The sequence below is a fragment of the Gekko japonicus genome, unplaced genomic scaffold (genome assembly GCF_001447785.1).
Source record: "Gekko japonicus isolate JY-2015 unplaced genomic scaffold, Gekko_japonicus_V1.1 scaffold360, whole genome shotgun sequence".
Lineage (NCBI taxonomy): Eukaryota > Metazoa > Chordata > Lepidosauria > Squamata > Gekkonidae > Gekko > Gekko japonicus.
Window position 1 is genome coordinate 688,763 of NW_015172015.1, and position 132,030 is coordinate 820,792.

The window sequence follows — 132,030 nt, forward strand, 5'->3', positions numbered from 1 at the left end:
TCCCGGTACTTTTCTCAAGCTCTCAGCTTTCAATTGTAACTCTTATATCACAGACTTAACCGTCTGCTTAACACAGAGACTTCAGGACAAAACTCATATATTAACTGCTTTTAACACAGCACACTCTACTCTCTCTAACTGTTTTACTCAACTGTCATACCTAACAGACACACCCTTCAACTGACCCTCTTGACTGACATATTGGTTCATCCACACAGCATCCATTCCAAAACCCCTCCCCCTCTCTGTCCCTCCCCAATCATACCACTTGCCTGCTTCCAGCACTCTAGATTCCTCACACAGCTATGCCAACCAAACTTTAAACACACACACAGACAGAAAAACATGGAATCGTTACAGGCCCGTATATGTTTTTTTAATTCTTTACAAATAAATACATGTATTTTTATATATTATATATATTAAGTTTCAATTGTTGGCCCTCTACTCTGTTTGACTTACCTTTTTAAGGTTCTTGATCCTAGATTTCAGGGTTAAGTTTGTTTCCCTTTTTTGTTCACAGTCTATTATGCACCCTCCAGCCATAAACCTGGAAGCCACAATGAAAAACCTCATGGTTCCCACTGTCACACTTTGACCTTTCTTATATAGTGTTATAAAGTTATAATGTAATCGTAATAAGAGTTACACTGACTTTAACAGAACAAAGTTTGAGTCCAGTGGCACCTTTAAGACCAACAAAGTTTTATTATTTGTTGGTCTTAAAGGTGCATAGTGGTGCTGTTTATCTAAATTACAACCAAACAACTTCTTTGCATTGATTGGATCAGCATTAGGAATGTATATTTTGTTTTATAAAGCAACTGTTTAAACTATCAACATTTTACATCATTTAAAGATTTAAACATTAATGAGCTCAAAATTTAGCCTACATACATATTATTACATATTATTAGCTCCACTATGGATTTTTATTAAGAATATTAACGTGGTAACATGTTCTGGTGTCAGTCTTTGTGTGCAGATGATTCATAGGAAGACTAATATTGGCAAATACACAGATGATGTTCACTCTCCAAGACTTGGAAAATGTTAACATGTTTACAGCAATATATAAATGGGAAACAAATTTTATCATTAACTCATTTAAACGCTTAATATTGTTACCTCCCTAGTCCAGGGGTGTCAAACATGCGGCCCGGGGGCCGGATCAGGCCCCTGGAGGGCTTCTATCAGGCCCGCAGTGGAACGACCACTGGATACTCACCATGAAGGGTCCTTCTCCTCTGAGGTCTGGAGGACATCTTGTGGGTAATTCCCATCCATCATCAGGGATCAACTTCTTCCTGTTTCCTTTGGTGGGAGTCACCCTTGGCTCAGTTCTGGTGCTCCGAAAGCAATATACTAGATTAACTATATTACAGGAAGGAACCTAAACATTATTATAACATTAACTGTAAAAGGCAGAAGAGAAAAATGGTAAGAACTCTCAGTGCAACAAAGATAGATTGTGCGTTCTCTTCTCACAGATTTCATACTGTGCACCTTATCTCCGCCTCTCTCTCTTTCTCTCTCTCTCTCTCTCTGAAAGACTTTCTTTGTGTGGTGCGCCCGTGTGCAGTCAGCCGTCTGCGGAAGAGATGACAACCCGGGAGGGCCAAGATGTCCTCTAGACCTCAGAGAAGAAGGACCCTTCACAGTGAGTATCCAATGGTCGTTCTCCCTCTGAGGTGGAGGCCATCTTGTGGGACCTCCCAGAGCAGTGTTCCCTAAAAACCGGGTGGGTGGTCGTCATCTGCAGACAGAACCGACTGCAGAATGCGTCGACCAAAGGCCGCATTCGCAAAATCATATAGATTGATTTTATAGTGCCTGATGAAGGTGGATAACGAGGACCACGTAGCGGCCCTGCAAACCTCCTCCACAGAAGCTCTATTTGCGAAGGCTGCAGAAGTGGCTGCGCTGCGTAACGAATGGGCCGTGATGCCCTTGGGAACTTTGATGTTCAGGCTCTTTGATGTGCACGATCTGATAGTGGCGCTTATAGCTGATGTAGACATCTTTTTGCCCGTATGGGGAGGAGAAATATTGATGAACATAGCCTCTGTTCATCTAGGAGGTGCTGTCCTAGATATGTAGCACTTGAGTGCTCTCCTCACATCTAAGGCATGCCACAATCTTTCCTTTGCATGTGTGGGATTTGGAAAGAAAGAAGGTAAACTAATTTCCTGGGATCTGTGAAATTTTGTGTTTACTTTAGGACAGAAGGAGGGATCTGTTCGTAGGACAACTTTATCTTTGTGAAAAACACAGAGTTCCTTTTGAACAGACAGAGCTCCCAGCTCAGAGATCCTCCTGGCTGAGGTAATGGCCACCAAGAACAGGGTCTTCATCTATAGGAATTTTAAGGAGACATCTCTCAAAGGTTCGAATGGTCCCCTTGTTAATGCAGAAAGGACTGTGTTAAGTCTCCATGTGGGAAACCCGTGTTTCTGTGGTGGGTCCTTGAATGACGCTCCCTTTAGAAAACGCCGGATGTGAGGGTGTTGAGAAATAGGTAAGCCCCCATACCGGAGAAGGACAGAGGCCAACGCTGCCATCTGCTGCCTGAGAGTGGTAGCCCACAGACCACTGGTCTGACCGTCCTGGAGAAACTCTAGAATGGATTGCACCTTGGGATGGAGCGGATCGACCTTCTTCCTCCTGGACCACCAGACGAAGGCTTTCCATGTAACATTGTAGATCCGAAATGTGGAAGGCTTCCTGGAAGCCATCATCGTCTGTACGACCGGCTCACTGTAGCCTAGTTTCCTGAGCTTGACCCTTTCAACTTCAATGCGGTCAAGCAGAACCATCCTGGATTGGGGTGACAAATTGGGCCCTGCAGAAGCATGTCTTCTGACACTGGAAGGACGAATGGAGGAGCTACCGCCATCTCCTGGAGGAATGTGAACCACGGCCAACGAGGCCAATAAGGTGCCACCACAATGACCTCTGCTTTGAGTGTCTTTATCTGTCGAAGTAGTCTGGGGAGCACAGGCAGAGGGGGAAATGTGTATAGCAGTTCCGCAGGCCAGGGAGACAGAAGAGCGTCCGTCTGTTCTGCTGAAGGATGAGAGAACCTGGTATAGAACCTGTCCAATTGGTTGTTGCTTGGGGAGGCAAACAGATCCACATGAGGAGTTCCGAATCTGGACTGGATCATCTGGAAAAGGCTCTTGTGCAGAGACCACTCGCTCTCCTGAATTGACTGGCGACTCAACCAATCCACCTGTGTGTTGACAGAGCCTTTGATGTGCTCTGCCCGAATTGAGTTCAGGTTGCTCTCCGCCCACTTCAGCAAAAGAGTCGCTTCCCAATGTAGGGCCAAGGATCTGAAGCCCCCCTGTTTGGGATGAGGAAAATCAGTGGGATACGGTGATTCCCGGTTATATATTATATCGGAAGGATAGGGAGGGAAGGGTTGGAGGTGGGGTGGCTCTGTATGTCAGAGAGGGTATAAAGTCCAGAAAGATTGAGAGGGTAAGAGAATTGGATTCGCTTCTTGAAGTTCTGTGGGTTGAAATAGGGGGGCCAAAAGGAAACTTAACACTGGGAGTTTGTTATCGCCCACCGGATCAAAAGATAGAGGAGGATTATAAAATGATGAATGAATTAAAGATAGCAGCTAGACAAAAACACGGTGTCGTAATAGGTGATTTTAACTACCCACACATTGATTGGGTCAATATGTGTTCTAGTCGAGAGAAAGAGATTGAGTTTCTAGACACTCTAAATGACTGTGCTATGGAGCAGATGGTCATGGAACCTACCAGGGGAGAGGCGATCCTTGATTTGGTCCTAAGTAACACTCAAGACCTGGTGAGAGATGTAAAAGTGATTGCACCGCTTGGGAACAGTGATCATAATGTTGTTGAGTTCAACATTTGTACAAATAGGGAATTGGCCAAAAAGACTCACACAACCACTTTTAACTTTAAAAGGGGTAATTTTTCTGATATGAGGGGACATGTGGGGAGGAAACTGAAGGGAAAAGTAGAAAGGGTCAAAACCATTGGGGAAGCTTGGAAACTGTTTAAAACTACAATTCTAGAAGCTCAAATAAAATATATTCCGCAGGTTAGGAAAGGCACAAACAGGTATAAGAAAAAGCCTACATGGTTAACAAACAAAGTAATGGAAGCTGTAAAAGGTAAAAAGGATTCCTTTAAGCGGTGGAAAGCTAGTCACAGTGAGGCTGATAAAACAGAACACAGGCTATGGCAAATAAAATGCAAGTCTGTGGTCAGGCATGCAAAAAGGGAATATGAGGAGCATATAGCAAAAAATGTAAAGACCAACAATAAAACTTTCTTCAAATACATTAGAAACAGGAAACCAGCCAGGGAGGCAGTGGGGCCCTTGGATGACCAAGGGGTAAAAGGAGTACTGAAGGATGATAGGGAAATGGCTGAGAAGCTAAATGCATTTTTTGCCTCCGTCTTCACTGTGGAAGATGAGAGGTGCTTGCCCACTCCAGAGCCGCTGAGTTCGGGAGGGGTGTTGAAAGACCTGAGTCAGATTGAGGTGACGAGAGAGGAGGTCCTAAAACTGATAAACAACTTAAAAACTGATAAATCACCAGGCCCAGATGGCATACATCCAAGAGTTCTGAAAGAACTCAATTGTGAACTTGTGGATCTCCTGACAAAAATATGTAATCTCTCCTTAAAATCAGCCTCCATTCCTGAGGACTGGAAGGTAGCTAATGTCACTCCCATCTTTAAAAAGGGTTCCAGAGGAGATCCGGGAAATTACAGGCCTGTCAGTCTGACGTCGATACCGGGTAAATTGGTGGAAACCATTATTAAGGAAAGAATTAGTAGGCACATAGATGAACAAAACCTATTGAGGCAGACTCAACATGGGTTCTGTAAGGGAAGATCTTGTCTCACTAACCTGTTAATGTTCTTTGAGGGGGTGAACAAACATGTGGACAAGGGGGATCCAATAGATATTGTTTACCTTGACTTCCAGAAAGCTTTTGATAAAGTTCCTCATCAAAGGCTCCTAAGCAAGCTCAAAAATCATGGGATAAAAGGACAAGTCCTTTTATGGATCAAAAACTGGCTAATTAATAGAAAACAGAGAGTGAGTATAAATGGGCAGTTCTCCCAGTGGAGGGGTGTAAGCAGTGGGGTACCACAGGGATCAGTACTTGGTCCACTGCTTTTTAACTTGTTCATTAATGATTTGGAGTTGGGAGTAAGCAGTGAAGTGGCTAAATTTGCGGATGATACGAAGTTGTTCAGGGTGGTGAAAACCAGTGAGGATTGTGAGGCACTCCAAAGGGATCTGTCAAAGTTGGGCGAGTGGGCGTCAACATGGCAAATGGGGTTCAATGTGGCCAAGTGCAAGGTGATGCACATTGGAGCCAAAAATCCTAACTATAAATACACGTTGATGGGGTCTGAACTGGCAGAGACAGATCAAGAGAGAGATCTTGGAGTTGTAGTAGATAACTCACTGAAAATGTCGAGACAGTGTGTGACTGCAATAAAGAAGGCCAATGCTATGCTGGGGATTATTAGGAAGGGTATTGTAAACAGATCAGCCAATATCATAATGCCGCTATATAAATCAATGGTGCGACCTCATCTGGAATACTGTGTGCAATTCTGGTCACCACACCTTAAAAAGGATATTATAGCTTTGGAAAAAGTGCAGAAAAGAGCAACTCGAATGATAAAAGGGTTGGAACACTTTCCCTATGAGGAACGGTTAAGGCGCTTAGGGCTCTTTAGCTTGGAGAAACGACGACTGAGGGGTGACATGATTGAGGTTTATAAGATTATGCATGGGAAAGAGCAGGTAGAGAAAGAGGTACTTTTCTCCCTTTCTCACAATACAAGAACCCGTGAGCACTCCATGAAATTGCTGAGCGGTCGGGTTAGAACGGATAAAAGGAAGTACTTCTTCACCCAAAGAGTGATTAACACTTGGAATTCACTGCCACAGGAAGTGGTGGCAGCTACAAGCATGGACGGCTTCAAAAGGGAATTAGGTAAGCATATGGAGCAGAGGTCCATCAGTGGCTATTAGCCACAAGGTATAGATAGGGACTCTGGGGCAAGTGATGCTCTGTCATCTTGGTGCTTGGGGGGGGTCAACAGCGGGAGGACTTCTAATGTCCTGGCCCCACTGGTGGACCTCCTGATGGCACTGGTATTTCTGGCCACTGTGGGATACAGAGTGTTGGACTGGATTGGCCTTTGGCCTGATCCAACATTGGCATCTCTTATGTTCTTATGTTCTTATGTTCTTATGTTCAAGTAGGCTTTGGCGGATATGTTGTCGGTACTCACAAGAACATGGTGACCTTGGACTTGATGGGCAAAATACTGAAGAGCCAGCCGGATGGCCCGAAGCTCCAAGAAATTGATTGGGTTTTCTCTGCCTTGGACCACTTTCCCTGAACTGGCTGGTGGTGAAGAATGCCCCCCCCCCCAGCCAGACAGGCTGGCGTACGTGAAGATTTGGACCTGGTCCCGTATCCAAAAGATCTTTCCCTGAGAAAGACTGGACATTCCGGTCCACCAACGAAGGCTGGTCTTCATCTGAAGTGGTACCTTTAAGGAGAAATCCATTTTTTTCAAGGTGATGGATCTCTGATAAGGACGTAGGAACTTCTGTAGCTGCCTGGAATAGAATCTTCCCCACTGCAGGGTGTCAAAGGCAGCCATCATAAGGCTCATCAGCTTGGTTAGGGTGGATAGAGAGGAGGACCTCGCCTGGATGACCTGAGTCGAAAGACCTTAGATCTTTTGAGCCTTGCCAGTGGGTAGAGTTTTGTTATCCGAGTGTCTATTAACACTCCTAAATGTTCAAGATGCTGGGAGGGCATCAGAGAGCTCTTTTGTTTGACCAGGACGCCGAAGTCTTGCAAGCATTGAATGGTCATCTGCGTGTCCTTCTGTTCCCATAAGCACACCACAGGATGGATAAGGACCTTCGTAAACACCCTCGGAGCCGAGGATAGGCCAAAGGGTAGTGCCCAGAACTGTACTCCCCAGGCAGGAGAGATTCTGCGATGGACCTCAAGGATTCCATGCGAAAGTGCTTGAGATCCATATACCTGTTCAGGTATTTTAGATCTAGGATCGCTCTCCAGTCCCCGTTCTTCTTGGAGACCATAAAAAAGATGGAGTAGACTCCGGTCTGGCGTTCTTCTGGAGGAATGCTTTCTATCACCTGAATGTGTAACAAGTGATCTATCGCAGACATGGTTCTGGCCTTCTTTATTGGATTTCTGTGAACTGGGGAAACAACAAAATGCTGAGGAGGGATTGATAGAAACTCTATTTTGCAACCCTCTGTAACTATGTCCTTTGTCCATGCATCTGGACGGGAGGCAAGCCATTCCTGTCTGTAGAGAAGGAGACATTCCCCCACAGGAGGCCCTGGACAGTCATGCCTTGGGGGTTTTGGCGTCCCGGGTCCCCCCGGTCTTGCCTGTTTCCAGGCTGTCTGGGATATCTGTTGTTGCTGTAGCCTCTGCGGCGAAAAGGCTGCTTGTTGCCCCCCCAGGAAGGCCTTCTATTTTCTTGCCTAAACCTGGAGGAAGAACTGTAGGGTCGAAAGGAAGATGAGAAACTCATAGTCCTCCTGTCTCCAGGTCGCACTGAGTTGGGAAGGGCTTTTTTCTTATCACAAGTTTCCACTAGGATTTTGTCTAGTGAATCGCCAAACAATTTGTCCCCTTGGAAGGGGTAGGCTGAAACTATGGACTTGGACTGATAGTCCACTGGCCAAGCCCTCAACCAGACTACGCATCAGGCTACAGCTGCTGAAGCTATTGCTCTGGATGACATGACCATGGTGTCTAATGTGGCATCAGCAGTATAGGAAGTGGCCTTGATCACCCATTGGCCCCTTCCAGTAACCTGGGATTATTCTCAGGAAGCATCTGAGTTAACCTGCACATCCATACGATGTTTGCTCTAGAGACTGTGGATACTGCAGAAGAAGCCCTAATAGCCATAACATTGGACTCATGAGCTTTTCTTAGGAAGAATTCAGTTATTTTATCTAAATTGTTTTTCAGAGTACCATACCCGTCTTCTGAAAGGAGACCAGAAGATTGTAGTGCAACCACAGGAGCGTCAACTGCAGGGACCTGGAAAAGAGCTGAGGCAGAAGATATTAAGGGGTACAGTTTTTTAGTGGCCCCAGGGATGGGCTTGCTCGTTAAAGGTTTCTCCCACTCCGCCTTAACTTTCCTTATGTAAAAATCTGGAAAGGGAAAGGCTGATTATGCATAATCCTCAGATGGAAAGAACTCATCGGTGATCTCTGAACCATCATCTGGTTCCTGTTGTCTGAGGGATTTATTCCCAGATCTCTGCAAGGCTTGAATTTTAAGTGCTGACAGAGTTTTTTCCAACAAATAAGGGAAATCTTCAGGCTTAAAAAATCGGAAGGAGTGCTCTTTAAGAGCATGTCCTTTAGGGTTACCCTCCCTCTCATCCTCTGGGTTTGAGGAAAACTCTCCCTCCTCTTTCTCACTGCATGGAAGAGAGACATCATCGTCCTCATCAATGAGGGTATCAGGCATGTACTGCTCTTTAGGAAACTCTTTTTGAGCAGCCTTAGCTGGCCAGCTTCCCACTTTTCTCTGTTTGTCAGGAGGGGGTGGGAAGGGGGAAGAGGAGGGCGATCTGGAGCGGCATGGGTTGCGACCCCCCGACCCGTAAAAATGGGCTATTTCCTCCCTCATTGCCTGTTGGAAGAAGGCCATCGCTCTGGGAGAAATCAGGGGAGGGGCATCATCATCTACGTTACCAGTCTGCAGGGGGTCCCTCTGTGTCGGATTCCTGGGCAAAGCTGGCTTGAATATGCCTGATCTGTTCCTCTCTGCTTTGACCGGAGGTCTTGGGGGGCTCAAGGTGCAGGTTGGGGCACTGCAGGCCATTCCTGTCTTTATGAGCAGAGCAGCGATTTTTCTCCAAGATGGCCACCGGCGGCCGTGCAGGTTCCGTTTGAGCGCATGAGGATGTTTTGGCGTGCTTTGAAGCGTCGCCACCTTTTCGCGGCTTGGAGTGCTCTCCCAGCTCTTCCGCGGCTCTTTTTCTGGCGATGTGGTCTTTTTATTTTTTATTTATCATTCGACTTCTATACCGCTCTGACCCCCCGAGGGGTCTCTGGGCGGTTTACAATTATTTATAGTTACCTACCTTGGGCCACAGAGTTGAGGGGGATGACATCCCTATCGACACCCAGGCAGCAAGGCTCCGATGTTGTAGGGGTTTTTTGCGGCATCTCTTTGGTTCCCGGCGTTCTGCTGGCCCCTGGAGCGGATCTTCCTCTGATGATGTTCCTCTGGTGGGCCCGCCTTTCCGGTCCACAGCCCCGCGGCAGTCACAGCTTCCGACTCCGTCCTTTTTGCAGGCTCCGCCGCGCCGCCACATTGCCACGCCTTCCAGACTCCGCCTTCGCCCAGGCTCCACCATTCAGTGTTAGGCTCACAGGATTCGCCAGGTCGCTGTTGCCATTGTTGTTGCCGCCGTCGCTCGTGGTCACCGCCAACGATGCCGCTGCTCTTGCTGCACACCCCCGCCAAGGGGGAGGGTGCCTCCTGCCACCTAGGGGCAGGTACCCAATTTATCTACTTGCATTATGCTTTCGAGCCGCTGGGTGGGCGGGAGCTGGGACTAGGGCCGGGAGCTCACTCCGGCCATGGTGGGTCTCGAACAGCCATAGTGGCTGTTCAAAGTTGTTACAGCAGGCCGCCATCTGCTGGCAGAACTGCAAAAAATAAATCTTAAACTTGACTCCATGGAAAATGCCTTTGGATTACAGCAGAAAAAGATGACAGAAACAGCTGAAAAGGTAGATGATATTGCCAAGAAATGCCTGGTATCAGCAGAAGATGTGCAGATAGTTAAGAAAAAGGTCTTTAAAATTGAAAAGCATCAAGAAAAGCAAGAAAATAAATTGTTAAGGAGATGGATCTGGCCTATCGGGCCTACTCCAACTTTACGAGAAAAAACAAGTTGCCAAGCTGAAGTGGTCGTAAAATTTACCAAACAACGTCTCAGGGATCAAATTTTGAGGATTACATCTGCGTCACCCCTGAAAATCGGAGACCAACCAATCAGAATTTTGAAAGATGTTCCATTTGAAATCAGAATGAAAAGAAAGGAATATAAGGGATTGACCATTTTCTTACAAAAACACCAAACAGGATATAAATGGCTGATACCCGAAGGGCTGACGTTCAAGTTCAAAGACAAAAGAGAAAAAATTGACTCTATCTTTAAGGCTCAAGAATTCTTGAAAAGGCATGCCAGCAAAGAAGAGGGAGCAGAACTAGCCAAGTGGATGTCAACATTAAGCGTGGACGACAGCAGCTCAGAGGGAGAGGTGAAAGACGATGAAGATGAAGGAGCGATTGGACCAAAATATAATTTGAGAGACAAAAAAGGAAAGGACCCCAAAGTTTAAAAAACTTTGATTTTATTTTTCGGACTATACTTGGAAAAAATCCACATCAGAAGGACATTACTAACAAATTAAACACTTTGTTTAATATTGACTAACAGAAGGACGACCGAAGATGGACACTATGGACTTAGAGCTTTGAGTACTAACAGATTAACTTACTAATATAAATAACACCACTCATTCTTTTCTTTATCCCGCTATATACCCACCCTATTTCTTGAACTTAAAAGAAATATCTCTCCTTTTTAGGAGAGGGAATAAAGCTTATTCAAAAAAAAAAGTTGTTACAGCAGGCATTGTACTGCCTGCGCCACCCCTCCCGCCGTCTTGTCGATCCTCTGCGGGCCCGCCGGCATCCATCTCCTGAATGGACAGGAAATCTTCTTCTCTGGCTTGAGTAGCCACTTTAAAAAATTTTGGCTGAGCCGTCCAGATAAATTGGTCCCTGTGGGATCGATTTCCCACGGACCGAGGTAGAAGAGAGAGAGAGAGGTTTGTTTGTTTTTTTATAGAGGTAAGAGAGAGAAGAAGGAGTATTAGAAGAGAAAATTATTTCAGATAGTTGTAGCAAGGTTGGTGTTAGGCAGATCCAACACCTAGCTGCTCTCCCTACTGAGGCCGGAAAAGAACTGAGCCAAGCGTGACTCCCACCAAAGGAAACAGGAAGAAGTTGAACTTAGTCCTGCCTCCCTGATGATGGATGGGAATCACCCACAAGATGGCCTCCACCTCAGAGGGAGAACTGGCTGTCTTCTGCTTCTTGTTCCAGTTCTGCTGCTGTTGCGTCATTGTAGGTTTGCAGCTTACAGATACACACCTGAACAGCATACTCAAGATTGCAACAGCACAGACATTTTGATGTAATAGTTCAGAGCAAGAGGTGTCAGTTATCAGACGCTGTTAAATAAACAAAATATTGCAAGAGTGCTAATGTTTTAAGCATGTTTTTATTTTAAGTTAAAAAAAACCTTTGTGTTTGTGTCCTTTATAAAGTTTATCTCTCCGCTACCTGGCATTACATTTTATGACACACATGGCCCGGCCCAACAAAGTCTCATTTATGTGAGATCCGGCCCTCATAACAAACGAGTTCGACACCCCTGCCCTAGTCAATAGAGACATTATATATTTCAGAAAGTGTGTGCTGAATGCCAGAGTAACATGGTACACCTTGTATATTTGTTAGAGTGGACAGTTCAAAAACAATCAGATCTCCCATCACGAAAAGATGCCTATGCCAACCCTCTTTGCTAAGCTGCAATGAATGTGATGCAATACCGACCTGGTCCCTAACTGTCAACAGGCTTTGTATCAGAGCCTCTGATTTTTGACATTGATCTCTTTCAGCATTCTCAGAATGTCTCCGCCAGTCCAACTCTATTTGCACTTTAGCTCTTTCCAGAGCCTCTTCTCTCTCTGATGCTAGTAAAAGCTGCTGTTTATACCTAAGACAGGGAGAAATGAGGTGTGTATTTTTAGCTTCTCAGTTAAAGTCAATAAATTCAATATAATGAATGTTTAATTGTGAGTTTTTTCTTTAATCTTTTACAACTGAGGTGTATAGTCTATAGGATAAAGAACTTCAGTCCAGCCGTGCTCTTTGTGTGGAATATTAACCACATTTGTAAAAAAAGGTATCATCACACATGTGCAGCTCAGAAAGAATCTTCCACCAAAAGAGTCTGTTTGTTGCATTGCTTCAAATAGCACTGAAATTATTTTGAAAATACACTATTTACTACATTTTTATCCTACCTTTCTGCACAAACAGAGCCACACAAGGATGGTTGTTAATGGTTTGTATGACTTCAAATAATTTGGTGGTTTATTATTTTAGGTATTTTGTCAGAGATGTAGACATTTACAAAACAATGTAAAATTTTGCTTTAACAGAGAAGTGAACCAACAAAATATCAGACCAGAGCAGACACGTCCAACAGACAGAGACCTGGGGTAGAAAATCTTCCATTTCCAAAACTGTTATTTCATAAAATTAATAGCAGTGAACGGATGCCATTGCCAACACAATATTAGTAAAGTTTGACAGTTTCAGGTTTGTAATTAAGATATTTCAGGGGATTAGCCCTAGGAAAAATGAGAGAACATCTATTCCAGAGATCTATAAACCAGGGAATGGTTTATTATTTATATATTATTTATATATATATAAATAATAATCTAAACTTTAAAAAAATAAATATGTTATGAATTCATCTCAGCTATTACCATACCAACATGTCTCCTTCTTATATGATGGAGTGGATTTTGTAATCACCACTCTGATGAGGAACTAGCAAGTAATGCTAGAGAGAGTAACTGTGAAACTGAGGTACTTCCATACAGTGATGGTTCTCTCACTGCTGGAGCATTCCCATGGCAGTTTTCCCTGCACTTTCCTTGCCTTAGACTCCCCTCTGTGGTCACCATTCTCCCTTCTTACCACTCCCCTCTAACCCCATTTTTATGTAAGACAGGATATTGTGATATTGACAATGAAGACTGTCAATGGCAGAAGGGTCCTGATAAAATCAAGGTTTAGCTATCAGTCACTCAAAGCTATTTACCTTTCAGTACCTTGCAGTAAGCTAGTCACTTGTGCTCTCAATTTCATCTCTTCTTCTTGCAGTATTTGAATCCGAAGGTCTTTTGAAATGGTCTCCCTGAAGATCTGAGCTACTTGAGAATCCCAGCTTGATTGCAGTGCCTTTAGCTGTTGTTCAAGTCTATACAAAATAGTACACACCCTTGATAAAATTTGTGGGGTTTCCACTTTGAGTAAAACAAAAAACAAAAACTGATATGCAGAAGTTCAGTCTCATGCCCCTGAGGGGCATGCAAAGCATTTAGAAAACCAGAAACTTAAATGAATTGAAGCAATGACAGCAAAATATCAGAAATATACAATGGATCTGAGTAAACAAAACTTTAAGATAATGGGTTCCTGATGTAGGTGATAAAAAAGAAAAAGAGGAGCAAAATAGACTTCTTCAATCCACACTAGCCATATATTCTCCAGTATGCAACCACATATGCATTATTTTTAAGATGCAGTTTGCCAGATTTATAGGGACCACGGTGGCTCAGAGGTTAAGATGCTGAACTGCAGATCGGAAGGTCTGTAGTTCGGCAGTTTGAGACTCTACTGCTGTGTGACGGAGTAAGCTTCTGTCTCTGGCCCCAGCTCCTGCCAACCTAGCAGTTCGAAAGCAAGAAATTGCAAGTAGATAAATAGGTACCGCTTCGGTGGGAAAGTAACAGCATTCCGTGCACCTTGGCATTTAGTCATGTCGGCCACATGACCACGGAAACATCTTCGGACAGCGCGGGCTCTTTGGCTTGGAAACGGAGATGAGAACCGCCCCCTATAGTCGGATTTGACTGGATTTCGAACAAGGGAAACCTTTACCTTTTTACCTTGCCAAATTTAAGGAGATCCAATTATCTGTGCCTTGGGATTCCAGAAAACTGAAAAATCAAAAAAATAAATTAATGAAAGTATCAATCCAGTACTGATTCTCACCCAGGGACCTTTGATGTAAATTACAATTACTTATACAAGGCAAAGTCTCCATGTAGCTTTTGTTGCATTCATAGAGGCATTTGCAATGGAAATAGAGTATTCATACAGCAGTTTCCCCTGCACTTAGAATAAATTAACATTCCAAGTGAAGAACTCTAAAAGGACAAGCGAATAGGGCTATTTCTCCAACATTAACGGACGGCAAAGGAGAGATCAGTTCTGGCATTCACTTGTTCACATGAGTGGAGTAGAGGAGGAATCATACAAGTGCAGGGACTGGCTCTGGAAGTATCCATTATGGAGACTATATTTTCCCATTATACAGCTGATACCTTCCACCTGATCTGTCGTTTCCATTCAGCATATTCAGTATGCTCTTGGTTTAGGGAACAGGATATAGTTTCCCTTAAATCTATATATAGATGCACCATTCAGGAAGCTTTGCTTACAGCATGGCTTACAGAATCGACATAGGAGACCTGGGTTCTACTGGCAACTTCCAATGGTTTAGTGGGAGGATCTAGGACATGTTGCTCACTACCGCTATACATTTTTCACTATAAATAGAATAAAAACAACAATACACTCTAGCTTTAAAGAATATATGAAGTGGCAAACCAGATACTGGAGCATAGACCTCTACCTGTTTTAGGAACCAGGAACAGCGGTTTCAAACAGCATCCAATGAAGATTTAAGAGCAACAATTACTATGTTGTTTAGTAGTAGAAAAGAGTAAGAGTTCAGTAGCACCTTAAAGACTAACAAAAATTGTGGTAGGGTATGAGCTTTCATGAGTTACTGCTCGGTTCTTCAGATCTGAAGAACTGAGCAGTAACGCACAAAAGCTCATTTTTGTTGTTCAGTCGCACAGTCAAGTCCGACTCTTCGCACATCACGCCAGGCCCTCTTGTCTTCCGTTGTGCTCTGGAGTTTGCTTAATTTACAAAAGCTCACACCCTACCACAAATTTTGTTAGTCGTTAAAGTGCTACTGGACTCTTTTCTACTGCTACAGACTAACACAGCTACCCATCTTGATCTATGTTGTTTAGTACTTTATTTATATACCAGTTTTAATTGACAAAGTGATTCACATTCTTAATTATGCTTGTCCTTTCATGTACATCACACATGCCCAATCAACTGAGATAAAACTGCCATTGCTAGAGCAATCTTTTGTTATATTGTTATATTGAATTCATTTTTAAAACTCTTTTGAACTTTTCAGTATCTGGTGGCAATTAATTCCATGAAGTAAGTGCACTGCATGAAAAAGAGCTTAGACTTTTTTATAGCTGGTATAGGGTAATCTTATTTCTTATTCCCTACTCCTTATACTATACATGAAGGTAGATATAAGGTAATGCGAGAGCAACTGCTTTGCACATTGCACAGTTCCCCATTGTGCTCAAATCAGGTTCCTCTCACAGATGGAAATGGGAAGTAACTATGCAGGCTAATAGCCTGTGCTAATTATCTGGAGCAAATATTATGTGGTCCAAAAATTACTTGAGTTGTTCTGCCACAATACTGACGTTCTAGAACCTGAAACAGCTCAGTTTTAGAACTGAAACTACTTGGGTCAATCTTGTTAACAACTTTTTGCCAGAAGAACAGGGAGAATGTAACTCTGATTCTGCAATTTCTGCAGTTTTTGATACCATCAACCATGGCATTCTTCTGGAACAGATATCTGGAATGGGAGGTAGAAGCATCATGCTCCTACACTCCCACTCCTATTTGGAGTGTTGATTCCTAACGGAGATGGAGGGAAGACTTCTGCTTCACCCCCACAGCATTAATAACATGGACTGCTGCAGTGTTCCATTTTCTCTTCAACGTTATTTAATATCTACACGAACTATTGCATTTGGAGTGAGAAGTAACCAGCATGTTGATTATCCTCAGCTGCATTTCTTCTTTTCATCTACACCAGATGTGGTGGAGAATGCCCTGAATCAGTATGGGATGGATGAGAACTAATAAACCTGTAGCTTAATCCCAGAGAAGACGTATTGTTGGTAAACCCTAGAAACAATATTCAGCCTATTCTGGATGGGGAGTCACTCCCCTTTACAGAAAGTTTACAGTATGGAAGTGCTTTTAGATCCACTCTTATTCATGATAGCAAGTGACATCTGAGGTTCAAAGTGCCCTTTTTACCAAGTTAAGTTGGTAACACTAAACGGACATATCTTGGAAAAATGCAATCTTGCAACAGTTATCTATGCCTTAGTAACATCCAGGTTGGATTCATGCATTGTGTTGTCTTGCTCTGTAAGTCTTCGCGGGGCTTCCTCGCCAGGGCTCGGATTGGGGCCCCGGGGGCGGAGTGGGCACATGGCGAAGCCCCGCCCCCTTCTTACGGCCACCCCCTGCTTCCAGCCTCATTCTGTTGCAGAAGGAGGAAGAAGCAGGAGGGTAAATTGGCATCTCCCCCTCTGCCTGGCCGAGGCCACTCCACGTGGCCTCCGCTAGGACTCCCAGCCCCATCCAGGAGCTTCCCTGAGGTAGCTGTGTTAGTCTGTTGCTGCAAAATAGTCCAAGAGTTCAAATAGCACCTTTAAGACTAACAAATAGCACCTTTAAGACTAACCTTTAAGACTAAGACTGAGTGGTGGGTGTGGCCTTATGACACACTTCTGGTGATGGTAGGGGGTGTGGCCTTATGACACACTTCCGGTGATGGCAGGGGGTGTGGCCTTATGCAGTGCCGGATTTATGCATAAGCTAAATAAGCTACAGCTTAGGGCCTCGCAATCTGCTGGGGCCTCAAATAAAAACACAATATAAAAAATGATTTCAAATATTAAAAAGGCGTATATATTTTAAATTTTTCTGAGACCAGCTGATGTAATTTAAAACAGTAGGGGGCCTCTGGCTTTTGTATAGCTTAGGGCCTCAACAAGTCTAAATCCGGCCCTGGCCTTATGACACACTTCCAGTGATGGCAGGGGGTGTGGCATATGCTAATGAGTTCCCCTAGCTCTTTTTCTACAAAACGACCCCTGCTGGTAAAGCATGATTTTTTAAAAAAAAAGTAAAGCATTTTCTACCACATCAGTTTGCCTGTGTGTGCTGCATATATTCTTCATTTTAAGTGCCTAAGGTACAGATGCTACTAAAAATTATTTTTACTTATTCATTAATTAGCAGTTGCCACAAATTCTTCGGAGCTGCGCTGGCTCAAGTGGTTAAGACGCTGAACTTCAGGCTGTGGGAGGTCGGTAGTTCAGCAGTTCGAGACCCAGGGTGCCACATGACGGAGTGAGCTCCCGTCTCTAGTTCCAGCTCCTGCCAACCTAGCAGTTCGAAAGCAAGAAATTGCAAGTAGATAAATAGGTACCACTTCGGTGGGAAGGTAACAGCGTTCCGTGCGCCTCGGTGTTTAGTCATGCCGGCCACATGACCACAGAAACGTCTTTGGACAGCGCTGGCTCTTTGGCTTTGAAACGGAGATGAGCACCGCAACCCTAGAGTCGGACTTGACTGGCTTTTGAGCAAGGGAAACCTTTATCTTTTACAAATTCTTCAGTATACTTTTTGCCTGCTATACCTGGGCTTCTTCAATTCAACTTCTTTTCAAGGAATTTCAGCAGACTGTATATTGTATTGCTGCCTTTTCAATGCCTGGTAGAAAATATGGCCCAGCCCACCCATCCATGCACTTCCCATGTGTGACCAGAAAGAACCTGTGTGCATATGGAAGGTAATATTTATTTCTGCCCCCACTGGGTGCCACACCAACATGGGGGGCTACTGATGAACAGGGGAGCTGAGAAGTCCACTATAGAAAGCATGAGGATGCATGTAGGGGTTTGGGTGCACACCCTAAGTTTAAATTCACTGCCCAGCAATCTACACAACTAACTCTGGAACCATTTTTCATTTTCAAAGGAACTGTGACATGTTATTGTCTGGTGCACTGACTGATTTTTGATAAGAGTTTAGTTACAGTTAGTACCTTTACAACGCCAGACAAACTTGGTTAGATTTCGTCTAGTCTTTTCAAGTTATTGCTAGTAAAGTTGCTGAACATACCATACTGGCTTGGATCCCCTGAAGCATTTCCATAAACAGATGGATTTCTGCCAACGTTTTGCCTCCCCTGTCTCACTGCTGCCTGAAATGCCTCCACTAAATGCTTCCTCTGGGTAGAGATGTGAAGACCCGGAAAAAAACCCAGAAAAATTCAGAAAAAAACAATTTTTTCCCTGAAGCCTTTTTTGTTTTTTTCCGAAAAATTGGAAAAATTGAAAAAAGAAAAGAAATTGATTATGGAACATTTTATTTTAACATGCTGAATAAAATATTTTAAGACAAGGTGTTCAAATATTTTCCAAATCATTTCTAAAAAATATGTATGGTATCAGATTGATCTAAGTTCTGTGCAATGAGGACAAGCAAGTCCTCGGTTACAAACTGAACTCTCCAATGCAAGAACAAGATGCATTTCTTCCTTTAGGAGGTGCTATTGTCACAAGAAAAGAAAAAGGTTTCAGTTTTGTTTTTGCATGTGGGTGGGTATTCTGTTTGTAATAATTGTTTGGATACACTATATTTTTAATATGCTAGTTGTGATAATTTCATGCCAAGTAAAAACGTCCATAGCCATATTTTATGTTCCTAAAGTAACAGAATGACTTTCAATCTGGAAAAGAAAAAATAAGTGCTAATGTAGCATTTTTTTCAATTTTTCCAAAAATTTCCATTCCCCCCCCGGAAAAAAACGGGGTTTTTTCCGAGCTTCAAAATTTCCAGAAATTTTACATCTCTACCTCTGAGGGATTTTGGACATCAAAGAACAGCATTTGCAAATGTAATTTCAAACTACACAATAAGAGGGTTAGAAGTAAGAAAGTCACACTTCAGAAATGGAAACTGTTCTAAACACTGGTGGTTTAGGCTCACAATTTGCTTTCTAATTTTTAAAAGAATCATGTTTGTGTGATTAACACCATGATCCTATTTACTTGGAGGTATAATTTATTTTAAAAACAAATATACTGCCTTTCCAAATATACTGTCATAGGTCATTTACAGTTATTCTGGTCTAAGATCACCAAGATTAACGGGCAGACTTGAGTAACTACAGAGGACTGCATTATTAGTATGGGCTGCTCAAGCCACACCAAAGAGAAAGCTGGTTTTGGCATCCACACAAGGAAGAATTCATATGAACACCTCTTTGCATGACAAGCAGATTGGACTCCAATGAAATTAATGTAGATTCCTATAAACTGACCTCCAGAAATAAATGTACATTCCTGTATTCAAAGGAATTCTCCTTTGTGTGCACAAAGAACTGTACACTAGGGCAAATATGTTTAGGTTTGAGGTACAGAACACGTAACTCTTCCTAGTTGCATTTATAGAGGGACATCAATCAAACTAATATATAAATGAAGAACAAGGGTACAATTTGTATCTGTTTTAATTAATAGGACAGGAACAATATCCAAGTCTCCAAGTATAATTCTAAAATATATAACCAGCAAAAGGCTAAATTACAGATTGACTAATACATCTAAATTTACATTTGACCTTTGTTTAGCATATGGGAGAGGCTTTTCCCTTGAGATAAGACAGTACAGCCCTATATCACTCAGTAGTGAACAGCTACAATGTTCTTATGTGGCATTTCTGAACAGAGAAACAGGGCTGTTCAACTGAAAAGCAATATATACTACTTTTAGGAAGTGTATTCCTAATAGAAAACTTGTACTATACTAACTACTTTGAATTGTTAGCAACTTGACCCAGAATCCTGAAGAGGCACTGTAACTGCACATGATATACATTTTCAGTTAATCCCTCTTCATTAAAGGCCACAAGCTCAGGCTATTCTCAGAACTTAAAAGCTGACAAGTGTCCTCAAGTTTAAAGCCCAAGATATATCAAAGAAGTCAGTTCAGAAGTCTCATGCAGTCATGCTCCATTATAATAGCACGTTAGGGCTGTCATTAATGAGCCGTGTCTCAATGTTAGCTGGAAATGATTTGGTACTGATACTGTGCATCAAAGGCCAAAAGACGCTCCTATGCTAATGCAGAACTGTGTGAGTTTTTCAATGGCTCATGAGATGCTCTCTCTAAACTGTAGAGGCTTGTGAGCAAAAATTCCACTTCATGAGCTACTGGCATTAAAGTTGTGAGCGAGCGATTTGGCTACTGCATAAATTAGTTTGCTTTGGAGCCATCCTTCCTGAGCTAAGACAAAAATGTGTGCGCTGGAGGCTAAAAAACTGTGAGCTAGCTCACACTAACTCAGCTTAGAGGGAGCACTGCTCATGACACCAGGAATATCTGCACTGTGCCATCTCTTTCATTTTTCTGTATACATTAAAACTGAATGCTTAAAAATGTACATATTAGAAACTAATAATAAACATCAGTCAAAAAGATACATATTCCCAGGTCTTCCTTTTGTTTGTTGTTCCCCCCCTGATTTGTTACTATGAATTGCTTTCCTGAGCATTTTTCCTGAGTGACAATGTAAAGGCCTTTGTAACTGCATAGAATGATGGGCTGACTGGTGCCATAAAAAGAGTTTCTTATTGGTGTCCTTTTCCATGCTCTGTGAGGCGCCCAGCTCCATGGTTTACCAGAAAACTGGGCAACATAAAGCAGACTAGAAGACAACTAGAGCGATGCTGGCAGAAGACTCGTGATGAATCAGACACAGGACGTCATAAAGCAAGCCTATGAGGTGATAGCAGCGAAGAAGACTTTCTTCTCTGTCACTATTGATCAGCAGAATCTTATCCAGCTCAATTGTTTAAAGTGGTTGGTGACTTGAAAACCCAAGGTCACCCATCAGGCTTCATGTGGAGGAATGGGGAACCCACTTCTACAGATTAGAGTCCCACACTCTTACCATTACAAAATGCTGGCAAAGTTGATTGCAGGTCCGGTACATGTAGTGTCAGAAATGCGTGCTTCTCCTTTTGTTATAGTTAGTTTCAGACTGACCCTGCCTATAGATGCTGATAGGGTCCTTGGAAGTGTGCGGACCACTATGTGTGCTCTGGACCCATGCCCATCTTGTGGGAAACTTCAGCATCCCTTTAAAACAAAATATTAATTTCCCAACACAGAAACTTGGAAATAAAATACTATTAAGGTCAGGCCTTGGGATAATGTGAAGACTCCCCTAGCTCAGTACATTAACTGCAACATGTCATATGAAGACATCCGCTGCAGAATATTTAGGCCCCATATTGAAAATCCTGCCATTTTTACAGTGCAGTCCTAAACAGAGTTACATCCTTTAAGCCCATTGACTTCAATAGATTTAGAAAGGTGCAATTCTGCTTGGGATTGCACCATTCGCTGACATATTATCAACACCTGAAAATAGATACTTAGACATGAACATTAATGCATATGAATAAATAACATCCTTGCATGCCTACAAAAGTACAGCTAATGCACAGTAAAATCAAATAAGAAACCAATCTAAGATCAAGTCACACTTACTTTTCAACAGCAGCCTCTTTCTCTCTCAGGGAATTTGTATACCTCTGTTCAGCCTGATGTAGTTCTATTTCCAAAGTTTCCCCGTTTATCTGTAGTTCTCGGATTTGATTCTCCCATTTATGCATTTGTTCAACATGGGCCTCTTTCATGGAACTGAGTTTTGTATCCTTTTCCCTGGCCAAACGATCAATTGCTGCATGTCTTTTCAAAAAAATTAGACAAACAGGCACATCATTAAAAATTAAATTAAATTAAATTTTAATTTCATGCAGCTGGAAGCCCTTAAAAGCAAGCTGGCTGAACTGGAGATCTTCTTTCCTTAACACTGTTAAACCACTACTGGGGAGGGCGGGATACAAATCAAACAAATAATAAATAAATAAATAAATCATGGGTGGGGATGCATCTTCCTCCAACAGCAATTTGTACTTATTTCAAGTGCTTAAATGGATTACCAAATTGAGGATTTCAATAGAATCTATAAGTTTTTTTAATCCCTCCTATTTAATATCAAAAATTATTTCAGAATTATCTAAATCTTTTAAAAAAAACACGACTAAGATATGTTATTTTCCTATTCCTCCTCTCTACAAAATAGTGTAGTAGGGGTGTGCAATTTTGTTTTATTTGGTATTTTTTGGTTCGGGTCTATTCGACCTGAAAAAATTTCAGTATCTCTGAAAAATCCCGAATCCCATTACTGGTATGGTATTCGGATATGGGATTTTTTGGAAATCCTGATTTTTTTCAGACCCGAGAAGAAAAATCCCAGAAGAAAAAAAAGCCACCTTGATCCTGGGGCTGGCTTGGCTTCTCCTGCAGTGTGGTTTAAACTGTGCTGCAGGAGAAGATGGCCCCAGGATCTGTGTGTGGGGGGGAGGCTTCCGGGGCTGAGAGTTTCTCCTGCAGATCCTGGCTAGGCTCACTTTTTTAAACCGGACTGCAGGAGAAGCCTGCCCCAGGAGCTGCTCCATGTGGCACAGCCGATCCTGGCTGGGCTTGCTTCTCCTGCAGTCCTATTTAAACTGGGCTGCTGGAGAAGTGAATCCCAGGAGCTCCTGTCCTGGCTGGGCTCGCTTCTCCTGCCCTCCATCCTCCACTGATGAAAAGAAGGCATTTAAAGGAATCACAGTCCCTTTAAATGCCTTCTCTAAGCTGAGAGTTCACTCCGAAGGCATTTAATACAATTGAGAGCCCTTTAAATGCACTTTAACTATGGGTATCTGGTAGTCCCGAAAAATCCAGAATATTTTCAGGATTTGGGGGCTTGGCTATTTATGATAGCTGAATAAATACCAGCTATCTATATCCAGCTGAAAAAAATATCTGGAAAATACTGGTAATGTATTTTTCTTAGTTTTTTAAGGCTTGGGTAGACTGAATGCACACCTCTACTGTGTAGACAGAAAGATGTCAGCAATGTGCATTTTACAAGCTTATGACATTTGACTGTTTTGGTAATTTGTCAGAAAATGGGAAACATAACTGCAGTGCCCAGTACATTTTTCTAGGGTATACCCCCAGGTTGGATTGGCCTGATCTGGACTATGTATATGGGGAAAGGGTGCTTAAAACATATTCCCAACCCTAAATGGTCTTGGTGGAGCCATTTTTCCCGTTAGGAAACCTTATGTTAACATTCCCCAGGAGACATTTCAGGTTGGGAAAAAAGCACAAGGGGGAGAATGCTTAAGCACCCTCTCCCCATATACCATATTTATGGTACAAACTGACCCCCCCCCTCCGTGCCTGGGAGACATGAACAGGGAGACATGAACACTGATGGGGTCCGAACTGGTGGTAACTGACTAGGAGAGAGATCTTGGAGCTGTCATAGATAACTCACTGATGATGTTGACTCAGCGTGGGACTTCAATAAAGGCAAATGCTAGGCTGGGGATTATTAGGAAGGGGATTGAAAACAAATCATAATGCCCTTGTATAAATCTATGGTGCAGCCTCATTTGGAATACTGTGTACAGTTCTGGTCACCACACCTCAAAAAAGATATTCTAGCACTGGAAAAGGTGCAGGAAAGGGCAACTAAATTGATTAAGGGAATGGAACACCTTCTCTATGAAGAAAGGTTAAAGAGGTTAGGACTCTTTAGCTTGGACAAACGACGACTGACCTAGCAGAACATTACTCAAATATGACTCTCATATCACAAACAGCATTTGAAATAATTCCTCTGTAAGACTTTCTTTTTGCCCAAACTGAAGTGCAAATACACATTACCCATGCAGAGCTAGTCTTATGGTTACTGGCTCATTGTCAATGTGTTTACAAGTGGACTGGGGGGAAAGGAACATGAATTAGAGGTAGCTGCTTGCTGATTTGGTAACAGTACAAAGTAATGCTTGCAAAAAAAAGAAGAAGCTAAAGCCCCAGCGCCCAGACCTAAAAAGAAAACAATATGATTGTAATACAAAGTGTCCAATGGCAATAAAATGCAAACACAGATCTATTCATATTCATTTACAGACACATAAAGTTTTATATGAAAAAAGAATTAAACCACATGTACTGAACATGTGTATTCCCACACACTAAGACATCATCATAATCTGAAGGCAGAAATCTTTCAGCTACATCAAAACTCCTATATGGTTATGTGTAGAAAATGCCTGCAAGTTACAGCTTTTTATGACATTGTCAAGAAATACAGTACACGTAAAATATAATGTCATCTCTTTAAAGTACTCACTTTCTTTCAGATAGTTCTCTCTCTTTTTTCCAGCTCAACTGCACTGAATCAAGTCTCCTTTCTAAATCTTGTATCCTGAATAGGTAGGTATTGGAGGAAAATATACCGTATTATATGCAAACAGACAATGCTTAGAATGAGGATAAAGTCTAAAGAAAAATAATATTCAAGGAATAATTTTAAAAGATAGGATGAGATCAGAAAGCAATTTAAATTTGCCCTACTAGAGAAAAAAATGTCCCCAGAAATAAGTATGCTAAAGGATCATATGAACAGGTGTCTCCAATGTGGTGCCCATACCTTTCCTGGTGCCCAAGTGTTTTTAGAAAGTGGGTGGGGCCAGGTGGGCCTCTTGGCCATCAGCACTTCTAATTGGCTATGCAGATATTTTAAAAGTTACTTCAAGTTGCAGCTGCCACCACAGCACATTTTTAAAAGTTTTAAAAGATATTGTAAAAGTTGCAGCTGCCACCACGGCACAAGGATCTTTACTGTGTGACTGAAGGTAAGCAGTGTGTATGAAAGACAATATTTTTAAATAATATGTTAATTTTCAAAGGCATCCTGTTAAACAGAGTTTCTGCTTGAAATGTTGAAGAGTTATTATTAGAGTTATGCATGACCTCACTTCCTCATGTTTTGTGGTTGGCCCTGCACCTGCAGCCACCATTTTGTGGTTGACAGACTCCGCCTCCTACAGAAGCCATTTTGTGGTTGCACCCACCACACCATGTCAGAATTCCAAAGGTGCCTGTAGGCTCATAATGATTGGGGACCCATTACAGAATCTTGTTGTAATGAATGGTGGCTTAAGGTATATATTTACATCAACACTCTTACTGCATTTCATTCTGCGTATTCTTCATTCCCACTCCATGGATACAGATTTGAGAGAAGCTGTCATGTGGACAAGCCTCAAACCCCCAAAATTATAATATTTTTGTGGGTCAGGTTCAGGAGTACAATTAAAATTTGCAACTGCAAATGCTGGTATCTATCAATGGATTACCTTGTAGCAATCATAACTCATTATTATTAGAAACACAGTTCCAAAAGACTATTTTCTTGTAATTATCACCACTATTTCTACAGCAACATTTTTCACATCAATTTCACTGCCAAAATTTTTATATCCAGCCAAATCTTTTGTTAAGAATCTTCAGATGCCATGCTGTATCTTCTGCCATGCAGGCAGAGAGACACTGAGATTGCTAATCAAAGACATCTTTTGTCATACTTCTGCGGTAGCCATATCACCTACTTGCCAATTACACTGGTTAGGGAAAGTTTTAAAAGTTAGAACAATTTTATTATATCGGTTTTACTGACTCAGTTGTATGTTCTTTTTGTTAATAAATTCAGTTTATTGTTTAAGTAAACTTGAGCATTCTGAGCTGGGAGCTTTCTACTAAGCTTCTCTTACCCTATGCTAATTTTAGTTATTTTGGCCAAGTTACTGAGAAAGTACATCAAAATCTTGTAATGCAGCTGGGTGATCAGAGATTAGAAACTGGAAGAGTTGCAGATCATAGGTGTGTCAAGCTACAACAGACCTACTGCATTTTAAACCAGTAGGTGGTGGCAGTTCCTGATTTTTGTGTGATTTAGCATAGGTTTGTAAAGCGAGAGCAATGAAGCATCAACCAAACATGATTCCACTAAATCTGATTATATTGACAATTCTTAAAATGTGTGATCCATACATTTTTAAAAGTCTAAAAAGTGGAGCTGATTTTTTTAAAATTATTTTCTTTAAGAAACAACACTGCAACTCTTGAATTACCACCTAATCCAATTTACTAAGTAAACTTGTGAGTAGTGTTGCCAGGTTCCTCTGGGAAGCTGGCAGGGGATGGGGGGGGGGCTTCCTGGGAGCAGGGAGTTTCATTGCATGTTTCAGCAACATGCCCACGTGACTTCAATGTGACACAGAAGTGACATAGGCATATTGGGGAGACACTCTGGTTTTGGGGCAAATACTCTATGCCAGAATTAGCTTCTACCATAGAATTTTTGCCCAAAAACCAGAGCATTGCCCCAAAGGCCCTGACGGGCCTACATCACTTCCGGGTCATGTTGAAGTCACATAAGGATTGTGAGGAATGTTACATAACACATCTCTGAAAAGATGTACACTATTCCAGTAAAAGATAACACAACTCAGAAATGTATTGCTGCACTGAGTTAACCCATCCTCAGTCTTCTGGTTATGACGTATGCACTATATGCCATCTGTCTTGTTGCCTGTCTTGCCTTGCCCTGCCCTTGCTGCCTTTCTTCATTTATTTTGGCAAAGAAGGCACTCTTATTTGCAGATGATCCTTTTTTTTACTCGGTTCATGAGTAACTGCTTTTGCGGGGGGGGGGGGGGCACTGTTCCTTGCACAGTTTTGTAGATCTGCAGCATCAGTGTGTGCAATTGCCCTTTGATTTAATAGAAATGTACTATCATGCATGTCTCTGCAAAAAAACAGGTTGCTTACCTGTAACTGATTATCTTTGAATGGTCATCTGTGCAGTACCATATATGGGTTGCACGCCTGCGCAGGCACCCAACCCATGTGTGGGACTGCACAGAGACCACAAAAGAAGATCTGAGTATTCAAGAAAAGTTGTAATAGACTAAAGAAAACCATACTAGCAGCCACATTGGGAGTAATGTTTTGATACTGGATAACAACCCCCCCCCCTTATTATGTAAACAAAAGGCTCATATCTAATTTGAGAGCGATTAAAAGAGCATAACAACAAAGCACATAGGCAATAGAGACACTGGAAAACAGCACTGTGCAACTTTGAGGTACATTAAGGTGCACTGTAAAAATTGTGACGTGAGCCACGGTTATGCCAGATGTGACTCTAAAGGAAAACAACACACACATTTTGCTTTTGCAGACATGAAAAGGCTCAAATTAGCGGAAAGAAAAAAGAGGTGAGCTAAAAAGAAGCTTCTCTTAAATCTCAAAGGAAAAATACACTACTGAGCATCTTTTACAGCTGCAAGATCCTTTAATTCCCACTCCTTGCATCTGACTTCTTTTTCCAGCTCCAAATTGGCTGCCTCTGCCACTTTCATTGATTCTGCTGCTTTCATCCCAGCATCTTTCAAAGCTTCCAATTCCTTGGTCAACAACTTAACCTTTCAAAGACAAATAACGACAAAAGCACACATTTTATTTATTCCTTCCCCATCCCAAGCATGATTAGAGAAGAGACTAATGAAGTAAATTACTACGCAAATTTAGTTTCTGAAACCAACCAAACAACACAAATGTATTTTCCTAAAGACATTTAAAATACAGTTAAAATTAAATGTTGGAATTGTATCTGAGTTGGGAACAGAGTTTGTGTGCCACTAGGGAATGATCGTTTGAAGTGAGTTTGCACCCTATGCCTTCTGCTAACAATAGCTTGGTTTGATGCCTGAACTGGCAAACCATAGTTGTGGTTGTGGCTTGGTTTCTAAAAGCTACTGCACCTGCAGACTGCAGTGCTGAGAAAACAGAAAATGAAAAAAAGACAAGCAATTTTAGACCAAATAAAAGAGCTCATGTGGTATACTGGTTTGAGTATGGGAGTATAATCTGAGAGACCAGAGATCAAATCTGCACTCTGCCATGATGCTCTTTGGTGACCTTGGGCTAATCACTTTCTGTCAGCATAATCTAACTCACAGGATTGTTGTGAGGATAAAAATGAAAGACAGACAACCAGACTGACCATGCCTGGGTTCTAAGCTACAGTTTGATATGATGTCTGAATTGCCCCAATGAACTGATTTTTACTGACTCACAGCATGAAGTTATAAACTGAATGAATGCACCCATCGTAAGCATCTGTACTTCTGTCAGAAATCTTTAACAATCCTTGACAGGACAGTCTGAAGGCTTATGAAGATCTCTCTCAGGAAACCACCTTTAAACTTTGCCCAGCACACCATCTGGGCATTTGCCTTCTCCTTACCTCTTTGTATGTGATACTTTAAGGAACCAGTCAATACAAATGTTTGTGCTATAAATGGTGGTAAGGGGTCAGAACAGAAAACAGAGCAAGGGAGTATACACTTTGAATTTTAGGGGTGGAGGACTTCCGGTTTATGGTGACACGCTGGCGGACGCACCTCCCAGACCTCCTGGGGGTGCAATCTGCGCGCTAGCAGTTAGGGGGGGCGATTGTTCGCCACCCACCCCCCCAGAGCCTTTGCAAAAGGTTCCTAGCCATGGGGCTTTTGGAGGGTGGCCTCTTCACCAGCGCATTGCTGGGGAATTGAGGCGCTCTCCCACCCTGACGGTCCTGCCGCTATGCATCCGAATGGAACTAGAGCTGCTGACCAGGACAAGCGTCGGAGATCGAGCATTTTAAACGGACTTTAAGCAAAGTCTTATGACCAACAACGAACAGTGAGTCGAGTAAAAGCGAAATTCCAGCAATTTAAAAAGAAAGCCCTCCCCTGGGAACAGTGAGAAAAGCGAGCACGGGAGGGGCCCCTCCCACATGCATAAACTAAAAAGCGATCTAACAAGGGGGGGGGGTAGCGGAAGTTTATGCGTTGAAATCTGTTTTAAGAAACTTACCAGAGCACGGATAAGTGTATGGGCGAATTTCAGAGACTTTAGCAAGTTTATACAAAAGTAAACAATCCATAAAAATGGCGTGGAAAAAAACGGAGAAAAACAAGAAAAAGTAAAACTACCGGGGAGCATGAGCCCACAGCCGAAAGAGACCACTGAGTTCTCTAAGCTTTTGGAGGGCTCTTTTCGCCCTCTACTGGATCAGATGACTAACATCTATCAACAGCTGACAACTTTAAACCAGAACTTTGCAGCTCAGCAGCTCCAACTGTCTGAAACTACAAAAAAGACAGAGCAAACAGCTGAGAAAGTAAAGGAAATGGATGCCAACTCTAAAAAAGTTAAGAAAAAGGTGCAAATGCTGGAAAAGAAGCAAGCTTTGGATGAATTTCAACTTTTACAATTGCAAATGGAGAACTCTGCTTCAGAAAAGGGGGCGGCTGTCCCTAAACTAGAATACCAATTGAGGATTAGAAAAGATATAGCAAAGTGAAGGCTGAAGAACTCTGAATGGTGCCTTAAAGCATTTATTGTAAATGATGCTCTTGGGGTTGTCTTTAAACAGTTAAAAAATGGTTAAAAAGATAAATAATTTAGCTTAATCGACTATGTTCAATGTAATACTAGCATCTTAGATTAAGACTTATATAAGCTGTTGTAATGATCTCCTATACTTGGGGTTTTAGTTAGTAGTGGTTTTCTTTCCTTTCTCCCTAGATGTAGACGACCCTTTCCCTTTTTTTCATTGTAGTTTGTAGTTTTTAGAAAATGCAATAAAAAATCCTCTCCGGGGGGCATAAAAAAAAAAAGAATCTTAGGTGTGGAGTTGGGAGGTAAAATTGGATATTTTGTATATGCTCAAAGACTTCTTAAACAAAGAATAGAATTAAAAAAGACATAAAAGATAAAGAAAAAAAAGCAAAATTGAGCATATTGCGATTTTCATCTACAACTGATACAACTTAGTTTATTCACCCTCTCTATAGCTACATAAAAGACCTCTATCTATAATCTATTTTTCCTCCTCTTAATCTTCAAAACTGTAAATAATCACTTCGTGTTTTTCTGTTTCATGCAAAAAGTCTACAAGGGTTTCCAGTTAGCAATAAATGTTCATTTTGCTCATTTGTTTCTAATGATTGGCAGAGGGAAGTTGTGTGAAGGAAAGTAGTGCCATCTCTGAAATCCATAATTTGCAGCAGTCACCTTTACACTACTTAATGGGAAGACTAGTTAGGACTATGGATGGACATGAACTGGGAAAATGTGGTTTGGTTTGTGGTTGAACTCTGACCTGAACCCCAAACCAGGAGGCTTGTTTATGAACCAAACTGGTTCATCCCCCAGCAAACCTTGTTGAAAGGGACCACAGTCCCTTTAAATGGGATTTGCAGAAAGCCTGGAAAACAGCTGAGCGGCAGGGAACAGTTTGCTTCCCACTGCTCAGCTGTTTTGGGCAGTCTTTAAACTTTTTTTTTTTTTAACTTTAAACTTTAAAACTTTGGGCAGACTTTAAACTTTAAAAGGACTGCAAAACAATGTGAAAAACAGCTGTGTGGCAAGGAGGCCCTACCCGCCATGCAACTGTTTTGGGTTGTTTTCCCTTCCACCTTTCTCCTGGCCATCAGGAGAAAAGGGGGGATCTCCCAGGAAGGGAGAGAGGGGGACCTGGCCAGAGAAAGCGGGATCTCCTGGGAAGGAACTTCCCTTTCACTTTTCTGCTGGCTGCGACGGACTGCAACCAGACGAAAGGTGGGGGCAAAGTGCCCCTGGAAAGGCACTTCACCCCTTCCATTTTAACTTCCTTTCTGCTCCTCACGGTTTCTGCTCCCCATGAAAAGCCACGGGAAAGTAAAGGCACGGTTTAAACAGCTCGGAGCCATTTAAACCTTTCTGCTCCTGGGGAGCAGAAAGCAGGGCCATTTAATCCCCAGTCTTCTGCTCCCAGCAGATAGCCGTAGGGAGCAGAAACTAGTGGTGGTTTAAATGGCTCGGAGCCATTTAAACTCTGCTTTCTGCTCCCATGAAAAGCCGCGGGGAGCTGAAAGCAGGGTTAAAATGGCTGACTGTTTCTCATAAAGAGCAGAAAGCAGGGGTATACAGTCTTCATGCACCATCACAAACCACCATGAATGTCCTGGTTCTTCAGTTCACAAACTCCAGGCCAAAATTCATGACAAACTTTGGTTCGTCAGCCAGTTCATGTCCACCCCTAGTTAGGACTTATGGAAACAGAGAAGAACATGATTCTTTGCATATCAGAGAACAAACAAACCAGGAGTAATCATGAGTGTATTGGTATTTTTTGGCCTTGCTATATTCCTAAAGAAGAGAAAAAATACGGGGGGGGGGACTTAACCCCCCCAAATTTGAATCAAGAACCAGAAAGGTTAGTTACAAATTATAGGGCCAGTTACTAAAAACAATATGTATGAGCTGAATATTATCAAAAATACACTATTATCAAATAGTTAAAAATATTTATAGGCCCAATTGTAGCCTTATTACAGAATAAAAGTATACAATGTACACAAGTAGGAACTATTGTGACCTGATGCGGTTTGGCTCAAACAGGCCTTCTTCAGTGGTCAACTGACTGCCTTGAGTCAATTGATTGATATTATAAGTAAAAAAAATTCAATATGAGTATATAGTTAAAAATTTGTCATTGGATGTAATTTGGCAATTTAGAAATATTTTTTTCTTTTTTCTGGTTGAATTCCACAGTTCTATTTCAAGAAATATTTCATACACATGCTGAGAAAAAGGATCTTACTTGTTAAATGTCTTCTTGTATTTGTTGTAGAAAGTGATTTATTGTAGAAGTAAGCTTAGTTTCGATTCTCTCAAAGTCCGGCAGACACAGCTTAAGAGCCAATATGGCGATTGCTTGGCTGAGGCTTTGGGACGGACAAAAGACTCCAGAACCAAGCCGCCGTTAGTATCTGGTACTTCGTCGAGTCCCCTGCTTCAGAGACCTCTCTCCTGTGGCCCCCCTAGGAATTTGGATAAACCAAATTCCCCCAAACCATGCAATTCGAGTGGCTGCAGGAGCAGAGCTCCGCAACTCCACTCAATCTTGCTGCGCTAAAACTGGAAGTCCTTTTCCCACTCTCAATAGAACTCCTTTTTTAGTCCCACATTAACTTGGCAATTGTCTTACTATTGTATGATGAGCCTATATTTGCTAATATTGCTTAATCACTGAAGAAGGCCTGATTGAGCCAAAATGCATCAGGTCACAATAGTTCCCACTTGTGTACATTGTATACTTTTATTCTGTAATGAAGCTACAATTGGGCCCATAAATGCTTTTAACTATTTGATAATAAATACATGTATTTTTGATAATATTCAGGTTATACATATTGTTTTTAGTAATTGCTCCTATAATTTGTTTGTAACTAACCTGTCTGGTTCTTGATTGCTATAGTCCTATCACATTTTGAAACTGCACTCACCTTAAGCTCATGAGACAGAACTAAATTGCTCATTTCATCTGCTTTCTGATGAAATTCATGTTCTCTTTTTTTCATTTCTGCATCAAATTCCACTAGAAGTTCCTGAAATCGAAAACATGGAATTGTATATAATTGTTCAAGCATATATTCAAAACACCGTTTAAAGGTGGGTTTAAGACCCACAGAGTAGAAGCAAAGGATTACTGAAAACATGATTAGTATCACGGTATCTTTTTGCCATAGCAAAAATATTTTACAGCCATGAGAGACACAGCCATTTGTATAGGGCCAGAGCAGGAAGAAACTTCCATTTGTATTAATGAATAAATTTTAGTGCCATCCTAAGAGGGTCAGAATCCTACTCAGGTCCATTAAACGGGACTTATTCCCAGGAAAGTGTTCTTAGGATTCCACTACGGTAGTTGATTAAACAATGGTGAATAATTTTGTTGAGGCCATTAGTTGAGGAAGTGGTTACTTTTGAGGCTATTTTAGTTTTAATTTCAAAAGGGTAGCCATTTTAAGTACATTGTAGCAAAACTAAACAGAAATCAAGTGGCATTTTTAAGACTAACCAAGTTCATTCCACCATAAGATTTTATGACTCAGAGTGCAGCTCAGCTCTGACTAACAAAAGCTTATGCTAAAATTGACTTAGTCTAAAAAGTGCCACTTGATCTCTGTTTTAGTATTGATATGTTACAGTAAGAGGAAAATAAAAATAAAATTTTAAAGAGATGGTCTTTAGTTTGAGAGGTAGATTTTGTTTATTAAATTATTTTATAGTTCCTTCAATATCTCAAAAGGCACCTATATTGTTAACAGGCAGATGATTAATCAACTAAACATTGTTTATTAAGTTGACAGTTTTTAAAATAGCCACGTGCAAAGCTGGAAAGAAAAGAACCTTGAAATCAGAGAAGCAGCAATTGCTGGCAAAGACCTGTGTGTTTATTTAGCCGTTATGACTGTCTAAAGCCACTCCTGATTTATAGCACTGACCTTCCTGAAATTTCAAGGTTGGCAAATTTAGCACAGCATTATGGCTAAACCCTGTGAAAAGAATCTTACACCATCTCATTTTACTAGCCACAATCCTACCAATTTTTCCCAGGGGAGAATGTCAGAGTGGGAAGAAAACAAAGTAATCCCCCTCTTTCCTAGAATCATGGCACCATTTTTTACCTTTAGAGTCAGAAATAAAAAAATAAAATGAAGGGATTTCAGGGGGAAATATAAAGTTCAGCTACCAAACGTGGCTGTTTTCTCTACAAGAAAAGATGTCAGTCTATCCTGCTTAACTGGTTTATCAATTATTCCATACCTGTCGTTGCAAAGCAAGTTCACCTTCTACTTCCTGAAGTTTTCTCTCTAGTTGTTGTTTCATATTCTCATATTCCTTGCGATGGTGACTGATATCAGAGCCTTTAGAGCTATGAAACCAAGCAATTAAAAATACACTAAGTAAAAATATTTAAATAACTACTTTTCATCAAATAAAAATCCAGTAAAATCCCATTCACTTTAGTTACAGGTTTAAAATTAATTCATCTGCAATAAAATGCCCTATTTCAAAGAACAAAGTTTTTACAATAACCATGTTTGGTAGGTATTTTCAGTTCCTGCAAACAAGACTTTGGGGGATAAATTGCTATATGTATTATGTGCTTGAATAATGCTTTATTTTTGTTTATTCTCTCCTGAATTGAGTCATCTCACCCTAACTGCAGTTAGGATCTCATTGTACAATTCATTTATCTAAAACAACAATACAGCATAAGTAGCAATCTGAGTCATTTGTCTATACTGTAAGTAATTATGTGTATAAACATGTATCAAATAGATTTAGGTGGGGTAGCCATGTTGGTCTGAAACAGCAGAACAAAGTTTGAGTTAGGGTTGCCAAGTCGAAAATCTTTGGGAGCGGGGGACTCCCGTCCGGCGTTCTATGCACGCGCATGCACGTCACCAGGAAGTGACGTTATGACACCGGGCATGCTGGGGGCGGGCCCACGACCATCCGAGGGGGAAACATAGAGTTTCCCCCTCAGATGGTCGTGGCCCCACCCCCAGCGTGCCCGGCATCATAACGTCACTTCCTGGTGACACGCACGCCGGGGTGGGGTTCCCCCCGGGGCCCGATCTACCGGCAGCGGGGAACGGGCCTCTGGGGCAGGGGTTTCCCCGCCCCCCGGGGGGACTTGGCAGCCCTAGTTTGAGTCCAGTGGCACCTTTAAGACCAGCAAAGTTTTATTCACAGTATAAGCTTTCGTGTCCAAGTATATACCATGAATAGAACTTCGTTGGTTTTAAAGGTACAACTGGACTCAAACTTTGTTATGTATCAAATAAGCAGAATACATCAGGCTGTCTCTTTGAACCAACATTGACTCCTGCATAGCACAGAGGAGAGGTTGCAGTGTATTTCACATCTTATTTTATTTTTATTTACTTCTTCTATACCCTATGTTCTTCAGTGGGGCCCCAGACCAGCTTGTAAAACAAAGTAGCACAAAGTACCTCAGCCATGCAGACCACAATGGCCTGAATCCTACTCAGATCCTCTAGCTCAGATCCATAGTACATGGCAGATCCTGTAAAGTGCTTAATGTGTTATCAGTTGGCAAGTATACACGCATGTTCAGAGAAAACAAACTTGTAAACTGTAAGGCCAAAATGCTATGAAATGCAAAGGGTAACAGTCACTGTTAAATCTCTTATGTACAGACAAGATAAAAACTGAATTATACATTCACAACAGCCAACCTTTTGATTTCCTTAGCAATTAATGGCCTTTGATTTTTTTTCCTAATCAGATTTCTAAATTTCAGCTTGGGCTTGGAAATTTGAATCTTTATTATATATACCCAAATCAGATCTATCTTACCTCAGAAGTCGCTCCAAATCTAACTGGTGTTCTTTAAGCTTTTGTTGATATTGGTATTGCAAAGTTTCTTGCTTTTTGGTCTCCTGAGTAAGTGCCTGTTGTAGCTTATCCATCTGAATTCTAAGGTCACTAACTTCTGCCTCCTTAGCATTTTCAACTATTTTCAACTGAGTGAACAAGGTATCATAGTGTTCCAGTTCTCTATCTCTCTCTTCTAAGATTTTAAGGTTATAAGTGAAATCTTCCTTTAATCTGTTGAATTTCCTATGTATTTCTTGAAGTTGTCTTTCGGTTTCTTGCAGTGTTGTTTTCAGAAAATGTATCTGATTAATTTGTAGTTCTTTCAGTTCTTGTTCTTTACAGAGGAGAAGTTCATTTAAATCTTTTTGTGCGTGTAGCATTGTTGAACCTGAGAAGGACAAAAAGTATTAATTACAAAGAGAAGACTATTATCTCCATCTACCATTTTAATCAATACAATGCCATAATCACAAACCCTGCTCTCAGTGCCCTCACCCGCAGAAGCAAGGTGAAAGTTGACAAGAGACAGGGCTTTCTCTGTGGCAACTTCCCTCCCTCCTTGAAGTTCCCTTGGCCCCTACTTTTCTGGCTTTTAAGTGTCAGTGAAAATGTAAAGTACTGGGTTCACCGCATGGAAGACTTGGACCACGACATGCATTCAGACGCGTTTATTGTACTTCACAACAAGACTAACTAAAACAGCCCTGCAAGGCCAACTATATACACTCCCACCCGGAACCCCTATATCCCATTGGAGGGTTTGAATTTCCTGCCAAGGTTCTATTGGTGGGTTCGAGGTGGACTAGGATCCTAGGTCCCCTTTGTGTTTGGGGACCAAGCTCCTGCTTTAGCTGCGGAACCCTGGTGGCGGTCCGCGTACATAACACCCCTCCCCCCTTAGTCTCTATTTACCCTATGTTACATAGTCTTGCAGATAGGCGTGGGGTCTGCGCTCTCGTAAGGAAAGCCAGGGCGCTGGCACGGGGTTGCTCATGGCTGTTTCGGGCTGACTGGTCGCGTCTGGCGCTGGGGGTAGCGGCTGCTCCTCAGGTTCTGGTGGTGTGGCCAGGGGCTCAGCCAGCGGGGGCTTGTCTGTGCGAGGGGTTTCGGGCCGAGTGCTGGCCTGAGGGGTGTAGAGTCCCGGTCCCGCAAGCTAGGGAGGTTGCTCTTCTGCCTCCGGGAGTTGTCACCGCCTAAGTTGGTCAATATGTTTTTTCAGGAGTTGGCCATCCTCCATACAGACCTCATAGGACAACCTTTCCAGCGATCCAGGGGGGCCCCCTCCCAAAGTTCCGGATGAACACGGGGTCGCCCGGGAAGAACCCCCCGGGGCACGTCCCTTTTCTCCATCAGTTTCCTTGAGTCCGATGCCCGGTTGTAGGCAGTCCAACAGAATCGTGGGGTGCCGGCCCATCAACAGTTCCGCGGGGCAACACCCAGAGACGGGGTTCGGTGCTGTCTGCTGTGTTAGTAGGAAGCGGGCGAGCTGGAATTCCCAGTCCCCATCTGTGATCCGGCTGAGGGCTTCCTTCACTGTGCGAACCATCCTTTCTGCTTGGCCGTTGGTCATGGGGTGGAAGGGCGCTGACCTTACGTGCCGCATCAGGTTCCGCTGGAGGAAGTCCTGGAACTCCGCTGACATGAAGGCAGTTCCATTGTCGGAGACTATCGTGTCCGGTAGCTCGTGGGTGGAGAAAATCCGGCGGAGTGAGCAAATGACGGCCTTCACGGAGGTGGTGGACACTGGGCTGATCTCCAACCATTTGGAGTACGAGTCTACTGTTACTAGGAATATCAGCCCATAGAAGGGCCCCGGCAAAGTCAATGTGTAACCGGGACCATGGTTTGTGCGTTGACTCCCACGGCTGTGAGGGCACGCTTGGTGGGTTTGGGCGGACTGCTTGGCAGGTCTGGCATCTTCTCACCCAGGCCTCGATCTCTGCATCAATCCCCGGGCACCAAACGTAGCTCCGAGCCATAGCCTTCATCTGGACTATTCCCGGATGCGACTCGTGGAGGACGTGGGGGACTCGTCACAGGACGTGGGGAACAATGACCCTGTCACCCCACAGAAGACACCCTTTGAGAGCCGACAGCTCATCCCTTCGGGTTGTGAACACCGTGAATTCGGGACCTGCGGAGGACATGGGCCACCCCCTCACCACCCAGCCCAAGACCCAGGAGAGGATGGGGTCACGGGCCGAGCGGGAAGTGATGTCCGCAGCCTGAATGGGTGGCTCAGGGAGGACTTCAAGCATTAGGACCTCGGGGGTGGGGGCGGGATTGGCATCCCCGAATGGGAGGGGCAGTCTGCTGAGGGCATCGGCGTGCCCCATCGCCTTGCCCGGCCTGTGATAATTGTAGCCGGCCAGGAAGAGGGACCAACGGAGAACACGGGGCGAGAGTACCTGGGGAGTCTGTTTGTCCACCGCAAATAAGCCGAGGAGAGGCTTGTGGTCCGTGACAATAGTGAAGGGGCAGCCGTACACAAAGTTATAAAACTTTTTAACCCCCGCCACTATCGCCAAGCCCTCCCAGTCTGTCTGCGTGTAATTGCGCTCGGCAGCTGTCAAAGTCCGTGAGTAATAGGCCACGGGGACCTCGCGGCCATTGGGAAGAATGTGGCCCAGAACCACGCCAATGCCGTAGGGGGAGGCATTGCACGCGAGGACAACAGGTAGGGACTCATCAAAGTGCACCAGCACCTTGTTTGAGATGAGCAGCGCCCTGACCAGTGTTCCCTCTAAGCTGAGTGTGAACTAGCTTACAGCTTTTTAGCCTCCAGCTCACACATTTTTGTCTTAGCTCAGTAAGGGTGGCTCCAGAGCAAACTAATTTATGCAGTAGCCAAATTGCTTGCTCGCAACTTTAATGCCAGTAGCTCACAAAGTAGAATTTTTGCTCACAAGACTCCACAGCTTAGAGGGAACATTGGCCCTGACCCCCTTGAACGCTGCAACTTCCCTCGGGCCCCACGACCAGGGCGCAGATTTGTCCAGGAGGCGGTGAAGGGGCTCCGCAATCGCAGCCTTGTGTGGCAGAAAGGCGTGATAAAAATTCAAGAGTCCTAAGAACGCCTGCAGTTCTGCCTTGCTGGTGGGTGCAGGGGCTTCCATGATGGCCTTGACCTTGTCCCTTGCCGGATGGAAGCCAAAAGTATCGACCCGGAAGCCCAAGAAATCCACCTCCAGGACCCCAAGGAGGCACTTCTCCTGTTCGACTTTGAGGCCCGCTGCGTCGAAATGGTGAAGGACGGCACGGAGGTGGAAGGCAAAGTTGTCCGGGGTGGTCGCGGCGATGAGGACGTCGTCGAAGAACAGCGTCACCCCAGGGATCCCTTTCAACAAAGAGTCCATTAGTTGCTGAAATATCCCCGGGGCCACACTCATGCCAAACTGTAGCTGCCTAACCTTAAAAGCCCCCCAGTGTGTTACAATGAAGCCGTGGCCTCATCCACTGGCAGCTATTGGTACACCTGCGTGAGATCCAACTTGCAAAAAATAGCGAGTGGGGCAGTGCGGAACCGCATGCAGATGGGGGCAACCTGGGGGTCAAGTTGCAATGAAACCGGGGGGCCCTTATAACAATCCAGAGCCCCATCAAAGACAGCAGGGAATTTCCCGCATACCTCAGCAAAGTCCCATGGCACACATTTATTCACACACACCCCAAGGTGATGCCCCACGGCGCAAACCACGCCTGCCCCAATAAACTAACCAAATTCCCCTCGACCACAATCAAGTCCAGGAAACCCTCAAATCACCGGTATTTCACCCGGAAGGTCCCCACACCCCGTACTGGAACCAGGTTCCTCTGGAAGTCCACCAGGCTCAAAGGCGATGGCCGCATGCGTGGCCTGCCTTCCAGGCAAAGTCTCTTCAACGTTTCCACAGAAATGATGGAAGCCACTGACCCAGAGTCCACTTCCATTGAGCAGGGGGACCCCTCGATCGATACCTGGACCTGGAATTTCGGGGCTGTGGGCAAGTTGGGGAGGCGTAGTACCTGTAGTGAGGGCCGGATGGTCAGGAGGTAGAGGTTGGCCATTTCCTCGGCGGCCTCGTAGTGCATGGAGGTCTGGCGGCGTGGTTGCAGCTGTGCTGGGTGGTTCCGGTTGCCCTTGGATTGGCAGACGCAGGCGAGATGTCCTTGTTTGCCACACATGTGGCAGTTGGCGTCACGGAACCAGCACGGTTTTCGCTCATGTGCCTCTCCGCAGCTAGTGCACGAGGGGCGCCCTGCAGGCTTCCCGGGGTGTCCGGAGGCTCTGGCAGATCCTGGTAGCTTCTGGTGGTAGCTTCTCGTCCTCGTCTGAGTTCTCAGGCGCCAAGTCGGGGAGCACAAGATGGGACGCTGCTGGTGGTTGGTCATGGTGGGAGGCCTCGTGGGCGATGGCGAGTTGGAGCACCTTGTCGAGCTTGAGGTCGGCGGTGCCAAGTATCTTTCTGCGGATTCCCCAGGTGAACTGGGTCAAAAGGTTCTCCTCTACTTTGGTGAAGGCGCACTCCATGGCGTGTTGACGCAACGCGGCCATGAAGGCTGCAGCCGTCTCGACCAGGCTTCTGGATGCGCCCCTGGAATTCCACCCACTTGGCCAGCATCATTGGCCTGGGCGTGAGATACTTAGTCAGGGCTTCTATAATCTCCTTGTACATGCACTCGAGGATTGCCTTCAGGGCTAGGAGGCTCTTTGCGAGCTGGATGGTGTTCACGTCACAAGAACTGAGGAGGAGAGCCCTTCTCTTGCCCACATCAGTCACCTCATGGAAGGCGAAGTGGCAGGTCAGCTGGTCCGTCCACGAATCCCAGAGCTCAGGATGAGTGGGGTCAAAAATTTAAAGGTTTCTCTGAGCGGAGGCCATGGCTCTAGCATGGGGCGGGGAGCAGTGTTCAGAGACAGTGGGCATGGTGCGGTGCTGCTCAGAAGCGGTGTGGAGCGCGGTGGCTTCTTTGGGAACGATGCTGCGCTGGAAGGGGAGCCTGGCCTGCTTATTGGTATCCCACCTTCGTCGCTACTGTAAAGTACTGAGTTCGCCGCATGGAAGACTTGGACTACGACATGCGTTCAGACGCGTTTATTGTGCTTCACAGCAAGACTAACTAAAACAGCCCTGCAAGGCCAACTATATACAGTCCCACCTGGCACCCCTATATCCCATTGGAGGGTTTGAATTTCCCCACCAAGGTTGTATTGGTGGGCTCGAGGTGGACTAGGATCCTAGGTCCCCTTTGTGTTTGGGGACCAAGCTCCTGCTTTAACCACAGACTCTTGGTGGCGGTCCGCATACATAACAGAAAACATCTTTCTTTACCAGGTCAGTGGCCACCAATGTGGCACAAGAGGCTTTTTAGAGGAGGAAGAGCAGGCCCAAAGGGGTACCTTTCATCCAGTCCTAAAAGCTACAAGAGTGGCCTCGCAACTCCAGTGCAGTTACAATACTGTACAGATCTGCCTTGTATAGGATGTTGCTTTCTCCATTGCTTGCAAGGTTTGAATAATCCAAGTCACAGCTCAAACCTGCTACAGACACAAGAGGGAAAATAATAATAGATGCCACCTTTATTAAATTAGGTTAGATACAGCAGCTATACTGAGTAAAAAGAGTTGTATGCAATTGTGCTTTAGCAATCAGAAAGAAGTTCCTACTAAAATTCAAAATCTATTTAAGACTATTTTCAAGGAAGATATTATCTGATTTAAAATACTATCATATTCAGTGTTAGTGTTTTACTTAGAAGCTCATACATCCAGCTCTTCAAGTTTCTGTCTTGAAACAATGAATATGTATAATATCTTGAACATGACAAGAGTACAAAAATTCATCCACATTTTAAAATGCTGTTATTTCAAATATTTATTTTGATCCAGCAACTATAGATAACAATGCAGCTATAATCTGGCTGTTTCATCTCATAACTCCCTAAATTGATTGTTCTACTAACATTTCATTTCATTCTACAGATTATCCTCCAATAATCTTGGTATCTTGGTGTCTTGTGTCATATCCAATGCCTAGCAATTTTAGGTATAAGAACAACATTAAGGTACAGAAATAACATTTCTAATTTTCACTCTGTCTTCTTATTTACAACTGACACTTCTTATTTACAACTGTCTTCTTATTTACAACTGACACCTTAACACTACAAGAAACAATTAAATATAAAATTGCCTTCCTCACCTTATTATTTTTACTTTTACTCCACCTTCCATTTAAAAGTATACTTTAAATTCTACAAAATCCATATATAGTTATTAATTTGCAAGAAGTTTTTCCTGGTAAATCTAACTTCCACTAAGAAACAAATAGTAGTATGGAGGTGAAAACCTTGCATGAAGGGGGAGGGGTCTCAGCTCCCCATCCCACAGCTGTACACAGATTCAGCAAAGCAGGAGTCAAACTGAACCCGTGGCTATTAAATCTAATTTGATTAAAGTCTTTACAATTATTAAGCCTCCCTTACAGCATCGTGTTTCTCTGTATCATCATGACAGTGTTTCTTAACTCTGTAAATCATGGGGAACAATAACAATGATCATACAAAGCATTTCTTTCCAATCCAATGAGAGCCCTTTAACTTTTTCAAATTGGTAGGTTTTCCAGATCAGATAGCTCGACATCCTGGAATGTGAAGTTAAATGGGCCTTAGAAAGCATTACTAACAACAAAGCTAGTGGAGGTGATGGTATCCCAGCTGAGCTATTCAAAGTCTTAAAAGATGATGCTGTTAAAGTGCTGCACTCAATTTGCCAGCAAATTTGGAAAACGCAACAGTGGCCACAGGATTGGAAAAGGTCAGTATACATTCCAATCCCAAAGAAGGGCAATGCCAAGGAATGTTCAAACTATCGCACAATTGCACTCATATCACACACTAGCAAGGTCATGCTCAAGATCCTACAAGCTAGGCTTCAACAGTACATGGATAGAGAACTGCCAGAAGTACAAGCTGGGTTTCGAAGAGGTAGAGGAACTAGAGATCAAATTGCCAACATTCGCTGGATTATGGAGAAAGCAAGAGAGTACCAGAAAAACATCTACTTCTGCTTCATTGACTATGCTAAAGCCTTTGACTGTGTGGATCACAACAAACTATGGCATGTCCTTAACGAGAGGGGAGTACCAGACTACCTCATATGTCTCTTGAGAAACCTGTATAAGGGTCAAGAAGCGACAGTTAGAACCGGATATGGAACAACTGATTGGTTTAGCATAGGAAAAGGAGTATGACAAGGATGTATATTGTCACCTTGATTATTTAATATATATGCAGAGTACATCATGCGAAATGCTGGCTTGGATGAATCACAAGCGGGAATTAAGATTGCTGGGGAAAAGATCAACAACCTCAGATATGCAGACGATACCACTCTAATGGCAGAAAGTGAAGAGGACCTAAAGAGCCTCTTGCTCAGGGTAAAAGAGGAGAGCGCAAAAGTGGGCTTGAAACTCAACATCAAAAAAAACTAAGATCATGGAAAGCGATGGCGAACCTAAACAGCATGATAAAAAGTAGAGACATCACCCTGCCAACAAAAGTCCGCATGGTCAAAGCAATGGTATTCCCAATAGTCATGTATGGCTGCGAGAGTTGGACTATAAGGAAGGCCGAGTGCCGAAGAATAGATTCTTTTGAACTATGGTGCTGGAGAAGACTCTTGAGAGTCCCTTGAACTGCAAGAAGATCAAATCAGTCAATCCTAAAAGAAATCAACCCTGACTGTTCCCTGGAAGACCAGATAATGAAACTGAAGCTCAAATACTTTGGCCACCAAATGAGAAGGGAGCACTCACTGGAGAAGACCCTGAAAGATTGGGAAAGATTGAAGGTCAAAGAAAACGGGGACGGCAAAGGATGAGATGGTTAGACAGTGTCATAGATGCAACGAACATGAAATTGAGTAAACTTCAGAGGACGGCGGAAGACAGGAAGGCCTGGCGTGATCTGGTCCATGGGGTCGCAAAGAGTCGGACTCGACTGTGCAACTGAACAACAAAATAGATAGAACACTGTGTCTGGGGCAGTGATGCTCTGTATTCTTGGTGCTTGTGGGACAACAGTGGGAGAGCTTCTGGAGTTCTTGCTCCAGTGGTGGACCTCCTGATGACACCTGGGGTTTGGCCACTGTGTGACACAGTGTTGGACTGGATGAGCCATTGGCCTGATCCAGCATGGCTTCTCTTATATTCTCATGTCTCTGTTATGTATTTTCTATTTATTCTGCTGCTAAATGCACAGAGTTGTGCCAAAAAATTTACAAATGTTATGAGCTAATATGAAAAAGGTTTCAAAATCTCTCTCTATAAAAAACTACAACATGATGGGTTTTGTTCCCCACATATTTCATCATGAAATAAAGGATTTTTCCTTCACTAAACACAGCAGAATTTGATGCTAGCTACATGAAAAGTGGTATCAGAATGCTTTAGTAAAATGCTTTTAAAAACCAACAGCTCAGACATATGCCTCTTTGGTTAAACTTCGCAAGCCCTAAGATACTGAAACTTAAGACAATGCTGTTTACTGGTGTGTGTCGCCCCCCCCCCCCGGTCCTAAAACAAGAATAGCATATTTCTTAGAGTGAAGCTTTTTTAAAAAACCAAGTTTTACATCTAGAGTAAAAATTTGTATTTATTTATTAAATGTATACCCCGCCCTCCCCACCAAAGCAGGCTCTTTTTTATGATAAATATGTAAAAATTAACATGCCTGAATTAGCATGGAAAGTACTAATCTTAGCCATGAAACTTACCAAATGACCTTGGACCAGCTGCTGTTTCTCAGCCTCACAGGGTTGCTGTTACTACTGCTGTTACAGACCCTGAGCAGTGTTCCCTCTAAGCTGAGTTAGTGTGAGCTAGCTCAAGGTTTTTAGCCTCTGGCTCACACATTTTTGTCTCAACTCAGGAGGGATGGCTCCAGAGCAAACTAATTTATGCAGTAGCCAAATCGCTTGCTCACAACTTTAACACCAGTAGCTCACAAAGTAGAAGTTTTGCTCACAAGACTCCACAGCTTAGAGGGAACATTGACCCTGAGTAAAATAATACAACACTGATATTAAAAAGGAACTTACATTATTACACAGGGTGTCTTCTATTTCATTACTAATTAATCTTTACTAAATGAATAACAGCAGTCCATTTTATGTATCATTCTCTAAAACCATCAACTCCATACACGACATTGTGCTTCCATTACTATCAGGAACAAACCATCTGATATTTACCATCCAGTTTCCCAAAAACCCCTCCCTACTCTGTGGTGATGATTATCTGGTTATCTTAATCAGCAATATATCTAATTATCAACATGGCCAAGTCTGTAGATACTTAAATTCAGAGTCTGGAGCCATAAACAGACAAGATGGATCTTTCTACAAACCTGAAATATGCTCCAGATCTGCAGAAAAATTTGAAATCTTAAAAAGTGTGGTTAAAAGCCCTCAAAATACCAGAAACAGAACCTGTAGCTTTAAGAAATTTACTCTTAGTGGCTGTTGCCAGTCAACTGCATTGCCAGCCTTCAAACCTCGGTTTCTGTCAGTAAGAGGAAAGACTCAGGGCAGTAACCAACAGACAACATGATACCACACAACTTGCAGGACTCATGCAGGCCCAGCTGCTCACTGTTCAGCATCAGCCGTCCCACAAAAAAAGTGTGGTGTAGTAATTAAAGTTTCAAACTAGGATCTGGGAAACCCAGGTTCAAATCTCTACTGTGCCATAGAAGCTGGCTGGGGTGACTTTGGGCCAGTAACAAACACTCAGCCTCACCTACCTCACAGGTTTGTTGTGAGGATAAAATAGAGAGGAGGAGAGGGATGTACGCTGGTTTGGGTTCACCCTGTGAAGAAAGGTGGGGTATAAATTAAGTAAATAAATCAATAAATATAGCTAAAATGGAGGCAAAAATGGCATCTTGGTTGGTGGAGGAGAAAGAAGCAGGGAAAGTACGAATATAGACATCACTACAAGAAGAGAAAAGAGGAAATAGAATGGAGGAGGGGGTAGGGGTGAAATTAGGTGACCCCTTTAAGTCTTTGCTCGTTCCCTACCCACACAACTGGACCTGACTATCGCATAATTCAGTTTCCCCAGGAAAAGGCTGCCAAGGTGAAAAAAAGAAAAAGAAAAATGACGGGGTGGGGGATGGGGAGAGATGTTGACAGGTGAGAAAGTAGCAGGAAAGCTATGGCGGATTTCAGGGAAGGAAAAATGAGATACTCCCCACGAGTCCTTGCAGGACCCCCAATTGTATAAAACAGAGAAAGGAATCCGAAGGCAGTTTTTCCAAAGGGTAAGAGACGAAGCAAAATATTCAGTACAACCAGTTCACAATTCATCATACTTATGCAAATCATATGTGAGCTCCAGCGCAGAGACTGGGAATGACTGGCGCTCATATTGAACTCACACTGACCGCCTCAGATTCCCAAACTGTATTCTGCTATGCTTAAAGTGAAACTGGCTTTACTGCAGAAGATGCTTCAACGCAAGGAACAGTTATATTTTATAAATCAGATGCGATTAAAAGACCCCATGAAAGACCTTCCACCGTACAAACCCAGCAAATTGTTCTTTTCTATAAACGGTTCCGTCTCGGCGGCTGTGCAGGTCCCATTTCCATGGAAACCGCGGCTATTGGCGCAACATGAAAATACTTCCCGGGATCACGTGTCTTAAGTCTTTGGTTCCGTCCCAGTCTCTTGTACTGCGGTTCGGGGCTCAGTTCTTTAGTTATGTTTCCAGCCAATTTCTATTGGATCAATCTCCACCATAACAGGGACAGCTACTGGGAACTCTGTATTCCCCACCCCAGTCCGAACTCCTGCCCGTCTGATAACACTGATGATCTCTCCAGGACCCGTTTTCTACCAAGTTACAAGTTCAACCCGGTATAAAACATTCTGCCATTGCCACAAATCGTTGCCGTCAGCATTACCAAGGTTTTTAAATTGTATGTATTTCATTTATATCCCACCTTTCTCCACATCTTGTCCTCTCCTTCATTTTACCCTCACAACAACCCTGTGAGATGGTCAGGTTGAGAGTGTGACTAGCCCAAAGACACCCAGCAAACCTCCATGGCACAGCAGGATTTCCCAACCAAGGTCTCCCAGCTAGTCCAGTAGCATCCCTTATTCTCATTTTCTATTGCCTGTATATTCTTCCAGCCCTGCATCCATCTCCATAGTCATTTCCACAAAGTGACATGTTCATCTATTCTCATCTTTTGTTTCATGTATTTCTACCAAATCTCTCCACAAGCTTGTATCTTTTTCTTCATCCTCCAAACTGTCCTTGGTGGGCCACACATATTCTCCACCAGTTCTATCTATTCTCTGTCTTGACCTTATCTATATTTTATGTACTCATAATATTTATATCCAGCTTTTCAGAACTTTGTCCTGATGCAGCTCACATCAGTTAAAAGACAGGCTGTAGCTTCCAGGCTTCCATACTAAAAATAAAAGGCATCTAAAGGACAAGAAATAGAAGGAAAAGGCACCTTAAAGACTAACAAAATTTGTGGCAGGGTATGAGCTTTCATGAGTCACTGCTCACTTCTTCAGGTAATATATGATGACAGTCACTAGCCTATATGTCTGTATACATATTAATTGCGGATACTCTGTCCGGGGGGGGGGGTCAGTCTATTCAAACTCCTGAGACTTTATAGAATCCTGAAGGAGGGTAAGTGGGGGATTTAGAAAGACATCAGTGAATCTGGCAATGCAAGCATGGAGTGTGATGTTCTTTATAGGAGGGAGGGGTACAGTGGCTCCAGTGGCAGAGAACAGAACATCCTTCCTCTTCTATACAGAACTATCACAAAATTGCAGTAGGCTATCTCTCTGAATCCTTAATGCATTTCTAATCAGTTAATATTCACCCCAAACTTCTCCTCTATAAAAAACCACTCACCAACTGCTATCATCCCAGAACCATTAGCCAATGTTCCTGCCAGCTTCCCACCGCTAACCACTTCCCATTTCTGCCTAACTAACACAGACATTCTTGATGTACATCAGTCTTCTGTAGCTCCACTAATTTTCCACATACTTGCATTCCTAAGTGACCACTTTAATTATCAATCGAACTGTCATTAAGTGTTCTCTATAAATTATACAAGGACATGCACACCCTCTATTTCTCCTTTAAAATCTTCCCCACATTAACTTGTTCTGCCATATATGTTGGTTACATATATATTTCAGCAGCACGACTGATGCTAGCAGCATCTATGCTTGGTTTTTTGTATGAGTGAAAATATTTTTGGAACCCCAGGAGGGGGGGAAGCCACACAGGGGTGGCAATTTGAAGCTAAGAAATTGCAGAAGGAGAAACAGGAGAAACATCCCTCCTCTCCCACTGCTTCTCCACTCTGAATAGCACCGCCAATTATTTAAAGGCCCCGGTCACACGGGCCGGATATCGCGGGGGGAGGCAGGGCTAATTGCCCCGGAGGAAACTAACGTGCGGCTGCCCAAGCACACATCCCAGTCGAGGTCCCGTGGTTTGGAGGAAATGCCGATCAGACGGGTATCCTGCAGCGTGGCACAGAAGCCGTGCCGTGCGATCGCACTAGCAATCACTCTTTGTGCGCATGCACTGTTGGGCGCTGTTGCGCAACCTGCGGAGACGAACAGCGGCGGGCGCCGGATGCCACGTAAGTCCACCGGGAACGCGATCAGACGCCCGCCCTTGGCCCGTGGTTTCAGGAAACTAGTACCTCGTAGGTACTAGTTTTTAACTCCGCACTTTCGGCGGGGAGCCACGGGTTCTCCATGGGAGTACTGCGCTTCCCAGATGTTGGGGTGAGATTGCGCCTGGAAAATCCGTAGGACTCCCGTGCCTCTCCCGCGGCAACTTTGCCGTGTGACCGGGGCCCAAGAAGAACAGCCCCTAACATATGATCTGTAATGTCTCTCCATACACAAACCCTGTTAATATTTTGTCTTAAAGGGGCCCTTCCAGAAATATGGCATAGGAATATGAATTTTTAGTATTCTGTCATACCCAGACTGTATCATAGCGTGTGTTAATGGAGGATTTCCCCCAGGTGTGTGTGCATATATTATCCATGTATACTGCAGCTTTACACATTACACTGTAGGCATCCTGGAAGAGCATGGGTGTTCATGATGAAAATTCTCTTTAGCTGAATGCATGAACAAGGCCATGGATTTGCTTCATTCCCTTTGCAGACTATGCTGCCAAGTTTTGGAGTTCTGTAGTTGTAATAGTTGTACTTACAACCTGTACTAGTTGCCAATTTTTCAGTGGCAATATGCCATACAGGAGTCTGACGTGACCAATACAGACTCAGAGGTATAGCCCCAATAACTCCTTTGGTGCACAAATCTATGGTAACAACCACTTTTGGTATCCCATGCACTGTTCTCATCCCTTCCCATCTTAAAAAAAAAAGCATTGTAGAACTCAAAAAGGTACAAAAAGAATTTATCAAATTATGAAGCACTGGAGCACCTGGCCTATAAGGAAAGGCTAAATAATTGGGGCTTTTTTATTTAGAAAAAGGATGACTAAGAGGGTGTGCCGGGCATGAGTTGGGGTGGGCAGGAGTGCCTGATCTGGATGGCATCACCGCCTTCCCTCCCTGCCTAGGAGCTTGACCAGACTTCACGAGGGAGACTCGCGGCAGAGGCCCCCTTCCCCACGCCTGTCCCAGGGAGGGAGCTCAGCAGGACATCCCACGTGGGGGAGGAAGAGGAGGGGGATTCCCCCCACTCCCTTGCTGGCCGGGAGGGAAACTGGAGTGCAAGCCACAGCGAAAAGGAGTTCTGGGATGAAGACGGCCAGGGGGAGAAAGAGGCAGCCGTGGCGGCTGGGGTTAGGGAGAGGCAGGACTTTTGGCGGGGGTGGGGGGCTTTTGGCAGGGGGTGGGTGGGTGCAGTCTGTAGTGTGTTCTCATGCTTTCTCAGAAAACATTACAGTAAAAAAGTGTTTAGAAAACCAGAGCAAATCAGCCAAGTTCTGAATGAGGAAGCACTGTTAGTAGACAAAGAAGCGCAGGGTGGTACATATTTTCTAACATGGGGAAATGGAATTCAAACCTTTTTATCCCTAACAAGGTATAAATGTAGGTTTGCAGGATGGTCTAACTTCTGTGGAACACTGACACGTTTCACGCTGTGTATCTACATGAGGCTAAAGCAGCAGTAGGTTGGTTTTAATGCCTCACCACTGTAGTCACTCTATGACTTGACTGTCTGGAAAAAACATTGCTAGTTTCCTGAGGTGGTTGTTCACGGTTTATTTTAGTACAAACCTACAGGTCATTTGCTAGAAAGGAAATCATCTGAGAAGTGCTAATACAATGGCAGAGAAATAGAAGGATGTTTGGTGAGGTGGGTGTAGGGTTGCCAACTCCAGATGGTGGCTGGAGATCTCCTGGGATTACAACTGATCTCCAGGCAACAGAGATCAGTTCCCCTGGAAAAATGGCCACTTTGGAAGTTGGACCCTATAGCATTATACCCCAATGAAGTCCCTTCCCTCCCCAAACCCCTCCCTCTTCAGGCTCCACCCCCATATCTCTAGGTATTTCCCAGTCCAGAGCTGGCAACCCTAGGACGGGGTCAGTGCTCTCAAGAGCATTTGTTATATGATTAGTTGTTATTAAGTATTACCTAGGATTCTATGCCTTTCCATTATTTTGTTAAATAGAGTCTTAGTCAGAACAATGAACTAGTGGCTGTGAAAATGTTTGCCTATACAGTAATTAAAACTTCAGGGTCCTGTACTACTTTGCATTTGATCCCACGGCATGGTAGCAGAAACTGATGTTTCCGTATGTTAGTCAAATTCACGTAGTCAACAGACATGTTACGAATGCTATTTGAGTGGACCTATGCAGCATTCAACATACACTGAACCCATGGTGCGATTGCTTCAGCAGCTGCCAAAATTTAGCTTGTTTGTTTTGGATTTCTAACTAAATGTAAGAAAGCCCTTAAGTAGGATGACTATTTGCCTGGAGATCAGTTGTAATCCCAGGAGATCTCCAGATTGCATCTGCATGGCTCATGCTGGGAAATAATATTGAAATAAAAATGTAAGTAGGATGACTATCACACAGTAAAATGCAGTGTCAGAATTACACTTGCTCCACATTTTCTTGGCCCTGTCCATTAAAAGCTAGTTTTAGTAATAATATCTTCTAGCACTTGCAGAAATTGCCCCGGCTCAGACTTTGGAGGGTCAAATTTCAACTTGCAATTCAGCCCACACTTACCTTATTATACCACAAAGGGGCCAAGGAGGGTGCGAATATGTGGAATCAATGGCTCTGTCTCCCTGGATTCAAAGTGTGATGAACAAATCCATGCATCCACAATATGGTCCTGTGAATGATCCCCTGGGAAATACCTGATCTTGGCGAGGTGCACCTTGCTCTCTCAGTCACTGTTTGTGTTATTGTGTAATGTGGGCTAATATGGAAGACCCTGCTTCAGTGGAGGGTGTTGGACCAGAGAGTGTTCAGGTTCTTTCTCACTGTCCGTTTTCTGTGAGTCTCCACCTCTAGCAATTCACACAACAAATATTAGTGGAGAAAGAGAGGACCTCTGACAAAGACCAGCTTTTAAGACTACAAATGGAAAAATCAAATTTTGCTCTGAGATTTCAAGTTGTTCCTGAACAAAAGGGTGAGAATCTGAAGGAAATCTTAAGTGAAGCGTTGGCCCCAATGACAGGTTCAACTGCAGATGTATTACAAAGCAATATGGATATGATCTACCGGACATATCCAGAATTCATCAAGAAAAAAACCCTGCCTGGGGAGATAATGGTGAGATTCTCAAAGAGATCTACAAGAGACGTTGTGCTCAAGGCCACAAATGGGACAACCCCAAAAATAAAAGACGAAGAAATCAGAGTCTTAAAAGACATACCATTCGAAATATGAAAGAAGAGGAAACAGTATAAAAACTTAGCCAGCTTTTTGCAGAAAAACTCCACACCATATAGATGGATAATACCTGAGGGACTGGTCTTCAACTATAAAGATTTAAAAAAAAGATAGACTCTGTCTTAAAAGTGAAGATGTTTTTGGAACTGCATCAAAGACCATTGAATGATAAGAGATCTACAGAGGAACAAGACATGAAAGAAGAAAGCAGCACATATGGGTCAGGAAGTTCGGAATGTACGGTGAGCAGTAAACCAGAAGAGGACTCCGAATCAGAAAAAGGCCCCAAAACCCCTGAAAGCCCAATGGAATTTTGACAAAAAGAAATATAGAGGAAAGAAATTGAAATAATATAATTTTATAAGCTTGAAGGTTTAATTATTTAAGCTGTACTTACCTGATTTAAACATACAAATACCAGTTTGTAATAGAAGCTGTAGGGAACTTTGATTAAGCTAATGAGTAATCATTTTGTATGATCCTTGTGTAGCTTATCTTTAGTTTAGTGTTTTAGTGTTTGTAGTTTGTAGTGTTTGTAGGAAGAAAATAATAAAAATGTTAAAAACCAAACAAGTATTGTTACATTTTTTCTAATAACTTTTCAGTATTTAAAGAGAAAAGACCTACATCTCAAGAGGGCTAAGGATGAGCCACATTGGTGATTTCTAGGACTCCAATATTGCACTAAATTAAAAGAATAAAACTCTCCCTAGCAGACAAGGTCATCATCATAGATGTAAGGAGGAAGCCCTGCACAGGAACAGTGCCTGCTCCTGTGTGTTTGTAGCTCCAACTAAGTCCTTGCGGGATGAGGTCCCAGAGTCAACAACACCCAGAATAAGCATGGCTGCTTCCCTGGACTATTTAAGCCTCAATCCTATCTGGAATCTTTGCTAGTTCAACTGCTTTGCCCTAGACCAGCTTATAAAAAATGTGTGTGCGCGAACATGTGTTTGTGTATATGTATGCCACTTTTTTCTGTTTTAGCTATTGGACCCAGTCCCCACTTCTGCCCTCTGTATATCCTTACTATGTTATTTTTATTCAGACAAATAATGGGGGCCAGTTTAGATGTGGTAGAATGATTTACATGCATTTATACAGAGGTCCATCCATTCACATCTAAAACACAGGTTGAGAGTGGTTTTTTAAATGGAGTGTGTGGACAAGCGAAGGTAAATCTTGCCCTCTCCCCAGCTTTGCATTATCACATTCTTACTCTAAGCTTTTTTTCCTACTAGCTCAGTTCCAATATAAGAAATTAGCAACAACCATGTAGTCTAAACATTTGCTTTGCAAAAAGAAGAAGAGGAAGAAGAAGCTCTACAGGAGTCTGTGCTGGTTATGTCATTGATCTGTTTCTTAATGCCTCTGTGTTGTATTGTAAGAGTCTGTTGCATTAGAGTGAAATGTTGCATTCCCCAGAATCTCTAAACAGTTGTTGTTTCTTGGTTTGTGCTAGCAATTCTTTGTCATCAAGTCCCGTCTTTTGAAAGCCTTCTTATCTGCATGATGTGCCTGCCTAGCTGTTCCAAAGAGCAGAAGGCTAGAAAGGCAACCTTGCTGAGTACAAATCATCTACAAAGAAAGGCTCATTACATGTGTCAGTGTGATTTATTACGTTATATTTTCAGTTTAACATTCTCAGTTTTCACCATGTGTGAATTTCTGCTCATAGATCAGGAAGCTATTTGAGGGCCTATGGAGGGGGGGAAACCAACATCAAAGTGCTCCTGTTAGGCTGTACTGTGGTTCCAAAGAGCTCCTGTAGCTCTGTCTAGTCAATTACATGTGTGCAGTTGATTGGTTGCAACCCTAAGAGGGTCAAAGCCAGTGAAACAGTGAGTCAGTAGGAGTGTCTTGCCATGTATACATCAAAGAGTGCTGCATCACTGATGTCATCACTCTTCTGCTATCTCCAGCTCCAAAGAGTGCATGTCAGCTTTCTGCTCCTGCCATTAAAAATGGACACAGCCTTCTAGAATCAGCTTCCAGAATGAGGTACCACTGAGCAGAAGTATTTGGGATTTTAAAATCTGTATCCTTCTACATTACTTCAGCCTTCTAGACAGGGTTGCTACAGTGTCAGAATCAGGGAGATCCAGGTTCAGATCCTCACTCAGCCATGAAGGTCATTGGCTGACCTTGGACCAGTCACTGTCAGCCTAACCCACATCACAGGGTTGTTATAAAGAAAGGGAGAACCATGTACACTGCCCTGGGTAGGGAAGGATGAAAATCTGGTAAGCAGTACATTTTAAACATCTTCATACTAATTGCCCATGAAACTCGCAATCAGTCCCTTTCCAATGGGAACCTTCTGGTATCCAAGGTGTAAAGCTATACCAGGGGTGCAAACAGCATATTGTCCAGTGCCTTGCAACGAGGCAGGGTGTTCCATCCTTCTTCCAGTATACCACAGAGCAATTCACAACCTAAGTCTGTTATGTGAACACAGAGCAATATGCACTATGGCAAAAAGTACACATGGGACCGGTAACTGATTATTCACATGCAAGAACTGAGCCTAATTTTTGTTGTTGTTGTTCAGTTGCACAGTCGAGTCCGACTCTCCGCAACCCCATGGACCAGATCACGCCAGGCCCTCCTATCTTCCCCCATCCTCTGAAGTTTGCTCAATTTCATGTTCGTTGCATCTATGACACTAACCATCTCATCCTTTGCCGTCCCCGTCTTCTTTGACCTTCAATCTTTCCCAGCATCAGGGTCTTCTCCAGTGAGTGCTCCCTTCTCATTTGGTGGCCAAAATATTTGAGCTTCAGTTTCATTATCTGGGCTTCCAGGGAACAGTCAGGGTTGATTTCTTTTAGGATTGACTGATTTGATCTTCTTGCAGTCCAAGGGACTCTCAAGAGTCTTCTCCAGCACCATAGTTCAAAAGAATCTATTCTTCGGCGCTCGGCCTTCCTTATAGTCCAACTCTCGCAGCCATACATGACTACTGGGAATACCATTGCTTTGACCATGCGGACTTTTGTTGGCAGGGTGATGTTACTTTTTCTCATGCTGTTTAGGTTCGCCATCACTTTCCTCCCAAGGAGCAGGCGTCTTTTAATTTCATGGCTGCTGTCAAAGTCTGAGGATCCCAGGAACGTGAAGTCACTTGTGTTTTAAAAGTGTATATATGCTCATGGAATGGAAAATGTTGGTTAAATATCCAGAATAAGCTTGTCGTATGCCTGTGATAAATCAAAATAATGAACAGAAAATGGTTTTATGTTAGGAGAGAAGCCATGTTCTTCAGAGCACACTGCTTATTAGTCAAGTGCAGGAAATATCCTGAGAAAGGATTTGCCCACATGTGAGGTGTTTGGAAGTGACATCATTGCAGCATTTGTGATGCTACACTAGGCTAGGTTACTTTGGTTGCCAAGGTTACTGCATAACAGCCAATGTAGCATGCTCTGATATATTCTTCCTTGAAAGTTACACAATTCAGTACGTATGTGAACAATAAGAAACTTTTCTTATTATTCTTTAACCAAATTTATCCAGCTTCAATGTTTTGCTCCTATCACTAATCTTATGAAAATAAAATTTCTCTTTAAACTAAAAAAAAAAGGCATAAGTAAGCTGTTTTGCTCTGCATGGCACTTTTCTTTTGCCTAGTGAAGAACTCTGTACAGTTCTAAAGTGTGCATATTCTTACACCAACACAGGGTGGTTCAAATCATTTCATATAGTTTGTATTACTCACTTCACACCAGTTCAGATGATCAGATGATGATGTAGATGATGATTGTGCGTATATATGGGACTTGCATAGCATCCATAGGTCAGCATATATCAGTTGCTCCAAGGTCAGGGTGGCAAGGAGAAACAAAATCGGGCATTAGTTTTAGACCACGTATCACCTAGCTGCTGTCTTGCACAATGTTCACTGGTTTTAATTATCACAAAATGCAGAAATGCAGGTGACTCTAGAAACAGGGATAGGTAAATGAGGCAGGGAATGAACAAGGGGCCTTTCAAATGTACAAAATGTTTTCTTTTCTTTTTTGGTCACCTGGAAGGCCATCTGACCCGAGCTCCTTATAGGTTCTGGTTCTGAAATTATTCCCACTGTCTAAGGAGGATGGGATGTTTGCCCAGCCCATTGTTATCCTACTTGTTACCATCCAAGTCCTTTGTGTTGAATTAAACAGAGTTCTGGAGCTGGGATCCTGTATTCTGATGATGTACCTGCCTGGTAACCTATTCTGCTCCCAGTCCTGGTTTGTGTATCTTTTTCTAACTTGTAAAGTTCTGAGGTTTCAGCCGTTCTGATCCAGTTCTGCGGCTCATAGTCATTTTGGAAACAATCCTAAGTAGGTCTACTGAGAAGTGAGTCCCGTTTTAGTCAATGGGGCTTACTCCCAGGAAAATGCTGTTACGACTTCAGCCATTGGCTCTGGTCCTGATCCAATTCCGAGCCGCCTCCAGGTTCCATCATAACTCTGCCCCTGCTCTTCCTGACCCAGGACTGCTGTTTTTTTTCTCTCTGAATCCGATATTCAATTCCACAGTCTACCATCTGTTCCTGAATAGCAGTTGATCCAAATCCTTGCCCAATGGTTTTCCTGGTTCATCAGCATCGTGGTCTCCGCACAGTCCCACGTGGTTTTTCCAGTGCCAATCCTATCCCAGCGCTAGCCCTAGCTGTTTTGATCCGTTTCTGCGCCCGGTGGCTTCCTAGGGTCTGACCTTCCCTACTGTCCAGAACCTGCTCCGGTCTCCCGCCGCCTCCCGGAACCACCCGTGTCCCCTAGCTGCGAGTCTACCTGACTCTGCTCTGGTATTTTTTTTTCCTGTTAGCGGCGCTAGGACCCGTCTAGCCTCGGGGCTCTCCCCGGCTCTCTCTGACGTTAGCTGGAGATGGGCAGGCATCGCTGCTCTTGAGCTACAGGCGCTAAATCGCCCCTGGATTGGAGCCGGCACAGGATCCCACCGGGCCCGGGCTCTGACTGTTAACCGAACCGGCCGCGCTCAGCTGCCGCCGCCGCCACCCAGACAAGCAGCTCGGGACTTGCAGGTACCAAACCAAAGCGGAGCTGTGCCATGCCGATGGGTCAGAACCTCGCGCTCGGGACTCGCGCAGGTGGTACCAGCCTCACGCGATCCAGACCTGGCTGGGATCCGTGGGCTGCCGGCACTTTCTAGCTTCAGGGTGGACTCTAGTGGACCATGAGATCCGGGTCAGGCTGCGAGCGAGCGCGTCGCCCAATCGCCCCTTTGCACCCAAGGCGCTCTCCGCCATTCCCTGGGGATTGGGATAAAGAGACGGGGTGGAATCCTGGGGGGACGCCCACTGGGCAGAATTTAACTGGACTGCCCCCCCCCTTGCCCCTTACTCGCTGCTGTCTCCCACCAACGCTCCGACAAGAGGCCACTCTGTGAGAGAAGCTGATGTGCTGAGGAGAATGGATGACGGCTGCCTTTGTGCAACAGGGGAAGGGGGGGGGAGTGGAAGCGGAAAGTCTCCCATCCTCATAGACGTAAATAAGACCGGCAAAGCCGCTCGATCGTATGGGCGTCGTCGTCGTTCTCCTCTCCCTGACCCCCCCCCCCAAATCCCTCTTCCACCCGGCCAGTGTCTCTGTGACCGCGGCGCCGAGCAGCTACCTGGACCTGACCCCGGAGGGTTCCTTAGTTCCGCCGCGCCCCCCCTGCACTAGCCCTGGGCGTCACGGCTGGCGCTTCTCATTCATTTTCGCGCGCGCGTCTCGCCGAGCTGGGACCCAAGAAGGACGGCCTCGCGTGGCTCTTGCGCTCTCTCCTTTTTCTAGGCGATCGATCAGTCTGTTTCTCTGCGGCCGAGACGGCCTGGGATGGAACCTAGCCTCAAGTCACAACAAGGACAAGGAGTCCAATGGCTCTCTGGGTGTGATGAGATCACTGGTCTGAATGTGTCCTCCTGCCTCTTAAAACGTACAAAAAGCAAGGCCTCTGCTGAACCTCTGACACTCAGGGGTTTCAAATTCAGCAGCATGGCAGCACCAGCTTTATTTCAGGGGATGGGGAGAGTAGCTTTCAAATCTTGGGCCTATCCGCTTGTTTCTTTACTTAAACTTAAACTGGAATTTAAACCCTTGGAGTGCTGCAAAAGATGAAGGAGGTAGAGGGGAGAACAATGTCATCTGTGGATAACACTGTCAAAGGGGAAATGAGGATATGACTGCCTAGGACTGCTTCATTCTTAGAGACATGTGTGTCAGGACCAGTGTTCCCTCTAAGCTGAGTTAGTGTGAGCCAGCTCACAGTTTTTTAGCCTCCGGCTCACATGTTTTTGTCTCAGCTGAGGAAGGAGGGCTCCAGAGCAAACTAATTGATGCAGCAGCCAAACTGCTCGCTCACAACTTTAATGCCGGTAGCTCACAAAGCGCAATTTTTGCTCACAGGGCTCCGCAGCTTAGAGGGAACATTGGCTCAGGACTGGCTCAAAACTATTCAGAAGTCACCCTCATTTGGAAACCTGTGAATGAGCTGTGGTGGTTCAATAGTGAAACATGCTTGCTCAGGCAAGGGTACTCACATCCTCTGAAACCCAAGGCTAAGAGGAAGCATGAGGGGAGGGCCTTAGCCTCTGTGCCCTGTTTGTTGGCCATTCAGGGCAGGTGGTTGGGCACTGCATGAAACAATGCTGTCCTAGATGGACCACTGGTCAGATCCAACACGGCTTTTCATATATTATTTTCAGTCTCAGCCCTGACATTGAAAAATGTTCAAGGGAGAAACCTTAGTTCAGGTTAAATTTTGGTTATAGTATCCTCCCCCACTCCCACCTCTCTCAATCTTCGCAAAGATTCCCTCTTGGTCCTTGAAAATTTAAAAATTATCTTTGATCATTTTGCCCTCCCCCATGCACCATCTCAACTATGGCAAACCATTTAGCTCAGTCTTTAGTGATCTGAGGCATCCTTCCTGGTCTGCCTCTGTGCTCAGCATCTGCCTGATTCATGCCCTCCAGCCAGAGCTCAGATTCTAATGACTAATTTCATTTTTTGACAGGCCTAGGACATTTGCTTGGGTTTGAAATACCTTCTTGGGTACTGACCTTGTAACCAAATGTTCTAAATAACCTTGAATGCATTTCCTGTTTTGTCTACTTCCTTGATTTGGCCTTTAAAAAAAAAGAAAATACTAGTAACCAAGGAAGATGGTTTTGAGTTTGCCTGTTTCTCTCTTGGTCTTCTTTAAAAAATTATCCCAACTTGTCTGGGGTTGGAGCACTGCTGCTTGCTTGTAGAACACTTGGTGTCTCCACGAATTGGGCCCAACACAGCTATTAAGAAATATCATCTGACATCTGTTGTCTTCCTTCTTATTATATTTGACATCCATTCCCCCCCCCACAGTGTACCCATGACATCCAGTTGCTTTTTAGATGTATATTCACAGTGATTCCTACCTCTATTTTAGTATGCTAGCTATGCTGGAAATCCCACTAAGTTCCATAGGATTTACTTGCACCTAAGGGTGTATATATGAACTATGCTGGAGTGGCAGAGGAGCTGTTTGAAAATCTCATGTGGAGCAGAGATTCTCCTGTAAGGCTGGCACCATAATTAGACTGTTCTCATTTGGAGGACATGAGGCAAGGTACATGCCGGATTTTGGCTGCTAGTATGGCTCCCCAGCTCCTGTGCCTTGACATAGTCTATTCCCGCTGAAGGGTAAATTCTCAAGATGGACAGTCGCTGACCTTGTGGCCCAGTCTGAAGTGGAGCTCTACGCTGAGAACTGACTGTAAAATGATAGCCTTACTTGACAGCTTTTTCCTTGCGTATTCAGTTCTCCTCATGACTTGGTTTCTGTTCAAGCCAACATTTGTGCACGTGAAGCACTTGAGGTTCACTAGTGATGCCGTCCAGCAGGTTCAGAGTGATCACTGGCATGTAGGTAGTACTCCTCTGCATTCATATTTGTAGGAGAAAGGGTTTCATTCTTCAGTGTGACGTTCTTCAGTGACCCTCTTCTTACCAGATTGCAGCAACAGGGATTGAATTGTAAATCTCCACTGTGAGACAGCATGACTTTTTATAACATCGAGTACATGGCCCTGAGTCTTGCACAGAGACAAGCTCTGTTTTACTTTTGGGACGTTTTAAGTAAATCTCACTAATGCAAAGCTAGCAACCAGAGGTGCTCGATGTTAGCTAATTTAGTGGTATTTCCTGCAGACTGCGCACTCATTCAGTCACGGGCAGGCATGCTTGTAAACCTGCAGCAAGCTGTTTCTGTCTGTGAGTATGTGTATATATGTGTGTCCATGGGAGCAGAGAAGCCTGCTGGCAATTATGCATGAATCCAGAAAGGAGGACATGGCCAGGCTTCCTGTTTTTTTTGGGGGGGGATGAGGTTGTAGTCCTCACAGTTAGGCAACATCACAACAACATTAGTGCTATAGAACACACATACATAGAATGGCTGTTCCAGGATGGCACAGGGAGGGGATAGGCAATCTTTTTTGCCCTGAGTAACAAAAACACGCAGTGTCTACATGTGAAAATGTTCATGTGTCATGTTGTCCTTGGCCAGACACACTGGGAGCAAGCTGAGCCCCAGTGGCACTAATAGTGTCTCAGGGGCTTCCCTCACTGATGGCTGTGTTAGTCTGGGAGGTGATGACCAGCATAAGCCAAGTCAATTGCCTTGCCTTCTCTCATGCTGCTGGTCTCAGTGCTGCTGCTGCTGCCAGTACCCAGGAGCCAGGACCTTGCCTTTGTTGCTTAGCCCTGCATGCTGAGCAAAAGGGCCTGCGTTCCATTGGTTCCTTACCCCAGTATAGGTTTATTATGGCTCTTCTTGAATTGGATTACTGACGGGCATTGTTCTGTTCAATACTTCCACTTTCCTTTGAGGATTCAGAAATGACAACAGTCACAGAGAGCTATTGGTTGAACTGCTGAAGCACTAAAAAAAACTGTTGGTTTGGTCTGGGAGAGAACTTTGTGTTGTCCTTTAGTTAAGGTCTGAATAGTTAGAACCACAGTAGTGGTGGTGGGCAGAACATTATGTACCCCTACATGCTACCACTATTCTTTGCATCACAGGTGTATTTTTTAAATGAATATCAATTTATAGTACCCCAAAGGGCTCAGGACAGAGTTTTTTGCTACCCACCCCCCTTCAGTGCTCCCTCTAAGCTATGGAGTTCTGAGAGCAAACATTCTACTTTGTGAGCTACCAGCATTAAAGTTGTGATTTGGCTACTGCATAAATTAGTTTGCTCTGGTGCCATCCTTCCTGAGCTAAGACAAAAATGTGTGAGCCAGAGGCTAAAAAACTGTGAGCTAGCTCACACTAACTCAGCTTAGAGGGAACACTGCCCCCCCTTCATTAAATTCATTCTTGCCGTGGCCAACAAAAGTCAATTTTAATAGATCTTATTCCGCTTCTAGAAGATGTTTAGACTTGAACTTTAACAAGTCTCTAAGGAAAGTGAATTCAGAGTGTGGAGGCAAGGCAGTCTCTGAGAATGCCTTTTTAATTTATGTACTGAAGGTCTGGATCTGGACTTTGGTCCACCAAGAAAATCTCCATGGCCCAATTGAAATACCAAGCCTTAGGGAGTTTCCCCTCTATCCCCTCTCCCAAGGCCCAGTTGCCTCATGGTTCTGGAGATCTAGCCTTCTGTAGCATGTGACACAGCTTGCTTGCTTTTTGAATCACCTGTAAGTTGTCCTTTTAAATTCATTCCTTGTCCCCCAGGAACTTCTGGCACACAGTACTTTTGTTTTCATTGCACTATTCAAATTAGACATTTTCTTATGGACTGAAGCAGTAAAACTTGGAAATTCGTAGTTCAAATCTCAGCTCAGCCACGAGAATTCCTAGGTTGCCCCTATCAGGCCCCTATAGTGCATACAACAAAAAAAAGCAACAACAATAATACAGGGCTGTTTTAAAGGCTAACAACAGTGCTACCCTAAGTACAGTTATTTACTTTTAAGCCCATTGGTTTTCAGTTGATTAGAATAGTGTAACTCTGCTTAGCATAGCACTGTAACGATGCTGTGCATGGATTATTCTGAGTAATTGGAAAAAGTTGTGTGTGTGTGCACGCATGCGTGTGTGTCTGTGTATATTTATGTATAGATTTTCTTATTGTTACCATTATTATTCAATTTGTATCAAAAAATTACCTTAGTACACAATTTGGACCAGCCTAATCACATTCTGCAATGAATGCTATTTGCAATTTAAGAACGGCCAAGTGCTTTCTCGCCCTCCCTCCTGCTCTTTCCTTGTGCCTAGCCAAATGATAGATACCAACTCTATTTTGTCAAGTAGATGAGTGTTGTTTGCAGTACTCTGCAAGTTTGGGAGCACTGTCCTTTGCAATTTGCCTGTGTCAGTGATACAAAATGAATTTAGCACTTGTGAGAGTCCCCTGTGCTTTGGCTGCTCCAAAAGAAATGTCATAGTAAAGGTCAGAGAAAAAAGCAGACTGTACTGAGTTGATGGAATGTGTTGTCAGATGGGACCAGTCAAGTAGATGAGCAGAACTGGGGAGATGACAGGTGAGTTGTAGTTCTCCAGCTGGAGAAGGACAGCTATGAATATGAGGAGATATGAAGTGAAGTGGTTTAAGAAAGAGATTTTTAAACCTCAGAGGAATGAAAAACAATTTATTCATCGTTATGTGTTCTTTTCTTTTATAATCAGAAGTGAATTCCATAAAATACATTTATGTGAATGACAGTCTGTTACATGTTATGGTTTCCAAACTATATCTTGTTCCATAAAGTCAATAAAGTGTGATCACAAACACTCAAGAGTTCTCTATGTTTTTAATATTACCCAAGCCTCACTTTTGCAACTTCTGTCAGTCTTCAGATTTTATATCATCATTCTATTAATGTCAGCAGATTATGACTATATCATTTACTGGCAAGTAGTGGGTCGCAGCCTACCATTCTGATTTTCCTCTGGAGGAAGGCATCCTCTAAGCAGAGTGGTAGAATACAACCCAATATTTCCACTGTGGTTAATAAATTCCAATCTAACACATAATGCCATGTCTGAACTACTCATTCTTAATAGCCAGCCAAGGGTATATTAAAACAAACTATATTTAATTATCAGTTGAATTTTATGTTTAATTTCCCCCCAGACTGTCTAAATTTTGTAGTAGCTCCACTGTAAAAAAAATTTCTGTTGCTAACATCTCCAATATTTATCATGTTTATCCTTGCTCAGTTGAAAAGATATTAAATACCAAAAGGGAATCTTTTAATAGTGTTACTTTATACTTACATAGAAAGTGAGTGCAGAGAACTTTGTCAAAATATTTTGAAGAACAGCATTGGAGACAGATATACCCAGCATTCTTCTGTACTTGATTTTAAAGCTATTTTCACATGAGTTATGTAAAACTATAATATGGTACATTTGAGAGAGCAAAGCTTTTAAGGTTTTCCTATTTAATAGTAAAGTGTCAATAGGTATAATTTCTAATTTTAATTTCCAAACCATCTGATTATATAAGATATCTAGTGCAATTCTTAACAGGGTTATACTTATCTAAGCCCACTGAAGTCCAAGGGTGTTCTTTTGTTTAGGATCACAATCAGGGCTTTTTTTGTAGAAAAAGCCCAGCAGGAACTCATTAGCATAATAGGGCACACCCAACAGCAGAAATTCATTAGCATATTAGGCTACACCCATGACACCAGGCTCATTAGCATATTAGGCCACACACCCATGCCTTCCCTTGGCTTGCCTGGGCAAGCCGGCCCTTGGAAAAGCCAGAGAAGGCATGGGGAGGGAGGCATTTAAATGCCTCCCCGATCCTTCCAGGGCCCCCCTGGGCCCCCTGCCTCAGAGTCGCCGGGGGGGTTGCTCTCGCACGCAGAGGTTTTGGCTGTAGTGGGCGTGGCCAACTCTGAAGCCAGCCGGAACTCCGTTCCTGTGTGTTCCTGCCCAAAAATAGCCCTGAGCACAATGATAGTATCTTCATTCTCCTGCTTAGTTTGCCATATCTTGGTAATGCAAGCAGTTTTCCACCATGTATCACATCTCTGAACCATGTATTTTTTTTATTTCTGCCATTTGGAAGTAATACCACAGAAACCAAAATAGCATTCACCTTTTAAAACATATTCCGGGAAACTGAACATGCATGGGGATGATGTATTGTGGCAACAAACTCCACAGCCATTTTTAAGGGTATGGTTTAATGGCTTGCTTATAATGGATGCATTTTAATAGTTCAGTTTTATTACCTTATCTCAGTGGTTCTCAACCTGTGGGTCACGACCCCTTTGGGGGTCGAACGACCCTTTCACAGGGGTCGCCTAAGACCATCGGAAAATTTGTAACAATGAAAATACATCCTGCATATCAGATATTTACATTACGATTCATAAAGCAGCAAAATTACAGTTATGAAGTAGCAATGAAAATAATTTTATGGTTGGGGGTCACCACAACATGAGGAACTATATTAAAGGGTCACATTATTAGGAAGGTTGAGAACCACTGCCTTAGCTGTAAGCTACTTCAAGCAGGTCTCTTTGTTCTAGCCCATGCCATTCTTTACTTGCATCTGTATTTAGCCATTGAACACTGAACTTCAAATATGCTATATAATAATAAAAATAATATTGAGAAGAGGTTCCGGTTTTGGCGATTCGCTGGATGGGTGTGCTCACATTGCACTCTGATGTGCGTGACCTGAATTGCGGCAGATGGGAGGGGGTGCGGACATTTCCGTGCCCCCCTAGAGTCCCTGCAGGGGGTTCGCAGCCTGGGGTGCTGAGGGGTGCCTCTTCTGAGGCAACGGCTGAGGAATTGAGGCTCCCCTTTACCCTGATAGGTCCCGCTGCCGCGAGGCCATTATATCATTTAAAAGTGCATGCCGGACAAGGCAAGCAAGTGATCCTGCGATTCAAAGCTCTTCCTACTGTGAAAAAAAATAGTCGGAATTAACTGTGAGTTAATCGAAGCCCCGATGAGCTAGTCAAACATTAAAGCAGAGAACTGATCACAAGCCCCAAATTCCTATGGTGGGAGGGTAGGAGCTGGGGAAAAAGAAAGGATCTCTGGTAAAGAATAATTCTTACAGATACAAATGGAAAAATCATCATACGTCCTGTGATTCCACAGTATCTCAGAACAACACAAGGAGAATTTAAAAGAACTTTTGAGTGAAGCATTGGCACCAATGGCAGTTTTAAAATCGGATTCACTACAAAGCGATATGGATATGGTTTATCGAACCTATCCGGATTTTATCAAGAAAAATAAATTGCCTGGTGAAATATTTTTTAAATTCTTCAAAAAATCAACCAGAGATGCAATTTTAAAAGCAACAAATGGGCAACCTCTGAAAATCAAAGGCGAAGAAGCGAAGATTTTAAAAGACATTCCATTTGAAATCCGCAAAAGGAGACGAGAGTATAAAAATCTAACTGCTTTTCTGCACAAGAACTCCACTCCCTTCAGGTGGATATTTCCAGAAGGACTTATCTTTAACTACAATGGAAAGAAAGAGTAGATCGATTCTGTCCAAAAAGCAAAAATGTTCCTGGATCAGCAACAATCCACATCCAAAGCCCAAGGGAAAGCAGAGGCCACTGTACAAACAGAGGAAAAGAGCAATCATGACTCAGAAGCCAGTGAAATTATTTTTGGCAGCTCTGCAGGAGTCTGATTCTGAAAAAGGCGTGGCAGCTCCAAAAACCCTTAAAGTCCAATTGAAATTTGATAAACACAGGAAATAGTGACTTTATTGAAATCCTGAAAGTCCATGAGTCCATGAAACCCCATGATGGATCCAATAAGGCTAAATGGGTTTGACTTAGTCTTAGTGAAATAAGAAAACCAGTATCATCCTATTATATGTTTGTAATCTGATAATAGTAAAAATGACTAATCAGTAATTCATATGTATTATGATCCTTGCTATATCTCTTGTTTTATTAGTGTTAGTACCCCATATATCCCTTTCCTTTGTAGTATGTAGTAGAAAAGCAATAAATTAAAAAAAATATTGAGAAAATGAAATCTTTTATTATGAAGTTTTTATCCAACTGATAAAGCAACTCGTGCATTTTAAAAAATTTCTTACAAGAAATTCATCAATTATATTTTGCCATTCTTTCAATGTTCATAAAGGAATGGTCAATAGTAAGTTTTTCAACAAAAATAAGATTCCTGGTTAAAACATTAATCTTTATGGTATAATTTTTCCCTGATAAAACTGCCACAGTGACAATTTTGTTTATGTAATCTGTTTGATATTGATCAGTGGTGAAATTTTCATTTCAAATAGGTTGTCAATATTGGAGGACAAAAGATTACTAAATATGTAATGAATTTTCAGACTGATTTAAAGCTTAAAGATGTGAAATAAAAGTTTTATAGTACAATCTTATGTAGCACTACTCTACTTTTAGCCCATTAACTAAAACTACTTGAATTACTGGAGTAACTATGCATATGACTGCATTGTTAGCATCTTCTTGGATATTAACCTTCAAAAATACAGCTTAATACTTATCCCATAACTAGACACTCTCTTGTATGCTGTAATATGTTTTAAACATTTTTGAATAGATGTTTTAGGATTAGCAATATAATTGCCATAACAACTGTTTTAGAAACACAACACCCTGTTTCTGTTTCCATAATACTTTCACAGAATCTAATGACTGTAAATGGTTCTGTGGAAACTGTGAATAACACAGTAGACAATGACATGTATGTGATGAAGTGGGCTCTAGTCCACAGAAGCTCGCATTAGAATATTATTTATTTATTTATTACTTTTGATTTATATCCCGCCTTGCCAGTGGAAGCTGGCTCAAGGCAGCGTACAGCAAGTTAAAATACAATAAAACACCAATGCATTGATGCAATACTATAAAATTACATGTAAACAAACAATTTACATAAAATGCAAATAAGTGCAGATGGCAATTGCTATAGGATGGTCCGATGTAGGAATGCCACTATCTAAAGTTGTTCTTAATGCCAGTGGTGGCTCCTAATCGAAGGCCTGGTGGAAGAGCTCCTTTTTTATACTTTAAGTTGCCACGATATTAGTAACAGAACTACCCCTTTGGAAATGTATATGTGTGTGACCTTTTCTGGCTCCTCAATGCAGATTTATTGTTTCTGGTTTAACCAGAAATTGCTTTAATAAGTTTTTTAATCCACTCCAAAATGCACACTAAAAATTGCCACTCCACTCAATCAAAACCATTTTTTCAACCTCAAGGAACAAAAATTAATGTACAATATAGAATTCTATATTATAGAACATCTCAAAATATAACTGGACTTTAGTACTGTCAGCTACGGTAGATGTTTATCTTTAGATGTTTATATTTTTGTTAGAATGTCTCTGTCAAACTCTGTTTTAGTTTGCCATGATTTAAGGGGGAGGTGAATGGCTGAGTTCGTGAACTGCACTATCGTAAGCGTTATCATTCTTCCCAAGATACCTCCCTATCTAGGGACGACCTTGAAACCAAAACTGTGCCAGCTTGCTGTTGTAGATAACAGAACCATATATTCACAGGTGGGGGGGTAGTGAGCATGAATAGCTAGGCAGGATGGCTGTGAAGTGTGTTTGGTTGTTGGGGTGGGGACTGTTTGAACTGTCTATATCTTTGGACTTTCCCGCCAGAACAGTTCTGACACGGTACTGATCTAGCCTGGAATATGATTATTCTTCAATAAACAAATCACTGCCAAAGAGAGTGTTATTGAGTTTAGGTTTTTCATGCTAGATTTTAATTAATTCAGTAAATATTGGGTTGGTTATAAACAACCCTATCTGCAAGCAAAAGAGAACTTTCCCTTACACAAGTAGGGTTGCCAGGTCTGGGTTGGAAAATACCTGGAGACTTTGGGGGTGGATCCAGGAGAGGGTGGAGTTTGGGGAGGGGAGGGGCCTAACCATGGTACAATGCCATGGAGTCCACCCTTCAAAGCAGCCATTTTCTCCAGGGGAGCTGATCTCTGTCAGCTGGAGATCAGTTGCAAAAGCGGGAGATCCCCAGGCCCCACCTGGAGGCTGGCAGCCCTATACACAAGGCAAGAGGAGCAGTTCCCACAGAATCCTCCTTCCTACTGCAGACTTCTGTTATTCCTGACAGGGAACTAGACTGGAGGATTTTAAGGGGCACAGGGAGCAACAGTGAGAAAGGATGGCAGGAAACATCCATTCTGTGAGCTTCTTCCCACTCATATTTTTTTGATGCAATCCATGGTGAACAGTTCTTTGTTGTGTTGTAACAGGATTTCATATTTGTATTTTACTAAGGTTTAATATTTCTTAGCCACCTTGGGTGTTCTCTTGAACAGAAAGGCAGAATATAAATAAATTAAATAAATATTGCCTTTTGATACTTTTGAAATAATAGTTGAACCATGTTATTTATTCATTTATGTATTTACTTTGTTTATAGCCCTCCTTTGTCACTGAGACTCAAGGTGGATTTCACAATTAAAACGAATGCAAGCAGAACACTAAACATACAGTCAACAATGCTATAAAACAGGATTACAAATTTAGAGCAATGCATAGACGATATATGATAAAACTGTCGCATATACACTTGATGTAAATAGTTCTCTTAAAAGAATGGGACTACGTGTTGCATTGCATGCATGTTTTCATTGATATTTGTCATCTACGGAATGCAGCTACAGAGATTACAATGTTCCACACAGGACTGATAGAAGGGGGAAACGCTTCTTAACCTTTCTGGTCTGTCAAATTTCTGTTAAAAATTGCCTCTCTCGTGTTGGTTCTCCTTCCTCACATGGGAAAAGATTAATCTGTTATAGTTTCCCTTGCTTAGGGGCAGCCTGGCCATTTACTTTACTTCCGGCTGCCAGCTCTGGGTTGGGAAATACCTGGAGATTTTGGGGGTGGAGCCTGAGAAGGGCAGGTTTTGGGAAGCAGAGGGACTTCAATGGGGTATAATGCCATAGAGTCCACCCTCCAGAGCGGCCATTTTCTCCAGGGGAACTGATCTCTGTTGCCTGGAGATCAGTTGTAACAGCAAGAGATCTCCAGCCACCACCCTAACTTTACTGGGAAAGATGCTGATGGGGTGCTGCCCTGAGCCCTGCCCACCCCCATGGTGGAGCTGGCAAGGAGGAGCAGACAGCACTTTTCTTCACCTTGCTGGCCCAGGCATGGTGCAGCTAGCAAAGAGAAGACTGGGCATGGCAGCACCCGGCTTTGCACTGCATGGAGGAGCACAGGCATGGTGGTGCCCTGCTTCACCTGGTAAGGAGGAGAATGGGCACAGTAGTGCCTGATTTTGCCCTGTGAGGAGGAGCAAGGACACACTGGCACCCACCTTGGCCTGTAAGGAAGAGTACTGGCACGGTGGTCTCCTTTGTCTTCAGCTGGATCTGTGGCTTCCATCAGACAAAGGGGGTGGTGACAGAAGTGCGGTGTCCTTTTGCCGGGGCTGTCTTGGTCTTGTAATCCCCCCCCCCCCGGCCATCCTTGTTGCACAAAAAAAGCAGTTTGTAAAACAGTTTTGAAAGAAAAAAAGATTAAAACCTGTCCTCACAAGCCTTTTGCAGAAGAGTGTTCCCTCTAAGGCTAAATTTTGTGAAAGAACACCATGGGAAAATTTAAGTGATATGTATGGTTTATCCATAAATAACAAATTAAGTGATTGCCTTTGTCTTTTTGCTATGTCTCCTAATGTTAATACTGTCCCTTCTGTTTGTATTATTTAATATTTCTATTTGTTGTTGTTCAGTCGCACAGTCGAGTCCGACTCTTCGCGACCCCATGGACAATCTCCCGCCAGGCTCTCCTGTCTTCCGCCGTCCTCCGAAGTTGGCTCAATTTCATGTTCGTTGCATCGCTGACACTGTCTAACCATCTCATCCTTTGCCGTCCCCGTCTTCTTTGACCTTCAATCTTTCCCAACATCAGGGTCTTTTCCAGTGAGTGCTCCCTTCTCATTTGGTGGCCAAAGTATTTGAGCTTCAGTTTCATTATCTGGCCTTCCAGGGAACAGTCAGGGTTGATTTCTTTGAGGATTGACTGATTTGTTCTTCTTGCAGTCCAAGGGACTCTCAAGAGTCTTCTCCAGCACCATAGTTCAAAAGAATCTATTCTTCGGCGCTCGGCCTTCCTTATAGTCCAACTCTCACAGCCATACATGACTACTGGGAATACCATTGCTTTGACCATGCGGACTTTTGTTGGCAGGGTGATGTCTCTACTTTTTATCATGCTGTTTAGGTTCGCCATCGCTTTCCTCCCAAGGAGCAGGCGTCTTTTAATTTCATGGCTGCTGTCACAGTCTGCGGTGATCTGGGATCCCAGGAACGTGAAGTCTGTCACTACTTCCACGACTTCCCCTTCTATTTGCCAAGGAGTGATGGGGCCGGATGCCATGATCTTAGTTTTTTTGATGTTGAGCTTCAAGCCCACTTTTGCGCTCTCCTCTTTTACTCTGAGCAAGAGGCTCTTTAGATCCTTTTCACTTTCAGCCATTAGAGTGGTATCATCTGCATATCTGAGGTTGTTGATCTTTTCCCCAGCAATCTTAATTCCCGCTTGTGATTCATCCAGGCCAGCATTTCGCATGATGTACTCTGCATATATATTAAATAAGCAAGGCGACAATATACATCCTTGTCGTACTCCTTTTCCTATGCTGAACCAATCAGTTGTTCCATATCCGGTTCTAACTGTCGCTTCTTGGCCCTTATACAGGTTTCTCAAGAGACATGTGAGGTGGTCTGGTACTCCCATCTCTTTAAGGACCTGCCATAGTTTGTTGTGATCCACACAGTCAAAAGCTTTAGCATAGTCAATGAAGCAGAAGTAGATATTTTTCTGGTACTCTCTTGCTTTCTCCATAATCCAGCGAATGTTGGCAATTTGATCTCTAGTTCCTCTACCTCTTCGAAACCCAGCTTGTACTTCTGGTAGTTCTCTATCCACGTACTGTTGAAGCCTAGCTTGTAGGATCTTGAGCATGACCTTGCTAGCGTGTGATATGAGTGCAATTGTGCGATAGTTTGAACATTCCTTGGCATTGCCCTTCTTTGGGATTGGAATGTATACTGATCTTTTCCAATCCTGTGGCCACTGTTGCGTTTTCCAAATTTGCTGGCAAATGGAGTGCAGCACTTTAACAGCATCATCTTCTAAGACTTTGAATAGCTCAGCTGGAATACCATCACCTCCACTAGCTTTGTTGTTAGCAATGCTTTCTAAGGCCCATTTAACTTCACATTCCAGGATGTCTGGCTCGAGGTCAGTGATTATACCGTCGTGGTTGTCAAGGACATCGAGGTCTTTCTTGTATAGTTCTTCTGTGTATTCTTGCCATCTTTTCCTAATCTCTTCTGCTTCTGTTAGGTCCCTACCGTTTTTGTCCTTTATCATGGCCAGCTTTGCATGGAACGCTCCCTTGATTTCTCCAACTTTCTTGAAGAGATCTCTAGTCCTTCCCATTCTATTGTTTTCTTCTATTACTTTGCACTGTTCATTCAGGAAGGCCTCCTTATCTCTCCTTGCTGTTCTCTGGAAATCTGCGTTCAGTTGGGTAAATCTTTCCTTTTCGCCTTTGCCTTTCGCTTTCCTTCTTTCCTCTGCTATTTGTAAAGCCTCATCAGAAAGCCATTTTGCTTTCTTGCATTTCTTTTTCTTTGGTATGGTGGTGATTGCTGCCTCCTGTACAATGTCACGAACCTCCGTCCATAGTTCTTCAGGCACTCTATCTATCAAATCCAGACCCTTGAATCTATTCTTCACCTCTACTGTATATTCATCAGGGATGTGATCTAGGTCAAACCTGAATGGCCTCGTGGTTTTCCCGATTTTCTTCAGTTTAAGTCTGAATTTTGCAATGAGTAACTCATGATCTGAACCACAGTCAGCTCCAGGTCTTGTTTTTACTGACTGGATAGAGCTTCTCCATCTTTCTATACTGAATGATTAAACAGAATAAGATAGCCCCTCTGCTTCCTACCAACAGAGTAAAATGAAACACAGAGGAGAGGATATAAAATTTGCTGCTGGTGTCTGCCCACTGTGCCCAGGGCTCTCTAAGTAAACTTGGGCAAAAATCGCAAAGTATCAGAACTACCAACTAATGTATGGTAAAATCTGTTAAATGAAAAAAAATACTAGGAGATGCTGAGGAAAAACAACAGTAACAATAAGAATAGTACACCTTGGAAGCAGATATGTTGTCCATCCACAGATTCAGAGTATCACCAAGTAGACCCTTAGTTGCACTATTTTTGCATGTAGTAGCTAAGGCAATTAAATTTTTGTTTGATTTTGTTTAAAAACAAGCACTAAAATACAGCTTTAGTCTTTGTGCCCTGGCTTTGTGCTACACAGGTATGAAGTGCTTCAGTTAATGAATCCACTTTGTTTAAAATAATTGCACTTATGCCACAAGTTCTTTTCAGACACACATTCAGTACTAGGCAAAGACTACTCAGGCTAGGGTAGATAGAATTCAGTTATTGAAATCAGTGGCCCTGAGGCATTTTATTAGATTGATGGGTCCAATAGTGAGCCAGCTGGTTAAACACACCCAAAGAAACACCCACAACTGAGTCAACATTAAGCAAATGCCTCATCTCTCCTCACTGTTCCTACCTTGGTTTCTAAGGCAACAGTCTAGGGAACGGAAGCACACCTTTGCATTCCCTCCCTTTGATAGGTATATATGCATGGCTGCTTTCTATGTGAGCATGTGTGGAAGAGTGGGTGAGGATGTGGGAATCTGACTCCATCTTACAATAGTAGGGGAGGAAAGCTGCTTGTTTGGAGCAATACATGTAGCTGTTAGACTAACTGCACTCTCCCGTCTCAGATCATGCCCTGTGCAAATATCAGGCAAGGCAATTAGTTTATTTCCAGACTCTTGCAGTGTTCCTTTTTCCAATTTAGTTGGGCAAGTCTTGTTGCCAGACATGTTTTCTTCTTAAAGTAATACATCATTGGTCATCTAGGACAGTTGTGCCATCATTACAACAAGGAACAAGCCCTACATGGTGGCTATGGATAACCACCCACTGGTTGCTAGAACACCATTTGAAACATGGGATGCAAATGGCAGTTTGGGATCGGTTCTACTGCACATTCTATGGAATGGGCAATGGTTGTCGATTGCGTTTAATGGGAGTGTCCCCCTATGAAGCCTTTTAGAACTCTGATCCTAGGCAATCATCTGCCTCTAGCAAACTGCAGGGACTTGGTTGAAGTTTACCAGCATTCTTGGCGAAAAATTACTTCTTTCATTTCAGAGATGGACCTCAGATCATAAACTGCAGTCAGGTTGGTTGTATCCACATTGTAGAAAGATAACCAAAAATGCCTTAATGATAAACTAAAACCATTCTGCCTTTCCGTATGTACACAACTGCATCCATTTTTGAGCGAAACATTTAATTTTACAGCAGTGATATCTTTGCTGGGAGCATGATTGAAATATATTGCATTTTCAAAGGGGTTTGACTCTAAGGATTGTATTTGTTGATGGTCAAAAAAGAATAAAGGTTTTTCAGCTTTCTGTCAGTTGCAGGTCCACAGGGGCATTGGAAATATGGGGGGCAGTTTGTTGTTTGGCATTTGCACCATTTAACAAAACCCAAGGCCAAGGAGAGAGGACCTTATAAGAAGGCCTTGCACTGGATACCCCCTGGCCTATTGGTACATAGCCAAACAGCAGACTTCCAAAGGCCCCAACCAGTCTGGATGTAGAAAAGTGCAAGAGTCCAGTAGCACCCTAAAGACTAACAAAATTTGTGGCAGGGTGTGAGCTTTCGTGAGTCACTGTTCACTTCTTCAGTCAGGTTGTGGTATGTATAATGTATTAATTTACCTTGCTTGCTCTGACCATGCATTATTTCTGCCTGCGTGTGTTGCTCTTTCTGACCTACTAATGAGCTATGATCTCGATCATGACACTAAAAGGGGTGGGGGTGGGAACGTCTTGATTCTTCGCCTGTGTACGGCTGAAGCTACACTTCCTTTCTGCTCTGTCCGTAGTTAGAGTGACGGTTGCTGCTGTTCTCAGATCAGGAGCAGCGAGTACATCTAAGTTTTGTTTTTTAAGGGAAGTAAGGTGTCTGAGGATTCCTGGAAAAGCAGGAACGTTATTGATTTGTTACATTTTAAAGAAACGCACTCTGTAGTATTCTTGCATAGCTTTTCTGCAAAAAAAAGGGGGGGTAAAGGGAGTACTTTGCCACTTTCTTAGCAACATTACGGTCTCCGTTCGTTGCGGGCTCACGACGCAGATGCGTATATCCTAGGGTACTTACGGTATCGGTACCTCCCACCCTCCTCAGTCTGTCACGTCCTTCACGTCTGTATGCAGAAGGGCGTCCCGTAATTGCTCCACCCCTTGTGCTCTGACCGCGTGGTTGGAGCTAGCGCAGGCTCTTAGGCGCGCTGGAGTTGCGGTGCCGTGTTAATCTCAGCGGTGGGAGGAAGGGTTCCCAAGTGTTGCCTGTTCTGCGTCTATGTCCCAGGCTCGGAAGACGCAGTGGCAGAACTCAACATTGTGCTCAGGAGATCCCTACTATCGGCTGCCGGAGTCGTGTCCTGGCACGTAGTGTATTGGTAGTAAACTCCACTAAAACCAGCGGATTTTCTTCCTGCGAGGTCATGCATAGGCTCAGGCTGCCTGTCTCCAGCGAAGTCTTCCGAGTAAGAAAAGATACTCTGCTGAGACTAAGCCCCCTTGAATAACATAAAATTTACTTCTGAGCCTTCTTGCTGAGCATTGATTAAGGGGTGGGAAATGGTCAGTAAACTCAGTAAAAGTCAGTTGTTTTTTTTATCTTGGTCAGTAATTTGTCAGTTTTTTAAAAAACTGGTCAGTAAAGTCAGTATTTCTTTGATTTCTGTGAATGCAGTGTTTGGGTTGTTTTGTTTTGTTTTCATTACTGCATTTTGGGGGAAACATGATGACTTCCCAGTGAGAAGACCAATTGTTTTTAGTTCAGTTATGAAGTACTTTAAGGACTTTGTTCCTAAGAATAAAAGTGATTTGGTGAAATCTTCCACTAAGTATAGAAACACAATTAACCCCTTAAAACATGAGACAATGAAAGCAGAGGTGATTTTTTTTTTTTTGCACAAGTGCCTGCTTATTTACAAAGTCACTGGAGTGTTCCAGAAAGAAGAGCCTTTGGTGCATGTGATGCACAGTGAAGTAAAAACACTACAAGAACCATAATGAATCCTGTTTGTAAGAGTTCAACACTATTATCTCTTGAAGCCTTCAGTGATGAGCACTACATAACCTGTGAGAGAAGTAATCAGTGAAAGTAGAATCTGTGACAAACTGAAAAAACTTTCTGAAGAGGAACAGCTACTTTTTTTAAGGGAGCAAAAAAACCCATTTCATAGCAGCCTGGAAACACCTTTTACTCCAGTCATCTTTGGACAAGCCCATTTAGCTTCAGCACAGAGAGTCAAGGAAGGAACCCAGAAGGATATAATGAAAGTAGTAGCAGCACTCCGGATGGATATTCCTCTGGACATGATTGCAGATGAATGGAAACTTCTTAGACTTGAAGATGAAACTGCCAGTGAAACTTGCCGCATAGATACATACTGGAATCAGTTCCTTGAAAAGACACACCCATCTGGAGATCCGAAATACCCATTGGTTACCAAGGTGGTGAAAGCAGCATTATCATTATTGCATGGTAGTGTGGACATAGAAAGAGGGTTTTCAAAAACTGGATGCATTTTGACCAATGAAAGGGCCAGGATGTCAGAGAAAACTTTGAAAGCCCACCTAATCGTCAAAGACACTTTATATCATGTATATGAAAACAAGGTATACCATGTTAATGGTCAGTAAAATCAGTATTTTAGACCCTCTGGCTAGTTTCCACCCCTGTTGATTCCAGCGTCACCGGCGGGAAGGGGCATTGTTTCTGTTAGTCTCTGTGATACTGCAATAATGCTCTAACACCCCAAACTTACCATTAAATTCCATATCATGTCCATGGCCACAGCTTGCACCACAGAATTCACACATCCACAACTTTGTGGCAACACCATTCTGCAAAAAAAATGGTTCTAAAGTATGGATCCTCATGGATCCTCAGTACTCTTGAATTGGGTCTCCATGAATTCACCATCAAATCACATATCATTTCCATGGGCACAGCTTGCAACACAGAAATCACAGATCCACAGCTTCGTGGCAACACCATCAGCAAAAATATGGTTCACAAGCACGGACCCTTATGGATCCTCAGGGTTTTTTCAGTGGGTCACCTCAAACACACCATCAAATCATATAACATATCCACAGCAACAGCTTGCACCACAAAAATCACAGATCCACAGCTTCGTGGCGACACCATTTTGTAAAATATAGTTATGGAGTATGGATCCTCATGGATGCTTGGGGGTTTTGTGTTGGGACACTCCAAAAGTACCATTAAATCCCATATCATGTCCATGGCAACAGCCTGCTCCACAGAATTCATGAATCCACAGATTCATGGCAATACCGTGCTTCCAAAACACAGTTCCAAAACACGAATCCCCATGGATCCTCAGGGTTTTTGCTTTGGTTCACTATGAACTCACCATCGGATCACATGTCTATGGGCATATCTTCCACCACAGAAATCACGGATCCACAGCTTCATGGTGACACCATTCTGCAAAAACATGATTCTGAAGCATGGATCCTTGTGGATACTTGGGGGTTCTGTGTTCGGACACCACAAACTTACCATTAAATCCCATATCATGTCCATGGCCACAGCTTGCACCACAAAATTCACACATCCACAGCTTCATGGCAACAGCATCAGCAAAAACATGGTTCCGAAGCACAGAGCCTCATGGATCCTCAGTGTTTTTGCACTGGGTCACCATGAACTCACCATGAAATCCGATATCATTTCCATGGGCACAGCTTGCACCACAAAAGTCACAGATCTACAGCTTCGTGGCAACACCATCAGCAAAAACATGGTTCTCAAGCATGGACCCTCATTGATCCTCAGGGTTTTTTCACTTGGTCACCCCCAAAACACCATCAAATAATATAGAATGTCCATGGCGACAGCTTGTGCCACAAAAATCACGGATCCACAGCTTCATGGCAACGCCATTCTGTAAAACATGGTTATGGAGCATGGATCCTCATGGATGTTTGGGGTTTTTGTGTTGGGACACCCCAAAATTACCATTAAATCCCATATCATGTCCATGGCCACTACCTGCACCACAAAATTAATGGATCCACAGCTTTGTGGCAACACCATGAACTCATGATCAAATCACATTTCATGTCCATGGGCACAGTTTGCATCACAAAAGTCACGGATCCACAGCTTCGTGGCAACACCATCAGCAAAAACATGGTTCTGAAGCATGATGCAGTGTTTGGACGGAACCCTCATGGATCCTCAGGGTTTTTGCATTAGGACACCCCAAAGACACCATCAAATCACACAAAATGTCCATGGCCACAGCTTGCACCACAAAAATCACAGATCCACAGCTTCGTGGTGACAGCATTCTGCAAAAACATGGTTCTGAATCATGGATCCTCATGGATGCTTAGGATTTTTGCTTTTGATCCCCCAAGCTCACCATCAAATCACAGATTATGTCCATGGGAAAGTTTGCACCACAGAAATAATGGATCCACTGGTTAGTGGCAACATCACAGAGCAAAAACTTCTTTCTGAAGCATAGATCCTCATGGATCCTCAGGATTTATGCTTTTGATTGCCCAAGCTCACTATCAAATCACATATCATGTCTATGGACGAAGTTTGCACCACAGAAATCATGGATCCATGGCTTTGTGGCAACACCATGCTGCGGAGCCAGAAGGTCAGAGTTGCAGCCGCGCCGGAGCGCACCGCACGTCGGAGGGGCCCGGCTGACTCACCGCAGGAGTGACCATTGAAATGGAGCCAGAAGACAGCCGAGAGACATCGAGCTGAGGTACGCCGACCCGAAGACCCTCCGGTACCTCCACTGGGTGCTGATAGGGACTGCCCCTCACCCTGTGTTCTGTGGCCATAGATTAGGTATGAAATTCAAAAAGTGTAAGCCGCTCAGAGACCCCTTAGCGGGGGTTCGAGTGGGGTAATAAATCGAATGATAAATAAATAAATAAATAAAAACATGGCTTTGAAGCACAGATCCTCATGTGTCCTCAGGGTTTTTCTGTTGGTCACCCCAAACTCACCATCAAATTTCATATCAGGTCCTTGGCCACAGATTGCACCACAGATATAATGAATCCATGGTTTTGTGGCAACACTATGCTGCAAAAACATGGTTCTGAAGCATGTATCCTCATGTATCCTTGGGGTATTTGCATTGGATCACCACAAACTCATCATGAAATCCCATCTTATGTCCATGGCCACAGCTTGTTCCACAAAAATCCTGGATTTGTGGTGAACCCATGGAGCCAAAACATGGTTCTGAACCACAGATACACATGGATCCTTTTGATTTTTCTATTGGGTTACCCAAACCTCAATATCAAATCACATATCATATCCATGGGCAGAGCTTGCACCACAAAAATCACGGATCCACATCTGCGTCGTGACACCATCCTGAAAATACGTGGTTCCAAAGCATGAATCCTTGTGGATTCTCAGGGTTTTTGTATTGAGTCACACAAAACTCATCATCAAGTCATCAAATAGTATAAGTTTATTGTCTTAGCCATAGGCCATAACATAATACATCAAGTCATAAAATGGTAATGTAGACAAGAGAAAAATATCAGTATACTTCTATACTACTACTACTTTGTGTTAATTATTAAACTCATTCTGATTTTCCTTGTTGCTAAGTGTCACGACCCCCGCCCTTACAATAGGGCCTCTCTGCCCGCACTTTTGCCTCGGGCTGTCTTTGAGACACGGGCTCTTGGAGTCAGTTTAACCAGCACAGTAATAGAAGTAATAGAAGTACTTGCTGAAATCACTAATAAGACAGAGCTTGGGGTCTGATCATACATGGAACCCACTATTTCACAGATACATTGTGATTACACTGACAGCCATGAAAGCCTATACCAGGAATAAAACTTTGTTGGTCTCAAAGGTGCCTCTGGACACAAACTTGTGACATATCATGTGCATTCCATGGCTTTGACGGAAGACAGGTCCGGCTCTGTGGGCAGCAGGTGGTGGCAGAGCTGGTCGATGTGTCTGTGTAGTAGCTGCCCCCCATCCATTGATATGTTGTACGATAGGGGTCAGGTGACTTGGGTAACCCTTGCCGGGATCCACTCAGGGCCACTGGAATAGTTCTGCACGAAGACAGGGTCCCCTGGAAAGAACCCTCTGGGGACCTCCTGGCTTACTGGAGTGTGGTGCAACTCTGGGGCTCGGTCTGGGTGCAGGCGGTCCAGCTGTGTCATGAGGCAGTGGCCCATTAAGAGTTCCGCGGGGCTGTGGCCGGTGGATGCACTCGGAGTCACTTGATGGCCAAACAAAAAGCCTGCCAGCTGTCATTTAAAGTCCCCATGGGTGAGCCGCTTTAGGATGTCCTTAGTTGTCCTCACCATCCTCTCGGCTTGTCAGTTGGTAGCCGGGTGGAACGGAGCAGACCGCACATGCCTGATGAGGTTCTGGTCTAAGAACTCCTTGAACTCTCCCGAGGTGAAGGCGGTGCTGTTATCGGACACGACCATGTCTGGTAGACCATGTGTACTAAAAATCTGTCTCAGGGCCTGGATGGCTGCACGGGATGAGGTCAAGGTGACTGGCACAATTTCCAGCCACTTGGTGTAGGAGTCCACCAGGAGGAAGAACAACTGCCCCTGTAATGGGCCGGCAAAGTCCAAATGCACCCGTACCCACAGTGTGTAGGTAGACTCCCATTGGTGAATGGGAGCCCTTGGAGGTTTGGGCTGCATCTCTTGGCAGGCCTGGCAATGCTGTACCCAGGTCTCGATCTTTCTGTCCATTCCTGGCCACCACATGTAGCTCCTCGCCAGCACTTTCATCCTCATGATTCCCGGGTGGGTCTCGTGCAGGGCTTCCAAAACCAGTTTACGCAGCGGTGGGGGAATTACTACCCAGCTACCCCATAGGAGGCACCCCCCCTTGTGTGCTGAGAGGTCATTGGGACAGGATGCAAACACTGGGCCCACCTGATCCATGGGCCATCCCCTCCCCACCCAGTCCAAAACGCGGGAGAGGACACAATCCCTGGCGGTGTGGCGGAAAATGTCCATGGCGTGCAGAGGGTGGTCTGGCAGGTCCTCCATCATCAGGATTTGGTGCGCAGGGGCCAGATCCGGGTTGATGGAGCTGAGTGGGAGGCGGCTAAGAGCGTCTGCGTGTCCCATGGACTTTCCTGGCCAGTATTGCAGGGCATATTGGTAACCCCCCAGAAAAATGGATCAGCACAGGACCCTGGGTGACAGCATCTGTGGCGTTTAGCGGTCGGGGGCGAAGAGACTGAGCAGGGGCTTGTGGCTAGCCGGTTTTGGTGGTGAAGGGGCAGCCATACAGGTAATCGTGGAACTTTTTTACTCCTGCCACGATTGCAAGGGCCTCTTTGTTGATCTGGTAGTAGTTCTGCTTGGCTGACAACAGGGTCCAGGAGTAGTAGACCACCGGCACTTCCCTCCCATCTGGCAACCGATGGCCCAGGACTGCACCAACGCCGTAAGGAGAAGCATAGCATACTAAGACGACTGGCAACGTCTCGTCGAAAAGAACAAGGACGTCATTCGATGTGAGTAGCTCCTTCACAGCTCAGAAAGTGACGACCTGCTGCTGGCCTCACACCCACAGGGCCTTCTTGTCAAGCAGGCGGTGGAGGGGCTCCGCGAGTGCAGCTTCATGTGGCAGGAAGGAGGGGTAAAAGTTCAGAAGCCCCAAGAAAGCCTGCACCTCAGCCTTGGATGTGGGAGCGGGTGCATTCATGATGGCACGAACCTTGTCGGGGGCTGGGTGGATGTCATTCACATCCATGGAGAACCCCAGGAATTCTACACAGGGGACTCCCAGGAGGCATTTCTCCTGCTTCACCTTTAGCCCAGCAGAGTCTAATCACTGCAGCACGGTGCATAGGTAGGTGGGGAAGTCCTCTTCTGTGGGGGCAGCGATTAATACATCATCGAAGAAGGGTTGGACCCCAGGGATGCCTTTCAAGAGAGAGTCCATTAAGTTCTGGAAGATTCCTGGGGCCACACTTACCCCAAACTGCAACCACTTGACTCTGAAAGCACCCTGGTGCGTGACGATGGTCTGTGCCTCAGCGGTCGGCTTGTCCACTGGGAGTTGTTGGTATGCTTGGGCCAAGTCCAATTTACCGAAGACCTTGGCCTCCGCCAATGTCACTAGGAGATGGCTGATCACAGGCACCGGGTACACATGATCACTCAGTGCCTTGTTGATTGTACATTTGTAGTCCATGCAGATGCAGACATCCCCATTTGGCTTAATTGGGGTTACGATGGGGGTCTCCCAGGTGGCATGGGGAACCAGCTCTAAAAATCCTTGTGCCACCAAATCGTCCAGTTCTACCTCAATTTTGGGCTTGAGTGCAAATGGAACTCTCCGGGCCTTGAGGCAGATGGGCTGCACCTCGGGGTTGAGTTGGAGCGATACCAGGGGGCCTGTGTACCGGCCAAGTGTCCCATCGAAGACAGCAGGGAACTCGTCACACAAATTACAGGAGTCTGAGGGCTGCACGTGGTGCACCCCTGTTACTCTGAACCCCAAGGGCGTAAACCAAGACAGTCCAAGTCAGCTGGTGAGCTGTCCTTCCACCACCAATTCCAAGATTCCTTCAAACTGTCTGTATTTCACGTGGAATTTGCCCCACCCCTTAATGGCCACCTCGTTCTTTTGAAAGTCCTGGAGGGTGAACCCAGTGGGTCTAAGGCGGGGAACCCCCTGTGGACAGAGCCTCAAGAGACTCTCTTCCGAGTTGATGTTGATGGATAACCCCGTGTCCAGTTCTATCTTGCAAGGTACCCCTTCTATTAGCACAGTCACTTTAATTTTATCAGGGGTGTCCTGGGGCAAATTCAGTCCCTGATTGTTGGTGGACAGTGGTGGTATGCAGATCTGCGGATTCCTGGTGCATGGCTGTGCATCTCCAGGCTCCCTTGGAGTGGCAGGCGTGAGCAATGTGGCCTGTCTTGCCACAGGTCCTGCATGTCGCAACTCAGAAATGGCAGGAGTGACATTCGTGGGCTTCTCTGCAGCTGGCGCAGGCACTCGGTACGATGGTCTCCGCTGGGCGAGTGGCAGCGGCAGAAGGTTGCAAGTTGCGGCGAGCTGGGCGGTGAACCTGATGGGTCTCTTCTTTGGCGGAGTTTCTCCTCTCAGATGCCCATCATAAACCAGTCGAGGAGGGTATCGTTGAGGCTTGGGAACTTGCATGTGAGGGCCAATCTGTGAAGATCCACCACAAAGTCGGCAGCCATCTCATTGGACTTTTGCTGGCACATGTAGAAGTCCATGCAGCACGCCATCTTGGTTGGCTGAGGTGTGAAAAGGTCAGTGAGCACTTTGATGAGTGCATCGTAAGTGGCTGCCTCGAGTGTGGTGGGCACAATGAGGCCCTGAACTAGCCTCTAGGTTGAGATCCTGCAGGAACTTAGCAGAAGAGCCTTCTTGTTCTCTTCACCCTTGATGTCCTGGAACAGTACAAAGTACTTGAGCCCCTCCACCCAGGTCTCCCAAAGCTCTGGGTGAGTGGGGTCAAATTCTGGCAGATGTCCTGGAGCAACAGCCATGGTCCTGGTTGCGATGCAATGCACTTGGCACTGGAGCTTGATGCGCGGTGCGGTGCAGATGGGCTCTGGGCTGGCTAAACAGGACCCCACCTTCGTCGCCACTGTTAAATAGTGGGTTCCATGGATGAGCAGGCTCAAGTCGAGTGATCAGCTCAACTTTACTTGTGAGTTCAGCAAGAGCAAGACAAGACTCCAGAGCCTCAGCTCTGTTAAATAGCATGCAATTGCCACACCCAAACACACCCCACTCCCAGTGATAGGCTATTTACATAATATTACTACTAGACTGGCTACTTTCCAAATCCTGATAGACTATTGTTCTTGTGCTCCAAGCTACAGTGGATTGACAATCTGGGCACATGAACACCTGTTGTAGATCTTTTGAGTCAATGCCCATGCAAAAGCAGTGGTACCAATCCTTGCAGTTTCCTTCACAGTAAACAATTGTTAAGTCACTGCTGGGCTTCATGCAACCCTCCTTCAAAAAACATTGTGACCAGCAGCCTTCAAACAAGGAAGGTAAAATATCCGAGCAATAGGTTAGTGTGTATGTGTCTGGACATGATCTAGAGACAGTGATGTCTCTCTCTCTCAAAATTTCTATCTCCGTGGGAGGAACGCCAGCAATTTCCAGTGGAAGATATTTCTCTTGTCCTTCAAGATAGGCTTTCCCACTGTACTGTATTATTTCTTTTGTAATCCAGGGTCTAATTACAGCCATATCCTCCTGTGTGAACTGTAATTGAGCAGCAGAAGCAATCAGATGTGCAATGGTACATGTGAAAGGACCACAGTCACTGGAATTATCCTGCCTGGGTATATCAGTTGGTGCAAAAAATGACCAGTCTGCAAAACTATAGGGACATTTTGAATCTATCTCAAACAGACATACTAAGAAGGATGTTATGGCATCCATCACAGAGTGGTTCAATCCATGTTTGGAATCCAGGTAGAGCATGGTCTTCCTTTTAAAAATGATAACTATCAGTATCCAGTGGCCTTCACTGTCATTTACTGGAATGATCAAAACATCTTTCTGTAGCACTCCATATTTCAAACAGTACTTCAGTGTTTGCTCTGACAATCTTTGACACAATAAGGTCTGTATGAAGTGGCAACCAAGTGGGAAAATAGTTGCATCGTGACCCAGTTCTTTGGACATGATCACCCTGGAGGCAAGAAATGCATCTATAATGGGGTCATTGATCCAGTTTGATCCCCTCAGTGTGTCTATGTCATAATCATACACACAGATGTTGGCAACTGAGGCCACAAGTAGACTGATTGTGGTGAAAGTACAGTTGTCAACAAGCAACAAACAATACATTTATACTTGTGGGCAGGGCACTTTTTGTAGAAAAAGTCCAGCAGAAACTCATTAGCATAATAGACCACACCCAACAGCAGAAACTCATTAGGCCACACCCTGACAACACAGCTCATTAGCATATTAGGCTGCACCCCCATGTTACCAGAAGTGTAGTCATCCAGCCACACCCACCTTTTGCTTCTTATTCTGTTTACCCTGTTTGTTGTCAAAGCCCAGGGCTTTTCTTGTAGCAGGAACTCCTTTGCATGTTAGGCCACACCCCCCTAACGTAGCCAATCCTAATGGGTTTCTGCTGTTGGGTGTGGTCTATTATGCTAATGAGTTCCTGCTGGGCGTGGCCAACTTGGGAGCCAGCCGGAACTCCGTTCCTGTGCGTTCCTGCCCCAAAATAGCCCTGCTTGCGGGTATTTCAGCTCACAGTTGTTTTGCTGTTCCTGGCTATATTAGACTGTGTATGTATTAGACTGTGTACAAAACAACTGTGAGCTGAAATAACTGCAAGTATAAATGTACAAAAAGAGACTTCAATAAAGTGAAGAGAAGCATATAATTAGCAATATCAGTAACAAATATTACATATGGGAATGAAAAATCCACACAATCCATGAAGGGAAACAGTCAAGTCCAGAGAAGATATCCAACATTTTTCCTAGGTAGTTTATAGTGTTTCAGACTCCTGGTCCTTCCTCAGGAACAAAGAACTATAGAAGTACAAAATTGTAAAAGTATAAAATACAGCAATGCTTTATAACAATATAGCTTCTAAACAATGATGCTTAATAACAATATATAATCACTGTTACATAGAGTCTCATGTATCTTACCAACATAGGAAGTCTCATACCAGTTTCTTAAAAGGATGATGTTATTCAACTTCTCTGTAAAAGAGAGTAACTCCTTAGAATAAAGAATATAAATATGTAGCATAATATATGGACCATAAAGCCGCCAGTATATACTCACTTATGGGCTAGGTCTCCTAAGTTTTAATATGCACCTCTAGGGTTGCTTCTATGTGAACAGGACCAAACATGCCTCAACGTATCTGGCCTACTGGGACAGCTTTATGAAACCACATTGATTGCAGCTGATAGTATCCTGATTAGTTTTAAAGTTATAGAACCTCTTATTGTAAAAATACTAAAGTACTAGGAGTTGCCAACTCCAGGTGGAACATTCCATCCCTAATTTGGACCAGGTCTCCTAAATTTTAATATGCACCTCACAGGGTTGTTTCTAAGTGAACAGGACTAAATGCCTCAAATTTCCTAAGTAAAATATATATATGTGGTGGAACATTCCAACCTTGATGTGGGCCAGGTCTCCAAAATTTTAATGTGCACCCTACAGGGTCGCTTACGTAGCCAAGACCTGATATGCCTCAAATTCCTAACTATAATGTATATGTAAAAGTCAATATCCTGTCCTGTATTTTATGCTCACAACCACTCTGTAAGGTAGGTTAGTCTGAGCATGCATGGCAGAGTGGTGATTTCATCCTGAGTCTCCTAGATCCTAATCCAACACTCCAAGCACTACACCACACTGGATTTCCAAGACTTGAGGAGCCAAGAATATAGCACCTAAAACAGGGGTCTTCAACCTTTCTGAGCCTGTGGGCATCTTTGGAATTCTGACACAGTGTGGTGGCTGCAACCACAAAATGGCTGCCACAAAACAGCTGCTGCAGGAAGCGAAGCCAGCAAGAAAATAGGTGCCACATCTATAGGTGGTGGCAGCTGCTGCCAAAGCTACATCTACCAAAATCTGCACAGCCAATCAAATGTACAGCGACAAATCAGAAGCCGTGCTGGGCACGAGCAGCCCAGCTGCACCATCCATTGCCAAAAAGCATAAGGCATTTATCTTAGGATATTAGATTAGATTTTTGTGTCTGTATTCCTTTTCTATTAATTGGACATTTTGGTAGATTGGTGGCATCAGAAAGTTCCAGATGCAATTCTTTACAGTGCAAGCTGTGGCTGTGGACATGATATGTGGATGGATAATGAATACAGGGTGAACAGGAAAACTGTGGATGTATGATTTCTGTGGTGTAAGCTGTGGCCGTGAATATGATATGTAATTTGATGGTGAGCTTGGGGTAACCCAACACAAAAAACATGAGGATCCATGAGGATCCATGATTCCAGAAAAGTTTTTGCAGCATGGTGTCACCAAGAAACTGTGGATCTGTGATTTTTGTGGTGCAAGCTGTGGCCATTGACATGATATGGGATTTGATATGGACACTGGGGTGGAATCACGTTTCTGTTGCAGGGTGTTGCCACGAAGCTGTAGATCTGTGATTTTTGTTGCCATGGACATTTATATGTGATTTGATGGTGAGTCTTGGGTGACTCAATGCAAAAACCCTGAGGATCCATGAGGATCCGTGCTTTGGAACCATTTTTGCAGCATGGTGTTGTCATGAAGCCGTGGATCCATTAATTCTGTGGTGCCAGCTGTGTCCAAGGACATTATTTGATGGTGTGTTTGGGGTGTCCCAACACAAAAACCCCAAGCATCCATGAGGATCTGTACTTCAGAACCATGTTTTTGCAGAACGGTGTCGCCATGAAGAAATCCGTGATTTCTATGGTGCAAGCTGTTGCCATGGACATGTTGTGTGATTTGATGGTGTGTTTGGGGCAGAGGTCATTTCAGGGGGGAACGCGGGGGAACGCAGTTCCCCCAGGTGAGGTGCAGGGGGGCGGGGCACATGATGAAGCCCCGCCCCCGGTTTCTGGCCGCCCCGCTTCCGGCCCTCATTCAGCCAGGAGGAGGCAGGAGAAGAGGGAGGGTAAGTTGCTTCCTCCCCGCCTCTCCCCACCCCTGCCTGCTTGGGGCCAAGGAGGGCCTTGGCGGGGCTTCCTCGCACTCCTGCTGGCCTTGCAGGTCCGCCGCCGAGCCCCTGATGTCACGGGGTGTGGCATATGCTAATGAGTTATGCTAATGAGTTCCCCTAGCTCTTTTTCTACAAAATGACCCCTGGTTTGGGGTGACCCATTGCAAAAACCCTGAGGATCTATGAGGATCCGTGCTTCAGAACCATGTTTTGGCTTCATGGTGTTGCCACCAAGCTGTGGATCCATGACTTTTGTGGTGCAAACTGTGCCCATGGACATGATATGTGATTTGATGGTGAGTTCACAGTGACACAACGCAAAAACACTGAGGATCCATGAGGATCTGTCTTCAGAATCATATTTTTGCAGCATGGTGTTGCCATGAATCCATGAATTCTGTGGTGCAGGCTATTTCTGTGGTCATGATATGGGATTTAATGGTAAGTTTGGGGTGTCCCAACACAAAAACCCCAAGCATCCATGAGGATCCATGCTCCAGAAGTATGTTTTATAGAATGGTGTCGCCATGAAGTTAGGGATCCGTGATTTTTGTGGTGCAAGGTGTTGCCGTGGACATGTTATATGATTTGATGGTGCGTTTGGGTTGACCCAGTGAAAAAACGCTGAGAATCCATGAGGATCCGTGCTTCAGAACCATGTCTTTGCTGATGGTGTTGCCACAAAACCGTGGATCCATGATTTTTGTGGTGGAAGCTGTGCCCATGGACATGATATGGGATTTAATGGTAAGTTTGGGGTGTCCCAACACAAAAACCCCAAGCATCCATGAGGATCCATGCTCCAGAAGTATGTTTTATAGAATGGTGTCGCCATGAAGTTAGGGATCCGTGATTTTTGTGGTGCAAGGTGTTGCCGTGGACATGTTATATGATTTGATGGTGCGTTTGGGTTGACCCAGTGAAAAAACGCTGAGAATCCATGAGGATCCGTGCTTCAGAACCATGTCTTTGCTGATGGTGTTGCCACAAAACCGTGGATCCATGATTTTTGTGGTGGAAGCTGTGCCCATGGACATGATATGGGATTTAATGGTAAGTTTGGGGTGTCCCAACACAAAAACTTGAAGCATCCATGAGGATCTGTGCTCCAGAACCATGTTTTTGCAGAATGGTGTTGCCACGAAGGTGTGGATCTGTAATTTTTGTGGTTCAAGCTATGCCCTTGGACATGTTATATGATTTGATACTGTCTTCGAGGTGACCCTCTGCAAAAACCCCAAGGATCCATGAGGATCCATGCTTCAGAACCATGTTTTTGCTGCATGGTGTTGCCACGAAGCCGTGGATTAATGAATTCTGTGGTGGAAGTTGTGCCCCTGGACATGATATTCGATTGTTTGATTACAGGATTTCTTTCCCCTTTACCACTTTTCACTTTCAAAATATGGCCTATTGTCTATTGTAACAGTGAAACCTGATACCAAGCTGACTCACCTAAAATGGACTACTTTTAGACTTGTCAGAATCAAAGCAAGCAGGTTTTAGGAAGGGTAGGTCAACTATAGACAATTGTTACATCCTAAGCTTTTTAGTGTACAGATATGTCAAAGCTCTTGGTGGTGTGGCCTTTATAGACTTTCAGGCTGCATTTAATAAGATATGCCAAGAAAAGTTGTAATCTAAACTTCAAATATATAATATAGATTCTAGACTTTTATTTCTGCCCGAGTGACTTCATCATAATACAACAATGCAAGTTAATTGTATTCAGGATGGTCATCTTACCTTTGGACATACTTGTGTGTAACGGAGAGCCTTTTCACACTATCTTTCTAAACTGAATGGTTTCTGTTATTGTCCCATCATGGATTAAGCTGGTACAGGGACAGCTGTTTCACACAGCATTTCCCTTCTGGTAAGGAGCTGTCTCTGAAGCGGTGTGTCATTTCAAACTCCACCGCGTTCTTTCCCCCGCCATTCCCCCCCGCCGCACAAACTTTCTGAGAGGTCTTTTAAAAATGTTCAACTGGGAGTGCTATGGTGCAGGACCACAAATCAGCCCCATAGCAACCCCATTTAGATGCCTGGACTCCATTTAGATACACTGACATTCGCTACTGCTGTCACCTGGAAACAAGGAACTCACTGGATGCAGAGTTCGGGGGGGGGGGACCAGACAGTTTTGAAATCCAGGAAGCTTTGCTTCCTTCCTTAACTCCCACAAACCATGGAGTGTGTGTGTGCTTGTGTGTGTGTGCCTGAGTCTACACTTCCTCTAAAGCAAACTTTTAAAAAATCGACCAAACACCTGTCTCACCATTCTCTTATGCCCCATATCTCCCGCTTAAACACGCTGTCCAATCAGGTACTTGTTTCTAGGTAACAGCAGTAGCGAATGTCAGTGTATCTAAATAGACTCCAGGCATCTCAATGGAGTTGCTATGGCACTGATTTGTGGTCCTGCTTCAGTACCATAGTGTTCCCAATAGAACATTCCAAAAAAAATAAATACAGAAAAAGAATGATTCATTCAAAAGAACATTAAAAAAAAAAAAGAATGATTGCATGCGGGGAGAAAAGGGGCGTGAAAGAAACTGTAATTGCAAGAAGCGATACGGGGCATTTTACACAGCAGCCCATAGTGCTTCAGAAACGGCAGGAAGGGTTGAAGATCAGAAGAAAGCAGTTTGAGTCAACAACACTTCAGGTACCCTTCCCGAATGGGACAGAAGCATATTTGTCTGAACAAGTAAATATATTCTGTTAGGAGCCAGTTACTAAAACAGGTCTGTCTGAAGTGAGAGAGAAAAAACTCTTAGTAACCAGTTCCTGAAATGGAATACATAGGCTGCCTGAAAAGGGCCGGAGTGTAGGAGGGCTGTGGGTTAGCTCCCCAGTTATTCAATCTGTATATTATGGATGTTACTCAGATAATTCAGGCTGAAGATGTTCATGTGCCTAGGTTGGGTACTGAAAGAATCCAAACATTACTATATGCAGATGACATGATAATTGTTTAATTAACTAAAATAGGCTTTAAAAGATCTTATTTAAGTATTGTTCTGATAACCTGTTATCTATAAATGTTGACAAAACTAAAATGATCTCTTTTGGAACTGCCACTCGCCTTTTAAACAACTGGGTGATAGGGGATCATACAATCAAACAATTGGTCATATAAGTACCTAGGAGTTATCTTTGATGATAAACAAAGCTGGAAGCAGCATATTGAAGCAATTGTGGCTAGTGCCAAAAGGGAAATTGGGGCAACTGTAAAAAAATTCTTTGTAACAGAAGCACAATATATTCCTGTGGCTCTTCATGTTTGCAACTAAGGTATTAAATCAGCTTCTATATGCGGCACCGGTGTGGATGCAATCAATTACTTATTTTATTGAATTAATGCAGTTAAAATTTTTGAGAACAATTTTTGAAGTACCTTGATGCGTACCTTCAATGGCCCTTGGATTAGAAACTGGCCTTATGTCAGTTATAAACTTGGCCTGGTTAGCAACCTTTAGATATAGAACCCGATTATTAATTAAGGATCAGAACAATTTTCTTTATAGTTTATTGATGGATCCACATATTCTGGTTTAATCCAATAGACAATAAATTAGCCATTGTCAAACTCTCAGTTCCCTTTTTTAAATCATTGGGGCCAACTAAAACAATTTTAGCAATTAACACCTGTATAAAGAATATTGATTTTCAAGAAATGCTGTCCAAAGTTTGTGGGGTGTGTTCTCTCCTTCTCTTCGATTTAGTCCTGATGTTTCTGCATTAGCACATGTGCTTCTTATCAATATTAACTGTTCCAGAATATCTCCATGTGTTTACTTTGGCAAGATTTAATGTGCTTCCTTCAACATTATTCTTTGGGAAATATCAAAATATTCCCTTCATTCGTAGGTTTTGCCCTATTCTGATAATTTGGTTGAGTCATTGGGGCATGTGTAATTACATTGTAGTTTTTCTGGAATTGGTATTGGGCAGTAATAAATTGTCCTCAGATCAGAGGAAGTCAAAATGTTATTGACGGGAATCAACCAAAGGATTATGGTCTCTGTTGCCACGTTTTTGTTTTTTGCTATGAAAATACGTGCTGAATTAGCATCCATTGTGTAAATGTTATGTTTTTAAAATTTTAATTTGTGGTTAAGGATCTGAATGAATTTTGTAACTGGAATTTTTGTGGGTTATTAGTCATTGATTATTTTATGTTTCTATGCCTTGTAGTCTGCAACAAAGACTACTACTACTACTACATATGCTAGTTTGAACTCCTTGGAGGAAGAGCAGGACAAAATATAATAGAATAAATGTACAGATTAAACCCTTTGAGTTCTATCTGGCTTACAGAATGAGTTAGGACATATGAGCTATATAATGATCAATTGTCAGACAGTTTAATTGGCAGGCAGACCATTTTTGTGAGAAAGCAAGTAGTTTCATTCTTTTTGGGAAAACAGATCTCCTTACAGATCTCTGAGCTTTCCTAGTCTGAAGCAACTTTTCTTAACAAAAGCAGGCACTCAGAAGGTAAATTTACTCACTTACTGCTACTTGCATTGTTCAGCTTCTTATGATGGAGAACGCTGATTCAAAATGTGCTCTTTTTTCCTAGGTAAAAGGTCACATTACTATTTAACAGTAAAAGCACTGATTCATTTAACAATCCTACTTGCAAATGGAAATTTGACTGACAGAGCATACATTGCATTGGGTTGCAGAGGGAAGAACCTCAGGCAACCTATTTACCGTAAATTGAGCAGGAAAGATACAAGTGAGAAATGTGTACAGGAAATGATGCAGTGATATGTCAGTGCTGGTAGAGGTGATTTCTTTGCAAATTAGGTAAGAACCCACAAGATGTGGGGAAAGAAAATCTTGGGTTTCTTGTTGTAGTCATAACATGTAACTGACAAGTGTTGTCTTGCAATAATATTAACCCTAGGCAGGGCTTTTTCCCCCTTTTTTTCGTAAAAGAGGTGCTAGAACTCTCAAGAGGGAAATTAAGTTTTCAATCTGTATACTGAGAACTCATCAACTTTTAAACATTTTAAAAAAAATTTGTTGCGGAGGTTCCAGAACTCTGTTCCAATGTGTTCCCCCATTTAAAAAACCCTGCCAGGCACTATTCAAGGCATGGTCACCTTTAAAATCCTTTCATTTTTCTGGGAGAAGGTGCTATTGGGCTGGGATTGAAAGAGCTACTTCAGACATGCCCTGAGTTTGTATTTACCCCATGAGGCATGTACTTGCCCCATGCTGTTTAATGCCCCCGCTGTGAACAGCAGACTCCTTTGCCTTATCACAAACTGCTTTCAAATGATCACCTCTGTTTCAGAAGTGGTTTGCTTTGGGGCATGGGAGGGCAGGCCTGCCCAAGGCTCCCTTGGGTGTGTGGAATGAGTTGCACAATTTTTTTTTTTGATCCTATCGTTTACATTATATAGAGCTTGTTGCTTTTATGCTTGTTTCATGTTCTCTCTTTGTGTGGCTTGGGGTAGCCTGTGTATTTATTGTAGCTCAGTCTTCCAGCAGACATAAAGAGATGATGATGGGAAAGCATTTGGATGTTTTCCTTCTGTAAGAGTAGTTCCGTGCAATAGATCTGCTGTGGTAGGCTCTGCCAGGTTTATTTCTGGAGTTTGAATGTTAAATACTTTTCTTCCAAGCTGTGGAGTGCTGGGCCTAAATGTTACAAAAAGGACTCTGAGTATGACTAGTCTAGACACTATTGGCTCCAAGTTCATATTTATACCCACAACTTGCAGGACATTTATCATATGAACAAAGCACAAAATAGTATTTATAATAGCGAAGTGGTGCCACCATGTGGATCAAAACATCCACACAACGAGGCCAGCCAAGGCTATTGATACAGGTTTCTGGAGGAAAAAAAGAGGTTAAAAAGCTCCCCAAATCCAGGGGAGGGGGAGCCAACAGAAGCTGGGGGACCTGCAGTTTGGAATGTCAGTCCAAAGGGATGATTGTGTAAACACTCAGGGCAATATTATTGGAGCATAATAGAAGTTGGGAGTGCAGGTAGGATAATAACTGAGGGCCATGTATGGTGTCTAAGAGGCTGAGGGATGTGAGGGTTACTAGAGAGAGAAACACTGATTGTGCACTGGGACACTTGGTCACAGGGCCAACCAGAAGGGGTAGTGATCTTGGACTTGGTTCTGAGCAGGTCTCAAGATCTGGTGAGGGAGGTAGAAGTTGTTATATCTATTGGGAACAGTGACCAAAAATGTGATTAAGTTTAGCATTCAGATCAATGGAAAGCTACCCCTGAAGTCCAAAACTGCAACATTTGATTTCAAAACAGGGAACTTTACAAAAATGAGGGGAGTAGTAAAAAGAAAGGTGAAGGGGAAACATGAGAGAGTCAAACCTAGAGGATGCCTGGAAGCTATTTAAAACCACATTAATTGAAGTCCAAATAGATTGCATTCCACAGGTTAGGAAAAGGACTGCCAAGTCTAAAAGAAGGCCTGTGTGATTAACAATGCAAGTCAAGGAGGCTATAAACAGTAAAAAGGCATCTTTTAGAAAGTGGAAGGTCTGCCCCAATGAATTGAACAGGAGGGACCACAGACTGCCAAAAGAAATGTAAGTCAATAATTAGGCATGCAAAAAGAGATTTTGAGGAGCAGGTTCTAAAAGCATCAAGACAAACAATAAACATTTTAAAAAATATATATCCGGAGAAGGAAATCAGCCAGAGAAGCTGTGGAGCCTTTGGATGACAAAGGAAAAAAGGGATTGCTAATGGAAGATTGCTAACGGAAGTCTGTTTCTATGCTTGTCCAAAGAGTTTGTTTTTGTCTCTTTCAAATCTTGCTCAAGTTGCTCCCTTCATACCTGCCACTTTCTGTTCTACTTTCCAAGCATTATACCTGTATAGATGCTAAAATTTTAAAAACAAATAATCTCTGGTAGATTGAAGGTAAAAGAAGAAGGGGACGGCAGAGGATGAGATGGTTAGTGTTATCGATGCAAGGAACATGAAATTAAGCAAACTCAGGAGGACAGCGGAAGACAGGAGGGCCTGGTGTGATGTGGTTCATGGGGTCACGAAGAGTCGGACTCAACTGTGTGACTGAACAACAATAGCAGCAACCCCATGGAAAGACTAGTTTTGCTTTCTATGGCACGTTCTGTTATTTAGAGGCTATTGTACCACAGTACTGTACTGTATAACAACATTGAGATGGTTTTTCCTGTTACTTGTGGGCTATATAATCACTGTTTCTTTTTTCTCAATTATGTTTTAGGAAGCTGATAACCTCTTACAATGGGAGCTGTGGTAATTGATGATGGTCCATCTGGAGTTAAAGCCCCAGATGGCGGCTGGGGATGGGCTGTTCTCTTTGGGTGCTTTGTCATCACTGGATTCTCCTACGCTTTTCCTAAGGCCATGAGTGTCTTCTTTAAGGAGCTTATCCGTGAATTTGGTATTGGATATAGTGACACAGCATGGATCTCCTCCATTCTGTTGGCTATGCTTTATGGAACAGGTAATTAACAAAAAAATACATAGTAGAGGTAAAGAGATCAAAGAACCATTTAATCCTAGAATAACTGTAGATGACTTTAGATAAAAATGAACTTAAGCAGAGATTAAATAAAAGTAGCACGTTTTTATCAAAGAGAACTTAAAATATATGGCATTTTAAGCAGACCAGTTTGTACCAGAAGCACCATTGGGAACAAAGGCCTGGGGAGTTATTTACTCACAGTTTTAAGCAAGCATATTAAAAAAACCCTCTATCCCATTAATCAAACCTATAAATCTTATGCTGTACTACCAGAAATTTTAAAGTGACTCAAATCTCTTGGAGCTGGATACACAGACATTTTGGCAAAAGCTGGCACTACCACACTTACAGTGCAGTCCTAAGCAGGGTTATGCCTTTCTAAGTCTGTTAAAATCACTAGGCTCAGAACAGTGAGACTCTGCTTATGCATGTACTAGATGCATCCCAGCGCATCAGGACCAAATGGCTTCCCTGTAGACTGGTATAAATCTTATGGTGACGCATTGATTCACATCCCTATCTATCAGGAACCATAGTGAATTAATAAGCTACCCTAACACTGTATGAAACATTAATCTTAGTTATCCATAAATCTGAAAAGGGCCACACAACATGTGCAAAGTACAGACTAATTTTCTTGTTGATTAATGAAGACTCGAAAATCTTTACCAGTCTTTGTGTGTAAGTGTTAGAAAATAATTTTCACATTGGTTCCTAAAATCAGGTAGGCTTCATTAGAAGCACTCAGGACTCAGACAACATTAAGTCCCTGATAGACTTACTTCCCTTGGCAAACCTTAAATTAGAAGCAGCAATTGTCCATTCTCTTGATGCCAAAAAGGCATTTGATAAGATACAGAGACATTTTTCAATGGCAGCTGTACTAGTAGGGATGCCAGACCCACTGGCGTTGATCAGCTGGCCGGTGGTGTTGGGGGACTTATCGCAAAAAAAAGGGAGGAACATCCAACATTTTAGCAACGTGCCTACAAGATTTCAACATGACCTGGAAGTGATGTAGGCACATTACAGCGACACTCTGGTTTTGGGGCAAAAGCTCTGTGGTAGACGCCAGGGCTCTTTTTGCATATTAGGCGACACACCCCTAATGTAGCCAATTCTCCAAGAGCTTATAGTAGCCCCTGTAAGAAGAGCTCTGTAAGCTCTTGGAGGATTGGCTACATTAGGGGTGTGTCGCCTAATATGCAAAGGAGTTCCTGCTACAAAAAGAGCCCTGTGACGCTAATTCTACCATAGAGTTTTTGCCCAAACACCAGAGTGTTGCGCTCATGTACCTTTGTCACTTTTGGGTCACATTGGAGGTCATGTGGGCATGTTGGACTCCCTGCTCCTGGTATGCCCACTCCCCATCCCCCACTGGCTGTCAGAGGAACCTGGCAATCATATATACAGGTATTTGACCTGCTGCCCTGTTGGGCTGAGTAGCTTTGATTGTTAACAGCATGGCAAGAGGCTGAGAGCTACGAAAGGAACAGGGGAGCAGCCCAGTTAGATTCAAGGCAAGGAAAAGGTAAGAAGCTGCCCAACCTGATAGCCATGGCTTCAGGGACACAAAGAGAGTTGCTGAACAGAGATGTTGCAGTAGCAGAGTCCAGGTGGCTACTGAAGAGATTGCCACTGGCTTTACAGCACTAGTGGAACTGATCCCTGTGTTATTTAAGCTAAGCCCAGTGAATGGCAGCAGTGGGGCCTTGTGCTGCCAAGTGAGTGCTGCACCTTATACTCTGGGCTTCAGCTCTTGTCTGCTATGTTCTCTGTTCTTTGGATATTAGGAGTAGCTGAGAAAGATTCAGAGGGCATTATGGCAGGTGGCAACAGAGGTACTTCTGGCTTCCAGGACTGAGCAGGGTCGATGAATGCCACTTTGTAGACATGTTGCTCAATGTCCTCTTCATGTGCTGGTGTTTCCTCCTGATCCTAGGACCGGAAAGGAGGTCCTTGAACTGATACAGGAGGTATGGTGACATTGCCTCCTCCTCAGAAGCTCTTCAGATTTAGGCTATGGGAGGTCAGGGAATGATGACAACTGCCTGAGCAGTATATTCAATGGATCCAGTTTATTTATGTTATCCTTGAACTGAGAGGAGTTACCAGCAATGCTCCCTCTAAGCTGTGGAGTCTTGTGAGCAAAAATTCTACTTTGTGAGCTACTGGCATTAAAGTTGTGAGTGAGCGACTTGGCTACTGCATAAATTAGTTTGCTCTGGAGCCATCCTTCCTGAGCTGAAACAAAAACCTGTGAGCCGGAGGCAAAAAAACTGTGAGCTAGCTCACAGTAACTCAGCTTAGAGGGAACACTGGTTACCAGTAGAATAATCTCATCCTCAATTATATTGCAAAGAGGCACTTGGTGAGGTTGTTGCATTTCACTCCTCCTGTTTAACTTGACAAAAAGAGCTTTTAAGTAGGCGGGATGCAAAACAATTAAGAGAGTCAGGGCTTTTTAGTGGGAAGAAAAGAGCAATAACATTCTGCTATCTGCAGATGGTGTGTTAACACCCCCCCCCATAAAAATCACGCCTCTGTGCCAAAACTCATCTTACTTTTACAAGAGTATTGGAATAAATTAGAATGTGTATTGGTTAATAATAATATTTCCCAAATGGACCTCTCATTGGAAACTACAGGGCTGACTTACCTCGGGATCAAAATCACACCGATATGGAATGGATAATTCTATGGTTGAAAACAGATCTAGATAGATGGAAAGCACTAACAATTTATGGGGTATAAAGTAAAGGTAAAGGTTCCCTTGCTCGAAAGCCAGTCGAATCCGACTCTAGGGTTGTGGTGCTCATCTCTATTTCAAAGCCGAAGAGCCAGCGCTGTCCGAAGACGTTTCCGTGGTCATGTGGCCGGCATGGCTAAACACCAAGGCGCACAGAACGCTGTTACCTTCCCACCAAAGTGGTACCTATTTAATCTACTTGCAATTTCTTGCTTTCGAATTGCTAGGTTGGCAGGAGCTAGAACTAGAGACGGGAGCTCACTCTGTCATGTGGTACCCGGGTCTCGAACTGCTGAACTACCGACCTTCCACAGCCTGCAGTTCAGCGTCTTAACCACTTGAGCCACCGCAGCTTTCCTTATGGGGTATAGTTAACATTTTAATAAATACAAATATGTACCCTCATCACACCTGCCTAATCAGTAGTCTTCTGCTATCAGCCTTCTGAAAGTATTCCAGCACTACCTTGTTTTTTTCTCCATAAACTCCATCTTTCAGTGACAGAAGGGAATTAAACGACATAATTTACTTAGCTATCATAAGGGCTTCTTAATAACATCAGCACTAAAATGGAAATGGCCACCTGATGAACCCACATGAACTCGTAACGAAGACTTATTTAAATCCAGAGGGAGGCTGAATGTTCCCCTGCTGCACTTACCATTGTACCTCCATAAGCAGTTTGCCCACAATCATTGTGACTAGGCAAACCTGATATACGGTACACTCCGCAGACCAAAAAATAAATAAAAATAAATTTAAAAAATCGATTTACACACATGCAAATTGTTCAGTTTGGCCTAACCCCAGATTAAAAATGGTTAACAGTGCCTTGGCCACTAGGAAATTACCAATATTAAATCAACTCATATACACCAAGGCAGAGTTTTATTCTTGCCAAATGTTCTGGGATAAATATGATCTCCCAGAGACTATACCATGGCAGTATATACAATACAAATACTTGGGGGGGCGGGGCGGGGCGGGGCTGAATTTGGAATCACACATGCATAAGCACAACTGAAGGCACAGATTTATTAGTCCATCTGCACACTTTATATAGAAACATTGTTTGAAACTATCACAGAAGATATATCTCTTGAAAGATAAACTGTAGTAGAATGATAGATAACTTACATGAGGATGTTTACATCTCCTTCACCTTGTACCTCTAAAATCCTAGTCATAAAAAGCAACCCAAACAGGAAAGATCTCATAGGTTTTTTGGGTGCTGACTTTCACAGATGTCAAGGAAAGAAAGTTCCATAACTGTGGGGGGAAATCAAGAATGCCCTTGCTCTTTGAACTTGGATCACAGACTGTGGAGTTATAAGAGGTGCTCTTGGATGGTCTTAAATTTCATGAGGGAAATAAAGATAGAATATGGCTCCTGAGATATGCAGAGCCCCAACCACTAAATAGTTTATTAGGTCAGAGCCAATACTTTGAATTGTGCTCTGGAAATAACAAGATGCCACTGGAGATGCTGGAGTACCAGTGCAAGGTGCCTTTGGCAACCCCTGATGAACTGCTTCAAGCAAGTATCAGCTGAAGTGACTGGACAGTCCTCAAGGGTGGCAGTATGTCTAGAGTCTGTTACATTTGAAGTCACAAGGGAATGCTGGCTTGCTGGCCGTCTGCGGCTAGAGAAGATACTCACCACCTTCCAACACTGAGCCAGGAAAAAGTAAATACGAACACTGCTCATGCTTTCAGGAGCAGCTGTGGATCCACAGGATTCCCCAAGACCGCAAAGCTAAGAAACCAGGAGATGTCCCAATCTCTTTCTCCAAATCACAAGACCTGCCAACCACTATTACCTCAGTCTTTTCTGAGTTCAGTCAGCTCAGTTGCAGGTAGATCCACAATATGGCCAGAGACTTTGTAAGCACTACTTGGTCAAGCATTGTCACTGCAGAGCTTGGGCCAGCTGAAAGACAGAGGCAGCATTGTAATAGTCTCTAACACCAGATCGCCACATGACCGAATCTGAGTGAAATATGGCAAGATAAGCAGAATTTAACAAATACCCATGATGGTACATAGACAAATGTATGATGGTCTCTTTTTCTGTCAGGTCCCCTGTGTAGTATGTGTGTGAATCGGTTTGGTTGCCGTCCTGTTATGCTGGTTGGAGGCCTCTTTGCTTCATTGGGGATGGTAACTGCGTCCTTCTGCAACAGCATCATCCAGGTCTATGTTACAGCTGGAGTCGTTACTGGTAAGTAGTAGTGACAGACTTTGAAAGACTTAGGTCCCTGCCACACAGGACGGCTGGAACGCGGCTAAGCAGAGCCACACCAAACTTGACACGCCGCGGCAGGATCCCACGGATCCCCTCAGCCGCAGAGCATCGCTCCCCAGCACGATCAGATGCCGGGGAGAATGCGACGGTGCGAAGGGGAGCCTGGCGAACTGCGCATGCTCACACATGCGCAGTTCGGCCAGGAGCCGGGGATGCGCCGGTGCAAGGACGCACCCGCGATCCCACGGCCGCACTTAGGGAGGTGGTTCTTTTTTGCTGCGCTGTATGGGCGGGATGGGACGGATCGGAGACGGAAGCACGACGTTCCCCAGATGTTGCTGTGGGATCATGCCCGTTTGCTCCGGCCCTGATCCGTCCTTCTCCCGGCCCAAACGGCTCGTATGAACAGTTAGTTAGCTAGGCTGCACACTGCAACACAGTATTTAGCAAGTGGACCAATGTATACTCAAGAAGAAAAGCCCTTGACATAGTCTTCTCCTTGATGTGCTTTGTGTATGCAAGGAGATTTCTAGGCAAGGCAACACTGAGCCTCCATCTGCATTATGAAGTGCTATAGCCTTCCGACAGGTCTAACATGTGCTTCAACTAGCTCCCGTGTTCCCAATGTTATTTGTGTCTCCCACTTTCCCTGAGTCCCCATCCGTGCATATAGTGATCCATGCAATTTTCCCTTGATCGAAATATAATGGCCATCAGTATCTCTTAATTGGTCAGTACAATCAAACACAGTATGTTTATTAAATATTATAGCTGTACCCCTACTTTTGATTGTCCCTGGGGAAACATAATGATCTCCTAGCCAAAAGACTTTCAATATTTTCTCATTTGCATTTTTAATATGTGTTTCTTGTAGAAATATAATGTCATATGATCCTTGCTTTAATACATTTAAAGTACTCTGCTTTTTGATAGGGTGAATAAGGCCTTTAACATTATACTTAGCTATTTTAAGATTAACCATTTAAATTAACAATAACTTTTAAAATTAACAAACCAGACAAGCTTAGCAAATGCATTGAAAAGGTCTGAAGAGGCAATAATTCCACTCCCCACCCCAACCCCCAAAATGAACTAAAAGCACACCACTGTTCCCCTTTCTACTACCAGAGAACATGACCAAAAGGTAATGGGGATAAAAGGAGAGAGAGAAGAATTCCACATCTCACGTTTCCTCCAGCCCAGCATTCTTTCAAGTTTTTAAATCCAATGTATACTACTATATGCGTAAATTACGACATCTGGCATAGTTTTGTGCATAATCCAGTTTATCTTTCAAGGACTGGTTTGCCTTTTCAAGCTCACTAACTTTACGTGCTGTAATACAGAATTAGAGTCCAGTGACACCTTTAAGACCAACAAAGGTTTATTCAAGGTATAAGCTTTCGTGTGCAAGGCACGCTTTTTCAAATACATTGGAATGGTGTGTAAGGTTCAAATGAGCTGTAGTAATCTCAAAATCAATTGTTTGATCTGCTGAGGCTTCTAAATGAATTACCCTCTCGTTTAATTGTTTTATAGCAAGGCTGATATATCAGTTTTCAGTTCTAAGATGATTTAAAAACTGTTTCAGCTCATTCTTAGTGAATCCCAGAGCCAGGAGGCAACATCAGGGGAAGGCCTTGGCCTCTATGCCCTGTTGTTGGCCCTCCAGAGGAACTGGTTGGCCATTGTGTGAGACAGGATGCTGGACTAGATGGACCATCAGTCTGATCCAGCAGGTCTCTTCTTATGTTCTTAGTAATGGAGACAGAGGCCTCTTTGTTTAATTGCGAGTGTCAGGTAGCCATCTTGGTCTTCCCTTCTTTCTCCTCTGAGGTTAGATGAATCACACTGGCTTCTACAGATTCAAAATAGCTCTTCAAATGTTTTCCTCTAGTTGCTGAAGCTTTAGATACCATATCTACTTATATAAAAGTTGCTGCTTATAATCTATTACCTGCTTGGGAGGCAAAAATTGCTGTGCCGGAGGGGAGTTGTGGATTCAGCCAGCCATCTTCCTCGATGAGATCACTTCCCCCAAGATAACAAACCTTTTGATGTAAGCTACTTTGAGTATCATTGAGTGGGAGAAAAGTAGGATATAAATATTTTAAATAAATAAAAATTAATCAGAAATGAAAAATTAGCACTTACTCTTAATAGTAGCTGTTGCACAATATCTGGCACAAATGAAACTGTGTTAAGTAAAACCTCTCTTTCACAACTGCATAGCGGGATCTGATTCTACATCTCCTACATAGGTTTCAAGAATAGGGTGCATCCCATAATGGCATGCCAATGTAACTGTATTAGTGAAAAGAACAAGGCCCTACGAATAACCACATCCTGGACATTTTTGTATCTTGGGGTCAGGGATTGGAAACCTGCAGCCTGTGCTTTGTGGAAATCTTGTCCACCCCTGCTATCGGTGCTCAGTTTTGTTTGTTTAAAATGATATTTGTTCTTTTCCAGGTTTGGGTCTTGCACTCAACTTTCAGCCTTCACTCATCATGCTAAATCGCTACTTCGACAAACGTCGCCCTTTGGCCAATGGGCTGGCTGCAGCTGGAAGCCCTGTTTTTCTTTGTGCTCTTTCACCATTGGGGCAGGTACTGCAGCATGAATATGGATGGCGAGGGGGATTTCTTATCCTGGGTGGGTTGCTTTTGAACTGCTGCGTTTGCGGAGCTCTGATGAGACCTCTGGAACCTCCTAAGAAAACAGAAGATTCCAAAGCAGTCTCTGAGAAAAAAATCAAGAAAAAACTACTGGATTTCGGTGTTTTTAAAGATCGAGGCTTCCTAATCTACACCGTGGCTGCATCCATTATGGTATTGGGCTTGTTTGTGCCCCCAGTTTTTGTGGTGAGCTATGCTAAGGATCTGAAGTATCCAGACACCAAAGCAGCTTTTCTCCTGACCGTCCTTGGATTTGTTGATATCTTTGCTCGACCGATTTGTGGAATATTGGCTGGCTTGAAATGGGTTAGGCCCCGCTGTGTCTACTTCTTTAGTTTTGCTATGCTATTTAATGGCTTCACTGATCTCATGGGATCAATGTCCTACAATTATGCTGGCCTAGTGGTCTTCTGCATTTTCTTTGGCATTTCCTATGGAATGGTTGGCGCGCTGCAGTTTGAAGTACTCATGGCTATTGTTGGTACACAGAAGTTTTCCAGTGCCATTGGCTTGGTCCTTCTGGTTGAGGCAATGGCTGTTCTGGTTGGACCACCTTCAGCAGGTAAATTTCATTTCAGTTAATCAACTCATTGCTCTTTAAGTTTTATGGGATGTTTGTGGAATAGGGGAGATATTCACTTAAACTTAGGCATCTAAGTTTTTTTTAAATTTCTCTTTAAAAGGGTAGTGTCTGTTGAACATATATTCATGCACAATAAGAGAAAATATTTGATTTAATGTGTTGCCATTTTCTTCATTACAATGATAGCAGTTTTTTAAATTACCTGTGAATTTTCTTTTCTAGGTAAAATCTTGGATGCAACCCATAAATATATGTATGTTTTTATCATTGCTGGTGTTGAAGTTGTTACCTCATCTCTCGTGCTGGCTATAGGAAATGCTTGTTGCATTAAGATAAAACCAGTGCATTCACAAGCAAAAGAAGATGTAGCAGAAAGAGAGGAGTTAAACAAACAGCCTGAAGACTCCAAAGTGGACTCTATTGAAGTGGAACAGTTTCTGAAAAAGGAACCTGAAAAAAATGGGGAAGTTGTCACTAATCCAGAAACATGTGTGTGAGTGTGATAAGGATGAATGTCATATATTTAGGAAATTCAAGTAACTTTAACACTCTTGTTTATTTTAGAATTAGAACTAGCTTAGAGCTGGGCCATCTGTTTGCCAAACTGGAGGCCAACCAGCTCATGACTTCACTCTTTGGAAGCTAACTCTCCCCCCCCTTTTTTGGAAACCCCCCCCCCACTTAAAACAGGATTGATCTTCAAGTTAAGCTGCTTGGCCATAACTACAGATGTAAACAAAACAAATGGCCTTCTAAATACACATAGAGGCCCCTGCTATGCATCACCAGAAAAACTCTCACTTGGATGAAAATGTGTTTTAACTAGAGAGGAATTATACATAAACTATCTGTTTTTATGCGTGTGGAGCACCTTAATGTATCTTCCATGTCTGTGTCTGCTTTAGGAGGAATGGCTTAGCAAGAAAAAATCTCAGGGACTTGGTAGTCTCCAGTAGGTTTTTAAAAGCATACTTTTCCAAATATTTTTAGATCTTTGGCTCAGCCCTAATCTAATTTTGATAACATGTACAATTTTCAATGACTTTTGGTTTGTCAATGTATTTTTATGAGTTTTTGTTTTACTTGTCATTTTTACTGGAAATATGATGATATATATATACCAAGAAAGGCACTGAGATTCTTCCTAGGAAACCTCATAGCTGCTGTTCCCAAATAGTGTGAAAAACAAAACGAAATTTCTGTATAACCCTAAAAGGCCCACAGAGCAAGCTGTCCTTATAAACTACCTGTTGACCTCTGGTTTTAAGTGCAGCCTCTTCCGAGAATATCCTATTTTGGACAGAGTTTTGTACAGATAATTACTTTGAATGGATGGATGCAAAGACACCCCCCCCCCCCAAATTGATGAACACTAATTTCCAGAATGAAATTAAACTGGACGAGGGGAACCACACACACCTTGTGTAGAAAGCTATTATAAAAAGGTGCAAGTTCATTTTTATAAAATAAAATATTGTAAAATAATGCTCTCCCAGTATTTAAATATAACGAGGGACTTACAGAACTGTCAGCCCTGTTACTAAATGGAATGGGTTAAAGGAAGAATTACAGGAGCCAAGAGGACTGTTTGCCTTTTACCACCCCACAGTCTTCTGAAGAAAAAAACCCACCCCACCCTGGCTTGTAATAACTGGTGAAGCAATGTTTAGATGACACAAGACAACATTTGGAAGCAAAAGTGTAGCTGACCCTGCAATGATGCATTCAGTGGTAGCAATGCCAAGAATTCACTTGGACATTCTGAAAAGGAAGAGTCCTGGGATTCATTGTTTTATATAATACAAATTAATTGTCCCTGGATGAATTTTAATCACCTTTTTCTAGAGCCAGGATTGGAAGTGGACTGGCATTTCTGCTTCTTCAAAGAGTCTTGAAAAGGAAGGCTGGTAATTCTAAGGGCTTGTTTATACAATCAGACATTTTCAGAGATGGATGTGTCACAACTGTGAGTCCAAGAGAAATTTATAGATCTTATATATGACTTCAGTCCCCAACAGGAATCATTCACAATGACCTTTGTGTTTGTAGAAGACTCTGTTCTGTATGCCAGATATATGTACTCTGCTGTGGTTCAGATGAAGGATTGCCAACATGCACCCCAAGGACAGTATCAGGTCTGCAGCCTGTTTGCTCAACGGCACCAGTGCCCCACAGGCTCAGCAGGCAGTGAAGGATGACATGAGGGCAGAAGTGTGATGGTGTCTTCTGTTCTTGTACTAAGCATATATAAGAGTTGCCAGGCTTTGTGCAGAGTGGAGATGGATACTGGTGCATTCCAGTTCTCATTGAAGCTTGTTAGAAGAGGAAGACAAGGCAATTCTGCCGTCATCCTTCCCTATATTCCAAGTTGGCAATGATGTCACATTCACATGAGCTCTAAGTGCACAAGTGGGATGTGCATGTATGTGCATGCATGTGTATTGTCCGGCCCCAGCCACACAAACAACTCCTCCACAGTCATCTTACCCACTCTTTCCACCCACCTAAATTAAATGCACTTGTTCCAAGAGCAGCTCTTAAAGACAGTAGCTTTCTCTCTAAAATTGTTGTTATATATTACTAAGGCACAAAGTGGAAAAATTTGACAGTTTAAGTGGAGATAAGTAAAAATTTACAAAAATTAACTAAATTGGTTTTTTTTATCTCTCTCCTCCATGAAAACAAACAACACTTCAGGCTGGATCATGCCTACAAATTTTAATGGTGGGTGGCTGTAGACATTCTTCTCTGCTTCATTGTCAGAATGCTATGGCTCTCCTACCTGAAAAGCACCTTCCCTGTAGGAAATATTGGGACCCCCCCCACAGACAGTTATTTGCAACCTCCGCAGATATTTATGTGCAGCGAGCATATAAACATTACATATTTTGGAAACCCAATGTCTAAGCTAGCTCCCAGGTTTATCACATGGAATATATTTGCTTCTAAGACTGTAAATTTGATGACCCTACACACAGGTTTCATGCTCTTTCTCCATTTAGTTTCTTCAGGTTACTGGTAGAGATGGAGACATTCTAAATGTTTTAGTATATTATTAATTATTATTAAAAATAACATGAAAAATTGCAAGGCTTCTCATAAGCATTTTCCAAACCATTCCAATGAATGTTAAACTGAACAAGGAGTATACTGATCATTTATTTTGATAATAATAATAATAATGTGTTTGACAGGGCATGTGGCCAAAGACAGGCATAAAACTTCATCATTGAAGTTAGGTCAAGCTTAACGTAAGAGTATGTAATGGTTTTCTGGAGGTTGGTTATTAATGTGTAAGGTACCCTGCAATACAAGAAGGAAACAGTTAAACTGAGTAGCAAAATGAGGTGCCTGCTGATGACCTAGTGTACTGATTCCAGTATGGTAGGCTGCAGAAATTGCAAATGACTGTCTATAGAGGGAGTCCCAATATTTCTTGACAATGAAGCAGAGAATATCTACAGCCCCCATTAAAATCTGTAGGCATGATCCAGCCAAAGGTGCTGTTCATTTCAGTGGGAAAGAGACGTTTAAAAACCAGTCTTGTGAGACAGGGTTTGTCAGCTGCTTTTGAGAAAAAGGTCAGCTAAGAATTCCAAAGGAGTTAAAGCTAGCGACTATCTGCTGGGTCCTCAACAAAGACAACATCTTTAGTACATTCCTTAGTGGTTGATAACTAGTGATTTAGAGAGCACTAAATGGTGGATAGCCACACTTAATTGAATGAAAGTATCTCTAAAGGCATGTGCCTGACTTTTTTAGGCATGTGCCTGAATTTGATACTTTCCTAAAAATACACTTGTTTATCTGAAAGCCCAGTGCACCTGTAGCGCAGACGTCAGGCTCTGTCCTCCTTCAGCTGAAGTCTTTTGACGAACCGCCTATACCTGTTGACTTTGTTTTAAGGCTATTCGACCACATGTGCTGCATTACACTGACTCCCATGAGTAACCAGAGAATATCAAGGCAATACATCTGCTTCTGAATGATGTGGACAGAGAAAAAAGTCACATGCGCCAAATTCGGCAAATGTTAAACTCAAAGATATCAATATAAAATTGTCTTCTCAGACCTGGGGAGTAATATGCTCTTATGATTTTATTTCCAAGATGTGCCAGAGGAAGCAAAGATATTTTTTTTAAAACTCTGCTTGCCCAACCTTCTGCATCACCACTTATCAATTTAGAAAACAAGAGAAAGGGGAACAGTTGAAGAGAGAAAGGAAGCAGGAAATGGAAATCCGGATCAATAGATAAGCTATTTATATTTTCTAAAATGGGATAGATCCTAAAAATTGCAAAATGGACTCTGCTAACAGAACAGGATGTTCTCACCTCCTCCTGCCCTCTACTGCCAAGTGTCCTCTACAGAGTATCTCCTGAGTATCTGGGGACCCTCTGAAATGGTGGAAGAAGTTGTATGGGGGGGGGCTGAAGGGAAGGGGGCAATTTTGGGGCATGGAGACCCTGCTTGCATGAGCAGAAATTCCTTCTATTGGCTTACTGGACCCTGTGTTACATTTGGAACAGCTGCGAATACCAGAAAATTATTATTCCTTTTATCTCCTTCATTCAAGGCTTCTGATATGTTATAGGAAGAGTACAAATGTAAGTAGCTTGTGGAGCAAAGGGTCTCAAAAATCTCTCCTTATATATAATTGAGTAGTGGGTGCCAAAGTTCTAAAATGCACTCCTTTAGTGTATGGACGCTTGAACTGTCAGTCAGAAGACGCTGGCTGGGTTGACTGGCTGCTTTGTGCAGTCCCGCCCAGTGTTTCAAGGTCTTTTGCATATGGAAGCTGATTGGACTTCACTGCATTCCACACCTCAAACTCACTCCCCTCCCCGCAAGGCAGTTGGAATGTCAGTTGCATATGGAACCTTCAAGGTCTTTTGCATATGGAAGCTGATTGGACTTCACTCCATTCCACACCTCATACTCCCCCCCCCGCAAGGCAGTTGGAATGTCTGGTGGTGTGTAGGTCCCAGGATCATGTTTTAAAAGCTGCCTGGGGAGACGGGGACCTCAGACAGGTTACAGTGCCATAGACTCCACCCTCCAACCCAGCTATTTGCTCCTGGGGAACTATTGTTGCCAATCTTGGCCCAGCACCCATCAAACCATTCTCTTCAAACCCTTCTGCGGTGCAGCACACTTTCCCCTAGGGTTGCCAAACTCCAGGTGGGACCTGGAGATCTCCCACTGCTACAATTGATTTCCAGATGACAGAGATCAGTTTCCCCTGGAGAAAATGGCTGCTTTGGAGGGTAGACCCTATGACATTATACCTGCTGAGTCCTTCCGCCCCCCCACCCCGCCCAATGCTGCCCACTACAGAATCCACCCCCCAAAACTCCAGGTATTTCCCTCCTTAGAGCTGGCAACCCTACATTCCCCTCAATGCCTGTTGGTAGGCAACTAAGCTTGGTCCTGTCACCTACTTTGGCCTTTGGGAGAAAACACATTGGGGCCAGTCCTGATAGGGTTGCCAACTCCAGATGGGAAATTCCTGGAGATTTGAGGGATGGAGCCTGAAGAGGGTGAGGTTTGAGGGGGGGTGGGACCTCAGACAGGTACACTGCCATAGACTCCACCCTCCAAACCAGTCAGTCCCACATAGGGAACCATTGTTGCCAATCTCCAGGTGAGGGCTGGAGAGCACTCAGAATTACAACTGCTCTGCAGAAGGGAGGGCAGAAGTCAGCTGAAGTCAAAGGGGCAGATAATGGTAGGTTGATGGTTAGCTGGGAAGGAGATGGGGTTGCCAACTACATGCTGACAAATTCCTGGGGATTTGAGGGGTGGAGCCTGGAGAGGGTGGGGTTTGCAGAGGGGTGGGACCTCAGACAGGTAGAATGCCATAGACTACACCCTCCCAACCAGCCACTTTGTCCTGGGTAACAATTGCTGCCAATCTCCAGGTGAGGGCTACAGATCACTCACAATTACAACTGCTCTTCAGGTAGCAGAGATCAGTTCCTCTGGAGAAAACAGTGGACTCTGTCATTATACCCTGCTGAGGTCACCACAGCAAATTGACACTGTTTGCCCAAAGCCAGAGCACTCCCCCAGAGCCTCTTTCTAGATCTCGTTGTATTGCTTTCACAACGGGCTTTACTGCTAGTCATAGCTATAAAAGAGGGAAGGTAGGTATCTTTATTGGGACAATTTCTGGGAGTGCATGCAGTACATGCATTTCAGCTTCGAAGTTCTTACGGGAGAAGAATAATTACATGTTTTCATTCAATAAAAAAGCATCATGACATTCTCTCTCTTACTGACTTTGCACCGCTTTTTCTGGGCCAACACTCTATGTAGGGAATTACAGTTCTCAAAAATCTATGCATAGTAAACAGGTAACAATATTTTTCCTACTCTCATAATTGCAAAGACTTTTATTTTTATATGATTACTTGCCTATTACCAAATGACAATTGATTATTCTGTACTTCATTATTCTCTCATTCCCTTACACAGATGTTATATCAGGACTATATATAGTATGTGTGAGTGCAAAATGCATGTGATACAACATGTACACAAATGAACTGCAGGAGCTTACACACACGCTCCTTGAGCCAGAGATGTGTCTGTACCCAGTTATGCACATTAAAGCTCTTGTACGGGCTAAGGTCCCCATTAATTTTAGAGGATGCAGTCAGTCTTCATGTATAAAAGAAACTCTTGCTAAAGTGAACAGGGAGAACACTTTGAGGAAGGGAAACTCTGTGTGGCCACGGATGTTCCCATTCATAGACTGCTGGATCTAGACATCTCAAGCTGCTGTAGCAGGCAAGGGGCCAATATGGGTGGCTCTGCTTTCATCCTATACAAAACAAAATTGCTGAATTATTTTTATTCTCTTTTTAAAAAATACATTAGATACAAGTATATATTTGTATTCATTTGGAGCACGATCGAAAGCAACTGAACCAAATATATTCAAATGATGCAGCAGACCTTTAAGGAATTACCAAGAACCTTGTTTCTTATCCTCAATACACAATTGCTGCTAACTCATTGTCTAGGACATCGTCGTGTGTGTGTGTGTGTAGCAGATGTAGGACCGACCAATTATGGGTTCTCAGACCTTTCCCCCTTTATCTAGAGAGTCTATGAAATTATTTTCTTGGTTTACCAAAAGGAACCACCTTCAATCACGGTCACCCTGTGACGTGCTCAAGTGTTTGCCTTGGCTCAGTCTCTTAAGTGCAGCTAGTGCTGTAGTGCAAGGACAGTCAGGTGGTGGTGATGAAAGGTTTCCAGGAGAACAAAGCTTTTGTATGCTATAGATAGTTATATGCAGAATACATCTGTTTCAGCTGTGTGTCAATATATATGCCAGTTGAGTGAGTGCGTGAGGCAAGTGAAGTTACTTTTGTCCCCGTGTTCATGTAAATGCACTTTAATGTCATAATGAATGGATGCAGATGTAATTTGGATTTATGCTTTTTCTAGTGGACTGCTGCAACCATAGTGAATAAAGTTATTTATTCTGTTGTCATTATTGTTACACGAGGAATGATGGCAGAGAAAAATTAGTTCTTCTGTTCCAACCATGAACTCTGGGGGTTGGGTAGAGTTAAATTTGTACTAGGCCCCTCCCTGGCATATGCTTTCCATGCCAGGACTCAAACATGAAATAGATGGAGTGAAAAGAAATGGAAGATTTGTCTTCACTTACTGTGAAGCTTCGTTCTCGGTGGTCCTGGAGTGGGGCAGTCCTTACTCCTGGCATCACAGCTCCTCCTCTGAAGGCAGGGCCGGTTGACCATTTTTGGTCCCTGAGGGGAGTGGCTTGTCCTCTGTTTCCCCAGTCGTAACCAAGCTGTGACTTCCCGGACCAACTATATACAAAAACAAGTGAAACACTTCCCCCCCAAAACATGGATACTAATATAACCACCTGTGCCAGCAAAGTCGAGCAAGACAGCATATAAACTGCCTGCCCAGAATTACCCCCACTAACTTCCAAACCATTTGTACTTTCTGTAATGGTAAGCCAGAGTGGGTCTTTGAAACAACTTCCTTATGCAGACAGTTCACTACCTAGCAGCCTACTATATCCTCCAAGACCATGGAAAACTTTGCCCACTACGGGTGAGGAGGACTGCCCCACTCCAGGATCACCGAGAAGGAAGCTTCACAGTAAGTGAAGACAAATCTTCCATCCTCCAGTGGTCCTGGGATTGGGGCAGTCCTTACTCCTGGGACTTAAAAAAGCAGTACATCCCAGGGTGTGACCAGAGCTTCCCGGTCTAAACAGCGTGTTGCATTACCCTTCTACCAAAAGCCACCTCCACAGAAGCAAGTTTAACTGTTTGGTAGTGTTTTGTAAATGAATGGAGTGACTGCCATCAGTGTTCCCTCTAAGCTGAGTTAGTGTGAGCCAGCTCACCATTTTTTAGCCTCCAGCTCACATGTTTTTGTCTTAGCTCAAAAAGGACGGCTCCAGGGCACACTAATTTATGCAGCAGCCAAATTGCTCGCTCACAACTTTAATGCCAGAAGCTCACAAATTAGAATTTTTGCTCACAGGACTCCACAGCTTAGAGGGAACATTGACTTCCATGTGGCTGTCATACAAATCAGAGATGGAGACACTTGATAGGCTGCAGATGTAGCCGCTCCCCTCACAGAATGTGTGGTTATCCCCTGGGGTGGTTGCAAACCATGGGCCTTGTATGCTACAGTCTTTTAACCCCTTAGCCACCTATTCATGTTAGAGGTTCAGATCCTCATGCCCAACGACAATTTCCTAAAGGAAACAAAGCATCAGTGGTTCTGTACTGTTTAGTCCGATCTAAGTAAAAACTGAGTGCTCTGTGCATATCTAAACAATGCCACTCCTTTTCCCTCCGATGTTTAGGGTCAGGGCAAAAGGATGGCAACACTATGTCCTCCGACCTATAGAACACCAAATTCACCTTAGGGATGAAAACAGGATCCAGCCAAAGAACTACTCTGTTGTTATGAAAAACGCACAGATCAATGGACAGTGCCCTCAATTCTGACACTCACCTCGCTGATGTAAGCCCTACTAGGAAAGCTGTCTTAGCGAGATCCTTTAGACTACAAGAGGACATGGGTTCAAAGGGTGCTTTACATAAGGCTCTTACAACTACATTAAGATTCCAAGTAGGAAAACGATGTGTTTTTAGTGGATTCAATAGTGATGTTCCTCTTAAGAATTGCTTAACACGTGGGTGTTGCATCAAGGACTTCTTCCTAACTCCCCATGCTGCTGAAATGGCTGCTACCTGTCTTTTCAGAGTACTAAGACCTTTTTCCAGCCCCTGTAGAAAAAGGCCAGTACATAGCTCACTGGTACTTTTAAAAGATCTGACCCCCTTTCTACGCACCAGGAGTAGAACACCTTCCATGTATTATTATAGACTCTATTTGTAGACCCTTTTCTAGAGGCTAATATGGTCTCTATCACCCCCTGTGAGAATCCCATAGAACTCAATTGTTGCCACAGGTAGTGAGATTGAGCAGTTCAGGGTGTGGGTGCAGAGTTGTCCCTTGGCTCAAGAGATCTTCCCTCCTGGGAAGTTGCCAAGATTCTGCCACTGTTAGTCTCTTTAGGTCCTGGAACCAGGCTCATCTTGGCCAAAAAGGAGCTATCAGTATAATCTCTGCTTTTTGTTCGATTATTTTTTGGATTACTCTGTAGGAGCTGAATGGCAGGGAAAGTGTAAAGTAGTGTTTTTAGCCAATTGCAGTTTAACACATCTGTTCCAATTGCTTTTGGATGTCTTGTCCTTTACATGAACTGACCCAGTTGAGTGTTGTTCTGTGTCAGACTCTTGAACAAATTTACTCTCAACAACACTCTCTTAGCAGTGATTTGTTTATTGAGAGACGAGGATGTATCAAGCTAAAACCATCTTGTGTCAGAACTGCCTAGTTTGGTGCCAGTTCTGGAATTATACATGATTCAAACAAGCCCCCCCCCCGTGACCCATACAATCACTCCATTCACTCAGCCCGCCTAAACCTAGCGCACTCCGTTAGCCCTCTTTCCCCCACCTGTGAACCTACAGTTACATTATCTATGACAGACCGCCTAGCAGAGACAGGCATCCAAGGTCATTTCACATACTTCCCGCATCAGGAGGCCTCTTAAGAAAACGTTGCAAAGCAGCTAAATGAAGCTGGTTCCCCCACACACACACACTCACTATTTGCCTCCCCCCCATGCCCTGAATTCAGAATCCAAACAGTATGATTACAGGCAGTGATGATAGAACATACAAAACCCATGGCAAATGAGGTTCTGAGTTTGACATTCTGCCCCTCCAAAGACTCCTCACACACACCCCAGTTTGTGAGAGTGGTGTTTATGAAAGGCACGCAGTAACTTGGGGGCTCTAAAATGATCATTTTGCACCCATTCATTATGGCTAGGGTCAAAGTCTTGCCACTTAATGAGATAGTACAGGTGGCCACATTTGATTTTAGAGTCTAAGACCTCTTCCACCTCCTGGTGGACTTCCCCATCCACGTTCAGGGGAGGAGGAGCTACAGGACGAGGTCTCCACGTTGAGGGTCCTGGATCCTTCTTCAGCAGACTGAAATGAAAAACAGGGTGGATGTGCCATGAGGTCTTTGGCAACTCCAGCTCAACAGCTACTTTGTTAATGCCTCTTACAACTTTAAAAGTGCCTATGTATTTCCACCCCAGCTTTTCCCCAGGCTGCAACCTCCTAAGGTTCTTGGTAGAAATGTATACAGAGTCCTCAGGGTGTAGGTCCCACTCCGGTGCCCGGCCCTTGTCAGCTTGCACCTTATAATTCTCCTTGGCCTTGGCCAGAGTCTGTTGGATTAGGGACCACTGCTAAATTAAGACAGCCCACCAGGTTTGTAAGTCTGTCGGCCCCATCGCCTCTGTGGCCACTGTGGGCAAAGGGCCCCCCTCATATCCATGCACCACTTTGAAAGGGATGGCCCCTGTGGAACTATGAACTGAGTTATTGTAACTGTATTCTGCATAGGAGAGCAAATCCAACCAGTTATCCTTTTGATAGTTAATGAAACATCTCAAAAACTGTTCCAGAACCTGATTAGTTCTTTCCATTTGCCCATCGGTCTCTGGGTGGTAGGAACTACTGAGCCCTTGCTCCAGTGATTTTAAAATCTCCCTCCAAAACCCTGCCACGAATTGGGGGCCCCAGTCAGATATGATCTTCCGGGGCACCGAATGCAGTCTACAATATGCTACATGAATAGCTGTGCCAGTTTATTCACCAACAGCAATTGTTTACAAGGAATAAAATGTGCCTGTTTTGAAAAAAGGTCCACCACCAACTCACAACTGTCCCCTTGCTGGGTGGCAGGTCAGTTATAAAGTCCATAGAAATGACAGACCACGGCCTCTCAGGGGTTTCTAAAGATTGCAACAACCCTGGGGCTTCCCAGCCCATTGTTCCCCCATTAAATATACTTGGCAAGAGGACACGTATTGGGAAATATCAGCCTGCATGTGCAGCCACCAGAACTGTCTTTGTGTAAGGTGCAAAGTCCTTAGGTACCCAAAATGCCCAGCCAGCTTGTTGTCATGCCCCATCTGCAAAATATCCCCCCGAAATAGAGGGCACGAACAGTTTCTGTTGACAGTCCCAGCATCCATTCTCCCCCGAGTGAGGGTGCCCTCTTTCCCCACTTCCTCCTTATCACCATAACTGAAAACAGCTTTGAACTTTTCCACCCAGGGCTCTGTATTTAGGGGCCCCTCTGCTTTGGCCTGCTGCGGTGGTTAAGATGCTGAACTGCAGGCTGTGGAAGGTTAGTAGTTCAGCAGTTCAAGACCCGGGTGCCGCAAGACGGAGTGAGCTCCTGTCTCTAGTTCCAGCTCCTGCCAACCTAGCAGTTCGAAAGCAAGAGATTGCAAGTAGATAAATAGGTACCACTTCGGTGGGAATGTAACAGCGTTCCGTGCACCTTGGTGTTTAGTCATGCCGGCCACATGACCACGGAAACGTCTTCGGACAGCGCTGGCTCTTCGGCTTTGAAACGGAGATGAGCACCGCAACCCTAGAGTCGGATTCGACTGGCTTTCGAGCAAGGGAACCTTTACCTTTTTACCTGCTTTGGCCTGGCTCCGTGTGAGAACTGCCTCCCATTCGGTGGGAATGAACATCAAGTCAGTGACTTCTTCCCATTGACTGGCATGCCAGGGAAGGTGTGAGAGCGCATCAGTGAGAAAATTAGACTTCCCTGGGAGGTGCTTGAGTATAAATTGGAATTTGGAGAAAAATTCCACCCAGCGCAACCGTTTAGTATTTAGGTGCCTGGGAGTACACAACACCAAGTTCTTATGGTCAGTCCATGCCTTGAACGGCACCATGGCTTTCTCCAACCAATGCCTCCAAGTGGTTAGAGCCAGTTTAATTGTAGCGGCTTCTTTATCCCATACTGCCCAATTCCTCTCAGTCTCAGAGAACTTCTTAGACACATAAGCGAGGGGGTGCAAATTACCATCCTCTCCCTTTTGCAGGATTGCCCCCCCCATATCGCCACATCAGAAGCATCCACTTGCACTACAAAAGGCTTATTTTTGTTTGGGTGACATAGAATGGGCTCAGAGGTGAATAGAACCTTCAGTCTGTCAAAAGCCTGCTGGCACTCTGGGGTCCACAACAACTTATAGCTTGGCTTGTGGCTTTCTGGCCCTTTCTCCGTAGTTTTCAACAGGTCTGTGAGGGGTAGGACCACCTGGGTGAAATTGGGAATGAACGGGCAGTAGAAACTGGCGAACTGGAGGAATGACTGTAACTGCCTCCTTGTTTGAGGGGGTCCCCGGCCCAATACATCCTGTAGTTTGCAGGGGTCCATGCCCAGCCCTATCCCAGAAATCTGGTACCCTAGGAAGTTCAGCTCTTCCTTATGGAATTTGCACTTTGGCAGTTTTGCAGACAGGCAGTTCTTATAGAGGGCTTTCAGCATGTCTCTGATGAGCTACATGTAGGACTCTTTATCTTTTGAATAAATCAAGATATCATCCAGATAAACCAGGACCCCCTAGAATAAATATTTGTGTAACACTTCATTGAACACCACTGGGGGCCCTGCAAGCCCAAATGGCATCACTAGGTATTCAAACTAGCCAAGTGGGGTATTACAGGCAGTGTTATGTTCGTCTCACTCCCTGATGCACACCTGAAAATAAGCATTCCTCAAATCCAACTTAGTAAAGATGAGGCCCTGGACGGCTTCTGCCAGCAAGTCCTTTATCAGTGGGAGGGGGTAGGAATTGGACATGGACACAGCATTCAGCCCCCAGTAGTCCATACACAGTCTCAACCCCCCATCTTTCTTTTTGCGGAAGAGCACCAGAGCAGCAAAAGGTGAGGCTGCCAGCTGGATGAACCCTCTGGCCAGGTTTTTATCAATGAACTAACAACTCCTCTTTCTCAGCCGGGCTCATGGTATAAAGTTTCCCCTTGGCCATTTTGTGGCCAAATAAAATTTCAATGGCACAGTCAATCTTCCAATGAGGGGGGAGTTTGTCTGCCTCCCCCTCCTCAAAAACTCTTACTAAGTCTCTGTATTCTGGAGGAATGTGGCTCAGTTCCTCTCGGGCCAGGCATACCTGCTCCAGCATCGGGCGTGGTGCCTCCCCCCCATTCCGGGTTCCAGTTATGCTCTTTACAGTGGGGGTCTGGGAACCACAAGACTCCCACACTCCAATGGACATAAGGATTGTGGGCCTGAAGCTAGGGGCTCCCCAAAACCATTGGGAACTTGGCCAAGGGGTTTACAATAAAGGACCGCAGCTCCCAGTGGGAGTCCACCTCTACTGGCAGGTGAACTGTGCGGAACCTACAGGGCTCTCCATCAGTGTCCCATCCATCTGGGAGAACACTAAGCGTTCACTGAGTTTGTGCCCCTTAGCTCCCAGCTGTTGGAAATATGTGTGTTGTAAGGTCTAAAATCCAGTCATTATAGGGTTAATGTGTGTTTACCTTGTGTGCTATTGTTTACACTGACCTAGAAGGAAACCTGGCACAGAGCCAATGGAAACAAAGCCTGCAAAACTGAAGTCTGTTTACTCACAATCATTGGTTAATGTATTCAGGTGATTTCCTTCTAGGGATCAGGAAGAACAATCTCCATTGTTGTAGACCGTATGGTAAAAGTGTAAAGATGTAGCCTTAGGTGTTTCTGTTGTTTTGTAGATTTTTTTGTGAGCCCTTCCTTTAGAAATAAAGATTTCTGCATAGAAGAAAATGCCTCCTCTCCAGTGAAGCAAAGATCCATTGCAATCTCAGAACACTTAAGCATTTTTGCCAATTTTTCCAACACCAGCCCTGTCGCCAAGGCCGGGCTAATTAAGTTCCAGGTGCACCTAGAGTCAATGAGTGCCTGCACCGGATGTGTGTGCCCACGGAGGGGTTGACCACAGTCACAGTTATGTAAAAAGGTGGGGAAGAGGTTCTCACTTATTCTGGCACAGGAGACTTTCGGACCTGCCATTTAGCGCCCTTCACAGTAGGTCCCGGTTTTTCCCCGCTGGCTGTTGCAGTTCTTCTTTGCTGGACATAACGCCTTCCAGTTCCTCTTGCTCCCCCAACTGGAAAGCCTTAGATGGCCTGGGACGACTCCCCAGGGGCTTGATCCTCTTCTCGGGTCCCTTGCGATCCTCTTTCTTTGCCCCACTGGGGCTCTTGTTATGGGGGCAGTTGGTGGCAAAATGCTCAGGGGTTCCACATAGGCACAGACCCTGGTGCATTCTCTGCTCTCGGTCGCTCCTGGATCCCTGGGGTGGACTCTGCTGGCACCTCACCAGCCCGTGCTTTCCCAATGGTTTTGGGGTGGTACATCTTCAGCAGGTTGCACCAATTCTCTGTCTCACAGGCCACCTGAATACAGCCATTCAGGGTCAAAGGATTGTCTTGGGCCAGAGCCTTGTTCAGGATGGAGTGATTCAGGCCTACCTGGTAAAACTTGATAAGCACCTCTTCTGGCCACCCCTGGACTTTAGTCTTGAACTCATTGAAGAACTCCCAGACAGACTGGCTGTCCTGCTTTAGATCTCGGAGTCAGTTCCTCACTCTCTCCAGTTCCATGGGGTCTTCATATTGTCAGCAGAGGGCCTGCATAAAGGCATCCACATCTTGGAGCTCTGGCCCCCCATGTTGTACAGGCCCACAAACCAGTCTGCTGCCTGCTCCCGCAGCTGAGACCCCACGTAGTCCACACAATCCTCATTCCCTCAGGAACTTCCGCACCTGCAAAGCAAAGAACACCAGCTTCTCCGGGGTTCCACTGAACATAGCTTCCAGTGCTTCTCTCAGCCTGTCCAGTGCAGGTGGTGGCCCAGGCTGGGGCACTGGCTGGGGCTGGGGTGCAGGTGCCGGCAACAGGCCTGCTGGGGGTCCCACTGGTCTCATGGGGATGGGCTGGATGGGGCCACTTCCCAGGGCCTGGAGTTCCTGCTATAAGGCCTCCCGAATAGCATCCGGGAGGTCTACCAGGGCTGCTCAGGTGTCCTGTCATAGTTTGTCCATTTCACATCTGAATTCCTGCCGGACCAGCTCGACATCGGTCTCTTCGGTTAGCATCCCGGCCACCTACAGGTGCTCAGCGTCATCGTGGAATGATCTTGAAATCCGTCTCAGGTCAGCCTTCGTCCGATTTCGTCAACCTCTTGGTCCTGGGGTTAGCAGCCACTCAGGATCATCCCATGTCATTTGTACTGGTTACTGATCCCATGGTCTCACCCCCTTTCCTCATTATTTCCCCTCGTCCAATAGGACGAGCAGTTCTTGGACTGGGGTGTCAGTTTGGGTCCCGGTCATGGTGTCCTCCCTTTACTCATCACAGCAGGTCAAGGCAATGAGGGAGTTCTGACACTATGTCAGACTCTTGAACAAACTCTCAAGAACACTCTTTTGGCAGTGATTTGTTTATTGAGAGATGAGGATGTATCAAACTTAGACCATCTTGTGTCATAACTGCCTAGTTTGGTGCCAGTTCTGGAATTATACATGATTCAAATAAGCACCCCCACCCCAGGACCTGTCCAATCACTCAATTCACTCAGCCCGCCTAAACCTAGCATGCTCCATTAGCCCCCCCCCCATGAACCTACAGTTGCATTATCTACAACAGGCCAGCTAGCAGAGACAGGCTTCCAAGGTCATTTCACATACTTCCCGCGTCAGGAGGCCTCTTAAGAAAACAGTTGCAAAGCAGCTAAGCAAAGCAGTTTCCCATACACACACACTATCATTATTTGCCACCCTCCATACCCTGAATTTAGAATCCAAACAGTATGGTTACAGGCAGTGATGATGGAACATATAAAACCCATAGCAAACAAGGTTCCTAGTTTGACACTCTGTGGCGAATAGATCTACCTTCACTTTTCCAAACCTCTGACAAATCTGAAGAAAAACTTCCCTGTATAATGCCTACTCTGACTGGTCCACTGTCTGTCAGCTCAACCAGTCCGCTGTGATGTTGTCTCTGCCCACTATTTGAATCACCTTTACTAATTGTAGGTTAGCCTCCATCCACCGTATCAACAATGCAGCTTCTTTGTGATGGGACTTGAGCCTGGTCCCTCCCTATCTGTTGACATACGTTTTGGCCATCATGTTGTCCGTTTGCACCAACCCATGACGGCCCCTCAGGAAATCCCGGAACTGAAACAGTGCCAGCCGAATGGCCTTGAGTTTGAGAAAGGTTATACCCCTGGTCATCTCTTTCCAGGACCAGGTTCCTGGTGTCATTCTCCCCCTCTGTATGCACTCCCCAGCCTGAGAGACTCAGATCTGTCATCACAACCACTCTGTGTGGTTCCCTTAAGGGTAGACCCTTTTGGAAGCATGAGGGTGCCATCCACCTATCTTAACTTCTGTGTTAATGACTGTGGGAAGCATCACCTTCTGCTTCCTCTTGTGTGCAATCATGTCCTGAAAGAGTAATAAAAATCTCTGAAGTGGATGAGCGTGGAACAAGACTTCTTCGTACAACACCAGCATCTCCAGAAGTTGGGCTAACACAATTACATCTACTGTCGTCTGTCTCAGGACTGGTTTCATCAATTGCTGTGTTTTCTGCTGTCTTTCTACTGATAGGAACACCCTATCATGTATAGTGTTGATCTGTACCACTAGATGTACAATCGATTGTGTGGGTTGTAGGTTGCTCTTTTCAAGGTTCCTGACAAACCCATGTTCTCTGAGTACCTCCATCGTCAATTCCAGTGACCGCAGAGCCTGAGAATAAGAGGGTGCCTTGATCAAGATGTCGTCCAAGAATGGAAAAAGGGAGACTCCCTGAATCCTCAGATGTGCCACCAGTGACACCAGGACTTTGGTAAACACCCTCAGTGAAGATTTTAGCCCAGAAGCAAAAGCCTGATATTGGAAATGCTTTCCATTGTACACAAACCTAAGAAATCTGCGATGTGCCTGCCTGATTGGGATATGTAAATATGCCCCTGAGAGGTCGATGGAGCACATCAAGTCTCCACGTTGAATAGCTGCCACTATGGATTTCAGTGTCTCCATTTTGAATTTCTTGGTTCAAACCCTTTTGTTTAGCCACTTCAAGTCCAGTATGGCTCTGAAGTCCCTATTCTTTTTGGGGACAATGAAGAACACCAAATAAACCCCCTGACCCCTCTCTCTATGGGGGACTGGTTCTATGGCCCCAATACCCAGAAGATGAAGAATCGCCATCGTTAATGCGTTGTGTTTCTCTGATGAGTGACACTTGGGAAGTTCCAGGAAACAATTGAGGCCTGGCTGCCATGGGAGTGGGGGTGACTCTGGAATGTTAAGTTTCCTTTCTGCTGTGTCTTCTTAGTTTCTTTTATCTCTGTCTGACCTTCAGTGCCTCGTGTACAAGCATGGACGGCTTCAAAAGGGAATTAGATAAGCATATGGAGCAGAGGTCCATCAGTGGCTATTAGCCACAAGGTATAGATAGGGGCTCTGGAGCAAGTGATGCTCTGTCTTCTTGGACTGGATGGGCCTTTGGCTTGATCCAACATTGGTGTCTCTTATGTTCTTATGACAAGCCCCTCCCTTCAGCGAATTCATGACCCTACTAAATGGAAAGTCTTTAATTGTCCAAAATTAGAAGGAAGCACTTGCAGATCAGAGAGTGGTGGGCGAAAATGAGCCTTGGTATTTTTATTTCTAGAAACTACACTGGACTTGTGAGCGCATGGCCAAATGATAGATTGTGGTATTACACTGGCATGATAGAGAAGTAAAGAACACTGGGAAATTAACAGGTAAAGGACTAGAGTAATTCAAATCTCCTCTATGCCCCAAAGCTCAAGGTGATGCATTTCTCCTTCTCATATTCCACAACTATTTGGAAACAGGTGTTGCACTTACCTGTAACCTTCGTTCATCGAGTGGTCTTCTGTACAGGCACACATGGGGACTTCAATACTGCAGGCCAGCCACTGGGAGGAGCTAGTGAGCTCAAATAAAAACTTTTACTAGAGACCCAAGAGTGCTAGGCTTCTCCCTGGTGCAGGGCACTTCCCTCTCAAAAGTCATGTGACCTGGGAGGAGCCAGCACTCTCCCCTCAGTTCTCCATAGCCGCTGCCTAGGAGTAGGAGACTCCCACAGCAGGGAAGGAGGGAAGGATGTGTGCCTGCACAGAAGACCTCTCAATGAACAAAGGTTACAGGTAAGTGCAAGCCCTGTTTTAATCATCGTGGCTTTTGTGCAGTCCCACATGGGAGAACAGCAAGTTCACTTACGATGGAGGAGGGTGTGGGAGGTCTCAACAAAAAATTGATTGTAACACTGTTTTTCCCATAGCTGCTTCCCTCCAAGAGTCTACATCCATGGCATAATGCTGGATAAACATGGAAGGGGCTGACCAAGTTGCTGCTCGGCAGATGCCCAGGAGTGAAAGACCTGAAGCAAAAGCTTCAGAAGAAGCTTGAGCACGTGTGCAATGACAATGAGCAGAAACAATAAAAGGACACTGTGCACTAGTGGCCGCATAGGCCAGTTTAATTTTTATTTATTTATTTATTTATTGAACGTTTACCCCGCCCTCCCCGCCAAGGCAGGCTCAGGGCGGCTTCCACAAAACTGCTAAACAAAACTGCTAAAACTGCTAATAGCCGTGCAGATCCATCTAGAAAGGGTTTGCACAAAAGCCGCACAACCCTTTCTGGACCCCTTGAAACAGAGAAATCAAATAAAGACATGACTTTACAGAACTCCCAATGTCTTGTCTAAGTAAAATAGCAGGGCTCTGTGGATATCTAAGGTGTGTAGCGTCCATTCTGCAGTGGATGTGGGGGAGGGGGAAAATATAGGCAAAGTGATGTCCTGTGTCAAGTGGAACCTGGAAATCACCTTGGGGAGAAACTCAATTTGGGGCGGAAGGACCTTGAGGAATTAGACAAACCTTCCTCCTTCAAGGAAAAGAGGAATTCCAGAATATATGACAGGGCACAGTTGGTGGGGTCCAAGCCCCTACTCAGGGCCCAAGCAGAAAAGTGAGATACCTTAAAGGTGGAGAAACACCTGGTGGAGGGCTTCCTGGCAGCCTGAATCACCTCCCTAACTCTGGAATGGGAAGGGGGGGCAGGTGAATGAACCATACCATGAGTTGGAGGGTACGAAGGCTGGGATGCTGAGTATGGTGACAGATGAGGAGGTCCAGTATCACAGGAAACCTGTGATACCTGCCTCCCACCAGAATCCACAGTTTGGGGAAACATGGTCTCCGGGGCTAAAAAGGGGCAATAAGAATGGCTGTAGTGCCATCCATGTGAGCCTTTGCAATTACCCTGTTCGATAAGGGCAGTGGGGGAAAGGCATAAAACAGGCAACCATTCCAGACTAGCTGGAACACATCCCCTAAAGAACCCATCCCTATGGCTGCTCGGGAGCAGAACCAGGAACATTTTGCTTTGCTGGGAGATGTGAACAGGTTGACGTGAGGCATACCCCACTTTCGGAACACGGGAAGAAGGTAGCAGTCCAAAAGTGACCAGTCTTGGGCAGCGTGGCACTCCCTGCTCAGACAGTTAGCCTGGATGTTTAAGTGACCTGCCATGTGGATGGCCATGAGGTGAGTGCCATTTTGTATGGCCTGAACCCATAACTGGGTGGCTTCTCTGGAGAGACTTAGTCCCCCCTTGCCTGTTTAATATAACATTTGACAGTGGTGTTGTCTGTGTGAAGAAGCACAAGCACTCTGTGTCCTCACAGGAGACCTGCAAAAGAAGAGAGAGCCCTTCTTACTGCCCAGAATTCCAAAAGGTTGATATGCAGAGAAGTCTCTGCAGCCTGCCAACATCCCTGAGCAACGTCGCTGTCACAATGGGCCTCCCAGCCTATGAGGGAGGCATCAGTAAAGAGCTCAACCTCATGATTAAGATAGCCGAAGGGAATCCCAGCCTGCAGCCACCAATCTAAGGTTCTCACTATGGAACAGGGAACTGTTAGATACTGCCAAGGTGAGTCCCCCATTGGGATGTTACCAAGCTAAATCTTAGGAGGTGGGGTAAGGTTCTCACCTTTAACAGTCACTGAAACAGAGAGTGCAGGATGGCTTTGCCAATTTCCGACTCCCTTCTTGCCTGCAGATCCAGCGTGTAGTGCTTTACAAACATCTCTGAGGACCAAGTGGCTGATCTGCAGATCTCGAGCAGTGGGACACCTTGTAGCATCACAGCAGAGGAAGCCTGTGTTCTGGTGGAATGAGTGAATATGCAAAGGGGAAGGCAATTCTGCTTGCTTGTAACATCTCTGGATTGCTGAGATGATCCAACTAGATAGTGTCTGGGAGATGACTGGTTCCCCCTTATTGCACCCGGTGTAAGAAATAAAAAGATTAACACACCTCCTAAATTATTCAGTTCTCTTGAGATAAAAAAGCAGTGCCCTAATATCTAGAGTATGAAGTGTGTGTTCAACAGCAGGAGAGGGGGATTTTGGGGAAAACACAGGCAACACAATGTCTTGCAACCAATCTTCCCTCTAAGCTGTGGAGTCTTGTGAGCAAAAATTCTAGTTGGTGAGTGACTGGTCTTAAAGTTGTGAGCAAGCCATTTGGCTACTGTATAACTTAGTGTGCTCTGGAGCCATCCTTCCTGAGCAAAGACAAAAATGTGTGAGCCAGAGGGTGAAAAACCATGAGCTAGCTCACACTAACTCAGCTTAGAGGGAACACTGCTTGCAACATATGGAATGTAGAAACCACCTTGGGCAAAAATTCCAGGCTGGGTCTAAGAACTACACATTCTGCAAAAAAAAATTCAAAAATGGGAGGTTGATGCATAGTGCGGCCAGTTCAGAAACTCTCCAGACTGAAGTTCAGGCTACCAGAAAGCAGACCTTAACTGATAAAAGGGCAAGTGGTCAAAGGCTCAAAGGGCTCCAGCATCAATTGTGAAAGAACCAGCGATACGGACCACTGCAGAATCAATGTAGGTTGGGTGTGTGGGGGGTACATATTCAACAACCCCTTCAGAAACTGCTTAGAGCGTCTGTGTGAGAAAATGGTCTGGCCCTCTATTGGGAAATCAAAGGCAGAGATGGCTGCCAAATGAACCTTCACAGATGAGTATGCCAACCCTTGGGTCTTGAGAATGAACAAATATGGTAAAATTACTGACTAAGAACATGAAGTGGGAGAATGGCCCCCAGAACGCGCCATAACTCAAATAATTTTCATTTACATCCATAGGACCTCCTGGTAGATGCCTTGTGGAAATTAAGCAGGACCTCCTGAATATGTGGTCATTCACTCATCACTCTCTAAGCTGTGAGGCAGTGGTGAGGAATATTGTGCTGAAGCAACTGCCCTATCTTCAGCAGATCTGGAGCCTCTGGCAGATGGATATAGGTCCCCCTAGACCCCTTGAGAAGAGGGGCAAACCATCCTTGTCATGGCCAGAAGGGTGCAATGAGAATAGCTTCTGAATGGTCCTTTGCTACTACTCATATCAGGAGAGAGAAAGGAGGAAACTGTCAGACTCTTGAACAAACTCATTCTCAACAACACTCTATGGATAGTGATTTGTTTATTGAGAGATGTGCATGTATCCAGCTATGACCATTTGTGTCAGAACTGACTTTTTCAGTGCCAGTTATAGAATTATACATGATTCAAATAACGCCTCCCAATAACCAATCCATCCATTTAGCCCGCTGAAACCTAGCGCACACTGTTAGTTCTCCTCCCCCCACCTGCCAACCTACAGTTATATTATCTAAGACAGGCTGACTAGCAGAGACAGCATCCAAGGTCATTTCACATAATTCCCAAATGGGAGGCCTCTCAAAGAACAGTTACCAAGCAGCTAAGCAAAGCACTTTCTCACACACTTACTCATGCCATCTGCCCCCTCCCCCAACAGCTCAAATACAGGTTATGGAATGGAACAAAAAAAACAAAAACAAAAAAACAACACCCCATGGCAAACGAGGTTCCGAGTTTGACAGAAACAGGTAAAAGAGGGTGCCACTCCAAATGAATTGGAAGGCATCCCATATGGACAGTGGGTTGCTGCCCATTAGGGAACAGAAGCACCATGTCTTGGTATTGTGAGGTGTTGCAAACAAGTCTACCATGGGGTACCCCAGGAGGTCAAATACAGGTTGAAAGCACACTTGAGGTTTTTTTTTTAAATATATTTTTATTGAGAACATTTCAAAACCATAAGATACAATACTAAACGTTAACAATCATCCAAATCAGAGATCAAAAACACTATGTCCTGAACCCCATTGACACATACAACAGACAGTGGTCGAACAATGTACATCCGTTAACCATCCTCGTCTTCTGGAAGCCAGTGATATTCACTTCCATCTTATCAGTTGTATAACATTATTTTATATTTTGCTTCAACTATGCTTACCCATTCGAAGTTATCTAGTACTATCTTCCCCAAAATGGGATTCCAAATATTTAGAGGGTTATAGAACTCACGCTCGGTTTTTATTTCCGTATCATGTATTGAGATGTTTTCTAACATAAATATGTCCCAAACTTTATTGATCCATTGGGTTATAATCGGAGCGTTTTTGCTTTTCCAGTTCTTGGCAATAGTTATTTTTGCTGCTTCTAACAACAGGTTAACTAATTTCTTTGTGTCTTCAGGTGGACGGATTTGCGGCCAGAGGTGGAGCAGCATCAACTCCAGTGATAAAGGTAAGTCTGTATTTAGTAGATTGTTGATACTGGTACCTATCTGTGACCAAAATTTCTGTATTACTTTACAGGACCACCAATTGTGGTAAAAATCTGCCTTTTGCCCACATTTCTTCCAGCAGTATGGAGATGTCGATGGATAAATATGGGATAGTTTAGCGGGAGTTAAGTGCCACCTAGTAAGAATTTTCAGGTTCGATTCTTGTAATCCAAGGGTTCTAGACAGGGATTTTTGGGAGCGCCAAATTTCTTCCCACTGATCTTCCGATAATGTGTTTTCCAGATCCGCATTCCAAGCTCTTTGGTAGTTGTGTTGTTTGGGGGCTTGAGTGGAAACGACGATTTTGTATAGTTTCGCTAGAAGTCCTTTTTTTGGAGGTGGTGAATCCAGAAGCTTTTCTAACCCCGTAAATTGCCCTTTACTCGTTGCATCGAACTCTGACGAGAAAATCAAATTCTGCACCTGTAGATATTCAAACCAATTTAACGACGTTTGATGCGTAGCCTCTATCTCACTTTTCAGACGCATTGCCCCGTTATGGACGACATCTTGTGTATTTTTTTTTTTTTAAGCTCTCCACGTCTCAAAGGTGAGTGGTTGTTCCGCAGGTTTGAACCAGGATTGCCTCGTGAAGGTGCTGAGTAAGGAGTTTTTGGAAATTAATTTCGGTTTGACTTCATACCATGTTTTGAGTGCTGCTTTTGTGAATATATTTTTTAATTTGCTCTCGATGACTTTGTAGTTTTTGTGCCACATTAATTCCTGAAAGGAAGCCCCTTCGAGGTTGGATTCTTCAATGCTTCTCCAGTCTAGGATGTCTGTATCGTGATAATGGCATATAGTGGATGCCATGATTGCTGCCTTTCAATAACTTTCTAGGTCGGGGATCGCTAAGCCTCCCTCTCTTCTTGGCGCTATCATGGTGCGATATGCTATCCTTGCTGGTTTCTTGCTCCATACGAAAGAGTTGAGATCCTTTTGCCACTTTTTCACCATTTGTGCCGGAATGCTTAATGGCATTGTTCTAAACAGGTAGAGGTACTTCGGAAGTATGAATGATCTCGCTATTGCTATTCTGTCGAGCCATGACAGAGGTTTCGCGTTCCATTCGCTCATTGATTGCTTAACTTCTTTGTGTGTTTCCCCGTGGTTTAATTGAATGAGCTTCGTGAGATCTAGTGGTATTTTTATCCCTAAATATTGAAAATGACCCTGAATCCAATGGTAGTGGAAAGTGGCTTTAATCACTTGAGTGAGTGCCCATTCATGATTGGAAGTATGCATGCTGCTGAGGGCATCGGCCAACGAGTTGTGTTCCCCTGCAATGTGGATGGGCCAGAGCTGGGCACCATATTCTAAGTCCCAAAGTCAAATCTGACACCTCTGCACTGAGTAGTCTGGGACCAGTGCCTCCTTGCCTGTTCATGTAGAACATGGCAGAAACATTGTTGGTCTAAATGAGACCCAATTTCCCCTGGACAATATCTGAGAAAGAGTTAAGAGTATTGTGGCAGAACAGCCCTGCTCTGGCCTGCAGGCCCTGTTCCACCCTGCCCTCCTGGGTTTTCTTCACACCTGGAGGGGCTTTTCTCTCTCTGTTCAACTGCCGCCAGCACCTGATTTTCATAGGAATTACCCAATGGGAGGGCCAGGATTCCCAGCTTCCCTTCCAAGTTCTGAGGCCTTGCCTCTCTGTCTCCCACTACCTAGCGCATGGTTACCACGGGGACTGTTTACTGTGTTGTGCATCACTGGGGGAACAGCAACTTGCCAAATGACTGCCCTCCCCTTCCTCCTGGTGCGCCTCTTAAAACAGCATGTCCAGGATGGTGTAGGTCTATGTGGCACAGAGAACCACTACCAGGATCAAAAGTTATAAAGCATTTATTAAAAAGAAAGTGTTCACAAGCATACTTTTAGCAGAGCACCACAATGAGCAAAGGATTCAAAAGAAAAGCGTAAAACGCAGTTCCTCTGTCCCTCCTTCTATACATGCCCTATCAGATGCTAAACATAATGGAGGATCCTTAGCTTAGATAGTTACAGATCTTTTACAAGAGTTCCATTACCTTCCAGCCTCTTTCAGGAGTGCAAGCCAGGACATGGCAATGGCTGCCTCCTCCAGACCTCATTTAAGAGTTTTGTCTGCCTTAATGGAACCAGCACACATTAAAAAAATCCCTTCTCCTTGCTCCCAGTAGTTTTATCCTCTCTCTTTCCCCACACTGACCAGGTCAGGCTGGTCAAAGAAGCTTTTCCTGAAGTCTCCAGGAGTTTCTTCCTGAAGTCCTTCTAGTACTTAATATCTCAAAATCTCTGTTCCTTGCTGGGGAGGTGAGACTGGACCATCCCATAGCTAGACCTGTTAGTATTTCTTATGAGGTAGCTGAGGTACGGCTGGAAAGCCATTGAACTGACTTCCCCCTTCCTGCCTGTTCTTGGCTCAGAGAGAAAAACTTTTAAAAACTCCTGGTGAAGGTTTTACTCGGTCCAGACCTCCACCCAAAAAATGCATTTCTTCACAAGTATATCTAATGGGCCTTAGTTCCAAAACATTTATATGCTATTTCCTCTCTTGAGATAGCCATGACCCCTGGACACGGAGGTCTCCACAATGCCCCCCATCCCTCCAGAGAGGCATCACTAGTAATGGTTACTTCATGCTGCTTGATCCCAAATGGAAAACCAGAAAACAAGTTTTCATCTCGTGACCACCAGGACAATGCCTTGATAACCTGCCTGGGTACAGAGAACTGACAGTGGAGGGAGTGCCAGTCCGGTATGAACCTGGCCATGAACCATAGTTGCAGGGGTCACATGAATACTCTAGCCGTAGTCAGGATAGCAGTGGTTGACACCATTAACCCCAAACATTTCTGGATTAGGAGCGCACTCTGAAACTGGCAACATGAGAACAACCAATCAAGGCCTTTATAGCTGTACCCCTAGTGAGTGGAAGGTAGCCCTTGGTGGACAAAAAGTCTAGTGAGGCCTCAATAAACTGGACTGTTTAGGCAGGTTCCAATGTAGATTTCTTCCAATTAATGGTAAGGTCTAAGTCTCAACAAGTTCTGATTGCCAAGGCTATATTGTCAGACAACAATTACCTGGACTCGGCTACCAACAGTTAGTTATCTAAGTACAGGAATATGGTACATCCCCGCAGCCAGAGGAAAGCAACAACAGGGGCCATGCATTTTATGAGTACCCCTGAGGCAGTTGCCAGGCCAAAGGGTAACACAGTATTGGTAAACCTTGCCCCTGAATTTAAAACAGAAACATTTTCTATAATCTTTATGAATTGCAAAATGTAAGCATCTTGGAGATCGATGACTGCAAACCGGGCATAACACTTTAATAATTGTAACACAGATGTGAGTGTAACCATCTTGAATTTAGTTAACCATAATAACTTGTTTGGGCATCTGAGGTCTAAAATAGGGTGAGAACCACCTTCCTTCTTATCAAACAAAAAGAACTTAGAGTAGAAACCAGGGGACAGGGCACGTTCCAAGGCCTCCTGGACCACCTCCTTTTGTAACAATTTAACAAGCTGGGATTTTTAATTCTGGCAGTGAATTGTCAACTGCCTCAAAAACACTCTGAATGACACAAATTCTAACCTATAGCCCTGAGCTACAATAGACAGGACCAATGTTCCCTCTAGGCTGTGGAGTCTTGTGAGCAAAAATTCTATTTTGTGAGCTACTGGCATTAAAGTTGTGAGCGAGCAATTTGGTTACTGCATAGATTAGTCTGCTCTGGAGCCATCCTTCCTGAGCTAAGACAAAAATGTGTGAGCAGGAGGCTAAAGAACTGTGAGCTAGCTCACACTAACTCAGCTTAGAGGGAACACTGGACAGGACCCATCTATCGTCAGTGCTAGCACTCCAGCATGCCAAGAAGGGGCACAGCTGATCTCTGAAGGATCAGAAAACAACTCTAGTCATAAAGACAGTTTGGGCAATTGGCCCTGGGGGTCCCTGGAAGATGTGAGCTGTTGGCCAGACCTTTGTTTGGACTCATTTCTTCTCCCAGTGGAAGACTGAAAGGTGGAAGCCAACCTCCAAGGATATGGAAATCTAGGTGGATTAAACAGGCGCTGATCTCTATGGTATGGGTATTAGGACCTAGTTGTGGGCAGGTGCTGTATCTGGTAGGAAGACAGTTGCGAATAGCCCAGGGATCTTGCTGTCTGACAATTTTTCTTTGAGTCAGAGTTTCATTAGTACTCTCTGAAAAGAGAGTGGAACCCTCAAAAGGTAATCCTCAGCTTTGTTCCTTGTCTCCACAGGGAGAGTTGTCGAGTGCAGCCATGTGTGCCATCAAATCACCACCGAAGAAGTGATGGCTCGAATCACAGAAGTGACGAAATGATGAGAGGCATTGATTTGCTGCTTGGACAGCCTGATGGCTTTCATGAGAAGAACCCTAGCCAAGTCTCTCTTGTCCTCAGGCAGGAACTCCAAGGACATCTTTTGCCACAAGGAAAAGTTGGTATGCCCCGATGATTGCCTGGAAATTAGAAATTCTGAAGGCCAAAGTGGACGAGGAGTAAACCTTGCACCCCAAAGCATCCAACTTCCTTCCCTCCTTATCAGTTGGAGCGGAATGGAAGGATGGTTGAGCTCTTTTCTAAAGCTATTCTGTCACCAGAGAAGAAGAGGAGGAGGAGGAGGAGGAGAAGAGATTGGATTTATACCCTGCCCTTCACTACCCAAAGGAGTCTCAGAATGGCTTACAATCCCTTTCCCTTCCCACAACAGACACCCTGTGAGGTAGGTGGGGCTGAGAGAACTCCCTCGAGAACTGCCCTTGAGAGAATAGCTCGAAAAGAACTTATGACTGACCCAAGGGCACACCAGCAGCTGCATGTGGAGGAGTGGGGAATCAAACCCAGATTAGAGTCTGCACTCTTAACCACTACACCAAACTGGCTCTCAGTTTGAGGGTGGTGGGTGAGTGGACAGGAATGTTGCATCTTTCTGCTTGATTCCATACAGGTTTTCTGTGCATCGGAAATGGCAGGAGCTGATGCAAGTCTCTTCCAAATGTCTCTATAAATGTCCTTGAAACCCTCCAGGACAGGGAAAGCAATAGAACTAGGGGTATCATAATATAATTGGCTGATAATCTTATCCTTAGGCTTCTGCTCCATGGTAGTGATGTCTATCTCCAAGGACTGGGCCATTCTGGACATTTGCTCAGCATATAACTGCAGGTTATTGCTGGGTGAAATGCGCACAGGGTCCCCAACCGGCTTGTCAGGTGATGGATCGGATGGGATCTCTGAATTATAGTTGGACTCGTGTCTCTCATCCTCCTCTCCCTCATCAGTCCAAAGACAAATCACTTTCTGTATGTACATTCCATTTAAGGGAAAATGTAGAGTTGGATCCAAAAGACCACAACGGCTCTTTCCTGCTTTTCCCTTCCAACTGCAGCCCACTGCCCTCCCCGAAATGCTACTCCCCCATGGTGGAGAACCTCAGGAACAGCATGGGATGCGATTGGTGAAAATCCGATCTGGTCATAGAAGTGCCTTTCAACAGGCAGAAAGCAGCACTGGATACAATACAGTAGACAGCGAGGTCAAAACTTTAACGGTCAGACATGTTTAATGACAAAAACTGTTTCTAAATGTGCATGTATCTGCATGAACATTCTAGAAACGCATTTCTGTTACAGAATTAAGACCCTTAGAATTCCTTTACCTTAGAACTAGGTTTTTGTTTTGTTTATTATGAGCAGCTGACCATATGGTAGAGTACTATTAGGACAAAATAGTAGGCGGTCTTTGCTGTATGAGGGTTGTATACTGAATGAGTGTGAATTAGATGAACAAGGGCAGATGGTAATATCTTCTGTTCCACTTAAATTAAGGAAAACACAAACACCACAACTTTTTTCCAAGCAGAAATAACTGACAACTCCAGCAATTTCTGTCAAAAAGTTTTATTTTGTGTACATAGTTAAGAAACATTTTTGCTTAACTGTAAGCAATATATCCAGAATTGCATTGTTTTTACTAGCTTGATCTCTGTACTGATAACACATATTCATATAGCACAACTTCACAGGATGTGGTCCAGTACAACTTCATCAACTGAGCACATTAATTGGTTTGAGTTGGCTGGCATAGGTTAGGCCTTAGGCGCTTGCTTCCCAGCTAAAAGGACTTGCATCTCCTCAGATCCAAATGAACTGTGTTCATTAATATTTAACACCAACTTGACAAGAACAATAGAAAAATGCAGAACTGGGTATAGGATAACTGTCTCTGCTCTTATTATATATTCATTCAAACTGACAGTCTTCTGAGGCCTTTTCTTCCAGCGTTCTGATGAGGGAGGGAATCTCTTCTTTCCTGGACTTCAGTGTAGCAGCTCCCTTCATGGACTTTACCTCAAGACTGGCTGTTGTCAGGCTGCCAGGGCCTAGCTCTCTTCACAGCTATTCAGCTCTCAGGTGCCTTCTACCTCATGAGGGAATTCTCTGCTTCAGATATCTAGATTTTGACTCTGTTCCTGTTTTCTAAGTTCTTCAGAACTCTTCCTCTGTCTCACCAAGCCAGGTGTACTTATACGTTAAAGGGGGACTGAAAAATGTAACTTTGGCTCCTATTAAAGTTTGCTAAAGGGCCAATAGGATTGTTACAGTCTCCCTTCTGCCTGATTGGTTCCTCTCTAACCAGACTAAAGGACCAGTACAACAGCTCTCTTTTCCCTCTTTCTTCTCTAATTGGTTAGCTTTACAAGCCATGATTTGCTTGATTGTTCCACTAATACATATACAGACCTTAAATTCATCCTAATATATATATACTTTTTATTTATTTCTTTAATTTTTAGATTTATAGGCCACCCACCCCACGAGCGGGCTCAGGGCAGCTTACAGATTTATATCCTCGGAAATGTCTTCAGACAGCGCTGGCTCTTTGGCTTTGAAACGGAGATGAGCACTGCAAGCCTAGAGTCGGACTCGACTAGCTTTCGAGCAAGGGAACCTTTACCTTTACTTATATATAATTCTATTTTGGTCATGGACTCCCCTGAACATTCCAACACGCTCCAAAATCAGTTCGCTCTCTGATCTGTCATTCAGAGGGTCTCTCTATCCACTGGCTGCTTTGCCTGAGTCCTGCCTCCAACATTCTAAACAGTTTGCTGTCC

The 132,030-nt window shown here is 43.9% G+C and overlaps 2 protein-coding genes across 2 annotated transcripts in view; one reads left to right on the forward strand and one right to left on the reverse strand.

Annotated features, from left to right (window-relative positions):
• The window catches only part of CCDC57 (coiled-coil domain containing 57), an 83,758-nt gene extending 46,682 nt beyond the window's left edge, over positions 1–37,076 (reverse strand). The window contains exons 1-9 of the mRNA XM_015420350.1: positions 36,683–37,076; positions 35,068–35,476; positions 33,505–33,613; positions 32,181–32,282; positions 27,130–27,287; positions 24,149–24,223; positions 21,442–21,642; positions 13,008–13,166; positions 11,726–11,888 (exon numbers count right to left, since the gene is read on the reverse strand). Of these exons, the coding sequence (XP_015275836.1) occupies positions 11,726–11,888; positions 13,008–13,166; positions 21,442–21,642; positions 24,149–24,223; positions 27,130–27,287; positions 32,181–32,282; positions 33,505–33,613; positions 35,068–35,476; positions 36,683–37,076 (1,770 nt within the window). The remainder of the gene's footprint in view (positions 1–11,725; positions 11,889–13,007; positions 13,167–21,441; positions 21,643–24,148; positions 24,224–27,129; positions 27,288–32,180; positions 32,283–33,504; positions 33,614–35,067; positions 35,477–36,682) is intronic.
• Positions 37,077–55,715: 18,639 nt separating this feature from the next.
• On the forward strand, positions 55,716–103,318 carry SLC16A3 (solute carrier family 16 (monocarboxylate transporter), member 3). The gene is made up of 5 exons (XM_015420400.1): positions 55,716–56,059; positions 93,184–93,426; positions 98,274–98,417; positions 100,914–101,681; positions 101,925–103,318. The coding sequence occupies exons 2-5, from the start codon at positions 93,204–93,206 to the stop codon at positions 102,197–102,199; spliced, it is 1,410 nt and encodes a 469-aa protein (XP_015275886.1). The 5' UTR covers positions 55,716–56,059; positions 93,184–93,203; the 3' UTR covers positions 102,200–103,318.
• The last annotated feature ends 28,712 nt before the right edge of the window (positions 103,319–132,030 follow it).

Bases quoted from the DNA above. Each gene is read 5' to 3' on its own strand.
- SLC16A3 (XM_015420400.1), top strand. From the start codon at position 93,204: ATGGGAGCTGTGGTAATTGATGATGGTCCATCTGGAGTTAAAGCCCCA. The intron at 93,427-98,273 runs GTAATTAACAAA...TTTTTCTGTCAG, and splicing joins GGCTATGCTTTATGGAACAG to GTCCCCTGTGTAGTATGTGT. The intron at 98,418-100,913 runs GTAAGTAGTAGT...GTTCTTTTCCAG, and splicing joins TACAGCTGGAGTCGTTACTG to GTTTGGGTCTTGCACTCAAC.